The 135980-nt window shown below is 49.9% G+C and overlaps 3 protein-coding genes across 12 annotated transcripts; 1 reads left to right on the top strand and 2 right to left on the bottom strand.

Annotated features, from left to right (window-relative positions):
• Positions 1-21555: 21555 nt before the first annotated feature.
• On the bottom strand, positions 21556-68770 carry CCDC81 (coiled-coil domain containing 81). 7 transcript variants are annotated; one of them, XM_076053364.1, is made up of 18 exons: positions 67980-68770; positions 66839-66907; positions 65005-65127; positions 48778-48839; positions 44917-45073; positions 43712-43989; positions 41384-41463; positions 40552-40703; positions 38884-39229; positions 36416-36560; positions 35158-35196; positions 31303-31449; positions 29661-29768; positions 28474-28643; positions 26788-26866; positions 26231-26460; positions 24685-24810; positions 21556-23724 (listed from the first exon to the last, which is right to left on the bottom strand). In XM_076053364.1, the coding sequence occupies exons 3-18, from the start codon at positions 65087-65089 to the stop codon at positions 23586-23588; spliced, it is 2343 nt and encodes a 780-aa protein (XP_075909479.1). In that variant the 5' UTR covers positions 65090-65127; positions 66839-66907; positions 67980-68770; the 3' UTR covers positions 21556-23585. The 7 variants fall into 7 exon arrangements, with proteins under 7 accessions (XP_075909479.1, XP_075909477.1, XP_075909480.1 ...); XM_076053362.1 differs by having other exon boundaries at positions 66853-66907; XM_076053365.1 differs by having other exon boundaries at positions 68039-68770.
• Positions 68771-73411: 4641 nt separating this feature from the next.
• Positions 73412-102108, top strand: LOC116955610 (uncharacterized). 2 transcript variants are annotated; one of them, XM_032976764.2, is made up of 13 exons: positions 73412-74439; positions 78501-78601; positions 79123-79191; positions 81163-81288; positions 81671-81779; positions 86891-87070; positions 89719-89837; positions 91404-91521; positions 97714-97784; positions 98582-98657; positions 99137-99218; positions 99545-99750; positions 100849-102108. In XM_032976764.2, exons 1-13 carry the CDS (start codon positions 74379-74381, stop codon positions 102072-102074), a joined length of 2544 nt encoding a protein of 847 aa, XP_032832655.2. In that variant the 5' UTR covers positions 73412-74378; the 3' UTR covers positions 102075-102108. The 2 variants fall into 2 exon arrangements, with proteins under 2 accessions (XP_032832655.2, XP_032832657.2); XM_032976766.2 differs by lacking the exons at positions 73412-74439; positions 78501-78601 and having other exon boundaries at positions 81212-81288.
• A 738-nt stretch (positions 102109-102846) lies between these two features.
• TFB1M (transcription factor B1, mitochondrial) lies at positions 102847-125866 on the bottom strand. 3 transcript variants are annotated; one of them, XM_032976769.2, is made up of 8 exons: positions 125685-125866; positions 119771-119929; positions 116350-116501; positions 114167-114275; positions 111082-111233; positions 106874-106993; positions 105331-105458; positions 102847-104011 (listed from the first exon to the last, which is right to left on the bottom strand). In XM_032976769.2, exons 2-8 carry the CDS (start codon positions 119892-119894, stop codon positions 103684-103686), a joined length of 1113 nt encoding a protein of 370 aa, XP_032832660.2. In that variant the 5' UTR covers positions 119895-119929; positions 125685-125866; the 3' UTR covers positions 102847-103683. The 3 variants fall into 3 exon arrangements, with proteins under 3 accessions (XP_032832660.2, XP_032832659.2, XP_075909474.1); XM_032976768.2 differs by lacking the exon at positions 125685-125866 and adding an exon at positions 125025-125170; XM_076053359.1 differs by lacking the exon at positions 125685-125866 and adding an exon at positions 124792-124932.
• Between the last annotated feature and the right edge of the window lie 10114 nt (positions 125867-135980).

Below are 135980 nucleotides of genomic sequence, written 5' to 3'. Positions count from 1 at the left end.
GAACACGGTCCAAGACATGTCGCTTAGTTTTTTGTTATCTCCTTTTAACCTATCTATGTGACTTTACCGAAATGACCCAAAGAATATTAATTTCTGCAGTCACAAATGCTTTAAGTAAAGTCCAACTACAGTTCACGCAAGCTATATAGTTCATCCTGAGCCTCCGGTCATTGACTAACTGCAGTACAATGTAAATAAAAATTATTAATATAAGCGTGGGAATTCGGTGATGGAAACAACTTCATTATTATTATCATGCCTGGAAGGGTTGCGATGAAGCTTTTAGAGAACATGTTCATCCTCGGCGTTTTTTGTTTCACTGGGGGTTTTGTCACTCAGCTGTAAAATTTCCCCATCTGATGATTGACGAGGCGGTGAAACTCTAAACTACACAAAAAAAAATAGATTACCATGCTCACGGGCACCGTTTGGCTTCCAAAGTAAAGTTTGGTTTAAAAAAAGTCGCTTGGGTGTCGGTTTGGCAGACAGCCACGAACGTCAAGGGCCGTCGACTATGCAATTCAGTCTCGGGGTGCGAGTGTTTTATGTGTAGTGGAGTAGTAAGGTGTGCTGGGGAAACTGCGCGAGTGTATTGATCACACGGACAGTGTGGGGTTTATCTGGGATCAGCCTGAGGAGACGGTGGAAACAGTGGGGTCGTGTTAGGACAGCCAGGTGAAGAGGCTGGGGTGATGAGGTAACGGTCGGGCCAATTAAGCCAGAAGGGCTGTGATTGGTTGGTGCTGTTGCTGGGGCCGAGGAGGCGTCGAGGTGTCTGGAAAAAGGGAGGTAGTTGAAGACGCGAGGCGTGCGGAGGCACGCGGACCAATTAATTAGCGATAATGAGAATGGGGATAAATTGGGGGGAGACAGAGAGAGCGGGAGAGTTTGGAGTTGGGAGCTGTGCGGTGAAGACGTGGAGTTCGGAAACAGAGTTTAGAAGAGAGTTGGAGCATAGTGATAGCGAAGCCGAAGCAGTTAGCAGTGGAGTGAGCATAGTGATAGCGAAGCTGAAGCAAGATGAAGCAGTTAGCAGTGGAGAAAGCGTAGTAATAGAGGAGCTGGAGACGAGGTGTGCAGAGACAGAGAAGTGAAATTGGGTTTCGCTGTGTGCGACGACGCTGTATAGCGGAGGAGCTGAGGAGGATAGCCAGCAGTGGAGAGAGCGTAGGAATAGAGTTGAAGACGTGTGTGCGGAGCAAAGCGACGTGATACTGGGAACCAAGGTGGTGAGCGAGATGGGCGAAGCACGGCGAGCGAGTCGCGGTGTCCAGGATACGGTGGAGTGTGGAGAACGTGTTAAACGATGAAAATAAAGAAGTGGTTGAAGAAAGACAAAACTTGTTCTTATGAAGTTCAACCACTACATTTGGTGTCAGAGTGGCTACGAACCACGCCGAGATGTCAAAGAAAGCGGCAAAGAGGAAGAACGTGCCGGTGGACTCGTGCAACGACAGCAACGATGAGGAAGTGCTGCCCGTGTCCGGCCAAGTGGCCGATACTCCCCCAGCGGGTCTGGTCGACCGGGAAACAACAGAACGAGACGGTGGTTCGAGCGGGGCCGAAGGCCCGGGACCATTGGGGGATTGGAGAGTCCTCATGGCCCAGTGGGAAGCCAGGATGGCGACGCTGACGGAGGAGTTCCACCACTTTATGACATCGAACCGCATACAACCAACGGTGTCAAGTCGACCAGCAGAGGTTGCCGCGGCATCGGAGCGATTGGAAGAATCCGACGACGAGGAAGCGCAGCCGTCGGGAACGGCACGGCGACTTCATGTGCAGCGGTTCGAGGCCAAAGTTGGGGATTGGACGGCGTTTACATGACGATTCCGTGCGGCTTATGAATCTCTGGAGTGGACTGAGAGTGCCGCGCTGCGGGCACTGCCGACGGCCCTCGATGATGACTCTTTGGCGACATTTGATGGGCTCCCTGCCGCCATCAGGTCAACACTGGACGGGGCACTCGCGGCAATGAGAAAGGTCTACGAGCAGCGGTCGGTCGCTCAAGTGGCATACCCGGCGATGGACCAAGAGGCCCTGGATTCCTTACTGCAAGATAAACTTTTGCAGTTGGCGAAGGAGCTAAGGATCGTCCTTTCGCTCCTGGACAGCAACGACGACAACGACATGTAGTCTCTACAGATCGCCAGGAACATCCAAGTCAACCTTGACCTCCGAGACGAGCCAGTGGTGGTGGGTGTGCAGCCGCTGCTGATGAGCGCTGCCGTGGCCGAGAGCGCGGTGGCGGTGAACGAGGCGCCGCCGATTGCAGCGGTGGCTGGGGTGCCACCCGCGGGCGTGCTGCGTCGTCCCGAGGTGTATGGAGGTGGCACGCCGCAAACGTGCTACGAGTGCGGACGGAGAGGACATCTCGCCCGCGACTGCTGGCGGCGCAGGGGCGACCCTCCAAGGGCCCCGACCAGCTACGACCGGAGATTTCCCCAGGACCAAGGATTCCGGGTGAGTCGCGATACTTTCAATACACGGCCGCTCTTTCCACGTCACCCATCCGCGTCATCTCACCCGTTCCCATCAAATTCATATGTTGAGCAAGGTCGAGACATGTGGGGCGCGTTGGACAGTCCCACCAGCGGATGGTCGCTGGGACAGGGACAGGTGTGTGTCGCGGACCCGGAACGGCCCTCACTTAACGGAGGAGCGAGGCCCGCCCTTGCCCCACGGTGTCCCGTGTAGGGGAAATGGGCCGGCAGCTGGAACTCGCTCCCGAGGACGGACCTTCCATTGACTTTGCGTGTCGCGGTTCTTGTACAAAGTTGTTGTGTTGGTTTGCATGCTGCGGTTCGTGTACAAAGTTGTTGTTGTTCATTGTTATGTCTGCGGTACTCCACTACTCCAGGTTCAAAATATCGTCGTAGCCGGGACGACTAGATTTTTTATCACGGGGGGGGGGGGGTGCGGGGGTGATGTAGTGGAGTAGGAAGGTGTGCTGGGGAAACTGCGCCAGTGTATTGATTACACGGACAGTGTGGGGTTTATCTGGGGGTCAGCCTGAGGAGACGGCGGAAACAGTGGGGTCGTGTTAGGACGGCCAGGTGAAGAGGCTGGGGTGATGAGGTAACGGTCGGGCCAATTAAGCCAGAAGGGCTGTGATTGGTTGGTGCTGTTGCTGGGGCCGAGGTGTCTGGAAAAAGGGAGGTGGTTGAAGACGCGCGGCGTGCAGAGGCACACGGACCAATTAATTAGCGATAATGAGAATGGGGATAAATTGGGGGGAGACAGAGAGAGCGGGAGAGTTTGGAGTTGGGAGCTGTGCGGTGAAGACGTGGAGTTGGGAAACAGAGTTTAGAAGAGAGTTGGAGCATAATGATAGCGAAGCCGAAGCAAGACGAAGCAGTTAGCAGTGGAGTGAGCATAGTGATAGCGAAGCTGAAGAAGACGGAGCAGTTAGCAGTGGAGAGAGCGTAGTAATAGAGGAGCTGGAGACGAGGTGTGCGGAGACAGAGAAGTGAGATTGGGTTTTACTGTGTGCGACGACGCTGCATAGCAGAGGAGCTGAGGAGGATAGCCAGCAGTGGAGAGAGCGTAGGAATAGAGTTGGAAGACATGTGTGCGGAGCAAAGCGACGTGATACTGGGAACTAAGGTGGTGAGCGAGACGGGCGAACCACGGCGAGCGAGTCGCGGTGTCCAGGATACAGTGGAGTGTGGAGAACGTGTTAAACGATGAAAATAAAGAAGTGTAAAAAAATGTATTTAAAGCTTTCGTGACTGCAGTGATTCATATTCTTGGTTCTTTCGGTAAAGTCACGTTGAAGGGAAACAATAAAATAATAAATAGTGAGAATTTAATTGTTTTATATATATTTTATTATTTTATTGTTTCCCTTCAACGTGACTTTACCGAAAGAACCAAGAATTATAAAGTGGTTGAAGAAAGACAAAAGTTGTGTCGTGTAAAGTTCAACCACTACGTATGTGTAGTGTACTAATTCAGAGACTATTAGGAAGCATTATCCCTCTTTTCGATTTAAAGCTTTCGTGACTGCAAAGAAAACGTGCCAGTTTATAGGTGGGGGAGTTGATAGTAGAGACGATGGGACGAAGGGGTGTATCTTCTTTGTGTATCTTTGGAAGGCCATATAATCTTGGTGGTCTGGCAGCAGAGGGTTTCAACGAGAACTGTTTGGTCTCATCAATTAATGCTGTTGAATCAGAGATGATTTTTGTTCGTTTTGGTAACCAGGCTGTTGGTGGGATCTCTTTTTATTATTGTATAGCTGCCATCGTTGAGTAGTTCTTGAATTTTGTTGTTATATTCTGTTTTGTCCATGATGACAGTGGCATTGCCCTTGTCGGCTGAGAGGACGACAATATCATCTCTCTTTTTTAATCGAGATAATTCAAAACGTTCGTCTTTGCTGATGCTGCTGGGTGGCAACTTAGCGTTTTTGAGGGTTGCAGCGATTTCAGATCTTGCTACGTGATCTCAGCGTGGCTTTCTCACTCCAGCGCTGTCCTCCAGACAGTCTCATCCCCTTCACCTGATGAAGGCCGCTTGTGTTGTGGCCGAAACCTCGTGAGAATATTATTGTGTTATTTTATTTTGTCATGTATCATTGTATTCTCATTCTACGTGACTTTACCGAAAGAACCAAAGAAGATGAATCATTGCACTCACGAATGCTTTAAATCGAAATTTTACCGCCTCTACGGGGAGGGATTCCACACATCCTTAAGATCATTCAACAGACTCCGGGATGAGAAGGCTCAACTAATAGAGTCTCTCACCTTTCTGAAGAGATGCCGCGACTCTAAGGTAATACCAACCGCATTTACACTAACCTCTGCTGTTGCAACTTCTCTCAATGCAAAACGAATTCTAGCTAGAACTAGCTTCGCTCTGATCTCGGAAAAAATCAGACTTACACGCAACGAACTCGATCAGTTAAACAAGACACTCTACAAATCACACTTAAAATTGACAGCAACAATGTCTACATCGGATTGGGAACATGTAGACAATATGACTACCTCTTCGGCTGCCACTATGTCGACCAAATGTAGGGACAATTTGATTTCCAAATTCAATCACCTCTCCAGCAAAAAATCGGATCCACACACCGAAAAGATAGACGTGACTTTACCGAAAGAACCAAAGAAGATGAATCATTGCAGTCACGAAAGCTTTAAATCGAAATTTAACCGCCTCTACGGGGAGGGATTCCACGCATCCTTAAGATCATTCAACAGACTCCGGGATAAGAAGGCTCAACTAATCGTGTCTCTCACCTTTCTGAAGAGATGCCGCGACTCTAAGGTAATACCAACCGCATTTACACTAACCTCTGCTGTTGCAACTTCCCTCAATGCAAAACGAATTCTAGCTAGAACTAGCTTCGCTCTGATCTCGGAAAAAATCAGACTTACACGCACCGAACTCGATCAGTTAGACAAGACACTCTACAAATCACACTTAAAATTGACAGCAACAATGTCTACATCGGATTGGGAACATGTAGACAATATGACTACCTCTTCGGCTGCCACTATGTCGACCAAATGTAGGGACAATTTGATTTCCAAATTCAATCACCTCTCCAGCAAAAAATCGGATCCACACACCGAAAAGATAGACGTCAACAAAGTCGTAATTAATCGCAGTAACAGTTCCATTTCTGATGATCTGAAATCCGTTTTAGCTAAGGGTCTAAACATTGCTGTCACACCGAGACACTTACCGGTTAATGATATCATTGCCCATGTCGACGTTGCACTCAAGGGCTTGAGTCACATCTCTGCAGACGTAGCAAGATCTGAAATCGCTGCAACCCTCAAAAACGCTAAGTTGCCACCCAGCAACATCAGCAAAGACGAACGTTTTGAATTATCTCAATTAAAAAAGAGGGATGATATTGTCGTCCTCTCAGCCGACAAAGGCAAGGCCACGGTCATCATGGACAAAACAGAATATAACAACAAAATTCAAGAACTACTCAACGATGGCAGCTATACAAAAATAAAAAGAGATCCCACCAACAGCCTGGTCACCAAAACGAACAAAATCATTTCTGATTCAACAGCATTAATTGATGAGATCAAAGTGTTCTCGTTGAAACCCTCTGCTGCCAGACCACCAAGATTATATGGCCTTCCAAAGATCCACAAAGAAGATACACCCATTCGTCCCATCGTCTCTACTATCAACTCCCCCACCTACAAACTGGCACGTTTTCTTGCTGATATACTGCGACCTTTCACTGGAAAAACCACCTCTGCGGTACTAAATTCTACTCACCTGGTATCGACAATCAAAGGCATTTCCCTGTCCCCAGACGACCTGCTTGTCAGTTTTGATGGGGTGTCCTTGTTCACCAAAGTCCCGGTACCTGACACCATCGCTATCATTGAAGACCTGGTTCATCAAGGACTGCATACTGATGTACCCCCCTGGTGAGACATTGCTTAACCAACACATACTTCACCTGGAATGGAACTTTCTACAAACAAACTGAGGGCACCCCAATGGGCTCCCCCCTATCTCCTGTTGTAGCCAACGTATTCATGGAAAATTTTGAAACTGACGCCATCCAGACTGCCACTCTACGCCCGACCTTATGGAAGAGGTACGTTGATGACACCTTTGTCATCTGGCCACATGGCCAGCCTGCTCTAGACCAATTCCGCGACCACATCAATTCCATACACCCAGCCATCAGATTTACCATGGAGGTCGAAAAAGATGGCAAACTACCCTTTTTGGATGTCTTAATTAAAAGGAGACATGATGGTTCAATGAGCCACTCTGTCTACAGGAAAGCTACCCATACAGATGCTTACTTGAAACCGGATTCCCACCACCATCCATCCCAGAAGAACTCCCTCATCAAAACTCTATACCATAGAGCCCAATGCATTTCCGACCAGGAACACATTACCAGTGAACTCAAGCACGTACACCAGGCTCTCAGGGCTAATGGTTACTCCGACTACACAATCCGCAAAGCCATCACTCCAGTCATGAAGAAGGATCCTCTTGTGGAGCCACTCAAAACCATCACCTTACCCTACATTGCAGGGGTCACTAAAAAGATCTCCAAAATCCTGAATAAACACAAGATCCAGGTCCGATTCAACACAGTACATAAAATCCGTGATTTAGTTCCATCTGTAAAAGATGCTGTTCCAGACATACAGTACCCGGGCGTTTACAAACTAAAGTGCCTCTGTGGTAGTAGCTACATTGGAGAAACCAAACGACATATCTCGGACCGCATCCGCGAACATAAAGCAGACTTGAAACACGGTAGGACGAACTCCTCTGCCGTGGCAGATCACTGTTATAATTCAGTGGGCTCACATGACATTGACTTCTCCAAGACGGAGGTTCTTTGCAAACCAACCGGCTACCATGAGAGATTCGTTCATGAGGCCATTCACATATACAAGCACAGAGACAATTTCAACCGAGAAGATGGATTCTGGCTTAGTAACCACTGGAAAGATGTTTTAAACCATTTCTGTTCTTAATTAATTGTATATTTACGATGACCTTCAGACCGCAGCTCTTTCGCCAGCATTGACTCTTAATACCTCTCACACCACGGTTAATGGTATGGTTTACAACATGGAGTATAATAGCGCCTCGCAGCTGTCTCTCTCCCCCTCCTCTGTTCCGACCATGGATGAACTCGTCCGTCTGAACGGGGCCCGTAGCTATCCGTGGTGCTAAAGTTGAGGGTAAGAATCCACCCATTTTTTCGCCATATAGCATTGTGATATATAACGACTTATTGTTGGTAGCTTAGCTGATTGGAGAATATAGAGTTTATTGATAACATTAAGGTAATTTATATTTTGGTTTTTTATTGTTTCACTATATAGTACTGTGAATAGCTCAGATGTGTAGGCCTTGACTTCAACATAGTCATTTCTGTGACCAGTCACTAGCTAATCACTCAGTTATTTCAATGCTTAATTCGCCTAGTTATTTCAATTCTAAATTCTCCTGTTTGATTTGTACTAAGTGCCTCGGTGAATGTGTATGCTCTGACTTTAACGTAGCTATTTCTGTGACCAGTTACAAGCTAATCACTCAGCTATTTCAATGCTAAATTCTATGCTAATTCCTTTGTCAAGGGGTGCCTCTGCGGATGTGTATGCTTTAACTTAGCTATTTCAATGCTAAATTCTATGCTAATTCCTTTATCAAGCGGTGCCTCTGTGGATGTGTATGCTTTAACTTTTAACATAGCTATTTCTGTGCCCAGTCACAAGCTAATCATTCAGCCATTTCAATGCTAAATTATATGCTAATTCCTTTGCCAAGGCGCTTTGTTCCTCTCACACAGCTTAAAGGCCGTGATCTGAACGTGGCTGTTTCACTCCAGCGCTGTCCTACCAGACAGTCTCGTCCCTTCACCTGATTAAGGCCGCTTGTGTTGTGGCCGAAACCTCGTGAGAATATTATTGTGTTATTTGATTTTATCAATTTATTCTTTTATTCTCATTCTACGTGACTTTACCGAAAGAACCAAAGAAGATGAATCATTGCAGTCACGAAAGCTTTAAATCGAAATTTAACCGCCTCTACGGGGAGGGATTCCACACATCCTTAAGATCATTCAACAGACTCCGGGATAAGAAGGCTCAACTAATAGAGTCTCTCACCTTTCTGAAGAGATGCCGCGACTCTTAGGTAATACCAACCGCATTTACACTAACCTCTGCTGTTGCAACTTCTCTCAATGCAAAACGAATTCTAGCTAGAACTAGCTTCGCTCTGATCTCGGAAAAAATCAGACTTACACGCACCGAACTCGATCAGTTAGACAAGACACTCTACAAATCACACTTAAAATTGACAGCAACAATGTCTACATCGGATTGGGAACATGTAGACAATATGACTACCTCTTCGGCTGCCACTATGTCGACCAAATGTAGGGACAATTTGATTTCCAAATTCAATCACCTCTCCAGCAAAAAATCGGATCCACACACCGAAAAGATAGACGTGACTTTACCGAAAGAACCAAAGAAGATGAATCATTGCAGTCACGAAAGCTTTAAATCGAAATTTAACCGCCTCTACGGGGAGGGATTCCACACATCCTTAAGATCATTCAACAGACTCCGGGATGAGAAGGCTCAACTAATCGAGTTTCTCACCTTTCTGAAGAGATGCCGCGACTCTAAGGTAATACCAACCGCATTTACACTAACCTCTGCTGTTGCAACTTCTCTCAATGCAAAACGAATTCTAGCTAGAACTAGCTTCGCTCTGATCTCGGAAAAAATCAGACTTACACGCACCGAACTCGATCAGTTAGACAAGACACTCTACAAATCACACTTAAAATTGACACCAACAATGTCTACATCGGATTGGGAACATGTAGACAATATGACTACCTCTTCGGCTGCCACTATGTCGACCAAATGTAGGGACAATTTGATTTCCAAATTCAATCACCTCTCCAGCAAAAAATCGGATCCACACACCGAAAAGATAGACGTCAACAAAGTCGTAATAAATCCCAGTAACAGTTCCATTTCTGATGGTCTGAAATCCGTTTTAGCTAAAGGTCTAAACGTTGCTGTCACACCGAGACACTTACCGGTTAATGATATCATTGCCCATGTCGACGTTGCACTCAAGGGCTTGAGTCACATCTCTGCAGACGTAGCAAGATCTGAAATCGCTGCAACCCTCAAAAACGCTAAGTTGCCACCCAGCAACATCAGCAAAGACGAACGTTTTGAATTATCTCAATTAAAAAAGAGGGATGATATTGTCGTCCTCTCAGCCGACAAAGGCAATGCCACTGTCATCATGGACAAGACAGAATAAAACAACAAAATTCAAGAACTACTCAACGATGGCAGCTATACAAAAATAAAAAGAGATCCCACCAACAGCCTGGTCACCAAAACGAACAAAATCATCTCTGATTCAACAGCATTAATTGATAAGATCAAACAGTTCTCGTTGAAACCCTCTGCTGCCAGACCACCAAGATTATATGGCCTTCCAAAGATACACAAAGAAGATACACCCCTTCGTCCCATCGTCTCTACTATCAACTCCCCCACCTACAAACTGGCACGTTTTCTTGCTGATATACTGCGACCTTTCACTGTAAAAAACACCTCTGTGGTACTAAATTCTACTCACCTGGTATCGACAATCAAAGGCATTTCCCTGTCCCCAGACGACCTGCTTGTCAGTTTTGATGTGGTGTCCTTGTTCACCAAAGTCCCGGTACCTGACACCATCGCTATCATTGAAGACCTGGTTCATCAAGGACTGCATACTGATGTACCCCCCCTGGTGAGACATTGCTTAACCAACACATACTTCACCTGGAATGGAACTTTCTACAAACAAACTGAGGGCACCCCAATGGGCTCCCCCCTATCTCCGGTTGTAGCCAACGTATTCATGGAAAAATTTGAAACTGACGCCATCCAGACTGCCACTCTACGCCCGACCTTATGGAAGAGGTACGTTGATGACACCTTTGTCATCTGGCCACATGGCCAGCCTGCTCTAGACCAATTCCGCGACCACATCAATTCCATACACCCAGCCATCAGATTTACCATGGAGGTCGAAAAAGATGGCAAACTGCCCTTTTTGGATGTCTTAATTAAAAGGAGACATGATGGTTCAATGAGCCACTCTGTCTACAGGAAAGCTACCCATACAGATGCTTACTTGAAACCGGATTCCCACCACCATCCATCCCAGAAGAACTCCCTCATCAAAACTCTATACCATAGAGCCCAATGCATTTCCGACCAGGAACACATTACCAGTGAACTCAAGCACGTACACCAGGCTCTCAGGGCTAATGGTTACTCCGACTACACAATCCGCAAAGCCATCACTCCAGTCATGAAGAAGGATCCTCTTGTGGAGCCACTCAAAACCATCACCTTACCCTACATTGCAGGGGTCACTAAAAAGATCTCCAAAATCCTGAATAAACACAAGATCCAGGTCCGATTCAACACAGTACATAAAATCCGTGATTTAGTTCCATCTGTAAAATATGCTGTTCCAGACATACAGTACCCGGGCGTTTACAAACTAAAGTGCCTCTGTGGTAGTAGCTACATTGGAGAAACCAAACGACATATCTCGGACCGCATCCACGAACATAAAGCAGACTTGAAACACGGTAGGACGAACTCCTCTGCCGCGGCAGATCACTGTTATAATTCAGTGGGCTCACATGACATTGACTTCTCCAAGACGGAGGTTCTTTGCAAACCAACCGGCAACCATGAGAGATTCGTTCATGAGGCCATTCACATATACAAGCACAGAGACAATTTCAACCGAGAAGATGGATTCTGGCTTAGTAACCACTGGAAAGATGTTTTAAACCATTTCTGTTCTTAATTAATTGTATTTTTACGATGACCTTCAGACCACAGCTCTTTCGCCAGCATTGACTCTTAATACCTCTCACACCACGGTTAATGGTATGGTTTACAACATGGAGTATAATAGCGCCTCGCAGCTGTCTCTCTCCCCTTCCTCTGTTCCGACCATGGATGAACTCGTCCGTCTGAACGGGGCCCGTAGCTATCCGTGGTGCTAAAGTTGAGGGTAAGAATCCACCCATTTTTTCGCCATATAGCATTGTGATATATAACGACTTGTTGTTGGTAGCTTAGCTGATTGGAGAATATAGAGTTTATTGATAACATTAAGGTAATTTATATTTTAGTTTTTTATTGGTTCACTATATAGTACTGTGAATAGCTCAGATGTGTAGGCCTTGACTTCAACATAGTCATTTCTGTGACCAGTCACTAGCTAATCACTCAGTTATTTCAATGCTAAATTCGCCTAGTTATTTCAATGCTAAATTCTCCTGTTTGATTTGTACTAAGTGCCTCGGTGAATGTGTATGCTCTGACTTTAACGTACCTATTTCTGTGACCAGTTACAAGCTAATCACTCAGCTATTTCAATGCTAAATTATATGCTAATTCCTTTGTCAAGGGGTGCCTCTGCGGATGTGTATGCTTTAACTTAGCTATTTCAATGCTAAATTCTATGCTAATTCCTTTATCAAGCGGTGCCTCTGCGGATGTGTATGCTTTAACTTTTAACATAGATATTTCTGTGCCCAGTCACAAGCTAATCATTCAATGCTAAATTATATGCTAATTCCTTTGTCAAGGCGCTTTGTTCCTCTCACACAGCTTAAAGGCCGTGATCTGAACGTGGCTGTTTCACTCCAGCGCTGTCCTACCAGACAGTCTCGTCCCTTCACCTGATGAAGGCCGCTTGTGTTGTGGCCGAAACGTCGTGAGAATATTATTGTTATTTTATTTTATCAATTTATTATTTTATTCTCATTCTACGTGACTTTACCGAAAGAACCAAAGAAGATGAATCATTGCAGTCACGAAAGCTTTAATTCGAAATTTGGTAACCCGTAAAGTCTAGGTAGTTTTTAGGCCCTTGGTTTAATTTGGTATTGCTAAGCCTTGGGAATTCATGAATTTACAATGACAGCAGTAGTCTTACGTTGCCAAATTTTTAACACGTAAGCCTACATGTTAAACAGAGGCACGTAACATTCATATTGTGGGGACCACAAAATGCATTTGCCTTAGGGGCAACTCATTAAAATGTGTAAATGATGAGAAGCCCATCTCAGCGGAGACAATTATTCAGACTGGACACAAATAGATTTGAGCAACACATCAATTGTATGTAATACAAGAACTCTCAGCCGAAGCCAGACCACCAAACTAGTGGGTGGCGCACCCTCGTAAATTTCCGCACGTCACTTCAAATGCCGCGGGATGTTTTTTTTCGTTCGCGTCGCCACTCCTTCAGAGGCGAGCGATAAAAAGGCGAGGCCCCATCGCCCTTCCATCATTAACGATTCGGTTTTTTTTATTGAGTGAGACCTAACCAGAACAATATGAGGTCCGCGCCATGCCCAGTCTCCCCCCCCCCCCCCCACCTCACATTGTCCGATTCCGTGAAACAAAAAGAGATTGCAATAGGCACGGCCATGCAATTGCTCGGAGATTCTCCCTCAATAATATCTTGGCCCCGTACTCTTTCAAGCTGGAAGGTGGTGGGGGGGGCAACCTAAACTTTACCCAACCACACGCGGCCTGTGGCGTCTAACCGCTTACACTGCCGAGTGCACAGAGGCGGCGGGTACGGGGGTAGGGGGTCGATTTAAGAAACTTCCACCGTTGCTTTCAGTGCCGTGTCAGGAAATGGAATCGAACCGGCAACCTCTGGGTTGTTGTCCAGTGTGGCAACCATTACAACCATGGCAGCTTCCTCCCCAACAGAGGTAGTCGTGGCGAGATGTTAACTCCCTCGCCTGGTACGCAGGAAGTCGTGGGTTCGATCCCGACCCTGACGCCTGCTGCTGTATATTTCGAGTTTGCGTGTGTCTCTCCCCCTGTGGTCACGTGGATTTTTCTACAGGTCCTGCGGTTTTTGCCTCTACATGTAGAAACATGCATTTAAAGTATTTGGCTGCGATACATTTTCACAAGATGATGAGCCCCTTCGTTGGGCTATCATTTGTGATAGCCAGGTCGCTTCTGAAAAATAAGTATAGTATATAGCTCAGTGGGCCTTACCTGCTTAAAATTAAATGAAAAATTGTTTACTTTTATTTTCAATAATAGAGATTGCAGTCGCTTCTTCAACGTGAACACTCACTCATGCTTTCCCATCATATTCACCGCCACAGCTGACACTTCTGCTGCCCACAACACAAGCGACTTTCGCCGTAATTAGCATTACGTTAGGAACCTAAGTTTTACAGGCAGGCCTTGCATTTACCACAATGTCAGAATCACTCGGAAGGCTAAAACAATGAGAGGCGACAAACAGGGGATTGATGAATTATAGGTATTTTTGGGTTAGATCGCGTAAATATATACATTTGTCGGTAAAACCCGCCACCATCCGACACAGCCAACTAGTAAGGGTTGTCACATAAACAGAACACGTTAACAGAACATTACGTGACAACCCTCACTAGGTGGCTGTGTCAGGTGGTGGTGGGTTTTAACGACACATTTATATATTTACGCGATCTAACCCAAAACAACTCTATTATGTATGATATTGGTCGCGAAAGCCTACGTGTTAAACTGGGGGATTGTCCGTGCGCCAACCGCGAGGGCGTGTGGGACCGCAAGACATGTTTTTTTATTTCAGATCACGAGCCAGGTTTCTATTGTTGAAGCAAACGCACACACACACAGAATGCACGCATAAATCCAATGTATTATCTGCCTTGCCAAATGCGTGCGCGCATCGCGATGGCATGCAGGCATCATGCTCATCTCGCACCGCGCTCCACTGCACACCAAGAGTGAATCCAAGCGTAAACACTGCACTCAACAACTTCGTCCTTAACGCCGCACCCTCTGTCAATCTTGTGTAAAGTCCCCAAATAGAACATAAGTGCTCTTTGTCAATAACCTAATCGTGTCAGTTCACTTTATTTTTGATTAAGGCTCAATTGAGCTCAGAAGCTTTTTTTCAATGGCGACCTGTCCAAAATTCCCATTCACCCTGCAGCAAGGACGGGACAATTATACAGGGCCATATCCATGTATTCGACACCTCATTGAGTCGCTTGATTTTTTTTGGTTGCAACATTTTGGATCCCGGCCGCTCCACAGGAGGTGCTTCACGAGACGCTGAATCGGTTCAGATCTCTCTCCGAGCCGTGCGACGCTTTAAAGTTGGGGAACGGTCCACAGAAGCGAACATCACAGAGCCCGCCTCAAGCGATCTCTGATCCACACACAACGGAGAGCATCGCTTTCCCAACGCGCTCTGTGTATACGAAGGTGAGGTCCGTCACGTGAAGAGCGAATTTAGTACCGGATTCAAACTTAATGCGACGGGTGATTTTGTGCCAGTCTTTGAACTGAGACCATCAACTCTACACTTGAAGAGCCGATTTAATCTGAGGAGGCCGCGTGGATTCGAACCCAGAAACTCAGTTATGCAGGCCCAGTGCTCTGACCAAGTGACCTCTGAGTCACGCAACCATCTCCAATGTTGTATATATTGGGTCTTGAAAATTTAATGAACATAATAAAAATTTAATTCAATTTTGAAAAAGTGCGTATTTATCCAAAATTATGTAAATTGATGTAATTGTGCACATAAATTATGCTAATTAGGGAGGTGTCATCGTGCTAGGTTATGCAATTGCATGCGATTATGCTAACGCACACGTTATGATAATTAAGCCCTGCCTCGTTGTCGAGGGAAGTATTATCAATTGAGATCATACAATTAATTGTATGAAGTTATGCAGGTGTGTTGTAAGTATGCTAGATTAAGCTCGGCTTCGTTGTCTAGGGTTGTATTATCAATCGGTATAATACAATTATTCTCGCTTAACATTTACTGAATTCCCTCATCAAGACTCTATACCATAGAGCCCAATGCATTTCCGACCAGGAACACATTACCAGTGAACTCAAGCACGTACACCAGGCTCTCGGGGCTAATGGTTACTCCGACTACACAATCGGCAAAGCCATCACTGCAGTCATGAAGAAGGATCCTCTTGTGGAGCCACTCAAAACCATCACCTTACCCTACATTGCAGGGGTCACTAAAAAGATCTCCAAAATCCTGAATAAACACAAGATCCAGGTCCGATTCAACATGGTACATAAAATCCGTGATCTAGTTCCATCTGTAAAAGATGCTGTTCCAGACATACAGTACCCGGGCGTTTACAAACTAAAGTGCCTCTGTGGTAGTAGCTACATTGGAGAAACCAAACGACATATCTTGGACCGCATCCGCGAACATAAAGCAGACTTTAAACATGGTAGAATGAACTCCTCTGCCGTGGCAGATCACTGTTATAATTCAGTGGGCTCACATGACATTGACTTCTCCAAGACGGAGGTTCTTTGCAAACCAACCGGCTACCATGAGAGATTTGTTCATGAGGCCATTCACATATACAAGCACAGAGACAATTTCAACCGAGAAGATAGATTCTGGCTTAGTAACCATTGGAAAGATGTTTAAACCATTTCCGTTCTTAATTAATTGTATTTTACGATGACCTTCAGACCGCAGCTCTTTTGCTGGCATTGACTCTTAATACCTTTCACACCACTGTTAATGGTATGGTTTACAACATGGAGTATAACAGCGCCTCGCAGCTGTCTCTCTCCCCCTCCTCTGTTCCGACCATGGATGAACTCGTCCGTCTGAACGGGGCCCGTAGCTATCCGTGTTGCTAAAATTGAGGATAAGAATCCACCCATTTTTTCGCCATATAGCATTGTGATATATAACGACTTATTGTTGGTAGCTTAGCTGATTGGAGAATATATAGAGTTTATTGATAACATTGAGGTAATTTATATTTTAGTTTTTTATTGGTTCACTATATAGTATTCATTATATATTGTAGTGTATACCCAGTTACTGTGAATAGCTCAGATGTGTAGGTCTTGACTTCAACATAGCCATTTCTGTGACCAGTCACAAGCTAATCACTCAGTTTTTTCAATGCTAAATTCGCCTAGTTATTTCAATGCTAAATTCTCCTGTTTGATTTGTACTAGGTGCCTCTGTGAATGTGTATGCTCTGACTTTAACATAGCTATTTCTGTGACCAGTTACAAGGTAATCATTCAGCTATTTCAATGCTAAATTCTATGCTAATTCCTTTGTCAAGGGGTGCCCCTGCGGATGTGTATGCTTTAACTTAGCTATTTCAATGCTAAATTCTATGCTAATTCCTTTGTCAAGGGGTGCCTCTGTGGATGTGTATGCTTTAACTTTAACATAGCCATTTCTGTGACCAGTCACAAGCTAATCACTCAGCCATTTCAATGCTAAATTCTATGCTAATTCCTTTGTCAAGGCACTTTGTTTCTTCTCACACAGCTTAAAGGTCGCGATCTGAGCGTGGCTTTTTCACTCCAGCGCTGTCCTCCAGACAGTCTCGTCCCTTCACCTGATGAAGGCCGCTTGTGTTGTGGTCGAAACGTCGTGAGAATATTGTGTTATTTTATTTTATCAATTTATTATTTTATTCTCATTTTACGTGACTTTACCGAAAGAACCAAAGAAGATGAATCCTTGCAGTCACGAAAGCTTTAAATCGAAATGTCTTAGTGTGTTTATGTGAGGTGTCCAAATTCAAATCTCACCGCAGGATACAGTTCTTATAATTAAGATTATTATGCATGAACTTAGGAAGGCACCACGCAGACACTTCTGTGTTAAGCAATTTTAATTTCTAAACAAAACCTTAATGGGCAAGATTATGTAATTAACGAAATGTTGGAACAATGGTGTGCGGCAGTATGCCTGCTTCAGCAAATACTTATCAATTGGCTAAGGCTTCAATGAATTCGCGGGCAGATTCTGTGATCAAAAGAACGATTTCAACACAATATTCTCCCTGTGAGTGTGTAGATTCGTAACGTAGGTTTCTAAACGTTTAGTTTTCATCGATGAATTCGTTGGTAATATTTATGCAAATAAAAGAACCATAACTACTAAACATACTTCTAAACGACAAGTTCCCCGTAACCCAATAGCAGCCGTGTTCTTCGTTATCAGATGATACTTGATGCACTCATCATGAGTCTTCTTATTAATTTTAGTCCGTGTATGTGTTGAGTGTGGATGTCTTTGATCAATTCTTTGCGTTAAGCAGACGCCGAGGTTGGCCATCCCTTGTATCAAAAATGTTTTGTTCCCTGCGGAGCGGTGAGGGTGTGAGGGTGTGTGTATCATACGAACAGCTTGGCACTCACTCTTTTACACGGGCGGCCACAGTTTCTGTCCACATCTGGGTGGAAGAGTTGGCACGATGCTTGCCATCGGTGTGCGATGATCCCATCGTAAGATAGCGCCTGCAGCTTGTCCGCTGGCAGCTGACACCCTTGCTTGGTGACGCTGCGGCGTGCTCTCTCCTGCTCCGTCTCTCTGGCGTTGTTGATTGCACGTGCAGCTGGTTCTCTGCGATGCTGGCTTGGTCGATGCTTGGCGTTGTTCAGTCTCACCCTGGTTTGATTCCCGTCCCCCTCCACAGCCATCCCGCCATCAAAGGGAAATAGATGCTCCAGATTGCCCTTCTTCTGCAGTAATGCAATAATTGATCTGGAGGAAGAGAGGTTCCCCCTGTCTGGTCGAGTCCTCCCCCCCCCTTCTCTTCCCTCCCGGTGTGACATTATTTTGCCTCTCACAAAGGGGTGTGTTGAGGCTTTTGAAGTTAGACATTTTATTTTACCTCTTATAGCTTGATACCGCACCACTTTGTAGTTATGATTCTGTGCGTGACTCAAGGTGTGTTTGTAGCAGTGTTTACAGTGCTTCCATCGTGGTGTTTGATTTTGATTTTTAAGAGGAGATGCCCTCTGCCTACGTATGCAAAGTCTATCACGTGCTACTGGAAGACAAAGGCGGTTGGGAGACTCTCTCTCTGGAATACATTTATCTTGGTCACGTGATGGACCCACCTCGCCCAATCTCCCCTGGCTGACCCCCTGGTTTAACACTTCATAATTGTTATTTGGTTTGTTTCCCAATATTCGTGAATAACTTTAGTATTAAACTCATATATGATAACCCACTACTGTAGATTGTAGCCTGGTTCTTAATCGGAGTGTGTTGGTCTATGATTTTCACTTATTCTTGCTGCTGAGATTTTTTGACTTTCTGTTAATTAAAATTACCATAAACTTAAATTTCGATTTAAAGCTTTCGTGACTGCAATGATTCATCTTCTTTGGTTCTTTCGGTAAAGTCACGTAGAATGAGAATAAAATAATAAATTGATAAAATAAAATAACACAATAACGTCGTGAGAATATTATTGTGTTATTTTATTTTATCAATTTATTATTTTATTCTCATTCTACATGACTTTACCGAAAGAACCAAAGAAGATGTACCATAAACTTGTCGGTCTGGTTTTCGCCGCCTTGGAGCTGGCGAGGCTTTGAAGCCATGTCGGGATTTTTTTCAGACTCTCATTAGGAATTCCCCCCCTTCTCTTTTGTTTTGGGTTTCATTATCTTTTATGGCTTATCTCCGTCTCCTGCTTCCGAGTGAGAATGGCAACTGCTGTGAGGGGAGGGAGGGCTTCGCATTACCCCCTTTTTCCCCAAGCGACACCACGATAGATTAAAATAAATATATGATTGGCAGAATTATTCTTAATATCAATGATGGAATAATATCAATGATATAGAACACCACCCCACTGATAACTAATTACCCTCTTTCTGCACAGCAGATGGTTGAATATACAGGTAGTAAGATTTCATAAATAAAATAACACTCCCCTTTCAAACCCCCTGCACGTCTCCCAACCAACCTCGATGCTCTCCTCCGTGAGATGCGGAACCATTACAGTCACAAAATTCAATCGGCTGTTGACAAAAAGGTCATCAGAAATCAGTGGGGTGTCTGTAAATGGATCACCTTTTATTAAGGATCATACAACTTATTTTAATCGACTAAGCAGTGCAATATGCAGTTGATTGGAATATACATAAACCACAAAAAAATAATAATCTTACCCGTCTTTAAGGTCACAGGAGAAATGTTTTTTTTTAACACGATAATATGTTCACGCTCTCAAAGGTTATATCCGCAGCTTCTGCCATCGGGCCGAGAGCCAACGCAATCGAATCATCGTTATCCGGGCTACCGCCCTGGCCGAGTCTTAAGACTGACCAGGCCCTTGGGGGCGTGTTTTTCCGCTTTATTGCAGAGGGTCGCGGTTTTAGGCACCCCGGCGGCCGTCCCGGTTAATACTGTAGGAGCATGAACCCAAAAAAAATTACCACTACATCTCCCCGTTCCCACCCCCTAAGATCCCGTGAGGTTACTGGGAAGAGAGGAGGAGGCCATTGTGTGCGTTGGCGTCACCCTGTCCAAATTTTTGTGTAAAAAATTGGAAAAGTTAACCAGCAAACTGACTCGCCTGATTAAAAAAGTCAAGTAAAAAGGATTTCCTGCACAACTGGGCATCGTGCGGTCCTCATCTGTTTATAGCCCCTGAGCCAGTGGTGGAAATTCCATGGTCCTATGGCGGGGGTGGTGAGTTTGTCTCCCCAGGACAACCACCGTTGACTTCCCCACAAAGTGGTAAATATTTTATTGAACCCCGGAGGGAAGGAATGATGGGCCAAGTCAACCCCCAACCATAATGTGAACTTACAACCTCCTGGTCGCGAGCCACCCTCTCTGCTGGCTGAGACACCTGGCCAGGTACGGATCGAGAGGCGCATTCATCTAAGGAAACACATCCGCTGCCTGCAGACTATACCCATCTGTAAAACCTTTGCACCTTCACGACGGCCCTTGCACCCATGAGAATGACGCGAATACCAAACCCGCGAAATTACACGACTCTCTTCTGGGTCGGGCCTGCGGTTGTGGATCTTTGGCCAACGGAGCCTTGTGCATGCAAAGAGAGAAGCCTGAGTAGGCTGCCGTAAACAATTCCGCGCACATACTCGTAGAGGACAACGGCAAACATTTTCACATGTTTGCGGGTTTCACAAACCCGCCCGCTGCACCGGCATCTCTCAGCTGCCAAGTAGCAGCCACCCCCAAATCGGTTACGTTTGTGACGAACGATGCTACGCAACGACAGGCCGCCTTTTCACTCCATAAGCAACTTGCCAATTGCACTGCTGGCAGGAGGCCTTTCCACGCCGCGTCGGTCGTGGGGGTTATTTGACCATACTTCACCACGTTGGGCAGTGTAGGGTGGTGAAGGAGATGGCGCCCAAACTGGACCGGTTCAGATTTTGATCGCCACCGATTTTAGCCTTGGTCAGCAATCGAACACAGGTTGCTGGGTCCATGAATCGCGCAGTGCTGGCCCATTGGGGCAGCCCAAAGCAGATATTATAATTGGGGGGGGGGGTACCTTTTAGTCTATAAACTCCCAGAAAGATGACACAAAGAATGTTGTAGACATCTATTATCATATTGCTGCACACAGAGGGGTTATGGTCATCGTGGTGGTGAAGTCGCCCCAAACATTGTGACCCAAACTACCACTACCCCTACTGCATCCACCCCTCCTGACCTCACCACTACCCCGACTGACCTCACCCCTCCTGACTTCACCCACCCCTATCCCTCCTGACCTTACCCACCCCTACTGACCCCACCCACCCACCCCTAGCCCTACTGGCCTCACCCACTCCTAGCCCTACTGACCTCATCCATCCCTGCCCTTAATGACCTCACCCACTCCTAGCCCTACTGACTCGACCCCTCTTGACCTCACCCACCCCTACCCATCCTGACCCCTGCCCACCAACTATCCTGACTGCTGCTCACACTCACCCCAATACGACCCAAACCAACCCAGGGGGAAGGGGCGGGGGCCTAAACACAAACAGGGTGGGGCCTAAAGAGGAAGAGACGGGGCCTAAAGAGGAAAGGACGGTGCCTAAAGAGGAAGAGGCGGGGCCTAGCATGGAAGAGGCGGGGCCTGCAGATTTTGAACTTCCCTAGTGGTTGAATGCAATAGAAGCACAGAATGAAACACGCTGCAGGCGACAGGCCAACGAGTATAGATACAATGCTATCGCAGAAGAGATATAGACAACGGGGATTTAGCGAGTCCTATGAATCATGTAAGTTTGTTTATCTGCGAGTGTGTGCGTAAGTCTACGAATCATGTCAGTCTGTGTCAGTCTTTGGATTTCTATGTAAGTCTGTGAATCGTGCAGTCTATGCGAGTCTCCTGTTATCTCTTGACTTAAAGCTTTTGTGACTGCAGGAATTCATATCCTATGGGTCTTTCGGTAAAGTCACATAGATAGGTTCAAGTAAAATAACAAAATAACAAAAAACTACGTTTCAATCGCAACACAAGATGACGACCATTTGTGTTGCGATCGAAACGTCGTTTTTTGTTATTTTATTTTCTTTGAACCTATCTACGTGACTTTCCCGAAAGAACCATAGAATATGATCTTCTGTTATCTCTACGTGAGTCTGTGGATCATGCGAGTCTGTAAGTTGTTAGTTTTCTAATTCTATGGACCCCCCTATGTGGTATACGATTCATGTAATTGGATGCGAGTCTATAAGTCTAAATGTCATATTACATTATTTTCATGAGCGAGATGCCAATGTCGAGGTCTGCTGGCCACGACGAGAGACGGCTTCAGGAGAGAGTTTGTGTAGTTGTACTCCTTTTCCGTTAAAGGATCACAAGCCTACAGCGGATTACCATATGCTCCGTAGTTTGAGTTGCATGGCCACTATGTAACTACTGTGGGTTGTATTTTGACTGCAGGAATTCATATTTTTTGGTTCTTTCGGTAAAGTCACGTAGATAGAAGAAAAAAATTATAAGAAAAAATGAAGTGAATAATGGTTCTTAACCTGAGTGAGCGTGCTGCAGTCTATAATGTAGACTTATTATTTTTTCTTTCAGTAATGAAAAAAAATAAAAAGTTAAAAAACCACGACGTTTCGATCGCAACACAAGCGGTCGTCATCAGTCTACATTGCATACTGACAATATACTCACCAGCTTAAAAACCAGGCTACAGTCTACATTATAGACTGCCAGTACACTCACCAAGGTTAAAAACCAGGCTACAGTCTACATTATAGACTGTCAGTACACTCACCGAGGCAAAACACCAGGCTACAGTCTACATTATAGACTGCCAGTACACTCACCCAGATTAATAACCAGGCTACAGTCTACATTATAGACTGCCAGTACACTCACCCAGCTTAATAACCATGGCTACAGTCTACATCATAGACTGCCAGTACACTCACCAAACTTAATAACCAGGCTACAGTCTACATTATAGATTGCCAGTACACTCACTCCGATTAAGAACCAGGCTACAGTATGAATTAGTGGTTTTTTTGTTTAGTTTATTTTTATTATTTTTATTTGTATGCACTTTATTTATTTTTTCTAACTACGTGACTTTACCAAAAGAACCAAATAATACTGTGGGTTGTGTCTTTAAGTTTCCCATTTGTGGAGATGTGCGTGCATCTGCCTGGTGATGATGTTCTGATGTGGTTGATGGCTCCACCACCGATGTCTTCGAGGAGGAATGTCAAATCCAGAAGGAGATGCGACCATGTTTGGATCTCGAGCGAGGTTGGTTCCGGTCTCTACGTAGAGAAGGACGGTGGGGTTGGCTGCTCATGGAGCAGCCGACCCCACGCAACAATGGGACTCTCGGCTTAGAAGGAGGAGGAGGGAACAATAGGAAGGAGGAGGAAGAATAAGAAGTGGAAGAAGAAGGAAAGAAAGAGGAAGAAGAGGAAGAAAAGGAAACAGAGGAATAAGAGGAAAAAGAGGAATAAGAGGAAGAGAGAGAAGGAAGAAGAGAAAGAAGGAATAAGAGGAAGAAGAGGAAGAAGGAAGAAGTAGAAGAAAAGGAAGAAGAGGAATAAGAGGAAGAGAGAGAAGGAAGATGAAAAAGAAGGAATAATAGGAAGAAGGAATAACAGGAAGAAGACGAAGAAGGAAGAAGTGGAAGAAGAGGAAAAAGAAGGAAGACAAAGGACGAAGAAGAAAGGAGGAGGAGAAGAAGGTGAAGAGTGACCATGGACTAGAGGATCATGCGAGTTCCCGGCAGGTACCGCGAGTCCTTCCACACGTGACTCTCCCCACGGTTGGAGAGCCGCCGGGTGCACTGCTGGCAGCGCTTGTACTTGTCACACTGCTCCTGCACGAGGCCCGCGCCAGCCCTGGTGACGCACGCGGTACACGCGGCACGCACGCACACAGGGGTGGTGGTGGTGGGAAGAGAGAACAATAATAATTAATCAGTGATCTATAACCTCGAGTTTCCTGCTTGGCTGCTGGCAGGGTTCCACGCAACTCCGATGATAGCTCCATCGATTGTGGCTGCTGCGGACCGTTGCCCGCTGAAACTAGCTGGGTAACTGGCTATACGGGATTTTGGCAGAAGAAGAAAGAGTTCAGAAAACGTTTAAAAATAATAATGGGTAGCGACGCCGAAATGGTGGGAGTAACGAATACCAGCCACAGTTAATTTAAAATCGATCTTACCATTTCATATTGTGCTCCAATTAATGTAATTGTTTTGCCAGAATGGTATTTAAAACATAAATAATATAAAATACAATAATATAAAATCCACCTTGGAATTTTTTTTTTACATAAAAAAGCAGATTCCTTTTAGTGTTCCGATAATTACAGGAGCACAGGATTATGGGTGCCACAGTGGCGAGATGTTAACTACCTCGCTAGGTATACATGAGGTTGTGGGTTCAATCCCAACCCTGGCACCTGTTGTATATTTGTCGTTTGCATGTTCTCCCCATGGTCGCGTGGATGTTTCTCCGGGTACTCCGGCTTTTTTCCTCTACATTTAGAATCAACGTGCGTTTAGAGTATTTGGCTGCTCTAAATTTCTACGCGATAAGCCATTTCATTAGGATATCATTTGTGGCCAGGTGGCTTCTCAAAAAGAGCTTTATAGCTCAGTGGGCTTTAACTGATAATGTTTTTTTTATATATAGGATTGTGAGTAGCACATTAACGATGACAGCTGGGTTTGCCGAGAAAACCCATGCAAGTGATAAGTATAAGACCAAAGACTAAAATCATAAAACGTTTCACTTCACCATCGTCAGGAGACGATCACCACAGGGCATCCCGGGCACGGCGTTCACGCCACTCACTTGAGGTGCATCTCCAGCTGAAGGTTGCGGCCGCGCTTGAGCTCTGCGCTGAGGGCCCACGCCTCCTGCAGGGCCGCCCTCCGGCCCACCGTCTGCGCGTGCCGCGTCACGTGCTCTCGCGCCAGCCTGCCAAAAAACGAGTCGGTGGACGGGCAACTGAGTCGCGTGGTGCCTGTCGAGCTCACGTAGGTGACGGGCGGGCGGAGTGAGTTACGACTACTCGCGAGCCAGCAGCTCGCATTGTCTGGCGGCATTTTGGCTAACCATTGAAAAAAGGCGGTCCCCCGTCGCGCGTCGCTTTTAAATGCGACGTCACCACAGCACTGTGCCCTGGTGACGTTGCCTCCATCTCGTCAAGGAGCATAAAGCATCACGAAAACTCTGGTCATCCTCGAAGTGGCTTTTGGAACAAAGGCGGTCACCGTATCATCATTCTGTGCTTTCAGACGCGTTTCTGTGGCTCTCTGGAATGCTCTTCGTTCCGCTATGAGGAAGCCACTGGGCGCAATACACTTTTAAATCATCTAGATTGAAAACTGATTGCTGTGTTTAGTTTGTTGTCCTTCCCCCTTGGCACCTCCGATTTGCACGGCTGGCTATGTGCGGTGCAAAATAATTGAAACATACATACATATACATAAGTCCAAGCCAAATGGAAGTCGCTGCCATTCACTCGAGTAGAACGCATAAAGTTTGTCCGCTACTACGTATGGATCATTAACGCGCACGCTGACAAGCAAAAACAGAACAAAAGTTGATAAGTGTTCAAAGAAGAGTGGACAGATGGACGATTGCAACACATCGCGTTGAGAAAGAGAGGAAGAGAAACACATGGGTGAGAAAGTAATATGCAATTTCAAGGAGGCATCAATATTGACTGTTAAGAAAAGTGAGTGGGCTTGGGAAGGACATCATCATCACCACCAGAACGGGCGTGATAGACAGTGGTCAAGACTAAATCTGGAGTGGCAGCCAAAGTAGGCAACACGACCACTCTGGATGTGGTGCGACGAGGTGAGCTCATGTGCAGGCGCAAGATGAAACTTTTGCGATGCCGGATGGTGACAGATGGCGACGGCTTGGGGAGGCCTTCATCCAGCAGTGGACAGGTCATGCGAGAGGAGATCCGCCGCTGTGCCGGAGAGCATGCGCGAGTTGGGAGGGGTACATCCCACCACTGTAGGATCACGGTCACTTGGGGAGGCCTTCATAACATTCCATCACAGCTGATGATGATGATCAGCATGGCCGGGAAACTATAATCGTTCTGAACAGAAAATTGCGCACTACAGTTGGCAGTTGACGTTTGAAGTGGATTGCAACTCGTAGAGGAATGGCACCGCTGCCGTGGTCATCCCCCCGTGATCCGTGGCTCAAACAAATTGCTCGAGACTCCTGGCGCACGGCGAGCAAAAGCGGTTCATGTGAATGCTGTGGCCAAGAGGTCACACGTTTGGCACGACGGATCCCTTCGCTGACTTGTGCGTGACGAACGAATTAACGAACAAACGGTTTGGTGCTTCATTCACAGGGGGGCAGTACTCACTCCTGCTGGTTGCGCTCCAGGAGCTCCATCTGTCGGCGCTGCTCGGTAAGCTGCGAGACGACGACGGAGCGCTTCTTGCGCGCCGCCTCCCCAGCGAGCTCGCAACGCAGCTCCCGCGCTCGCTCACGCCGCTCCTCCAGCGCCCGCGCCGTCGAGTCGTCACCGCCAAACACCGGCGCCGCCTCCGCCGCGCCCCTCTCCTGCGCCGCCGCCAGTGCCTTGGACTGCACCTGCGGGCACCGTGTTGAAGGGGAAGGAGGGTTAGCACCTGTCAGTTATCATCACTCACTCGTCATAATCAACGTAAATCACTCATCACGAGCATAATCAATTATCAGCATCATCATAGATCATCATTCATCATCAATAGCATCAATTATCGGCATCATCATCGATCATCATCAGCATCAATCACTCATCATTACTAGCATCGTCAATTATCAAGCATCACCATCGATCATCATCAATCGCTCGTCATCACTAGCACCGTCAACCCTCAGCGTCACCATCGACCAGCATCACATTGATCGAATGTCGATCCGCCCGCCACTGGTCACCTGAGTCGCCAGGGCCTGCTGATAGGCCTGCGCCTCCTCCGCCTTGCTCTGCAGCATCTGCTCCCTCTCCAGAGCCAGTCTGCAGCAGGGGACAAGGCAGCCAACGCAGAGAGCGCTACACGAGACCCGGCTTCTCATCCCGTTTGCATTCTTAAGCAAAATGCGCTCGTCAGACATCTCCTGCCGTTAGATCGTGTTTCCCCTCCGAGTTGATTCGGGGCTGCTGGAAAAAAAATATATGAACAAGACTAAAATATTTTGACGTGCATGAGAAATACAATCGTTGGGTTGTGTTCTGATGCGGTTGATGGTTCCACCACCGGTGTCTTCAAGGAGGAGGACTGTCAAAGCCAGGTGGAGGAGGTGTGCGATGTTTGGGTCTCGAATGTGGAGGTGTTTATTATTCTGGACATCCTCAATCCAAAAGGGGGATCGGGACCTGAGTCGGTAGCGAGATTCATTGTAACACTAAAAATGAAAAATACATTATTTTACCAGATAAGGCCCACTGAGCTATGTAGCTCTTTTTCAGAAGTGACCTGGCGATCACAAATCATAGCCCAATGAAGTGGCTTATCATCGTGTGGAAATCTACAGCAGCAGCCAAATACTCTAAACGCATGTTGATTCTAAATGTGGAGGGAAAAACTGGGGGACCCGGAAAAAGATCCACGCGACAATGGGGAAAGCATACAAACTCCAAATATACAGGCGTCAGGGTCGGGATCGAACCTATTACCTCCTGTATACCAGCCGAGGTAATTAACATCTCAAACATCCCCCAGGACCTAGTCATCGCTACGTGGTGGGACCTAACACAACTTGTTTGAAGTGGGGTCAACATGCCCTCTTGCCGGGGAACAAGGCAGATAATGACGCCTAATTGTTGGAGCTATTAATTCGAGATGATGAACGAGTAACAGCAGGATGTGTTTGCCAACGATGCGCGCCTATTAAGATATTAAATAATATTTTTGGTGACTTTACCAAAAGAACCAAGAATATGAATCCCTGCAGCCACGAAAGCTTTAAATCAAAATATTAAATAATGTTATTTATTTACATGTTGGATGTTTGGCGTGGGGAGGATTAGGCATGAGGGGCTATCCCCCACGCCGTGCTGTCGCGGGGGTTATTTTTGACGATACTTGAGCGTGCTTCACCACTTTGGTGAGTGCGGGCTGGCGAAGGCTCGAGGAGAGTGCATCAACAGCCATGGATTTTTGCTGCACTGCCTTCTGCATTTTGAGGAATGAAGAAGACCACACAAACCACCACTGCACAGCACCGCATGCTTCACCGGTTCAAATAATCGTCACCGGTGTTGGTGTTGGCCACGAGTAGGAATCGAATTTGGGTCGCCTGGATCGTAGCGCAGCACGCTAAGCACTGCCCCACTGCTCTGAACTGGTCCTGGGCCTTCCCGAGGTCGACTCAGCCTCAAATGGGGAAACAAAGGCGGTCGGATGTGGTGTCGGCCTTCATAGGTGCTCGCTAAAAGCACTTGCTCCAACAGTCTGTTAAGGCTATACGGGGAATATTTTTATTTGTGCATGTGTGTGAGCATGTGAGAGTGTGTGGGCGTGTGAGTGTGTGTGTGAGTGCACACGTGTGAGCGTGCGTACGTGTGCACGTGTGCCCATGTGCATACGCGCGTGTGCGTGTGAGAGGCTGCCGGGTACGGACTCCCGAGCCAGCTGGACTCTCTGCAGCTGCTCCAGGATGCGCTGCTGCTTCCTGTGCCGGCCCTCGCGCTCCATGCGCTCGCTCCGCTGCCGCTCCAGGTGGTGCGCGTACTCCCGCGAGCGAGCGGCTGACAGCGGCGTGGCGGCCCGGTCGCCCAGGATGAAGGAGCACTACGCACGCAGACAAAGGTCCCCCCGTGTAGCCTTTTGCAAACCCTCAGGAAGAGCGCCGGAAGTGTAGCGGCTGTTCAGGCTGACGCAGCACACGCGTGCATGGCTGGCTAGCACCACGCCTGGCCGCCGTTGTCTCCCCAGTGCCGGTGCTTGCAAGCCGTACCTGGTTACTAATTTACAGGCTGAATCTACCTAGGGAAGAACCGGGGGCCGGTTTAGATGATAATTGTTACTGTTATTGGCCGTGAGCGGGAATCGAACTCTGGTCGCCGGGGTTCGTAGTGTTAGGGAGCTTAAATCACCACGCCACCGCTCGGCGCAAGATGCAGACACGCAGACACATGCAGGCGCTGTCGCCAAATATAGACAAAGCACGACACTCACACGTACACAGACACGCAAACGCGCACACACACACGCCATCGCAAGCATGTTGGATAGCCTCACAGAATCCATGCACGTGCGTGATCCCCCCTCCCACCCCGCTTGGTGTCAACATCAGCAGCCAACGTGATCCTCTTCAATCAACGACGCGTGCGTTATACAATTGTGCGTCGAACTAGAAAACGTATTTTAAAGATATGTTCTCGCCTTTAACATCTCGCAGTTCACTGGTATTGGTTGAAGCGAGCCTCACTGCCGATGAGACACTGTGTGTGTCAAAACCGGTCCCATCGTTCGCTTGTGCTGAACCACTGCTGCTAAAATTGTGCACTCCCAGACGGCCGTGCCATTGATGGGAAGTGTCAAATTTATTTATTTTTGTAAATCTGGAGGCACAGATCAATTAAGGAGGCATGTTGCGTAGCTATTTAGTTTGGTACTGACATATGCATGTGGGTGACGACTATGTGAGTGGGCGAGTGAATATATGAGTTGCTGAGCCTGTGTATGTATGTTGAACTTTTGCACCGTACGTAGCCAACCGTGCTCCATCGGAGGTTGCCGATCTCGTCAGCGAGATGTTGCGAGTGACTGTTCTTTGAGAAGAATCTGCCGAGCCGTGCGTGGTACCTGAAAGCCATTGCTCTGACCATGCTTGGAGGCCTTAACGGCCTCAGACACGCCAAGGTTGAAGGCTGCCACCTTCCTGCTGTTATCCCGGGCCAGCTCCAGCAATTCCTGCAAATGCCAAGATCCCCACCCCCACATGTAGCCCACACAGGTTGCTGTGCTGAGGAAAGTTCTGTCAATCGCACACATTCATGTACATTTACAACATGCGAACTAAGGGTGTACATATGTACGTACATTGAACTTCTTTCACAGCGTATGTGGCCAACCATGCTAATTGGAAGATGGGAGAGTATGTGGGTGAGTGGCTAGGTGAATGGGTGAGTGACTATGTGAGTCTATTTATGAGTGTATGTTGAACTTCTTTCGCACCGTAAGTAGCCAACAGTGCTAATTGGAGGTGCAGGAGGAGGATAGCAAAATCACAATTGGCCACCTTTGTCTCCCCAGCATAGATATTTACCGCACCAGCTACTTATTTGAGATTGAGTCAACCTCTACGGGAGGCCCAGGACAGGTTAAAATATCGCTTGCCACCGCTAATGACGAAGGGGCTGGGAATTGAATTGAGTCCGCTAGGTTCGTAGCGTAGTGTGCTAACCACCGTGCCACCGCTCCCCATCAACTTTGGAGAAAAACACAAACTAAAAAAAAATACCGTGATTTTGTACCATCCAGCGTGGAGTTTTGTATGTTCTCCATAATGAAAGCATACGTGTCAAACTGCGTGCGTTCTCTCTCTCTCTCTCCTCTCTCCACCGCCTGTTCTGCATGGGTTTCCTCCGGGTTCTCCGGCTGTTCTCTGATTGCTAAAACAAACAATTTAACCGGTATTGGCCAAGCATCTCAATAAAAAAACATCACCTGCAAACTATTAAATTTGGATCACACAGCAGCAGCAACATCGCCCTCCTCCCCCCATTTAGACTAGAGGGGGAATCCGATGAGCTATAAAGCCCTTTTTCAAAGATGCCCAATAAGGGGTGGGTCATAAACAATACAAAAACATGATAGGAGTTCAAAGTATAGGAAAGGTAAACAAGTCACTAAAAAAAGTATATAAGTTAAAGTATATAAGTTCAAACTGCATAAGTACATTAATCCCTGGCAATGAAAACTATTAAAACTCTCAGATGTTTTTTTTATTTTACCAGGTAAGGCCCACTGAGATATACAGCTCTTTTTCAGAAGCAACTTGGCCTCAAATGATAGCTCACGAAATGGCTCATCACGTGGAAATGTATAGCAGCCAAATACTCTAAATTCGTGATGTGGATTCTAAATGTGGAGGGAAAAAACGGAGGACCCGGGGAAAAATCCATGCGACCATGGGGAGAAAGACGCGCAAACTCCAAATATATAGCAGCAGGCATCAGGGTTGGGATTGAACCCACGACCTCCTGTATACTAGGCGAGGGAGCTAACTTCTCACCACCGCGGCACCCCTAAATTCAATCTTGGGCACTGAATGCAATGCTTGAGTGAGGAATCGAACCCAGGCCCCTGCTCACTGCGGGGCTCGAGCGTCTGGCCACTGGAGCCGCGCTCGTACAACGCCCGCACAACGCCCACGCGGTGGTTGGCATTGTGCCCTCCCCCACCACCCCCCCCCCCGAAGTTGGAAGGCCCGCCACTCCGGTACCTGCTCCTTGGTGAAGGCCTGCAGATCCTGGCCGTGCCGGTACTCTAGCAGCGCTCTCTCCTCGGCCTCCTCCTGCAGCCGCCGCTCCTCCGCCACATACACGGGGACGTTCCGCAGCGAGCGCTGCATGCATAGGTAGCACAGCTCCTGCGTGCACGGGAACAGCAGCACAGTGGCAGCACACAGCCGGTCAGAACGCAGCCTCCGTAGTGTGACCGTGTGTAAAGGGGGGGGGGGGGGGGGTTGGGTGGGCGTAAAAAAGTTCGGCAAGATACAGTCAACATTAAATGGACATCAAATGCCAAACGTACCGAATAACGCCGCGGTCGGCTCTTGTCTGTCGTGCACATTCCACTACTCCGGCACTTGCCCCCTGAATGAATGTTGTGCCAAATTGCAGAGAGATTTCCACGTGGATTCTTCATCTTGTGACATGTGAAGGCAGGGTCTGCTTATTCCCTGCACAGTCTGGGAAATTTGGCGTTTGTGTTTGGGCTTCGGGGAATTGATTTGTGCCGAGATCTCGTACCGATATTGTGTTTAACTGCACTTTACTGCAAATGAACTGCGCAGTGTTGATAATAGCCCAAGGCTGACTTGGAAATATGTCCAGGTTTGGTCGACAGTGGAAACGGTGCTGACCGCACGTGATGATGGCAATCGCACAATTGTAATATTTTGCAGTAAACTAAAGTTTATTATATTTTGTAAGGATTATATTTAGTAAGGATTCCAAACGTGTCCTTATAACACGTGAGGAATATAATCATCTGAATAAATAACCTACAGAGACTTTCGCTCCGAGCCATGTAAGTGCGCAAAGTTGAACCTGTTCCTCCATGTTCCTTGCATATGACTTACGCCCCTTGCACCCCTTACCTCGACGTGAACTCACTCCCTTTACTTAAAGGACATCTCTGACCCGGGGATACGCAAGAGAACACCGTCGTTATCAGCAACGCCCGCATGCAAGGAACCTCATGCTCCCTCCAGGGTGGGTGGGGTCGACAACCTCCGGCTCCGGATTCCGCATGATGCTCTTTAAAGGCCTGCTGCTTCATGACGTTATTTGTTGTGGGCAACCACCGTCTCTCGTATTCACCACAGTGCATTGCGGCCCTTGAAATATTGAGTGATTTTTAGCGAATTCGAAAACAAAAATGGCTCTGCCTGTTGTTGTCCTTCCCCCCGCACCTCCAATTAGCACGTTGGGCCATGTATGGTGCGAAAGAGGTTCAACGTACGTACACATACACACAAGGACACCAATAACGGGAACGCAACACACGTGCAACAGCGACTACGGCCACAGGCACAACCAACAAACACAACGTGGAATATTCAATTCACGGTATCCATATAATCGTTCACGGCGTGACTGCATGAGCCGATTCCTTGCCGCCCTGTGCTTACTCGTGACGTGTTCTCTGTGAGCCCCGGGCGCTAACATTTAACCTCGCAAACCCCGTCTTAGTCGGTCTCCGTGAGCCGTGAGCCTTCAAGAGCAGTGAACCCGAAGAATCATAAAGGTCCATTGGTCTGGCCCCACCAGGCCCAGTAATAAATCCCAAACCTAAAGAATCATAAAGGAGTCCTAGGCTGGGGCCTCCGAGCCTTGGGCATTAATACTGAATCCTAAGAGTCCTAAAGCTTCTATTCTAGATTTAAAGCTTTCGTGACTGCAAGGATCCATACTCTTTGGTTCTATTCGGTAAAGTCACGTAGGTAAAAAATAAAACAACAAAAATCACGACGTTTCGGCCACAACACAAGCGGCCTTCATCAGGTGAAAGGATCAGGCTGTCTCGAGGACAGCGCTGGAGTGAAACACAGCCACGCTCAGACCGCGGACCTTTAAACTGTGTGCGAGCAAACAAGGTGCCTTGACAAAGGAATTAGCATAAAAATTAGCATTTGATTGGCCGACTTTAGAAAAGAGGTGGTGTACGTGCCGGTGGACTTGCCGTTTGGCGTGGGGGGGGGGAGGGGGAGTTTACCTATTGATGGTGTGAAAAGGGCATTTATAAGAGCTATGAAAGTTTGGGGTACCACTACTTGAAAAATATACTGTACCATTGAGATTAGTTTAATGTTTAGTTCGATTTAGAACATCTTTCCAATGTTCTTTGGTTCTTTCGGTAAAGTCACGTAGAATGAGAATAAAATAATAAATTGCTAAAATAAAATAACACAATAATATTCTCACAACGTTTCGGCCACAACACAAGCGGCCTTCATCAGGTGAAGGGACGAGACTGTCTGGTTGCTTAATTTGAAACCATCTTCTGGTTTGAAATTGTGTCTGTGTTTGTAGACCTGAATTGCCTCGTGAACAAATCTCTGATAAAAACCCGTGGGTTTGCAAAGAACCTTGGTATCGGAGAAAATTATATCGTGATCACCCACAGCGTTGTAACAGTGATCAGCCACGGCAGAAGAATTCGTTTTGCCATGTTTCAAATCTGATTTGTGCTCGCGAATTCGGTCAGAGACATGCCACTTTGTCTCCCCGATATAGCAATCACCAAAGGTACAACTCAATTTGTAAACCCCGGGGTACTGTAAGTCAGGAATGACATCCTTCACGGATGGGATCAGATCACTAATTTTGTGTACTGTATTGAACCGGACCTGGATCTTGTGTTTGTTTAGAATTTTGGAAATATTTTTAGTAACGCCTGGTTTATATGGTAGTGTGATGGTTTTGACCGGAGTATCAAGTGGTTGTTTCTGTATGGAGGGAGAAACCTCTTTTCTAAAGTCGGCCAATCAAATGCTATTTTTTTATGCTAATTCCTTTGTCAAGGCACCTTGTTTGCTCGCACACAGCTTAAAGGTCAGCGGTCTGAGCGTGGCTGTGTTTCACTCCAGCGCTGTCCTCGAGACAGCCTGATCCCTTCACCTGATGAAGGCCGCTTGTGTTGTGGCCGAAACGTCGTGATTTTTGTTGTTTTATTTTTTACCTACGTGTCTTTACCGAATAGTCCTACAGCTGTCAGTCTGGCTCATTAAGCCTTGGGCATTAACACGAAGCACTAAAAATTATATCAGTAAAGACACTGCAGTTATACATATGTAGAATTTGACACGTTGGCTTTCACCACCAATATTATCCATAATAAAGGTTTTTTTTGGGTTAGACCACGTAAATATTAATTTGTCGTTAAACCTGCCACCACCACCTGACACAGCCAATCCGTGAGGTTTGTCACGTAAACAAAACGTGCCATCACCTTTACCCCCTCTATTTAAGACCGAAAAGGAGGGGGAATTTTCCACATCTCTGGCTGATCGCCTGATGAGGCCGGTTGTAATCCCCAGCAAAACGTCACGGTCCTCCAGTTGGAAATTTTGTAGTGGGTTCACTCTCCAACATAAAACCGGTGTGCTGAACTAGCATACTACACTATACATTACACTATACACTACACTATTATACACTACGCTACTATGCACTTCACTATACACTCCACTATAATTGTAAATGTTGTAGTGGGTTTACTCTCCAACACACAAGCGGATAGTGCTGAACTAGTAACTAATTGAGCACGTTTTGTTTACGTGACAAACCTTTACGCAATTGGCTGTGTCGGGTTTAACGACCACATTTATATTTACGTCGGTCTAACCCAAAAAAAAACCTTTATTATTATTTTATATATTAAAATAATAAAATAGCCATTACATTACATTGTTAGCAGTCGTGTAAGCGCGAATGTATGAATATCGTAAATTGACTTGAGAAACGAGAGTAAAAATGAGATACGCCGCAGATTGGACGTGACGACAGCTGCTCTAGGAGCCACAGAAGAGCAAGTGGTGGGGGGGCACTGGGTTCGAGAGAGAGAGAGATACCCTCTCCACAGGAGTCCGCGCAGCAGTCGGAAGATCGTGCTGAAATGGAGAAAACAAAAAACATTGCATCATCGCGTTAACTTGGTTTCACAGGAACACAAACGGTGGGAAGTGTCTGGGCAGCACAGCGGGCCAGTTTGTGATTGGAAGGTTACGAGTTCAAATCCTGGTTGGGGGGGGCAGGGGTGTGCCACTGCGGCTAGGAGATGTTGACTCCCTCGCCTAGCATACAGGAGGTCGTGGGTTCGATCCCGACCCTGACGCCTGCTGCTGTATATTTGGAGTTTGTGTGTCTCTCTCTCTCATTATCATCACGGTGGCTAGGAGATGTTAACTCCCTCGCCTGGTATGCAGGAGGTCGTGGGTTCGATCCCGACCCTGACGCCTGCTGCTGTATATTTGGAGTTTGCGTGTTTTTCCCCTCCACATTTACAATCGACATCACGCGTTTCGAGTATTTAGCTGCTGAAAATTTCCACGCAATACGCCACTTCATTGGGTTTATCATCTGTGGCCACGTCACTTCTGAAAAAGAGCTACGTAGCTCAGTGGACCTAACCTAATAAAATATTAAAAGTAGTTTATAGTTTTACTTTAGACTCAGCCCATCATCACTCCCTCCCTTCGGGGGTCCATAAAATGAGTACCAATTTGTGGGGAAAGTCAACACTGGATATCCTATAGACTTGCGAGGTGTTGAGGTGCGGGTGAGGCGCTGGACTGGAATAAAATAACCTGGATGGGAAGAGGGAGAAACACGGAGGTCTGGAGGACGGTTGAGGAGGTGAGGAGTGGAGCCCAAACCACTGGGGTGATGGCTCAGTGAGAGAAGGAGTTCGAGGAGCAGTGAAATGAGGAGGTGAGAAACCTCTGAGATAAGCGGCAAACGTGCCGCCGCCATGTTCAGCTAAACTAAAAACTTTTCTTTAGCTCTTTGTGGCTTATCACTGCTTATCACCGTACCTCCGATTATCACAGTTGGCTATGCACGGTCGAAAGATGTTCAACATACATCATGTGTACATTTATACCAGCCAAATACTCTAAACGCGTGATGTTGATTCTAAATGTGGAGGGAAAAACCGGAGGACCCGGAGAAAAATCGACGCGATCACGGGGAGAGAAAGAAAGAGAGACATGCAAACCTTCAAATATACAGCAGGCGTCAGGGTCGGGATCTAACCCACGACCTCCTACATAGCAGGCGAGGTAGTCAACAACCACGCTGCAAGTGTGAGCGTGAGCTTTGGTGCTTCACCTGCCCGGCACGCCCGTGGGTCGTGCAGCCCGGCGGTGTGGCCGGCGCAAGCCCGGGGCACCAGGAGCATCTCCCGTGGGCGCCCGTCTCTGCCGCCGCTGAGCTGGGCCGCAGCGACCACGTCGGCGGGCAGAGCCAACCGGGCCTGCAACAACAAATGCCGTGTTCCAACGACTCGATGCATCGTGACACTTCGAGTGGTTCGACGCACTGGCCCTTGATGATGTTCTTTATGACAATGATGATGACGGTGATCTCTATCGTCGTCATCATCATCATCCTCAGTATCATCATCAGCAGGCTTTGTTTTTGCAACCTTTTTGTCCGTGATGGTCAACACCGCTGCCCTGAGCCGACGCAGACTGTCGTGGCCCTTGTGCCATCAATAGTTCATGGGACACTCTAGACACACGCAGACGGGGCCTGATGAATTATTACAGCGCCAAACAACAGCCCCTTTTGTCAAGCAAAACAGGAGCTGATGATGACGAAGCAAGCTCTGTGTAATGCGAGCGACGGTTAAAGGAGCCACTTACGTCAAGTTTCAAGCTCACTTCGTTTATCCCAGGAACACGGTCTTGCTTGCAAGGGTTACCTGGGGCAATATTCTGCCAGTACAGGGGGGCGATGATCGCTGTGCACGATAGCGATTGTGTCTACGGAGTACCGACGCTTCGCGACTCTTTGGCGAGTGTTGCTCGTGGTTGCAAGGCACCTTTCACAATTGCCAGCGGATGAAAGGGTCTATGGGGGGGGGCAGTGGTGGGTGCCGTGGTTTGCACACCATGCTCCAATCTTGGCGATCTACCAGTAAATCCCCGTTTGACGCGTGCCGATCAAGCGACACGTTTTTGCGATAATGCATTTTTTTTCATTTACGGATCGTGCTAGCTACAACGTGAGGAGTGGACGGACTACTCACTATAACGTAAATCTAGCACGTTACAGACTACTCACTATAATGTGAGTCTAGCACGTGACAGACTACTCACTGTAACATAAGTCTAGCACGTGATCCTTATGGCGGTACCCCGGGGTATCAAATAATACAAAACGGCCGAGGCAATTATAAAAAATGTTCTGGGATGCAATTTTTTCCAGGGGTGTACTTCACTCCGCGACTGGGGTACCAATCAATCCGAAATCAGTGCTACTCCACAATGTCGAAATGCAGCGAGGACGATTGTGCTGAAACCCTGAATGCTCATATGCACCATAGTGCATCGTGTACAGCTCGTCGAGATGAGTCGATTGCCGCATCGCCGACCATCAACAGAGTAAAAATGAGTGCATCACGGACATTATGTGAGAGCCGGGATACTATGGTACCCCTGGGAACCGCCATAAGGTTCACATGAAGGACTACTACTATAACGTGAGTCTAGCATGGGACGGACTGCTCACTATAACGTGAGTCTAGCACGTGACTGACTACTTACAATAACGACAATATTATAACGACAATATTATAACGACAATATTAAAATGACGAAGCTGGATCTGCACCCCCCCCCCCAACCTTCCAGCAAATTCCCTTTATCGCAGCAATTTTCAGGAATGCAACCCCCTGGCGTTAAACGGAGGGGTAGGGGAGACTCGCTGCATCTCTGACCCACGGCCACGGTCAATATCAGTGCCGTAATCTGAACCGGTGCAGGTGAAACCGCCCCCAATTTTAAAGTGACATTTAGCGCAGGAAACAGTGGGAATCATGGTACAGAAGTTTGGCGCCACTGCACCGTGAACCCGGTCACGGCTAACGTCGTTGGCGAGCGACGTGATCTGGAACTGGTCCTGAGACACGCGCCCGCCCTGCTATTCTAGGGTCACTGAAGTGGCACAGGCTGGGCAATTCGCTACAACCGGAATTGTGGCGGCCACGCGGGCAGGATGCGTGTGTTGCGGAGGAGCCACGTGGAGGAGGAGAACAACAATCTCAGATGTCGGCTGTGTTCCCCGTCAGTGCTAAGTGATGTCAGTGCCCTTTACATGATCCCACACAAAGCCTCGCCCGACACTCAACAGTGACCAGGTGCACCGGTGTCACTCAGCGTGCGCGCGCGTGTGTTAGCGTCATGGGGAGTGGTGGTGCAGTGGTTAGTGTGCTGCGCTACGAATCCGGCGATCCGAGTTCGATTCCCTCACGGTCACCAACGGCGATGATTATCTGAACTGGTCATGGGCCTCCCCTAGGTCGACTCAGCCTCAAATTAGTATCTGGTGTGGTGTGTAAATATCACCACTGGGGAGACAAAGGCAGCCGGGCATGGTGTTGGCCACCAACCCCCTCACGCGCCGTGCTAGCCTTCATAGGTGCTGCTCGCTAACAGCACTTGCCCCAACAATCTGTTAAGGCTACAGGGGAGATATTTGTCTTTGTTCGCCACCGTGTGTCATGGGCAGCGGTAGTACAGCAGTTAGCCCCGGGACTGTCGCAGTGGCCCAGGGCCCAGCAGGTGCCACGGTACCTGCTGGCGGGCACCTGTAGCGGCGAGTGCATGCAGTGCGGCGAGGGCGGGTGCGGCGATCTCGGCGACATCGCCACCTCGCTCGTCATCTCTGCCGCCAGCGGCCGGGCGTCTCGGCGAGGACCTGCCGGCGCCACCGGTGGCGTCCCGGGTGGCGTTGCCGCAGCTCTCGGGCCCGGCGATGCCGCGCCACCGAGCGACTTCTGCGGGGTCCGGGGCGGTGAGGCCAGAGCGGCCGTCGGTGCCAGCACAGGCCTGCCGCAGGCCTCCGGTGTCCAGCTGAAGTTGCCCGCTCTGGCCAACGGCGCGGGCTGCCTCAATACGATCTTCTTGTTGGCATTCTCTTCTATGGGAAACGCAAGGACAATGATTTGCTAACAAGCGGGCCTTTCGCGACCAATGTAAAGATTCGTAAGCGTGCCGGGCTACGAACCCGGTGACCCAAGTTCAATTCCCACTCACGGCCACCACCGGTGTGAGTGAAATGCTGCGTCCTAAACTCCACTCCACCCAACGCAGCCAGTTATTAAAGTCGTCTCGTGTCAATTTATTACCGCTTCGGCAGCACACCGGTGTGTTAGTAACACCCATAATCAATCTGACAACTGCCTGATGATTACATGCCACGTGCATATGTAGGTAGCCAACGGTGCAAATCAGAGGATGGGTGAGTGTATGGGTGAGTGACTATGTGAATTGGTGAGTGACTACCTGAGTCTATGGATGTATATTGAACTTATTTTACACTGTATGTAGCCAACCGTGCTAATCGGAGGTGCGGGGGAAGGACAGCAAACTAAACACAAAACGGTGTTCTAAATGAGCTTCAATCTACATTATTTAAAAGTCCATTGCTGCAGTGGGCTTCCTAATATTGGAAGGGAAGAGCATTCCAGACGGCCGCAGAAGTGCATCTGAAAGCGCCGCGTGACGATGCGGTGACCACTGTCTTTGTTCAATGGCTTCGCCAAAAAAAGGCCACCAGCACCCGGCAGAAAACACCAAGGGGAAACTGCTACAAGCACCAGCTTTGATGTTCTGCCACACCTGCCCTGTGCCACCAGTCCACCCCCTGCCCGTGTGTGTGCTCCTGAAGAAGCTCCCAGCACACGAAGCGAAACGTCGGGACACCAGGGCACAACCGCGCAGCGACTCCAACAGAAGGACACCCCGCCCCCACCCCCTGCCTCCTGGCACATGTTTGTTGTCACTAAGTTATTTGGCCGCCGCTGCTGTAAATTTCCACGCGGTGATATCTGCTACTCGGTTGAGCTATCATTTGTGATGGATCAGGGTCACTTTTGAAAACAAGAGCTACAAAGCCCAGTGGGCACCTTACCTGGTAAAATAAAATATAGTTTATAGTTGACAGAATGACTGCCAGGGTCAGAGATGCTGGGGTGTCAGAATGCACCGCTGAACGAAGCGCATGAACGATAAGAGCTGGGTCTGCCGAGAACACCCACAGAGTGAGGTTGGAGGAGGCAAAAACTAAAACTATTTTTTATTTTACTCTCGTCACGAGACAATCACATCTGTGAAAAAGAGCTTCATAGCTCATCGAATTCCTCCAGGATAAGTAAAGATTCCGATTATAATTCTGTTTGTGTTGCGCGCGCGCCCAAGCGAGCAGCTGGGCCGGAGGCCGCCACGTTACCGCCACGTTACCGGCGTCTGCCCCTTCGCTCCGGGCTCCGTGTCCGTCGTCTCCCGGCTCCGCGTTGTCCCCGCGACTGTCTCCTCCGTCTCCGTCTCCAATTACCCCCGCCTCCGCAATGGGGGGGAGCTCCGACCTGGCCTCGAGAACCGGGGCGGCCATGCTGCCACGCCGCACGCGGTGATGGGCGGCATGGTGGTGAGTGGCGACGACGCTCATGCCTCGCAGCGGGAAGCGCCCAGGGGGTTCAATTCCTGACTCGGGCACCTTTGTACAGAGTTTACAGGCTCTCCTTCTGTTTTGCATGTGTTTCTTCCCATAGTTACAATAAATCCAAACAAATGTAACCGGTCTTGATTTGAAGCTTTCGTGACTGCAGGAATCCATACTCTTTGGTTCTTTCGGTAAAGACACGTAGGTAGAGAAATTAAATACAAAATAATATATCAGTTCCACTGCTGAATTATTTTTTCCGCCTGAGGACGACCGCTTGTGTTGCGATCAAAACGTCGTGATATATTATATTTTATTTTATTTTTCTACCTACGTGATTTTACCGAAAGAACCAAAGAGTATAAATGTAATCTAGATTTGAAGAGTATAAATGTAACCGGTATTGGCCCAAAACATCCCAATGCTCAAAAAATCACCTGCAAATGACTCAATTGCCGTCAAAATGACACGCGGCAGCAGCAGCAACATCGCCCCTGCCGCGGAAAAAAAAGACTTGTCAAAACCCTCCCAAAAAGAAGTCTCCAATTTCGGATATGACTTTGATGCAGCTCGACTCCCTCAAAGGCTGCGGTTTGCGAATAAACAAAACGAGGATGAGAGAGCGCTCACCGTGGCAGACAGAGGGTATTGCTCGTGCCCGGCCGGTGTAAGGGGCCCTCCGGCAGCACCGAGTCGGCGGTGCCCGGTCGCTGTGGGCCAAGGGACAAAGCACTCAAATGGGTGAAGCCCCGCAAATGTTTACAGGAACACGATCCGACTTTGTACACCCTCGAGGGGTGCCGCAGTGGCAGGGAGATGTTGACTACCTCGCCCGGTTTGCAGGAGGCGTGGGTTAGATCCCAACCCTGATGCCTGCTGTATATTTGGAGTGTGCCTGTCTCTCTCTCCTCATCATCACGGTGGCGAGATGTTAACTCCCTCACCTGGTACATAGGAGGTCGTGGGTTCAGTCCCGACCTTGACACCTGCAGTATATTTGGAGTTTGCTGTGTGTCTCTCTCTCCCCGTGGTCACGTGGTTTTTCTCCTCGTCCTCCGGTTTTTCCCTCCGCATTTAGAATCAACATGCGTTTAGATTATTTGGCTGCTATAAATTTCCACACGACAAGCTTCTGAAAAAGAGCTCTAATACTCAGTGGGCCTTACCTGGTAAAATAAACATCATTAAGAGTTTGTTAAAAATAGGTCCCTGAGATCTTCGGATCGCCTTCTTCTAAGAACAGTCTGTTCTTCTCTTATAACGCAGCGGTAGTTGCATTCCTGAAGAACACCGTGTTATGGAAAAATCGCGATATAATATATAATATAAGGGGGTAAAGCATAGTCCGCGATAATACGTGAGATGCGTACGCAGGCTGACAGCGACTCAGGTGCATGAGTAGCATCTAGAAGCATCCCGCAGCATCCCGGCTTGTTGTGTGAGCATAGGTTTAAGCCCTAGGTCTGGGTGTCTATACATCTCAATGTTTTTTTCAGGGAGAGTAGTTTTGAGCCATAGGTCTGAGTGTCTCTCTATAAGGAGGTTCATTTCTTTAGAACTGCCTTTTGTGTTTAGTTTGCTGTCCTTCCCCCACACCTCTAATTAGCAGGGTTGGTTATGTACGGTGGCAAAAGAAGTTCAACATACACACATAGACTCACATAGTCACTCACCCAATCACATAATCACTCACCCACACACTCACCCATCCTCCAATTAGCACGGTTGGCTACGTATGGTGCGAAAGAAGTTCAACGTACATACATACAAAGAACGCTTTGATAGAATCCAATCAAAATCTCTTCACCCTGTTGATGATCCACGGCCCTATCCACCTATCTTGTCCCTCTCGCTCTCTCTCTCATCGTTGCTCTCTCGCCTCGCTTTGTTCCATGTACGTTCAGCCCTTCTCTGAAGCCTCATGATGTCACCGTCCGTCCGTCGCTTCCCCCCGCTCGAGTTACCACCCGCTATTCACCCCCCCCCCCCGGCCAATTGTTGCCGTGCCGACCCTGCAATGCACAGTGCGCTGCCCCTCCTCCCTTGTACTTGCTTCCTCGTGGCCTCACAGAGAGAAGCGACTGGGTTCGATTCCCGACTCGAGCACCTGTTTGGTACGCTCTCCCTCCCGTGTTCTGCATGGATCTCCTGAGGGTTCTCCGGTTTCCTCCTTTAGCTAAAGACACCAAACTGTGTGACCGGTAAAGGCCCAGACATCCCAATGCTGAAACATTCCCTGCAAGATTACTAAGTTGGGATCACACAGAAGCAGCAACGACATCATCTCCTGACTTGAAACAACTTGGCAGGAACCTCCTGAGTAAACAAACTTAAATAAAAAATATATACAAAGTCCTCTTCTGTCCACCCAGCCAACTCTTCATCGTGTGAACCATCATGTGAACTCTGGTCATACTCGCAGCGGCTTTGGCTAGCCATCGAACAAAAACGGCCGCCGTATCGTGGGGCGCTTTCAGATGCGCTTCTGCAGCCGTCTAGAACGCCATTCTTTCCGATATTAGGAAGCCACTGGAGGCTTTGCACTTTCAAATCATCTCAATTGAAAACTCACTTCTTTTAACTTGGTTTTTGTGTTTAGTTTGTTGTCCTTGCCTCTCGCACCTCCGATTAGCATGATTGGCTACGTACGGTGCGAAAGAAGTTAAACATATGTACACAAATTCATAAGGCCCAGTTCTGTAGGGGTCAATGTGTTTGGTCATTGCTCCAGCGCTGTCGTGCCGAGGAGCTGTGTGGGGAGGCTCGGCCCCCTTGCTGTAAGGGGGAGCTCAGCCACCCTTCTATGTTCGTACCGTCAAGTAAAAAAATCCTTGCTGGAATATTTAACACCAGGTGGCGATGAAGAGACAGGCATCACAGCCTTTTCATAATCACGAGGACTCTCCCCCCCCCCCCCCATGTCCTCAACGTCGATCATCGCGTTCCGCGCGTACTCACGTCGATCATCGCGCGCAGCGCATCCTCGCACGCGCCGCCATCCGGCGCTGCCGCCGTGGCGAGCAGCACGAAGCGGCGGTGGAAGCGCATCTTGACGTGCGAGTCCCTGACGGAGAGGAGCCCCACGGCGCCCAAGCCCAGCTCCACGCTGCGCCCGCCCGCCAGCGCCCGCTCCAGCGTCCGCAGCAGGCAGTGGACGGCGCCCTCAGCCTGGGCGCGCGACACGCCGCTCTCCAGCGCCAGCGCCGTCCAGTTCAGCTGCACCACCGGGATCTCCCCTGGAGGGTGAACACGACGCAGGGGCGGTGGGGTCGAGACGCGCCGGCGTGAGGGGTCCGGCCGGTCAACGATTACAGGCGGCCGTTAGGCACGCCGCCAAAAATATTACCCACCGGTACCCGATTAGTGCGATTAAGTTGCTCGCAGTGACGGGGATAAAAATGTCGTTTGCGGGGCAGCTTAGGAGTGGCAGGCCTGTGTAACCACGGCCCCGCGTGAAAATATGCTGTATGAAGTGGAGTCACGTGACGAGTGAAACGGAGTCACGTGTTTCTGGCTCATCTTATCTTAACGGAAATTATACAGCACCTTAACCAAGGCACTTCGCAAAGAATGAACAATAGCATTATATACGAATGAGACGGTGGAGATGAGGTGAATGAAATGGCTGAGAGGAAGCAATTGGGGGAAAATCTGTGATGATGCGTGACATCGGTGAAAGTGAAATTGATGACAGTAAATGATGATGGGGGCAAATGAGTGATAGCCATGTAATCATTGTAAATGATGATGAATGGATTGAATGAATAGGGGTGAATGAGTGAGAGCCATGCAATGATAATAATTATTATTCTGATAGTAAATGATGATGATGAATGGATTGAATGATTGGGAGTGAATGAGTGATGGCCATGTAATGATAATAATAATACATATTATTCTGATAGTAAATCATGATGAATGAATTGAATGAATGGAGGTGAATGAGTGATGGCCATGTAATGAGCATATGAAGAGATAACAGTAACAGTGGTGATGGTTATCAGGGGGAGATTAAGGGGTCGTGGGGTGAGCTAGAGAACAATAGGTGAGTTTTGAGCAGAGACTATGTGCTGTGGGGATTCCTCGCCCCGGCAGTAGAGTCTCAGTGCCGCTGTCAGAATGACCGCCGACGATCGGGAGCGGCTGGGGGTATCAGAACGCACCACTGACGTGCGGCTTGCTGTGCGTCAGGCCGTGCGTCTGAATGAGCTTCTCCGAGACGCGCAGGACCGGGCGGCGCACCGCTACGCTCCGCCCGCCGCTCATTGGCAGCCTGTGCAGCGCGAACGTGAACGTGCCCAGCTCGGGGATGTGAACGCCCTGCACACGCCACAACGAGCACACGACACGCACGCGACAACACACGCAACATGCACGCGACACACACGCGACACGCACGCAACAATATACACACATCAACACACACGCAACACACAACAACAACAACCGCCATTCGCCACTAAGTGGCGGTGACGTCACCACGACGCTTGTACCAGGCCATGTGCACCTTGAGGCCACGTGCAGTGTCGAACGCCCGCGGGCAGGAGGGCAGACCCAGGTGCCACGGGTCGACTGACTAAGATGACTGAGATGACTGGCTGATGCACCACCTGTGCCCCCCACTGTGCCAATCTGCTGTGCTTTAGCCACCCGGCGCTCCGCTCATTGTTGTGAGCATCGCTCCTCCGTCCTCCCTTGTTGTTGTAGGGCAACTACCCTCCAAATGCCCAGTAGCGTCCTTCACGAGCCTCCTCCACAGAGGCCGATTTTGACACCACTGGGACCAGTCATCGGCAAGTCCACTCAGCTCCACGTCCTCCTGTACCACATCACTCCATCTCTTCTCTAGCCCGTGCCGCGCCCGTTTAGCCCTCTCGATCCGGCCGAACAAAAGCTGTTTCGGCATGCGGTGGCTGGGCATGCGGGCTACATGACCCAGCCAACACAGCCTTGCCTGCCGGAGGAGCTCACCGATGGGACCTTGCCCAGATCTTTCAAAGATTTGTGAGCTCCTCACACAATCCACCCTGGTTAAACCCAGGATGGATCGTAAGCAGGCTTGCCTAAATGTTTCTAACCGGCGAAGATGTTCCATTAGGAGGGTCCACGTTTCGCAAGCGTAGAGAAGGGAGGGAATGACCGTGGCCGAGAAGACCTGAAGCTTAGTGTGGAGCGACAGACCAGGTAGCTTCCACACAGCGTTACGCAACCGATGAAAATATATTGCCGCTCGACTGATTCGGAGTGAGACCTCTGCTGTTAAACTGGAGCCGGTCATAAGCACACTGCCAAGGTATGGGAAACTCCCCACTCTCTCCACAACTGCCCCATCACCAATTGGGAGTTGTGGGGGTGGAGTGTCCGATGTTACAAAATACCCAGGCAGGTGCTTAGTTTTGGTGGGGCTGATGGTAAGGCCCCATCTCTTAGTGGTACGCTCCAGTTTCAGCAGCAGCGTCTCCAACTCCTCCTCACACACACACGCAACACACACGCAACAACACGCACACGACACACGCGCAACACGCACGCGACATGCACGCAACAACACGCAGGCAACAACATGCAGGCAATAACATAGAGACCCACAGAGATCCAGAGACTCATATAGAACCATAGAAACCCAGAGACCGACAGAAACCGATAGAGACCCATACTCATATGTACGCATGTGTAGTGTTTATAATGACAAATAAACTTTTCATGAGGCACACTCTGTTTATTGTCTTTCTTCTCTTACACAGTCCTTAACACACAGAGGGGTATACGGTCCCCTCACCCGATACCCTAAGAAGGTACAGCCTCCGGACTTAGCGGGACCTACACACAGATCTCTTGCTAACCTAAGGAGGTACAGCCTCCTGTCTTGGCAGGACTTACACGTCTACCGCTAGCCTAGAGTCCTCCGGCTGGGACCTAGGGGAGGCTATCTGACCCACCGCTGGCCCGGTGGATCTTGACCACTGGATACGCCGAGCCTTCGCCCTCAAAAGGGCTGTAAGGCTGGGTCCAGGGTCCTGTCTATCTTCAGCCCGGGCTTCAGTCTTCGTGTAGGGAGAGAACTCCCTGCGCTCTGCGTGCTCACCCTTCTTATACCCGTTTGTGGCCAGGTCTAACCAATCCCACACTCACACGTGGAACTGTCTGATTGGTTCTTACCAAACTGTGGCTACGATCCACTTCACCTCGTCTGACCCCAACCGTTATTCACACGGAGGTAACGCTGCACTGCTCCTTTGATACCTAGTGGCCATGCAGGTTACCGAACAGTGAGTAGTTAGCACCTCTACACATGTATGTGGAACTTCTTTCACACCGTACATAGTAAACCGTGCTAATCGTAGGCACAGGGGGGACAACAAACTAAACACAAAAAGCAGTTCTTAAGAAAAATGAGTTTGTCAACCTAGATGATGATTTTAAAGTGTCATAGCTCCCAGTGGCTTTCTAATGTCGGAAGGAAGAGCGTTCCAGACAGCCGCAGAAGCGCATCTGAAAGCGCCGCGCAATGCGGTGACCATCTTTGTCCGATAGCCAAAAGCCGCCGCTGCTGCGAGAATGACCGGAGCTTGCATGATGATTTATGTTCTTTGACGAGATCAGCAAGGTATTGTGGTTCATTTGTGGCAAGTACTTTGTGTGTAATGAGTGCGACCTTATAATGTATTTGTCCGGTAACCGGAAACCAATACAGCATACACAATAAACACATAACACACATACAACACACACACACAACACACACACGACACACACACACAACACATACACAAAACACACACACAACGATGGCAACAGACGGCATTCACCACTTAGTGGCGGCAACGTCGTCACCACGACAATCATACCAGGTAAGGTGCACTTTTTGAGGCCATCACGTGGTAGCTCCGAAGATTCGCTGGCAGGAGGTCAAGGGGCAAACACGGGTGCCGTGGGTCATCTGAGATGACTGACACGTGCACCACAAGGGCTTGTGCCAGGCTGGGTGCATGCCGAGCAACGTTACATGAAATGCGGAAGGCTCACAGTAAGGAGGTGACAGGACAAATCTAGGCGCTATGGGTTGGCCACCTTTAGTTTGTTGTCCTTCCCCCGCACCTCCGATTAGCACGGCTGGCTACATACGGTGCGAAAGAAGTTCAACGTACACATATAGATTCACAGTCACTCGCTCACATAGTCACTCACTCACACACTAACCCATCCGGCGATTAGCACGGTTGGCTACGTACGGTGCAAAATAAGTTTAACGTACACACATTGACTCACATAGTCACTCACCCACTCATATAGTCACTCACCCACACATTCACATACCCCTGTGCTCCCCACCCTAACCCGAATATATATTATTTTTTTATTAGGCCACAAACATCTAATCAAATCTGTGTCAAAATAAGAACCCCTCCAAACACCGGTGGAATCGACGACGGATTGCAATATTGGATCTGAAAAAACCTAGCGCTATGAATGCCTGGCATGGTGAGTGTAGAGTCAGGGCTAAAGAGGGGCGGTGGGAAGGGGGGTGAGAAGGAAGGGGGTGAGGGGGGTGGGGAGGGGCGAGGAGGGGGTGAGGAGGGAAGTGAGGAGGGGGGTGAGGAGGGGGTGAGGTGGGCGGTGAGGAGGGAGGTGAGGTGGGAGTGAGGAGGGGGGTGAGGCGGGGGGGTGAGGAGTGGGGTGAGGTGGGGGTGATTAGGGGTGAGAAGGGTGGTGAGGAGGGGGTAAGGAGGGGGTGGGGGGGGTGAGGAGGGGGGTGAGGAGGGATGAGGAGGGGGTGAGGCGGGGGGTGAGGAGTGGTGAGGAGGGGGTGAGGCGGGGGGTGAGGAGGGGGGTGAGGAGGGGGGTGAGGAGTGGGGTGAGGAGGGAGTGAGGAATTGGGTGAGGAGGGGGGTGAGGCGGGACGTGAGGAGTGGGGTGAGGAGAGGTGAGGAGGATCGCATCGGATGGTGAGGAGCTTGTTCCACGGACCTTTCCTCGGGCAGAAATCCTAAGCAGAGAAGATGAATAAAGATGGGCAAACTCACCTTGTGCTGAGCCATGTGTCTCTCAATGAAGGTAGACACTCCGTCCCACACTTTGACAATCTCTGGGGAGGAACAAACACACACACAAAACTATGACTGAGCAATGAACGTCAAGTTGTTTTTGTGTGACCACGTGATAAGTCAAGAAATCACGTTGGAGGAGGAGGCTCACTTGCCAGAGTGAGTGACCTGGGTAGTAGGTTGATCAGAGCGACATCAGCTGGGTTTTTGTTGTGTACATGCACGGGCTCATCCTGTCAATCCACTACTGGATGAGGGACTCCCCACGCCTTTTGTGGATCGTTGGAATTACTTAACCATAATTCACCACGCTGGTCAGTGCGGGGCGTACAGGCGGGGAGCATCGATCGATCAATCCGAGGTTCATAACGCACCATATTCAGCAAAAAGCTGAGACTAAAACATATGTAGTTCAGTACAACAACGGATCATGCTGCGACCCTCAGTTGCTATCCAGGTAGCTGCGCAGCAGCCTACAGCAGCACCCTCTTTGTGCTTAACTTTAGATGATCTGGCTGCTATAAAATATCCACGTGACGAGCTACTTTGACGAGCTATCATTTCTAGATTTGAAGTTTTAGTGACTGCAATGATCCATTCTCTTTGGTTCTTTCAGTAAAGTCACGTAGGTAAAAATAAAAATAAAATAAAGTTAAAATAAAACAACAATTGAAAACAACTAAATAAAATCACAACGTTTCGGAGGCAACACAAGCTTCCGTCATCAGGTGTGACTGGCACAGCAAAATTACTGTAGAGAGAGCTATTTGTGATAAGAAATTATTATATAGGGTAAGAGGAGGGGGGAGGAGCCAGGGAGGACGGATGCAGGGTGGAGGGGGTGTTGGGGGACGGGGATGGTGAAGCTCATGCACTACGGATAGGGCGGGGGCGGCGCGGGGCGAGGGAGAATGGGATGGGGGACAAATTCGCACGATTTAAACATTGCAAGTCAAATATCCTAGTGATGGTAGTGTGCAAGGCTGGGAGTAAAAGACCAGAGATATGGATATGAATATAAACTATAAGGCAGCTAAAGTTTAACTTGGTTAATAACATCTTTCCAATGATTGCTCAATTTCAATCCATCCTCTCAGTTGAATTTATGTCTATGTTTGTATATCTGTGTAGTGTTGTAAGGACGAGCAGACTTCTTTAGGAGGCACACTCTGTTTATTGTATTATTTCCTTATACATCGCTTAACACACACAGAGGGATATTCGGTCCCCTCACCCGATACCCTAGGGAGGTACAGCCTCCAGACTTGGCGGGACTCACACGTCTACCGCTATCCTAGTCCTCCGGCTAGGACCTAGGGGAGGCTATCTGACCCACCGCTGGCCCGGTGGGTCCTGACCACTGGGTATGCCGAGCCTTAGCCCTTAGAAGGGCTGAAAGGCTGGTCCAGGGTCCTAGCTAGGCTTCAGCCCAGTCTTCTGTCTTCGTGCCGGGAGAGAACTCCTCGAGGTCCGTTGGGTCACCCGTCTTATACCCCTCCGTGGCCAGGTAGAACCAATCACACATTCCCACGTGGAACCGTCTGATTGGTTCGCACCAAACCCTGGCCACGATCCGTTTCACCTCGACTGACCCCAACCGTTGTACCCAGGGGTAATGCTGCACTGCCCTGGTGGCAACGCAGGTTACGCAACAGCGCGTAGTTAACACCTCTACATCACCCCCTCCTTCGGAAGCTCCAGCCGTCCCGGCTGCAACAATGGGAACTCCGAAATTACCAACGGTAGAAGAATTGTGAGTGTGCCTCACGAACAACAAGAACAATTAAACCCCTATAAATACCCCCCTTAACAACATAACGTATGTACAAGGCACTAGACATGCCAAAAAAAACATTATAACAACCGGCGAGATTTCGCGCGCGTGCGTTTCGCGGGACCATCGTAGGGGATGGCAGGCTTTGTTGGCGGCACAAGGGAAGGAGGAGGATGAGCCAGAGCATCCGGTGGGCCTTTAGGCATCTCCACGGGGACACCTGCTGCTCCACGGTCCATTGAGGCCGAACGTGGCCTGCATGGAGCCGTCACTCCCGCGTCATCTGCAGGAGGAATGACACGCCTGCGCTGCGGGTTAGGCACCAACGGGGCAACATCTGGCTCGTCGGACGCGTCGCACACTCGGCCCCCATGTCGTGTGTGTTGTGGAGGGACGCGTGGCGTGACGAAGGGTTTTAACCGAGAGGGGTGAACGCACCAGCGACGCCGTCCCCAGCGAATTTTAACACATTGGGGACGCAGGACTTCCACTACCTCAACCGGGCCTCGCCATGGTCTGAGGAGTTTGGCCGACGTGGACACCGGCACCTGGGGGCAGTGGAGCCATGCCCTGTCTCCCGGTGCCCACCGATGCGTGTACGACCGAGGGTCCCGCAGTCGCAAATTCGCCCGTTGGCGGGAAGCCGAATTTTCAATGGCGGCCTCCCGTGCCTCGGCCAACTTACGGAGGTTGAATCGCAAGTGGTCAACGAGCTTTGACTTTTGCGGTGGCTGTTCGATTTCCAGCCGAACGTCGGCGGGAGGAAAGGCATCCCTGCCGTACATTAGAAAGAACGGGGAAAATCCCGTCGCCGCGTGAGGTGCCATACGGTATGCGGCGAGGACCCCCGGAACCTGCAAGTCCCAATCGAGGTGGGATTCATCGACCTGATGGCATAACATAGCGGTGAGAGTTCTATGAAGGCGCTCCACCATGCCGTCGGTCTGGGGATGGTAGGGCGAAGTGCGCACTTTCTTAGTGCCCAACAGGCGGCACACATCAGTCAGCAAGGCTCCCGAAAAATTTCTTCCCTGATCGGTCAGCAACCGTTCTGGTGCGCCCTTGTCCAGGACGTAGCCTTGAACAAAGGCGTCCACAACGGCCGCCGCCGACTGGTTGGGGAGGGCCCAGGCCATAGGCCACCGTGTAAAATACTCTACCCCAACCAGAAGGTACTTATTACCCCGTGGCGTAGTAGGAAAAGGGCCCAAAATATCGAGAGCCACCAACTCATTTATACGAGAGACCGAAATGGGTTGCAGGGGTGGGCATGCCGGTTTAGCTGGTGGTTTACGTTGCGCACAATGGGTGCATCCCAGCAAAATGTCAGTGACGTCGCGCAGCATGCCCGGCCAGAAAAATTGCAACCGCAACAACCCAATGGTCTTATGAACACCCAGGTGCAATAAACGCTCATGCGCCGCCCATACGGCCTTGCATCGCAAGGCGGATGGCACGACGATTTTATGTTGACACGAGTCAGCATCCCAATGCATCAACAAGCCGCGCTTCATGACAAATGAATTAAATTTGCCCTGTCTTGGAACCGCATTATTCGCGTGGCGACGCAACCTCAATAATGACATGTCCTCGCCCTGGTGCCGACCCCATTCGGCCAAAGTAAGCCCCAGCAAATCGTCACTGGCCATTGGATCTGCATGATCCAACATCGGCGCTGAGGCGGTGGGAAGTGCGGCTGACACCGTTGTGAGAGGCGCGACCTGCGCAGGCGGTGGCGGCTTACAACGGCCCGAGCCCAAAAAACACGCACATTTTTGAGCCGGCGGAAGGCGAGACAACGCATCGGCATTCGTGTGTTGTGCACCCCTACGGTAAGTGACATTGAAATCGTAGTCCTGAAGGACTTCGAGCCACCGAGAAAGCTGCCCGGACGGTTGGTCAACCCGCAGAGCGTACTGTAAAGCCGAATGATCAGATCGCACGGTAAAATGCTGACCATACAGGTACGGCCTGTATTGCTGAATAAAAAAAACAATGGCCAGCAGCTCACGTCTGGTCACACAGTATCTTTGTTCAGCAAGAGACAAGACTCTGCTACCATAGGCAACAACCCTTTCAATGCCATCAACTTTTTGTGACAGAACACCCCCAATCCCCGTATTGCTAGCGTCGGTGTCCAACACGAATGGCACGGAAAAATCGGGGTACGCAAGGGACGGTGCCGTCACGAGCGCGTTCCGCAAGGAGTCGAACGCAGCCTGTTCTGCGTCCCCCCAATGAAACGCCACCCCTTTTGACGTAAGGGCGTGGAGCGGCTTGGCAATCGTCGCGAAGCCAGCAACAAACCGGCGGTAGTACGATGCAAAACCAATAAAACTACGAACATCGCCCGCAGATGTAGGGGTCGGCCAATGTTGAACACATTTGGTTTTTTCAGGGTCGGTAGAGATGCCCGAGCGGCTAACTATGTGGCCCAGATAGCGCACAGACTCACGCAGAAGGTGACACTTCTGCGGCTTGAATTTCAAGTTAGCGGCCCGCATTTTCAAGAAGACAGCACGCAACCGTTCGATGTGTTCGCCGAACGTGCGGCTAAAGACGATGACGTCGTCAAGATAAATGAGACATGAGTCCCACTGGAGCCCAGCGAGGACCAGCTCCATGAGCCTCTGGAACGTCGCTGGGGCCGAGTGGAGACCCATGGGCAATCTATTAAACTCGAATAGGCCCTGTGGTGTCCGAAAAGCAGTCTTAGGTTTTGACGATTCGTCGAGGGGGAGTTGCCAAAACCCCGACAGAAGGTCCAAGGTGGAGAAATAGTGCGCCCCTGCCAGGGCATCCAATGACTCGTCCATACGAGGGAGAGGGTAGGCGTCCGCTACCGAGATTTTATTTAGGCGCCGAAAATCAACGCAAAAACGGAGACTGCCATCATGCTTTTTGACCAGCACTATTGGAGCACCCCAGGGACTAGTGGAGGGAGAAATTATATCGGCCTTCAGCATGTCATCCACAGCCGATTTAACATGCTGTTTCTCCGCCGGGCTAAGCCGAAACGGGTTTTGTCGAATCGGGGCAGCGTCACCAGTATCAATGTGGTGACGCAGCAGCTTGGTGCAGCCAATATCAAATTTAGATTTACTAAAGACATCGGAAAATTCTCGCAGAAGAGCGCGCAATTTAATTCGCTGCGAATGAGACAGATCACCCGTGTCTGTGCAGAGCGCGTCCAACCATCTCTCATCCGATTCGGAAGGAGGTGGGACCTGCGGCGTGTCACGCACGTGTCCCGCGACTCCGGTCCCCAACGGCACCGGGGTCGCGTGAGCGAGCACAGTTCCTTGCGGAATGACGGTTGTGGACAATCCGACATTCAAAACCTGCAAGAACGGCTCCCTGTCGGCTGCTACGAGGGTCTGTGCAGCCACCAAATCTAACCCCTTAGCAGCTGCGTTTGAAGGCCCCAGCAAAATGCCATGTGCCGAGGCCTCCGGGGCTAGCGGTTTTTTAAGTTGCAAGGGCACGAGCATTTGTGTCCCTGGCGGAATGCGGACTGTGCTCGCAACAAACGCCTGCACCGAGGCACTAGCCATGCGCGGATGTGAGGGTGTGGGCAAGAACGCCATCCGTCGACCCGACGGGAGTTCGATGCAGCCTTGATCTACAAGGATCTTAATAGGCATTTTCGCGAGAAAATCAGTGCCTAACAAACACGGCACGGCGAGGGAAGAAGAGACCAAAATAGGCCCTGCCAATTTAATGTCTCCAATCGAAATTTGCGCCCGAATTTGCCCAATAATGCCAAGTGAACTGCCATTAGCGGCGAAACACGGGATAGAAACCCGTTCCAAGGGGCGGCATCGTACGGGCAGTATATTGTAAATCAGATCCGAAATGATCGTAGCCGACGCACCAGTATCGACCAACACGCGAAATTCCACACCCTCGATTGATCCGACAACCACGGATGAACCTGCCGTCGCCGCGACTACCCTATGGGCCAACTCAGACCACTGCCCAGGTCCGAGTGGCCGCGAACAAACGCCAGAATACCCCCCATCACACGCCGAATCGCGAGCCCTTCTTATGGTGCGCTGCAGTGTGTATGGTGTGAATGAGGGCCGAGCGTGAGAGGCGTCGCGACTTGCCTGGTTTTGCCGCGATGCCGTGGACGTCCTGTAGTCCTGGCCCCGGGATGCGGAGGGGCGTCGTCGAGGCGCACGGCAGTCAGAGGAGATGTGGCCTCGTCGGCCACAGTTGAAGCACGTCACGTCGCCGCGTGGAGCAGGCCGTCCCCGCTGCTGGTCGTTGCGGCGACCAGCGTGGTCGGACGATCGCCGGCCCGTTGACCTGGTCGCCATGAAGGCCCGGTCGGGGGAGAACTCGGCATCCCTGCTGGAAGGCTCCGACGTCGAAGCCGAGGCGGCGATGGTCGATTCCGTGTGGAGCAGCAGATGTGCGTGGATGCACCGAGCGGCTCGTAGCGAGCACATACTGTCGTCGTCCACCGCTTGGATGACGATGCGCAGCTCGCGCGCCAGCTCCAGCATTTTCTGGAGAACGATGGCATCGATGGCCTCGTCGTCCATGCGAGGGTAACCCGCTCTTGCCATCGCCAGTAGAGCGGTCCGGAATGCCAACGGAGACTCTTTAGGGCGGCGTCGCCTGTCGTAAAATCGGCTGCGGACATCGGATGGAGGCCCGTACACGTCGGACATCCGTCGGAGGGCCGATTGAAGAGTCGCCCTTTGTTGCCTGGGGATGGTGAGGAGCGAGGCGAGAGCGTCGTCATCCAAAGTGGCCGGTAGTGCTCGGAGCGCCTGTGCGTCCGACCAGCCCACCATCTCTTGGTGGCTCAGGAAGCGACGCTGGAATGCCGCCCAGTCGCCCCCTTCAGATGTGAATTCTCGGAAGATGGGCAGGCATTGTTGGAGGGCGGACGTCGTCTCCCCCTCAGCTTGTACCGTCTCGAGCCGGAGATCGGCGATTTCCCGGCCGATAGAGTCTACTGTACCGTGTCGGTACAGTGATGACGCGGCGTCCGCTGAGAAAGTTGAATTCGCAGCGTCGCGTGCTGATGACGTTGCGGGTTGTGATGGGCCCCCCGCGTTCCCAGGATGCCCCTGGCTTCCGCTTCCGGCGGAATCACGTGGTTCCCCGGCGGGAAAATCAAAATGTCTGCCCTGGCCGGTGGCGGGAACGTCTGCCGGCGGTTGACTCGGCCTGCCCGCAACCTCCAAGTTGATCTCTTCGAGAATTGAGGCCGCGGCGTGTAGGAGTTGAGCGAGACGGCCGTGTGCTGCCCTGAGTCCGTCCCCCATGGCAGGGGGAGCAACCGGCTGCTCAACCGGTGGCTGGGCGGCCGTCAACGCGGCAGCGTTTTCAGCGGAGCTGGGGGTGCATGCAGGTGAGACAGCGTTTTCTTCGTTCTGGCTCCGCGCGTGGGCTGAACTTCTGGTTTCCATTTCCACCCCACTTCTGACACCAGTTGTAGTGTTGTAAGGACGAGCAGACTTCTTTAGGAGGCACACTCTGTTTATTGTATTATTTCCTTATACATCGCTTAACACACACAGAGGGATATTCGGTCCCCTCACCCGATACCCTAGGGAGGTACAGCCTCCAGACTTGGCGGGACTCACACGTCTACCGCTATCCTAGTCCTCCGGCTAGGACCTAGGGGAGGCTATCTGACCCACCGCTGGCCCGGTGGGTCCTGACCACTGGGTATGCCGAGCCTTAGCCCTTAGAAGGGCTGAAAGGCTGGTCCAGGGTCCTAGCTAGGCTTCAGCCCAGTCTTCTGTCTTCGTGCCGGGAGAGAACTCCTCGAGGTCCGTTGGGTCACCCGTCTTATACCCCTCCGTGGCCAGGTAGAACCAATCACACATTCCCACGTGGAACCGTCTGATTGGTTCGCACCAAACCCTGGCCACGATCCGTTTCACCTCGACTGACCCCAACCGTTGTACCCAGGGGTAATGCTGCACTGCCCTGGTGGCAACGCAGGTTACGCAACAGCGCGTAGTTAACACCTCTACATCTGGATGGCTTCATGGACAAATCTCGGACCGTACTATCCACAAAGCTGTTTCTCCTACCATGGAGGAACAACCTCTTGAGACTCCGATCAAAACCGTCACGTTACCATACATGGCAGGCATTACCAAAAAGATTTCCAAAATTCGAAACAAACACAAGATCCAGGTCCGATTCAGTACAGTACACAAAATCCGTGATCTGATCCCATCCGTAAAGAATGTCATCCCTGACCATAAACTGAGTTGCATTTGTGGTGATTGTTACATTGGGGAAACGAAACGACATGTATCTGACCGCATTCGCGAGCACAAGTCAGATTTCAAACACGGTAGGACGAATTCTTCTGCCATGGCTGATCATTGCTACAACGCGGTGGGTTCTCATGATATTGTTTTCTCCGATACCAAAGTGCTCTGCAAGCCGTCTGGATACCATCAAATATTTGTCCATGAAGCCATCCAGATATACAAACATAGACATAACTTCAACCGAGAGGATGGATTCAAATTGAGCAATCATTGGAAAGATGTTATTAACCAAGTTAAACTTTACCTGCCGTATAGTTTATATTCATATCCATATCTCCGGTCTTATACTCCCAGCCTTACACACTACCATCACTAGGATATTTGACTTGCAATGTTTCAATCATGCGAATTTGTCCCCCATCCCACTCTCCCCCGCCCCGCGCCGCCCCCCCCCCCCCCCATCCGTGGTGCATGCGCAGGAGCTTCACCATCCCGGTCCCCCAAAACCCCCCCACCCTGCATCCGTCCTCCCTGGCTCCTCCCCCCTCCTCTTACCCTATATAATAATCTTTTATCACAAATAGCTCTCTCTACAGTAATTTTGCTGTGCCAGTTACACCTGATGACGGAAGCTTGTGTTGCCTCCGAAACGTCGTGATTTGATTTAGTTAATTTCAATTGTTGTTTTATTTTAACTTTATTTTATTTTTATTTTTACCTACGTGACTTTACTGAAAGAACCAAAGAGTATGAGCTATCATTTGTAGCTCACTGGGGCCTAACTGGTAAAAATAAAAATTAAAAGTTTAGTTTAGTTCAGACTTTCCCAAAATGTGATAACTATTTTATTCACCACAAAGGGATGATGGGCCGAGTCAACCCCCCAACCTTGATTTGAACTCGCAAGCTTCCGATTGCTAGAGCTCACTCGAGCAAACAACAAAGGCCATTAATACCTGGACTTTGTTGTCAATGGGCTACATTACACTGAGGAATACGAATATTTTTACACATTGAACTCTTTTTTTAAACGTGTTACATTCAGTCACCATGGCTGCTCGTATACTTGTGGCCAGTTCGGGGTGGCGGCGGCTTGTCAGTCAACGTTAGCGTGAGGGCACGATTTAAAAGATCGGCAAAACGTTGCGTGTGTGTTTCGGGCAGACGTCACTTCACTTGGAAACTTGCTATAAGGTCATCTGGACAAACAGCAATCTGCTGGGACATCTGCCCATTGAGATGTCATTGGCAAGAGCACTCTCCCCAGACAATAAGGACCGTTATTGCAAACAAGAAATAAATAAAATTTATATATATTTGTTATTAACCTTTGTTTTTTTGGTATGATACCGCATTAGATAGTGGTGGCACATGCACAAATAACAACGACAAAAACCTCGACGCATTCAAAAATAAGACTGCCTTAGAAATAATATATTATTTATATAAAGTCGGCGATATTTCAGGCTCATGGGCCTTCTTCACTGCGCACAGAAGATAGGGCAATATTATCTGAAAAACGATCATCATGGCCAGAGGTGGAGCCAGGCTTTTTAGGTAGGGGGGGCCACCCCTCCGGCAATGAAAGATGATAGTTGTTAGTAAGTAAGGACTTGTCCCTTGCTTTTTATTGGATGCGTGTACGGCGATGGCGCATGGCCTGGAAGTATGACATCATTTGATCGTTTTTCACCATCGCAGCAGTCTCCTTCTTGACATACAGCAGCATGGCGTCATTGAGGTAGTCGGAGCCCACTGCGGTGCGCAAACGGGTCTTGATGATTTTTAGGACACTGAAGACGCGCTCGGGCGTGGCTGTCACCACCGACAACGTCAGTATTAGCCGCAGCAATCGGTATACAAGGTGGTCGCCGGTCGTGGCCCGGCCAGTCTGCACCAGCATGACCGATAGTTCAGGGAGTGTGCCCACATTCTTCAATAGCTCGACCTTCTCTATCTCCCTGCCGAAGTGGACCAGCTGCTGATTGAGAAGCATTAGGTCGACGTCAGGAAAGTCGATAATGTAGAACTTGCGGGCCAGCTCCACGAGCTTGTCGACATTGAACGAAGCGAACTGCTTGCGTGGAGAGATACATGCTGCTATGCGGAGCATCTCCATCGACTCGGTGCTGAATCTCTAGGCGAACTCGGCCAGCATCTTGTCGATCGCTGCATAGAACAGGTCGACACGAAAAACATGATCATTGGTGTTCATGTGCCCATTGCGACGAGGCCGGCCAGGTCGGACGAAGTTGGCGGTCATATCGGGCACCTCGATCTTGTGGCTCTCACAGAACTGCTGCACCTTGAGGAGCAGGTCGTCGTAGCCGGTAACGCGCATCTCCGTCAGCGCTTCGACGACGCCATCGACCAACCACAACGCATTGACGATGTCCTGGTCCTTCGTTTGCAGCACCTGCGACAGGTCATGTGCGTGATAAGCAGCGTCTTCGCCATTAGGTGCAAGATGAATGCAAACTTGAATGCGCACATACCGTCGAGCAGGCGCGTCGCCTCTACCCGCTGCTCCGACTTGCTGCCGTCCGTCTCCACATGCTGGATGACTTGCATTGTCGCGCCGAACATGTCGATCAAGCGACGCAGCGTGCACCAGAACGACAACCAGCGCATGTCGCCTGGGCACACCAACGCCGTCTACTGGTTCAGACCGCAACCCGTCTCAACCAGCAGCTCGTTGATCATCTCCAGCACAATCTTCTTCTTGTGTGTTCATGAGATTGTCGTTGCGCTTGCAGGAGCTCGTCGCCACAATGATGATGTAATTGACCAATGCGAAGAACAGGCTGATGTCAGGGATGCCATCCTTGCAAGCAGCAACCAATATGAGTTGGAGCTTGTGCGCCCAGCAGTGCCCGTAATAGGCCAAATCGTTCAGCTGCTTGATCAGGGCTTGCAGGCCGTTGATCTCGCCGCTCATATTGGACATGCCATCGTAGGCTTGCCTGCGGCAGTTGGCGATCGGGCGACCGTGATTGGTCTGCATGTCAACAATGGAATCGCGGAGCGTGGGGGTACACGTGTCAGTGACGTGCTTCAGGTCGACGAGACGCTCGCACAGCACGCCAGTCTTGATCTCAACGAAGCGGTTAACGACGGACAGTTGCTCCTTCTTGCTCGCATCGCGCATCTCGTCCGCCATGATTCAGTAGAAGACATGAAGCAATGGAGCCAATATGGTCTGGGAAGATGTGGAGCTGAGCGGAGAAGACTGGTACCAGTGGTGTCAAAATTGGCCGCCTGTTGTCAGCGAGCCTTCAACACTTCACGTGACCTCAAAGTGCACCTGGCCTGGCACAAGCGCCGTGATGACGTCACCATCATTGGTGTGTATATCTAGGGGTCTCTATGTATGAACTCGGCTAACTTGGCTCTGCTAGCTTACAAGCGTTGGCTCCGTGGAACCACCCAACCCGCATGTTTTTTTCAAATAAATGTATTATTATGCGCATCTCTGAAAACATCACTGTTGCCCTGCTGGCTGCAGAGACCTTCACAAAGGGCATCCAGGAGAACTCCTCTCATCTACAACCCTATCACCCACACCTCCGACTAACGCGGTTGGCTATGTACGGTGGGAAAGACGCTCTACATACATACATATACATCTGTACGTACATACATATATACACACATATACATTCACACACACACACGTACAGACAATTACCCATACACACGCATACACGCACACAACCACATACACACATACACAAACACATACACGTACACATACACACACATACATATTCTTTGGGTTTTTTGGTAAATTGACGTAGATAGGCTCAAATTAATAAAAATAAAATAAACAAAAAACTGCGATGTTTCGATCACAACATACATACATATACTTGAGAATACAGTTCAAGTGGAAACAGAGAGCTGTATGGCATTACATAAAAGTGGATATTTTTTTAATGGCAGGTAGTTGAAACCTGGATTCGAACCCAGCATCTCAGCGGTGCCGGCTCAGCACTCCGAGCTCCTCCAAGTCACGTGGAAAGCTCTTACGGGGCAATATTAAATTTATGAACGTTCTACAGCCACATCATAAACTCCAACGCACTACAGTGCACAGCAATATAAACATCTCGCGGCAACATAAAGTGGCGCAATTAACTTGCAGTGGTGACAAAGCAGTGCAAGTTGCATCGCGCGAACAGTGGCACAGTGGTTGGTGGCACTCCACTAAAAAACCCTGCAAATCTGAGTTAGATTCCCGACTGCGGGAGTTGCCGTGTGTTACCGCGATGGCTCCACACACTCTGGGAGGCTCAGCAGGAGCGTGCGAGCCTGTCACAGCGGTTGTAAGTTATGGGCTGCGGGGCGACGGGGCGCTGGCAGCAGAGGGCAGGGCCACAAATTTCAACGTTGTAGAGAACTTCTACGCTTCCGCATCAGTGCGTCCCCCCCCCCCCCAAGATCGTCAACTCGCGCTGACCATCGCAATGACGCACAGTCAAATGATCCCCGTGACTAACACGAGAATGGAAGGTACTCGGCCTGCAATGTATTGCCAGGGCGCTGTATATAATTTTCTTACTGTTCATAAGAGGTGTTACAACTTAATACACGAGCCCAGGAGGAGGAGGATCTTTAAACGTTCAAACTATGTAGGTTTCAGGGGTTGTGCTCTACAGCTCTGTGATAAGTTTTCTGGATGCATCGGCGTGTCATTCAGCACGACGTCCGACGTTTCGCCCCACATGCACGGGGAGCTTCTTCTTCTTTGGTTCTTTCGGTAAAGTCACGTAGAATGAGAATAAATTAATAAATTAATAAAATAACACAATAAAATTCTCACGACGTTTCTTCTTCCCGAATAGTTAGTTCCTCGTGAAGCTGAACATCCAATTCCTGAAGAAGCTCCCGGCATGCAGAGTGAATCCGTCGGACGGTATAAAATGTCGTTACCACAGGCGCAGCAACTACTTTGCGTGGACAATTCACGTGCTTGCCCTGCATCATTCACAGCTCACAGGGTGAATGAAGAAAGACGAGATCCACGATGCAGAAAGGGCCCTCGCAAACACACAAAGCGTGATGGCTGGCTGACGCCGTCTTGTTCTGCCGGGCCAAAAATGTTACTTTTGAATACGTTGACGCTTCAGATAAGCCGAGTCAGCAGGAGGTCAACGTACATATACAGGTACACACGCCCCTATCTCATAGTCATGTTAACATCAGTAAGTACAAGTGGATACACACATGGAAACACGATCTGTTTTTCTAAGAGATTACGATGTAGTATATGATTCAAGAGCCGAATGGCTCACAGGGCTATACCAAATAAATAAACTATGATATATATATATATTTGTTGTGTAAGGGAATGATGTGTAGTACAGTATTCTCTCACGCGACATATATTGTATGATTTTGATTTAAAGCTTTCGTGACTGCAGTGATTCATAATCTTGGTTCTTTCGGTAAAGTCACGTTGAAGGGAAACAATAAAATAATAAAATATATATAAAACAATAAAATTCTCACGACGTTTCGACTGTAACAAAAACCAACGGCAAGAAGCATTCTTGCCATTGGTTTTTTCACACCTGATGATGACTGTTTGTGTTACAGTGGAAACGTCGTGAGAATTTTCTTGTTTTATATATATTTTATTGTTTTATTGTTTCCCTTCAACGTGACTTTACCGAAAGAACCAAGAATATATATTGTATGTACGTATGTCGAACTAATTTCGTGCAATACGTGGCCAACCGGGCTAATCGGAGGTGCGGCGAAAATTCCGCGCAACGAATTGGGTTGCCACGGGCACAACGAAGCCGGGGCACAACAAAGCCGGGGCACATCATAGAGATTCACATTATCGCTACGCAAGTGACGCAACGTCGGAACTTGGTTGCAACGTCCCGGTTACACTTAACTATAACTATGTAACAATTAGTATTTTACCAGGTAAGGTCCACTGAGCTGTGTAGTCCTTTTTCAGAAGCAATCTGTGATAGCCACATATGATAGCTCAATGAAGTGGCTTATAACGTGGAAATTTCTAGCAGTCAAATATTCTAAACGCGTGATGTTGATTCTAAATGCGGAGGGAAAATCGGAGGACCCAGCGAAAAATCCACGCGACCACGGGGAGAACATGCAAACTCCAATTATACAGCGGGCGATTGAACCCACAAACTCCTGTATACCAGGCGAGGTAGTAAACATCTCCTGGCCACCGTGGCCCCCTTAGAGATTCCGCAGCAAAACACCAGCTGCCTCCTCAACCAAGGGGAGGATCCTGGGAAGATCAGGATGAGTGGCAACCCTGGCAATAGATTATGCGATTACACTAAATAAGCCGGACTAAGGCACCTCGAAGATTCTTAACGTAGAAATCTAAATGTGAACGTGGCTCAGGGAGCCAGACTTTGTTATGAAGCTCCTAGAGCTACTGTGGATTACGGCAAAGTTGGAATAAAAAATAGGTTTTGCCCTTTCCAGCAATAAAACAGGAATTGTGTTAAGATGTTCAAACACCAAAGAGATACATTTTGCAAGGCATCACGTCTGCATCAATCACACATACTTGTGGCAAAACATGCAAACATGCCCAGATAATAATATGTGAATTGTCTTTTAAACTGATTGTCCTACACCAAAGAACACCTGTCTTTATGGCCTTGTCTCACCAGTGTCAGTGACGATAAAGTGAGAATTGTTTGAGATTAGTTTCAAGTTTAATTTATTAGGTATAGCCCTGTGAGCCATGCGGCTCTTGAGTCGGGTGCAACCGCAAGAAACAAAATATGAACAGAGAACATCTTAAAGCAACGACGCGCAACAAAAACATCCTGGATAAACCAGCAAATCTTCCAGAAAAAATACACCGTATTACAACGCTGTGTACAAAAAATCCCAGTGTGATGAAAGACAAACAATAACAACCATAAGACAAAATTTCGATTTAAAGCTTTCGTGACTGCAAGGATTCATCTTCTTTGGTTCTTTTGGTAAAGTCACGTAGAATGAGAATAAAATAATAAATTGATAAAATAAAATAAAACAATAATATTCTCACGACGTTTCGGCCACAACACAAGCGGCCTTGATGAAGGCCGCTTGATGAAGGCTGCTTGTGTTGTGGCCGAAACGTCGTGAGAATATTATTGTGTTATTTTATTTTATCAATTTATTATTTTATTCTCATTCTACGTGACTTTACCGAAAGAACCAAAGAAGATGAACCATAAGACAATTTAGATTCAAGTTATCAGGCCAACTCCGCACTTCCGCAAGAAACATGGCTTAACCATATGTTTTAGAAATCACCAAAATAAAGCTATAAAATACAATGTAACAACAGTAATCATAGGAACTTTGATTCAAATTTAACAATAAACGATATAAATTTTGATTTAAAGCTTTCGTGACTGCAGTAATTCATATTCTTAGTTTTTTCGGTAAAGTCAAGTTGAAGAGAAACAACAAAATAACAAAATATATAAAACAATAAAAAATTCTCACGACGTTTCGACCATAACTCAAACGGTCATCATCAGGTGTGTCGGTTTGCATAAATTTATTTTCATCATCAGGTGTGTCGGTTTGCATAAATTTATTTTTAAAAATAAATTTATGCAAACCGACACACCTGATGATGACCGTTTGAGTTATGGTCGAAACGTCGTGAGAATTTTTTATTGTTTTATATATTTTGTTATTTTGTTGTTTCTCTTCAACGTGACTTTACAGAAAAAACTAAAAATAAACGATATACATAAAATGTACAAACAAACTTGCAGCCATATCTGTCAGCATGACACTCCCCGTGTATGATGTGTGAGTGAGTCAATGGTAGTGAGTATATGATGTGTGAGTCAGCGTATAAGTGAGTCAGTGTATGATTTGTGAGTCAGTGGTAGTGTGAGTGTATGATGTGTGAGTGAGTCAGCGTATTCATTGTATGATAAGTGAATGGGTCAGTGGTTGTGTGAGTGTATGATGTGTGAGTGAATCAGCGTATGATGAGTGAGTCAGTGTATGATGTGTGAGTCAGTGTAAGATGAGTGAGTGTATCACGGCATCCTCCATGCCATCGTGGCCTCCTCCATGCCATCGCGGCCTCCTCCACGCCATCGCGGCCTCCTCTATGCCATCGTGGCCTCCTCCCAGCAATCATTAAAGATGAACGAGAGAGCAGAGGGACTTTACCTTCATCAGACAGCCCTACCAAGGTGTTCAACTTGCTCCTGCTGCCCTCAGAGGCCAGCGTGTACACAGTGTCCATTGTCGTCATCCTCCCAGCAGAGATGGGGGCACGTGCGGAAGGTGAACCTGGAGGAAGCAGAGGAGAAGGGGAGGAAGTGTAGACATTGCATGTGTGTGTGGTGCCACCGCAGCGGAGCAGCTCGGTCGGTGCTACCCGCTCCTCGCACCCCCCCCCCCCCCCCACGAACGCACGCACGCCCCACTAAACACTCAACATGCACCCCCGTAGGGTCTCGAGGAGGGATCACCTGGTATGATGGGTTTTCACCCGAGGATCCCAATAGCAGGGACGTTCTACGGTTTCCCCGGACCAGGAAATTGGCTGAGCCCCCCAGACCGGATTACATGGCGGCCCCCCAAAAAGGGGACATAGAGCTTTATAGGCCGGCCGCTATGAAGCATACACAACACGGAGGGGGGGGGTGGGACCTTCAGCCAGAACCCAGCGGCAGAGTAAACAGTGGGGTGGGAGGGAAAAGCCCCTAGGCAGATAAGAGCTGATTTAAGTTGGAGTTCGATGAGTCAACGGCGAGAGACGCGGGTACAGAGACAATGGGAAGGGGGGGGATGACGCGACTCCCCCCCCCCCCCCCCCAACGGCCAGAGCGCTCAAAACGGCCGGAAAGAGGATTCGATTGGATGCTCAGGATGACGTCATATGACCCGGGGATTAACGGGTTTCGGGAACATAAGGGGGGCAGGAGGGCAAATTGGATCAGAGTCCTTCTAGAGCGGCTTGAGAGGCCAGCCGTCCTCAACGTCCGTGCGACGCATGCAGGGTGGAGCTGAAAACGATCAGTCAGAAAAAGTCCCTAAGGCGAGCATCTTCCCCAGCCCCATCAGGCAGCTGAAGAGGTGAGTGGGCACGGAAAAGGGAGGCCAATTCAGTCAGCTCGAGCTTAGGGGATAGAGGCACTCTGAGACGGGTAGGTGATAGGGGGAAGGGTGCTGGCTGGAGGGGGTCATACACGGGGTACCTATTCGCTCCGGGAAATAAATCTTAGCACAGACTGCCGTTGTGACGCGTGGTGCATGTGTGCGTGTGAAGAACGGTGGGGCAGCGATCGGCGTACGACGGTGTGTGGGTGACCATAAATCAGTGTGGGTGTGACGCGCGCGCACATGCAAATAAATAATTAAATAGAGGGACGCTTGACCGCGCCGTGAGCGTAGCGCGCAGAGATTAATTGATTCCGAGCGCCGTTGGCTTGTTGACACAACGGCTTAGTGGAAATCATTAATTAAACCCCACACAGCGGCGAGTCAAACCATTACGTAATCCACGCGGTTAGAACACGCGAGTGGGGGTAGGCGCGCGCGTAATCAACCCCCCTAGGCGGTCCGAGAGGACCCGGGTACGGGGGGGGGTCACCCGCTCGGGGGCGCGGGGGACCCCGAAAGACACAAACGCGGTGGGGACGGGGGTGGGGGAGGCAAACATCGCACCCCCCCGCGCGTGGAGGGGGGCATCAGCCCCCACCAATTAGACGTGGCGCCCCCCCCCCGCTCGTGGAGAGTGAGGGGGGCATCAGCACCCACCAATTAGACGCGGCGCCCCCCCCCCCCCCGCTCGTGGTGAGTGAGAGGGAGATCAGCCCCCACCTAATGGGGAGTGGGGAGGGGGGCACTAGCCCCCACATGTGCACGTTTAACTTCTTTCGCACCGTACGGAGCCAACCGTGCTCATCGGAGGATAGGTGTGTGCGTGGGTGAGTGACTATGTGCGTGGGTGAGTGACTATGTGAGTCTATGTGTGTATGTTGAACTTATTTCGCACCGTACGTAACCAACCGTGAAAATCGTTGAATGAAGACCCACGCAGTTTTCGGGGTGAGGATCCTGATGCCTTCATCCAGCAGCGGATTGACAAAGCGGCAGAGAATGAGTAAAGGGAGCAAAACGTTTGGCCATGAAAGCACACACCTCTGTTATGATTCAAGTTGAATAAAACGATTTTAATAACATTGCTCTTCGTCAGCAATGACCTATCCACTGCTGGATGAAACCCTCCCCAAGGCCATCGCCATCTCACACCGCCCTGCGATGATGCAACGATGCAGCCAGCTGGTGTCACACGAGCCGATGTCATCGCTCCGTGTACTCCTCTCTCTTTGGCGTATTCACTCCATTTCAACTTCTATCATTATTATGATGCTACTACTGTAATAACCCTCAAACTAAACTGAATCGATTTCTAAAATTGAATTGTGATAAACGATTGCAGGAATGAGTGGATATGGAGATAAAATGAGAACACATTTTCGTTTCGAACGTCTTCTTAAGAGTCCGACAATGTACCTAACCATTCACACCCTCCCTAATATCGCACCACGATTCCACAAGGCGTCACCATTCAATTCCAGAATCCATGATCATCTCTGCACGGCCTTACACCCAGGAGAGCCTCACTTCGCTGACGAGTCTCAAGACACGTTGGCAGGAGAGGGTCCCGCGTTCCCTTGGGGCGCCATGGTGCCTAGGAGATGTTAACTCCCTCGCCTGGTATACAGGAGGTCGTGGGTTCGATCCCGACCCTGACGCCTGCTGCTGTATATTTGGAGTTTGCGTGTCTCTCATCATCATCACGGTGGCTAGGAGATGTTAACTACCTCGCCTGCTGCTGTATATTTGGAGTTTGTGTGCGTCTCTCTCTTCATCACGGTGGCTAGGAGATGTTAACTACCTCGCCTGGTATACGGAAGGTCGTGGGTTCGATCCCCTAACGATGCCTGCTGCTGTATATTTGGAGTTTACAAATCAACTCAGCAGCAGTTACAAATACACTTTAGTTTAAAACAAACAAATAATTGTAATTTAACATCACCACGGACTGGTTAGAGCGGCAGCTCCCTCCCCCACACCAACCCATCACGAAAATTAAAGGCGCGCCAAGCGGCGAGCGACAAAACAGCACTCACTGTTGAAGTCGGGAATCGGTCGACTCGCTACAATAAACACTCAAAGTCCGTATACTCACAACGAATTAAACGAAGCGGATGTTCACAACGAGATAGTTTGTGAGAGAATATCGCAGAGGAGAGAGAGAGGAGAGAGACACCCCGCCTGAGTGTGTCACGGAGCAGCTGGCGCTGAGGCTTCTGAGTCTCCTGCTGCCTGGCAACGGGACGCCTTGGGCGGAGGGAGGGAGAGCAACACTCCCCCCCCCCCCCCCCCCAATTAAATAACTTAAAATCACCAAAGTTTGATTTAAAGCTTTTAAAATCACCACTTAGATGGTTATAAACATCATAATCAATTAAAGTAACGTTTGCTTATTACTCGTTGAGGCGTAAAGAATACGTTGGATAGTTGGTGGGGGAGGTTTAATAGCCCTCCCCGAGTGCGATGGATTGACCCAAACCTCCCCCGCCAGCAAATGGTACAGCCCGATTAGCCCACGGAGATTCCCGCAAGGGGGCTTTATCGATTCGTTAGCAATGTTAAAGATGGAAATCGGTTCGTGTCGATCGGGATAAACCGATGGAATCGCGCCTCTCGGATAATTAACTCCTCGTGGGTGTCGTTGTGCAATGTTGAGCTTGGCGCTAAAGGAATCATGACAGCGTAACACGCGGGACGGCAGGTGGAAGTCAGAATCGATTCGGAATCGGAATCGCGGCACGCAATCGTAAACAATATAATCGCATGCTGTGTTCAGAATCGGTCTTGAGACTGGAGGAATCCGATGAGCAGGATAAGAACGTTACAAAAACAATGCAAAAGCACGATAGTAGTGCAAAGCACAAGAAAGGAAACAAATCACTTTAAAAGATATACAAGAATATGAATCACTGCAGTCACGAAAGCTTTAAATAAAAAAATATAACTAAGCTATTTTAAATAAACTAATTAAAATGATGACCGTAACAAAAATAATAATCGTGGTGTTCGATTGGAGTGCGTGGTCTCTCGAAGCACTATGATGTACCAACTCCACTACCAACGATTCTATCGATTACGACTCCGTGGTCGAGTTTCGATTTCCTTCCCCACCCCCCCCCCCCCCCCCCCCGTTAATTCTCCGTCAGATGATTTTTCGATTTGTGTCGCGATTTTCGAACTCCGCGATCATTGCAGCTCCGCGATTATCCAAGCGCCGCGATTATCGAATCGCCGTGATAATCGCGATGCAGTGTTCCCCACGATTACAATTCCCATGTCGTCGTTGCCGTTGTTATCTTCTGCGCGCTTTCCGTAATCACACAAATATTGACCTTGATCGCAAGTTGTTTAACCAAATTATTACACTCCACCGAAAAGACAAGCCCTTGGCGGTGAGCATTGCCGCTAACCGCATGGGAGAAACCGATGGGAATGACAGATTGCCAAAGAGTCTCGCCCACTCCACCACAATCCGCGAAGATTGCCGAACAAGCTGAGTCATCCTCTTTGGTTCTATTGGGTAAAATCAGTTGAAGGGACGAGACAGTCTCGTCCCTTCACCTGATGAAGGCCGCTTGTGTTGTGGCCGAAACGTTGTGATTTTTGTTATTTTATTTTTTACCTACGTGACTTTACCCAATAGAACCAAAGAGTATGGATCCTAGCAGTCACGAAAGCTTTAAATCTAGAAGCTGAGTCATCCTGCGCGTGTTAAGAAGTCAAACGCGGTGAGCCACAAAAGGTGCGGCCACCCCTGCTACGAATGGCCAATTAGTTGGCAGTTACAATGCTGCAAATACGCAGGGGGCACTTATGAAAATTGAGTGGCCACGCGGTTCGGTGTTTGTCCGTGGGTCTTCTCGATTAAGTTCTAGGCCATGGTTGGGTCCATAGCTGCGCTACGAACCCGGTGTCCCGAGTTCGATTCCCACTCGCGGCCAATACCGGTGACGACTTTATCTGAACGGGTCCTGGGCCCCCCCTAGATCGACTCAGCCTCAAGTGAGTACCTGGTGCGGTGTGTACACATCGCCACTGGGGAGTCTCTGAACCCAGTGTTAATCTATGGGTCAATGTGAGTCTCTGAACCCAGTGTAAATCTATGGGCCAATGTGAGTCTCTGAACCCAGTGTTAATCTATGGGCCAATGGGAGCCTCTGAACCCAGTGTTAATCTAATGGCCAATGTGAGTCTCTGAACCCAGTGTTAATCTAGTGGCCAATGTGAGTCTCTGAACCCAGTGTTAATCTATGGGCCAATGTAAGTCTGTGAACCCAGTGTTAATCTATGGGCCAATGTGAGTCTCTGGACCCAGTGTTAATCTATGGGCCAATGTGAGTCTCTGAACCCAGTGTTAATCTAATGGCCAATGTGAGTCTCTGAACCCAGTGTTAATCTAGTGGCCAATGTGAGTCTCTGAACCCAGTGTTAATCTATGGGCCAATGTAAGTCTGTGAACCCAGTGTTAATCTATGGGCCAATGTGAGTCTGTGAACCCAGTGTTAATCTATGGGCTAATGTGAGTCTGTGAACCCAGTGTTAATCTATGGGCCAATGTGAGTCTGTGAAACCAGTGTTAATCTATGGGCTAATGTGAGTCTGTGAACCCAGTGTTAATCTATGGGCCAATGTGAGTCTGTGAACCCAGTGTTAATCTAGTGGCCAATGTGAGTCTCTGAACCCAGTGTTAATCTATGGGCCAATGTGAGTCTGTGAACCCAGTGTTAATCTATGGGCCAATGTGAGTCTCTGAACCCAGTGTTAATCTATGGGCCAATGTGAGTCTGTGAACCCAGTGTTAATCTATGGGCCAATGTGAGTCTGTGAACCCAGGGTTAATCTATGGGCTAATGTGAGTCTCTGAACCCAGTGTTAATCTAGTGGCCAATGTGAGTCTGTGAACCCAGTGTTAATCTATGGGCCAATGTGAGTCTCTGAACCCAGTGTTAATCTATGGGCCAATGTGAGTCTCTGAACCCAGTGTTAATCTATGGGCCAATATGAGTTTCTGGACCCAGTGTTAATCTATGGGCCAATGTGAGTCTCTGAACCCAGTGTTAATCTAGTGACCAATGTGAGTCTCTGAACCCAGTGTTAATCTATGGGCCAATGTAAGTCTGTGAACCCAGTGTTAATCTATGGGCCAATGTGAGTCTGTGAACCCGGTGTTAATCTATGGGCTAATGTGAGTCTGTGAACCCAGTGTTAATCTATGGGCCAATGTGAGTCTGTGAAACCAGTGTTAATCTATGGGCTAATGTGAGTCTGTGAACCCAGGGTTAATCTAATGGCTAATGTGAGTCTGTGAACCCAGTGTTAATCTAGTGGCCAATGTGAGTCTCTGAACCCAGTGTTAATCTATGGGCCAATGTGAGTCTGTGAACCCAGTGTTAATCTATGGGCCAATGTGAGTCTCTGAACCCAGTGTTAATCTATGGGCCAATGTGAGTCTGTGAACCCAGTGTTAATCTATGGGCCAATGTGAGTCTGTGAACCCAGGGTTAATCTATGGGCTAATGTGAGTCTCTGAACCCAGTGTTAATCTAGTGGCCAATGTGAGTCTGTGAACCCAGTGTTAATCTATGGGCCAATGTGAGTCTCTGAACCCAGTGTTAATCTATGGGCCAATGTGAGTCTCTGAACCCAGTGTTAATCTATGGGCCAATGTGGGTTTCTGGACCCAGTGTTAATCTATGGGCTAATGTGAGTCTCTGAAACCAGTGTTAATCTAAATCTCAGGCGTCATGGTAGCGAACTATCCCATTGTGGTAGCCAGGCCGCTTCTGAAAAAATAGCTACACACCTTTTACCTGGGAACTTAAAAATATTGTTGATAGTTTCTACATTTCCGTATTTTTCCGCATTTCGCCCGCATACACATATAACCCGCAGACACATATACCCCGCAAAAATAGCGTTTTGTGTAAAACAAATTTCAGATAGCCCGCACCTCCATTTACCCCGAACGGGTCTTGTTTTGTTTGTAAAAAGTTGTATACCCCGCGGGAAAATACGATACTTTAACAGGTGGTAAGCTTTCGCGAACAATATCCATAATAAAAAAAATTGGGGGGGGGGGGGGGTGGTTAGATCGTATATACAGTGAGAGAAAAAAGTATTTGATCCCCTGCTGATTTTGTACGTTTGCCCACTGACAAAGAAATTATCAGTCTATAATTTTATGGTAGCTTTATTTGAACAGTGAGATACAGAATAACAACAACAACATCCAGAAAAACGCATGTCAAAAATGTTATAAATTGATTTGCATTTTAATGGGGGAAAATAAGTATTTGACCCCTCTGCAAAACATGACTTAGTACTTGGTGGCAAAACCCTTGGTGGCAATCACAGAGGTAAGACGTTTCTTGTAGTTGGCCACCAGGTGTGCACACATCTCAGGAGGGATTTCGTCCCACTCCTCTTTGTAGATATTCTCCAAGTCATTAAGGTTTCGAGGCTGACGTTTGGCAACTCGAACCTTCAGCTCCCTCCACAGATTTTCTATAGGATTAAGGTCTGGTGACTGGCTAGGCCACTCCAAGACCTTTATGTGCTTCTTCTCCTTTGTTGCCTTGGCCGTGTGTTTTGGGTCATTGTCATGCTGGAATACCCAGCCACTACCCATTTTCAATGCCCTGGCTGAGGGAAGGAGGTTCTCACCCAAGATTTGACGGTACATGGCCCCGTTCATCGTCTCTTTGATGCGGTAAAGTTGTCCTGTCCACTTAGCAGAAAAACACCCCCAAAGCATAATGTTACCACCTCCATGTTTGACGGTGGGGATGGTGTTCTTGGGGTCATAGGCAGCATTCCTCCTCCTCCAAACACGGCGAGTTGAGTTGATGCCAAAGAGCTCCATTTTGGTCTCATCTGACCACAACACTTTCACCCAGTTGTCCTCTGAATCATTCAGATCTTCATTGGCAAACTTCAGACAGGCATGTATATGTGCTTTTTTGAGCAGGAGAACTTTGCAGGCACTACAGGATTTCAGTCCTTCACGGCGTAGTGTGTTACCAATTATTTTCTTGGTGACTATGGTCCCAGCTGCCTTGAGATCATTGACAAGATCCTCCCGTGTAGTTCTGGGCTGATTCCTCACCGCTCTCATGATCATTGCAACTCCACGAGGTGAGATCTTGCATGCAGCCCCAGGCCGAGGGAGATTGACAGTTCTTTTGTGTTTCTTCCATTTGCGAATAGTCGCACCAACTGTTGTCACCTTCTCACCAAGCTGCTTGGTAATGGTCTTGTAGCCCATTCCAGCCTTGTGTAGGTCTACAATCTTGTCCCTGACATCCTTCGAGAGCTCTTTGGTCTTGGCCATGGTGGAGAATTTGGAATCTGATTGATTGATTGCTTCTGTGGACAGGTGTCTTTTATACAGGTAACAAGCTGAGATTAGGAGCACTCCCTTTAAGAGTGCGCTCCTAATCTCAGCTCGTTACCTATATAAAAAAACACTTGGGAGCCAGAAATCTTTCTGATTGAGAGGGGGTCAAATACTTATTTCCCTCATTAAAATACAAATCAATTTATGACATTTTTGACATGCGTTTTTCTGGATTTTTTTGTTGTTATTCTGTCTCTCACTGTTCAAATAAACCTACCATTAAAATTAAAGACTGATCATTTCTTTGTCAGTGGGCAAACGTACAAAATCAGCAGGGGATCAAATACGTTTTCCCTCACTGTATACAGGGTGCTTGAAAAACATTTTTTAACACTTCTGGGAAATTGCAACAATAGCACAAGAAGTGTGCCTCCTCCGGGCTCTGGAGACCACATGGAGAAGATTCCAGGCACACGTTGACAATGTGAACATGTGGAGACTCTTTTACTTTTTTAATCTACTAACATACTTTGGTATCGTGTTTTATCCGTGATTTTTTTTTCATTAAAAACGATAGTCCCATATAAGTGTTGAACAAAATTGTAAATACCCTATATAAATGTGTCGTTAAACCCGCCGCCACCCGACACAGCCAATAAGTGAGGTTTTTTTTAGCCACGTAAACAGAACGTGTCAATTCGTTACGAGTGGAGCACTTACCAACTTGTGTTGCCTCCGAAACGTCGTGATTTGATTAACTTTATTTTTTATTTTTGCCTACGTGACTTTACTGAAAGAATCAAAGAGTATGGATCATTGCAGTCACGAAAACTTCAAATCTAGAATCACTTAGCGGCTGTGTCTCGACATTTCGCCGTGTTCGTCTTTAATCCCAAAGTGAGCCCTCCCGCCCGGGAAAGTCCATCTGACCGCGCCTCCGTCGCCGCGTGGAACGCCTCGCGCACCGCGAACCGAGACGCGCCGTGCCCTAAAGGATTTGGGTTTTGGTGCCACGGGCGGGACATAGGGGGGAAGTCTGCTTCGCCTCGCCGAAGTTGACTTCACGTTTATTTTTTTTATTTGTTGTCAACTCGCTGGAATGCACCCTGGCGGGTGCGGGGTTGACGGTCGCGCCGAGGAGGAAACTTCACGGCACTCAGGTGGGTCTGCATGTACACACGCATGTACACACGCATGTACACATACACAACAAGACAAAGATCCCCTGCATAGCCTTAACAAACTGTTGTGGAAAGTGCTGTTAGCGAGTGGCGCCACCTATGAAGGGGGTGGGTGGCCAGAACCACGCCCGGGCCGTCTTTGTCTCCCCAGTGGCGATGTTTTTTACGCACGGCACCAGGTACTTATTTTAGGCGGAGTCGACCTAGGGGAGGCCCAGGACCGGATCAGGTAATTGTCACTGGTGTTGGCCGTGAGCGTGAATCGAACTCGGGTCGCCAGGTTCGTAGCGCAGCGCGCTAACCGCTACACTACCGCTCACACGCGTACACACACACACTCGTACACACACACTCGTACACACACTCGTACCTACACGCGTATACACACAGACACTCGTACACACACACAGACACTCGTACACACACACAGACACTCGTATACACACTCGTACCTACACGCGTATACACACACAGATACTCGTACACACACACACTTGTACACACACACACACTCGTACACACACAGAGACACTCGTACACACAGTCACTCTTACACACACACAGACACTCGTACACACACACAAACTCGTACACACACAGACACTCGTACACACACAGAGACACTCGTACACACACAGAGACACTCGTACACACACACAAACTCGTACACACACACAGACACTCGTACACACACACAGACACTCGTACACACACAGACACTCGTACACACACTCGTACCTACACGCGTATACACAGAGAGACTCGTACACACACAGTCACTCGTACACACAGACACTCGTACACGCACACACTTGTACACACACACACACTCGTACACACACACAGACACTCGTACACACAGTCACTCTTACACACACAGACACTCGTACACACACACAAACTCGTACACACACACAGATACTCGTACACACACAGACACTCGTACACACACAGACACTCGTACACACACTCGTACCTACACGCGTATACACACAGACACTCGTACACACAGACACTCGTACACACACACAGACACTCGTACACACTGGTACCTACACGCGTATACACACACTCACAGACACTCGTACACACACAGTCACTCGTACACACACAAACACTCGTACACGCACACGCTTGTACACACACACGCGTACACACACAGACACTGGCGTTGTCATTCCACGTGTAGCTAACATTCTGTCCCTTGCACACATCCAGGGAGTCTAACCCAGGGCCCTCAACACGTGTGGTTTAGAGTCTCCGACGTGGCCATGATAAACCGCAGTGACTGTGACACGGGAGTGCCCTGCTGTGGCGGTACTTCTGGCTATCTGTCCGCATTGTATTTTGCGTGGCGTTTGCAATTTACGTGCGAAGTTCCTCTGGCCATGCGTGGCCAGCACCGTGCGCTCGATGTTCCGGTTGAGTCGACCTGACGATGTTCGCCGTGAGCGGCAATCGAACTTGGGTGCGCTGGATTCGTAGCGCGCTAACCACTGCGCCACCGCTTCTCACGTATACACACCTACACCTACACACACACCTACACGCATCTACACAACAACAACCGCCATTCGCCACTAAGTGGCGCTGACGTCACCACGACGCTTGTGCCAGGCCATGTGCACCTTGAGGCCACGTGTGGCCAAGTGTCGAACGCCCGCCGGCAGGAGGTCACGAGGCAGACCCAAGTGCCACGGGTCGACTGACTAAGATGACTGAGATGGCTGGCTGATGCACCACCTGTGCTCCCTACTGTGCCAACCTTCTGTGCTTTAGCCATCTGGCGCTCCGTTGTTGTTGGAGGGCGACTACCTCCAACTGCCCAGTAGCGTCCTTCACGAGCCTCCTCCACAGAGGCCGATCTTGACACCGCTGGTACCAGTCATCGGCAAGTCCACTCAGCTCCACGTCCTCCTGTACCACATCACTCCATCTCTTCTCTAGCCCGTGCCGCGCCCGTTTAGCCCCCTCTGGCCGAACAAAAGCTGTTTCGACATGCGGTGGCTGGGCATGCGGGCTACATGACCCAGCCAAAGCAGCCTTGCCTGCCGGAGGAGCTCACACAATCCAGCCTGGTTAAACCCAGGATGGATCGTATGTTTCTAACCGGCGAATATGTTCCATTAGGAGAGTCCCCTCTACACACAAAGATAAAGATCACCCATATAGCATTAACAGACTGTCGGGGCAAGTGCTGTTAGCGAACACCTATGAAGGCCGGAACGGTATGTGTGGGTGGCCAGCACCACGCCCGACCGCCTTTGTCTCCCTAGTGGCAATGTTTACACACCGCACCAGGTACTCATTTGAGGCTGAGTCGACCTAGGGGAGGCCCGGGACCGGTTCAGATAATCGTCACTGGTGTTGGCCGTGAGCGGGAATCGAACCCATGTAGCCAGGTTCATAGCGCAGCGCGCTAACCGCTACACTATCGCTCCCTACACACACACATACACACACACCTACACACACACGCACAGCCACGCACAGCCTTGTCAGCCTGAGTGAGCGAGCGTTCATGTTAAGACGCAGGCAGAGACATGCAAGAGGTGAGTGGAACACCTCTACACACGCATACCACACGTACACCACCACACACTGTACTCTACTTTTAATATGTACTACGGTAACACCCGTACATACACACGCGCCTATGAAGGCCCACACACAGGTACACACACACACAGGTACACACACAGGTACACGCACACACGCACAGGTACACACACACAAACACAGGTACACACAGGTACACACATACACAGGTACACATACAGGTACACACAATTACAGGTACACATACAGGTACACACAATCACAGGTACACACACAGGTACACACACTTACAGGTACACAAACACAGGTACACAAACACACAGGTACACACACAGGTACACACACAGGTACACACACAAGGTACACAAACACAGGTAATCACAGACAACACAACACTGCCATTGTATTCACCACCCCCCACCACTCCACACACACACCCTTGTTGACACACCCGTGATCACACTCAGTCACGCTTTTATCACCTCGCGCAAAGCGGTCGTGTGCTCGGCGTGGAGCGAGCGAGAGGGGAGAGAGCGAGGGGGCAGTTCGAGTGGGGCCAGCGGCGACTCCTTCGTCACGTCACCGCGCACGTGCGCGCAAGCCTTCACACGCAATAGCCCACGTGACTTCCGACAGAACAACACGTGCTCCTCGACTTTGCACAGCAGCAGCAAAAATAACAACAATCGCCGTCCGCACACTCGAGTGGCGTCATGCACTATTTGTACGGTTAATTTATTTCGCACCGTACGTAGCCGACCGTGCTGATCGGAGGTGTGGGTGAGTGAGTAGGTGAGTGACTATGTGAGTCTATGCGTGTGCGTTGAACTTCTTTTTCACCGTACGCAGCCAACCATGCTAATCCGAGGATGGGTGAACTTCTTTCGCGGGGTGAAACAAAATACCGATAATACTTCTGTAATAAGCGAGCGCCATCTGCATAATTGAGGGGTTATACTTTACACACTGTCGTACAGTCCACGCCTTATCAGTAGTCGGGTTTTATCTGGAGGAAAGGTTAATGGGCGGAGCTAGCATGGAAGCCTCTGGAACGTTCTTGAAGGTTCCTAGAGGGGCGTGGCCAGAGGCGGGGCTTAGCCTCGGAAAAGAGACTGGGGTCGGTGGTTGAAGATCGTAGAGGAGCTCCCCGTCACTGCTGCCCCGCAAACTCCACCAGCCACGTGGCGGCACGACCTCCAGCCGCTTAGCCGCTCCCCAGCGCTCCGCCAGCCCGCGGTGCGGTGGAGATCAGCGGGGTGAGCGCCACGTGGCGCGGGGCAGCACAATCACGCCAATAAAGAAACGACAGCATCCGCGTAACGAGAGGAGCCGTGGCTGTGATAGAATCTTTAATAAATATTAAATAAAGTTCTGCCGTGTCGGAGCCACTTATTACACTTCTTATTGTATTGTGTCGATTTTGGCACTGTATTGAAAACAGATTTTTGACTCTGACTTGAACCCTGACCTCCCTATCCCAGAGGCCATGGCCGCCACGAGGGCAAGTGGGCGACTCTCAGAAGCCGATCGACTCCGCAAGGGAATCCTGGAGCTCATGGACACAGAGGGCTCCTACATCCAGGTGCCGGGGGTTCATAATGGCCGTGTCGGACACTGAACCAGCAGTGTTAAGATTCTGGGTTCAAGTCCTGGGTCTGAGTGTCCCTATCTTAGAGGGCTCATGTCAGAGAGAGAGTGGTTGTGTTTAAGTCATCGAGATATCTCTCTCATTCAAAGGGCTCATAATGGCCGCGTCAGAGACACTGAGCCAGCACTGATGAGAGGCTGGGTCAGATTCCAGGGTTCAAAACAATCGTCGGTCATTGTTATAATTATAATAATAATGCCAAGTACTTTTACAGGAAAGCTTCATTGAGTCTCTCAGCTACAGTGCAGTAGCAGCAGCAGCAGCAGGGCAGCAGCAGGCAGCAGCACAGCAGCAGCAGAGCAGCACAACAGGCAGCAGCAACGCAGCAGCAGCAGCACAGAAGGCAGCAGCACAGCAGCAGTTACATGTCAGGAATGACCAGATGCGGTTCTCATGTGGAGAGAGTTTCATGGCCTCAGGCCACTGATCATTGTTTTTCTTTTATGCTTTCACAGGACCTGATAGATTTACGAGATCATTATCTTGAACCTTTAAAGCTGGAGGAATTTTTCACTCACCTTGAGGTATGAATTGCACCGGAGGTTCCGATTTAGCTGATTTATCTGGAGACGCAGTTTCCGAAAACCTGGTTTTAGGATCGGTGTCTTGAGACCAGGTGTCAGGATCAGTGTCTTGAGACCTGGTGTCAGGATCGGTGTCTTGAAACCGGGTGACAGGGTAAGTGTCTTGAGACCGGGTGTCAGGATCGGTGTCTTGAGACCTGGTGTCAGGGTTAGTGTCTTGAGACTGAGTGTCAGGATCAGTGTCTTGAGACCAGGTGTCAGGATCAGTGTCTTGAGACCAGGTGTCAGGATCGGTGTCTTGAGACCTGGTGTCAGGATCGGTGTCTTGAGACCAGGTGTCAGGATCAGTGTCTTGATACCAGGTGTCAGGATCAGTGTCTTGAGACCTGGTGCCAGGATCTGTGTCTTGAGACCAGGTGTCAGGGTCAGTGTCTTGAGGTCTGGTGTCAGGATCGGTGTCTTGAGACCAGGTGTCAGGATCAGTGTCTTGAGACCGGTGTCGGGGTCAGTTTCTTGAGACCTGGTGTCGGGGTCGGTGTCTTGAGACCTGGTGTCAGGGTCAGTGTTTTGAGACCCGGTGTCAAGATCAGTGTCTTGACACTGGGTGTCAGGATCAGTGTCTTGAGACCGGGTGTCAGGATCAGTGTCTTGAGACCTGGTGTCAGGGTCACTGTCTTGAGACCGGGTGTCAGGGTCAGTGTTTTGAGACCGGGTGTCAAGATCAGTGTCTTGAGACTGGGTGTCAGGATCGGTGTCTTGAGATGGGTGTCAGGGTCAGTGTCTTGAGACCGGGTGTCACGATCGGTGTCTTGAGACCGGGTGTCAGGGTCAGTGTCTTGAGACCGGGTGTCAGGATCGGTGTCTTGAGACCAGGTGTCAGGATCATTGTCTTGAGACCTGGTGTCAGGATCGGTGTCTTGCGACCGGGTGTCAGGGTCAGTGTCTTGAGACCTGGTGTCAGGATCGGTGTCTTGAGACCGGGTGTCAGGATCGGTGTCTTGAGACCTGGTGTCAGGATCAGCGTCTTGAGACCGGGTGTCAGGATCAGTGTTTTGAGACCGGGTGTCAGGATCAGTGTCTTGAGACCGGGTGTCAGGGTCAGTGTCTTGAGACCGGGTGTCAGGGTCAGTGTCTTGAGACCTGGTGTCAGGGTCAGTGTTTTGAGACCGGGTGTCAGGATCAGTGTCTTGAGACCGGTGTCGGGGTCAGTTTCTTGAGACCTGGTGTCAGGGTCAGTGTTTTGAGACCGGGTGTCAGGATCAGTGTTTTGAGACCGGGTGTCAGGATCAGTGTCTTGAGACCTGATGTCAGGATCGGTGTCTTGAGACCGGGTGTCAGGGTCAGTGTCTTGAGACCTGGTGTCAGGATCAGTGTTTTGAGACCGGGTGTCAGGGTCAGTGTCTTGAGAAGCCACCACCTTGTTTTGAGTCTCAGGTCTCAAACACTGCAAGGGGTAGTCAGGTGTCGGCAGCTGTCCACGATGCTATCGCCTGTCACAAGTGGATTTGTGAAGAGAAGAAAAGAGCCACAGTGCAGACATCTCTTGGTAGGTTTTTTTTTAAGAGAGCAGAGAGAAAATACGAGCACCAAAGGGAATTAGCATCTACATCTGCAGAACATAAAGAACCAGTGGCATCTACAGAACATGAAGAACCAGTGGCATCTACATCTACAGAACATGAAGAACCAGTGGCATCTACATCTGCAGAACGTGAAGAACCAGTGGCATCTACATCTGCAGAACGTGAAGAACCAGTGGCATCTACATCTGCAGAACGTGAAGAACCAGTGGGATCTACAGGAGATTATACAACTTTCATAGCCATTCCCCGTGTTTAGTGTACACGCCGTACAACGCGTTTAAAATCGACAGGAGTAAAGTTTTGACTTACGAACAAATCAACTTACAAACAGACCTCTGAAACCTGACTCGTTCGTAAGTACTGGTGTTCCTGTACGTGTGTCGTGTAGTTGGACTCGGTGCTGTCCGTTCTGCATGAGATAATTCTCTTCCACCAAGAGTTTGTCGCCACTCTGAGGCAAGGGATGGACCTGGCACCGGACTTCCAGAACCTACAGTCACCTGCCGACTTCAAGGTGACAGAGCCTCCTCCCTCTCTCATCTCCTCTCTCTCAGTAAACCAAAAGGCAATGCCTCCTCCTCCCTCCTCATCCTTGTCTCCCCCTCTCCATGTCCCTATGTTTCAAGTGTCTTCCTCCGTCTCCCTGTGCCTCCGTATGCTTCTGTCTCTCTGTGCACCTCCGTGTCTCTCCCAGTCTCCTCATGTCTCTCCCCATATCTCTCCCTCTGCATCCCCATCGCCTTCCCCCCATGTCTCTTCATGTGTGGCTCTCCCCGTGCCTCTCCCCATAACTCTCTCAGTGTCTCTCCTTGTCTCCCCATCACTGTCCCCACGTCTCTCTCCCCATGTCCCCACCCCTTCCCTCCCCCCCGTGTCTCTACCCCTCCCACCCACAGCGCGTGCTCTTCTCGCTGGGTGGCTCCTTCCTCTTCTTCTCGGAGCGCTTCCGCCTGTACAGCGCGTACTGCGCCAGCCACGCGCGCACGCAGAGCCGCCTGCGCACAGGTTATGCACAGACGCAACAACACGGACGCAACAACACGGATGCAACACGGACGCAACAACACGGACTAGGCACAGGTCCCCAGTGCAGCCGGCGCAGACCGCCGGGGGCAAGCGTCGTGAGCGAGGCGCAACGGCGCACGAGGCGGGGGCGGTGCCGTTGCGAACGCCCCGGGCCGCCTGTCGCCCCCCACGTACCAGTGTTGACACACGTTTTAAGGCTGCGCGGACATAGGGGAGGCCCGGGCCAGGCTCTGGTACCACTTTCCAATCACGTAATCTGTCCACGGCTGGGAATCGGACTAAATTCCAATTGGTTTTGACCATCCGACCAGTCCACATGATCAACCGTCGTCATCATCATCGTCATCGGCAACAACAATCATCAATCTCTTGATCAATAAGTCAATCATCGTCATCATCATCCGCCTATCCATATAACCATTCATCCCGGTCAATCATCATCACTGATGATCCATCAATACTGATGATCCATCAATAATCCATGAAGGGTCCATCATCAACATTGACGGTTGTGGCCGGGAGCTTTATGTATTATTATTTCACTCGTTTTCAAGAGGGTCAAGCCAAGCGTGGGGACTACCTTGCCCTGTTAAGTGGCACCGCTTTCTCGCGAGCGAGGCACACGGCAGCAAGTTTCGTTATTGTTACCATGTTTAACACGTGGTAGGCATACGGCGGCAAATATCGTTGTTACCATGTTTAACACGTGGTAGGCACACACGGCAAGTCTCGTTGTTGTTACCATGTTTAACACGTGGTAGGCATACACGGTAAGTCTCGTTGTTGTTACCATGTTTAACACGTGGTAGGCACACGGCAAGTCTCGTTGTTACCATGTTTAACACGTGGTAGGCACACGGCAAGTCTCGTTGTTACCATGTTTAACACGTGGTAGGCATACATGGTAAGTCTAGTTGTTGTTACCATGTTTAACACGTGGTAGGCACACACAGTAAGTCTCGTTGTTACCATGTTTAACACGTGGTAGGCACTCATGGCAAGTCCCGTTGTTGTTACCATGTTTAACACGTGGTAGGCACACACGGCAAGTCCTGTTGTTGTTACCATGTTTAACACGCGGTAGGCACACACGGCAAGTCCTGTTGTTGTTACCATGTTTAACACGTGGTAGGCACACGGCAGCAAGTCTCGTTGTTGTTACCATGTTTAACACGTGGTAGGCACACGCGACAAGTCTCGTTGTTGTTACCATGTTTAACACGCGGTAGGCACACACGGCAAGTCCTGTTGTTGTTACCATGTTTAACACGTGGTAGGCACACGGCAGCAAGTCTCGTTGTTGTTACCATGTTTAACACGTGGTAGGCACACGGCAGCAAGTCTCGTTGTTGTTACCATGTTTAACACGTGGTAGGCACACATGGCAAGTCTCGTTGTTATGTCGGGGAGGCTGACCCCCGGGCTCCTCGCTCACATGGGATCCACTGCTCCCTTCTTCTGTGTCCTGGGGAGGGTTACTGCTCACCGACTCCCCCCCCCCCCCCCCCTTTGCTGCGGCCCCTCGGGGCATGATTCGTGGCTGGCGCTTAGCCACCTGGGAGCAATTCACACAATCTCCGCGGACACTCACTCACACCTACTCACTCTAAATCCGACGTCGCTCCTCTCACGTGCCACGCACCAATCGCGCGCGCGGGACTCGTGGTCGGGGTTCAGAGGGCAGGGACGTCACTCGCACACGCGCAGCCGATTGGGGGGTTGTCTTCGAGATTTATTTAAAGGGCTGTATGAACAAACTCACGAGTACACTGCCCGTTCACCCCACAGACACGCTAAACAAAAGGCCGCACGAATAATCTCGCGTGTACGCCGCCCGTTAGCCTCACGCACACGTTAAACGAAAGGGCGTATGAGTAATCTCACGTACCCCTGTATGAGTCCGCCACCGCTCACCACACGCACACGCTAACCACGAGCTACACGCATGGGCGAGCGCAAACACGTGGGTAAATACACCCTCACGCACAAACACAGGGTACAACGACGCACACCAACATGCATCCGTTCCACCCTCGCAGAAACCACACGACAAGGTTTATTGATCCCCAACAGTTTATTCTCAGCGAGTCCGAGGCTAAATTACTCGAGTCGGTTTGAGTCAGCAGGGCAGGTCTAACCTACCTCCCGATGGTCTACGACCCGATCTGTATCGCCTCTTTCAAATCACTCTCCTAAGACAATCTCACAATGGCCTCAATACCTCACTCTCGGGTACTCACGGTTCGACTTGTACAGAGCTGCTGGGTCGGATCCTCGCTGCACTTCGACTCGTCACACGGACGTTCGAGTGGCTGGAAAGTCGACCGCCCCGAGCCTGGCTTGAGTACAATACGACCTCCTCCCTACCTTCTCTACTCCTTTTATTGTCCTCTACATCAAAGATAAATCGGCGCTGATCTGCTGCCCTCCTGTCCAATCAGGTGGCTCGGATTTCCCGCCACTCTCCCCGGGCCGGTGCTCTCTCAGATGTCCGCTTTTCACCCTCTAAACAAGCGCATCTGTCCTACCAATCAGAGGGCCGGCCCTGTTTTTCCCGCCGTTCGTGACTCCGTCCCTCCCTACCTGCCTGCTGACCCGTGTGTGTTGTGGGTGTATTCTATCCGCGGTGGCTCAGCAGCCCCATCGTGACCATGTAATTACCATCCAAGTCACGGCGCCGTGGTGCACGTAAGCCTCGGGGGAGGTCGCCCAATTCCCTGGTCGCAGGAAACTGTGAAGTTTGGTCCCATGAGAGGGCTTCTGGGTGAAAACCTGTCGGCCACGTGACCTCCCCTCGGGGCTCTATGTGGGGGTGGTGAGGGAAGAGCGGCGTCGGCCCCGTCGCTCGGAGGTGGCGGCGTCGCGGCCACGGCGTCGGCAGGACGGCTTCGCTGTTGCGGCATCACAGCTGCAGGCACGGCTCCGACGGAGCGGCTTTGCTGCTGTGGCACCATAGTCACCATGTTTAACATGTGGTAGGCACACACGGCAAGTCTCGTTGTTACCATGTTTAACACGTGGTAGGCACACGCGACAAGTCTCGTTACCATGTTTAACACGTGGTAGGCACACGTGGTAGGCACACGGCAGCAAGTCTCGTTGTTACCATGTTTAACACGTGGTAGGCACACACGGCAGCAAGTCTCGTTGTTGTTACCGTGTTAAAACACGTGGTTGGCACGCGACAAGTCTCGTTGTTGTTACCATGTTTAAGACGTGGTAGGCACACGTGGTAGGCACACGGCAGCAAGTCTTGTTGTTGTTACCATGTTTAACACGTGGTAGGCACACGGCAGCAGGTTTCGTTGTTACCATGTTTAACACGTGGTAGGCACACGACAAGTATCGTTGTTACCATGTTTAACACGTGGTAGGCACACGGCAGCAGGTTTCGTTGTTACCATGTATAACACGTGGTAGGCACACGACAAGTATCGTTGTTACTATGTTTAACACGTGGTAGGCACACGACAAGTCTTGTTGTTGTTACCATGTTTAACACGTGGTAGGCACACACGGCAAGTCTCGTTGTTACCATGTTTAACACATGGTAGGCACACGACAAGTCTCGTTGTTGTTACCATGTTTAACACGTGGTAGGCACACGCGACTAATATTATCCGTAAGAGGTTTTTTGGGTTAGTTTCGCGTAAATATATAAATGCGTCATGAAACCTGCCACCGCCCGACGCAGCCAATTAGTAAGGCGTTCGTCACGTTTTTAAGAACGAAACAGGAGGATTTCTCCACAACTCTGGCTGTCGCCTGATGATGCTGGTTGTAAGTATTGGCGAAAAGTCTCACTCAAATTGTAAATGTCGTGGGTTTTACTCTCCAACACACATCCGGTGTTACTGATTGGCTGTGTCGGGTGGTGGCGGGTTTAATGACACATTTATATTTACTGCGCGATCTAACTCAAAACAAACTTCTATTGTGGATGTTGTTGTTATTATTATTGACTGTTGACGGTGAGCGGCACGGTGCAGTCATCAACAAGCCACGCGGAACTCTGCGAGGAGCGGTGGGCCGCCCTGCCGCTTGGGGCCAACCTCCCCGTTGTGGCCTCGTCATCATTGTTGTTGATGTTCATGTTGCTGCTGATGTTGTTGATGTTGTTGTTAATGTTGCTACTGTTAATCTTATTTGGTTCTTTCGGTAAAGTCACGAAGAATGAGAATAAAATAATAAAATAACACAATAAAATTCTCACGACGTTTCGGCCACAACACAAGCGGCCATCTTCAGGTGAAAGGTACAGACCTGTTGGGACAACAGAACTTCAATGAACGATGTTAAGATTCGTAGCGACTTTTAAGCTGGCTGGGAGAAGTGAGGCACCTTGACAAAGGGGTTTACATATCAAATAGCTGAGGGATTAGCTTGTGACTGGTCACAGGAATGGCTATGTTAAAGTCAAAACCTACACATCCACAGAGGCAACTAATAATTTAGCATTGAAATAGCTAAGGGATTAGCTTGTGCAAATAGCTGAGGGATTAGCTTGTGACTGGTCACAGAAATGGCTATGTTAAAGTCAAAACCTACACATCCACAGAGGCAACTAGTAATTTAGCATTGAAATAGCTAAGGGATTAGCTTGTGACTGGTCACAGAAATAGATGTTAAAGTAAAGGTCTACACATCCACAGAGCTTCAATGAACGCTGTTAAGATTCGTAGCGACTTTAAGCTGGTTGGGAGAAGTGAGGCACCTTGACAAAGGGGGTTTACATATAAAATAGCTGAGGGATTAGCTTGTGACTGGTCACGGAAATGGCTATGTTAAAGTCAAAACCTACACATCCACAGAGGCAACTAGTAATTTAGCATTGAAATAGCTAAGGGATTAGCTTGTGACTGGTCACAGAAATAGATGTTAAAGTAAAGGCCTACACATCCACAGTCACGAAAGCTTTAAATCGAAATGCTACTGTTAATGTTGTTGATCTTGCTACTGATATTGTTGTTGCTAATATTGCTGATGTTGCTGCTATTGTAGCTGTTGCTGCCGCTGTTGTTGATGTTATTGTTGACGTTATTGTTGACATTATTGATGACGATGTCGTCGTCGTCGCTGTGCACCGTCAGCCTCTGAAGAGCCGGCTCTCGCCGCCGCCCTGAGGCGGCTGAACCCCGACGGCCAGCACGCCTCCTCGCTGCCCTCCCTCCTCATCAAGCCCATCCAGCGCGTGCTCAAGTACCCCCTGCTGCTGCACAGCTTGGTGTCGCCCACCGAGCCGGACAGCGAGGAGCGCTACCACATGGCGGGTGAGGACCGCGCCAACTCCTGCCGGGAGCGGGGGGAGGCGAGGCAGGTGGGGGGTGAGGGCAAGTTTGACAAATAGGAGGGCGTTGCCCCCAGCGTACCGTGCGACTCGGGGGGGCCGTCCGCGATCGATCGAATCTTCCGGGGCGCGGGTTAACTCGCCGGCACCCCCCCCGTCCCGTCCCGTCCCGTGCCCGCACTGGACATCTGCGAGAAATAAGAGCTTCGGAGCTCACCAGATCTCCTCCTCCGGCGGTCTAAATAAAGATCCGGATCGATCAGCGTCAACGGGTGTGACTGTGGCCGATCGTCAGAGCATCAGGCCCGCGTGTGGTGGGGTAAAGAGTGGGTGACTCCCACTTCTTCCAGTGAAGGAGTAGGCCAGATGACTTCTACTGGAGGGAGGGGAGAAGCCGAAAGGGGAAATGTTTCGAGTGTGGGTGCGAGTGAGTGGGTGGGTGAATGGGTGGTTCGGTGGATAGGTGTGTGAGTGTGCGAATCGGTGGATGGTTGAGTAAGTGAATGAGTGGGTGAGTGGTTGGATGGATCAATATATGAATGAGTGGGTGAGTGGTTGGATGGGTGAGTGGTTGGCTGAGCGAGTGTGTGAATGAGTGGGTGAGTGTCTTCTTGGTTCTTTCGGTAAAGTCACGTAGAATGGAAATAAAATAATAAAAATAAAACATAATAAAATAAAATTCAAACGATGTTTCGGCCACAACACAAGTAGCCTTCTTGAGGTGAAGGAACAGAACTGTCGGGACGACAGCACTTCAATGAACGCTGCTAAGATCCGCAGCGTCTTTTAAGCTAGGTGGGAGAAGTAAAGCGCCTTGACAAAGGAGTTTACATATCAAACAGGATAATTTAGCATTGAAATAGCTGTGTTAAAGTGTTGGATCAACAGGGTGTTAAAGTCAGAAATTAGCATGTAACTGGGAGATTAGCATGTGACTGGTCATGGAAATAGCTATGTTAAAGTCAAAGTTTACATATCAACAGAGGCATTTAGTATGTGGATGCTAAAGGACTGCAACTACCCAACTATCATACAATAAACCGATGTGAAAAAACTAAGTATAAACTACATCAATATAATAAATGTACTCATATTCTTCAATAAGTTAAGCTATTAACATAAAGTAACTGGGTATACACTACACTATATAATGAATACCATATAGTAAACTAATAAAAATACTAAAATATAAACATCAATGTTATCAATAAACTCTATATACTCTACAATCAGCTGAGCTACTAACAATAAGTCATTATACATTACAATGCCATATGGCGAAAAAATGGGTGGCGACTTTTTTTTCTTTTCAACATTAGCAGCAGTGTGGTATACAGTAGGGTTGGTAGAATAATACATGGTGTAATATTACAAGTCTAATATTTTACAGTCTAAAATATAGGGTAGTGTATAGTAACGCATTGTATAATTGAAGGGTGGGTTTGTCTATGGCAATGTATATTACGGTGTATAGTCGTGTAATGTAGAAAAAAGTTTAGTTGGAGACATATCAATTTAATGCATAATGTTAGAGCTTACATTGGGCTGTGTATACGATATTATACAATGTAGTTGAGATTGGATGGTATAACATTGCAATGTATAGTAGTCTAGTTTATAACATAGTTGTAATGCAACACAGGACAGAGCAGCGCATCGTGGCTGTTTCTCCCCCCTCCTCCGTTCCGAGCATAGATGGACTCATCCGTCTGAACAAAGCTCGTCGCTTTCCGTGGTGCTAACATTGAAAAGAAAAAAAACCGCCACCCATTTTTTCACCATATGGCATTGTAATGTATAACGACTTATTGTTAGTAGCTCAGCTGATTGGAGAGTATATAGAGTTTATTGATAACATTGATGTAGTTTATATTTTAGTTTTTTTATTAGTTTACTATATGGTATTCATTATAAAGTGTAGTGTATACCCAGTTACTTTATGTTAATAGCTCAACTTATTGAAGAATATATTGAGTACATTTATTATATTGATGTAGTTTATACTTAGTTTTTTCAAATCGGTTTATTGTATGATAGTTGGGTAGTTGCAGTCCTTTAGCGTCCACATACTAAATGCCTCTGTTGATATGTAAACTTTGACTTTAACATAGCTATTTCTGTGACCAGTCACATGCTAATCCCTCACATTAACATCATGCTAATCTCCCAGTTACATGCTAATTTCTGACTTTAACATCCTGCTGATCCAACACTTTAGCACAGCTATTTCAATGCTAAATTCTCCTGTTTGATATGTAAACTCCTTTGTCAAGGCGCTTTACTTCTCCCACCTAGCTTAAAAGACGCTGTGAATATTAGCAGCGTTCATTGAAGCGCTGTCGTCCCGACAGTTCTGTTCCTTCACCTGAAGAAGGCTACTTGTGTTGTGGCCGAAACGTCGTGAGAATTTTATTTTATTATGTTTTATTTTTATTATTTTATTTCCATTCTACGCGACTTTACCGAAAGAACCAAGACGATGAATCCCTGCAGTCACGAAAGCTTTAAATCGAAATTTGAGTGGGTGAGTGGTTTGCGTGGATGAGTGGTTTGGGTGGGTGAGTGGTTGGGCAAGGAGGTGGCCAAAACGTTGGTCCCGCTCACTGGGGACCGACGTTTTGTCTCTGGCAGAGGCCCAGCGCGTGATGCAGGAGGTGGCCAGGCAGATCAACGACGCTCAGCGGCTCTTCGAAGAATTTGGGGAAGCGTTTCACCAGCTCTCTGCCCAGCAGCAGCCTTCGGGAGACGAGGTACATTCACCAAATGTTCACCGACTGCGCACCCACTATTCACCAACTTTTCACTAACTGCTCACTAACTTTTGATTTAAAGCTTTCGTGACTGCAGGGATTCATATTATTGTTTTTTTCTGTAAAGTCACGTAGAAGGGAAACAATAAAATAATAAAAATATAAAACAATAAAATTATCACGACGTTTCGACTGCAACACAAGCAGTCATCATCACGTGTGAAAACCACAGCAAGAGAATTTGAAAAAAGTGGCGTTTTTTGTATATGTGGATAGCCTCATAAACGAATCTCTCATGATAGCCAGATGGCTTGCAGATAACCTCTGTCTTGGAGAAGTCAATGTCATGTGAGCCTACTGAATTATAACAGTGATCACTGTTATAATTCAGTAGAGACAATTTCAACCGAGATGGATTCTGGCTTAGCAATCATTGGAAGGATTTGATAAACCATTTTGGGTCTTATTTGATTGTTCATGCTTACGGTGGCTTTCAGACCGCATCCATTATTTTCGTCTCCCCCCTCCTCTTTTCCGAACATAGATAGACTCGTCCATTTGAATAACTGCCAAATCGCTCTCCGTGGTGCTAACGTTAAAAAAAAAAATGCTTTACCTGTGGTTTTCACACCTGATGATGATTGCTTGTGTTGCAGTCGAAACGTCGTGAGAATTTTATTGTTTTATATTTTTATTATTTTATTGTTTCCCTTCTATGTGACTTTACCAAAAGAACCAAGAATATGCTCACTAACTGTTCTGACGTTCACCAACTGTTTGCCAAATGTTCACCAACTGTTCACTAACGTTCTCCAACTGTTCATCACCTGTTCACTAACTGCTCACTAACTGTTCACCAACTATCCACTAACTGTTTACCAACTGTTCACCAACTGTTCACTAACTTTTCACGAACTCTTCACTAATGTTCACCAACTGTTCACCAACCGGCCGGGGCGTTTGCCGCTCGTCACAGAGGTTTCGCGGTTCGAGCTTTGAATCCAACACCAACCCGCCGATGACGAGTGCTGCTGCGCTCTCCGCGTACCGGGGCCACGACAGCGCCAACGAAGCGGCTGGCGTCGTCGCGGCGGGCCGCAGCCGGTGACATTTTAAAAGATCTACGCCACACCGTTTTCTCGACGCCCCCCGCGCTCCACCTTTCTTCGCGACGCCATTTTGCGCGCGATCGAAAATCCCGCCTGCCGCGGCGACCATCGCCACCAACCCTCCCTGCGGAAGCTCGGTAAGGGGGACCCCCCCCCCGCCCCCCTCTTGGTCAAAGAGAGGAGTCTTGAGACTGAACGGGGCATCGACAGATTCAAGGAGAAGAAGGAATAGAAGGGCGCTTGCGGCACGTGACGGCGATCGGGATGACGGCGTTCCATTGACGCCCATCTACACTGCCTCTCTCTCCCATTTCGTATGTCCTCGTCTGTGTTCCCATCTCCCTTTGTCCCCGTTACGTCTCTCCCTGCGTGTCTCCCCCCCATGCCCCCCCCCCCCCCATGTATACCCCATGTGCACCCCACGTGTCCCCTCTCTGTCTCCCCCCGCCCCGTACAGGTCGTGGACCTGTCGATGGGCGACCTGCTGCTGGACGAGCACGTGTCCTGGCTCAACCCACCCGCTCCGCTCATCCGCTCGGCACAGCGGCAGCACGGCCTGGGCGCGAGAGTCTTCGGTACGGACCCTGGCACCGACTGGAGGGGCGCCACGGTGGCCAGGAGATGTTAACTACCTCACCCGGTATACAGGAGGTCGTGGGTTCGATCTCGACCCCGACGCCTGCTGCTGTATAATAGGAGTTTGCGTGTCTCTCTCCCCGTGGTCGCATGGATTTTCCTACGGGTTTTCCCCTCCACAATTTAGAATCAACGTGCCCTCATATTAGCCGGCTGCAGCAAATTCCCACACTGTGACAGGACACTTCGCTGAGTTATTATTTGTGGCCAGGACGCTTCTGAAAAAAAGCTACGTAGCTCGGTGGGCCCTTACCTGGTTACAAAAAAATTAGTTTCAAGACTCCTCCAACACGATCCGCAGCACCAACACATCCAGTATTGGGCACGTGACGATGACGTGGCCAGCAGTGGATAGACCATGACGATGACGTGGCCAGCAGTGGATAGACCTTGACGATGACGTGGCCAGCAGTGGATAGACCATGACGATGACGTGGCCAGCAGTGGATAGACCTTGATGATGACGTGGCCAGCAGTGGATAGACCATGACGATGACGTGGCCAGCAGTGGATAGACCATGATGATGACGTGGCCAGCAGTGGATAGACCATGACGATGACGTAGCCAGCAGTGGCTAGAACATGACGATGACGTAGCCATCAGTGGATAGACCATGACGATGACGTGGCCAGCAGTGGATAGACCTTGACGATGACGTAGCCAGCAGTGGATAGACCATGATGATGACGTGGCCAGCAGTGGATAGACCTTGACGATGACGTGGCCAGCAGTGGATAGACCATGACGATGACGTGGCCAGCAGTGGATAGACCATGACGATGACGTGGCCAGCAGTGGATAGACCTTGACGATGACGTAGCCAGCAGTGGATAGACCTTGACGATGACGTGGCCAGCAGTGGATAGACCATGACGATGACGTGGCCAGCAGTGGATAGACCATGACGATGACGTGGCCAGCAGTGGATAGACCATGACGATGACGTGGCCAGCAGTGGATAGACCATGACGATGACGTGGCCAGCAGTGGATAGACCTTGACGATGACGTGGCCAGCAGTGGATAGACCATGACGATGATGTGGCCAGCAGTGGATAGCAGCATTCTGCCGGAGGGGAGTAGCTGGAACAGAGTGTCCAGGGTGGGAGGAATCGGCCACAATCTTCCTCGCTCGCCTCATGGTCCTCGAGGTGTGCAGGTGCTCAAGGGTTTGTATATTGCAGGCAATCACCTTCTCAGCAGTGTGGATGATACGCTGCAGTCTGCTCTTGTTCTTGGCAGTGGCAGCAGCGTACCAGACGGTTATGGAGGTGAGGATGGATTCAATGATTGCTGTATAGAAGTGCACCATCATTGTATTTGGCAGGTTGAATTTCTTCAGCTGCCGTAGGAAGTGCATCCTCTATTGAGCTCTCTTGGTGAGGGAGCTGATGTTCAGTTCCCACTTGAGGTCCCGGGAGAGAATAGTGCCCAGGAAGCGGAAGGACTCTACAGTTTTGACTGGGGAGTCGCACAGGGTGATGGGGGTGAGTGGGGCTGTATTCTTCCTGAAGTCCACAACCATGTCAACTGTCTTTAGAGCATTTAGCTCTAAGTTGTTCTGGCTACACCAGGTCACCAGGTTGTCAGCTTCCCACCTATAGTCAGACTCATCCCCACCAGAGATCAGTCCAATGAGGGTGGTGTCGTCCGCAAACTTCAATAGTTTGACGGACAGATGATTGGAGGTGCAGCTGTTGGTGTACAGGGAGAAGAGTAGTGGGGAAAGAACGCAGCCCTGAGGAGTTTCGGTGCTGATGGACCTGGAGTCAGAGACTTGTGTTCCCAGCTTAACGCACTGCTTCCTGTCAGACACGAAGTCTGTGATCCACCTGCAGGTGGAGTCGGGCACGTTCAGCTGGAAGAGCTTGTCCTGAAGCAGGGCAGGGATGATGGTGTTGAAGGCAGAGCTGAAGTCCACAAACAGGATCCTGGCGTAGGATGCTGGGGAGTCCAGATGCTGTAGGGTGAAGTGGAGGGCCATGTTAACTGCGTCGTCCACAGACCTGTTGGCTCTGTAGGCAAACTGAAGGGGGTCCAGAAGAGGGTCTGTGATGGCTTTGAGATGTGCCAGAACCAGGCGCTCAAAAGACTTCATTACCACAGAGGTAAGGGCGACCGGTCTATAATAATTTAGTCCTGTTGGCCTTAGGGGGAAGTACGGATTTTTTTTGTACCGAGGAGCGCACACACCTCGTGCAGAAGGACGCCAGAGAAGTTTTTCCCTTGGTCAGTCAGCAGCCGTTCGGGAGCACCTTTGTCGAGGACATAGCCCTGGACAAAGGCCTCGGCGATGGCTGCTGCTGACTGGTTGGCGAGGGGCCATGCCAACCAGCAGGTACTTATTACCCTTAGGGGTCGCAGGGAAGGGCCCCAATATATCGAGTGCGATGAGTTCATTAACTCGAGAGACCGTAATAGATTGTATTGGCAGACAGGCGCCCCTCGCTGGTGGCTTCCGTTGGGCGCACTGAGTACATGCACCCAGGAGGTCATCCACATCCCTTGCCATGCCTGGCCAGAATAAATCCAGCTGGAGCATGGCAAGGGTCTTGTGAGTCCCTAGGTGCAACAGTCACTCGTGAGCAGCCCACACGGCCTTACCCCGCAGAGCAGAAGGCACCACCAGCCTGTGACGGCGGGCCTTCCCATCCCAATGCATAGGGAGCCCCTGGTGCAGCCCGAATGAATCAACCCCCGTCACCCCCCTCATGGAACCCCCTGCGCGACGACGCAACGCGAGGAGGGACGCGTCCTCCATCTGGAGGCGCCCCCATTCCGTAAGAGATAATCCCAGCAAGGAGTCTCCTCCCCCCTGCACGACAGGACCCGCAGACACAGGGCCCTCGGTGGCGGCAGCAAGAATCGGAACATTTAAAGCGGGGCTGTCATCCGGCGGCTTACAACGCCCCGATCCCATGAGACAAGCGCAATCTGAGGCAGGGGGCAGGCGAGCCAGCGCATCCGCATTAGTGTGTCGAACACCCTTCTGATATGTGGTTGTGAAATCATAGTCCTGAAGGACCTCGAGCCATCGAGACAATTGCCCCGAAGGCTGTTCCACCCGCAAGGCATATTGCAATGCCGCATGGTCTGTACAGTGCCGGCCGTACAGATATGGCCGATATTGTTGTATAAAAAATACAATGGCTAACAGCTCCCAAGGGGTGATGCAGTATCTCTGCTCCGCCGGAGACAAGACCCTACTACCGTAAGCCACAACGCGCTCCACACCACCGACAACCTGCGAGAGCACACCCCCAATACCCGTATTTCTGGCATCTATCTAGCAGGAAGGGTTCAGAAAAATTGTGGTAGCTCAATTTTGGGGCCCCCACGACAGCGTCGCGAAGGGAACGCAAAGCGATCTCCTCGACCTGGCCCCAGTGAAATTTCACTCCTTTTGCCGTCAGGGCATGTAAAGGTTTAGCAATGGTCGCGAAGTCCACAACGAACCGCCGGTAATAAGATGCGAACCCAATTAAACTCCTGAACTCAGCCACCGAGGTGGGGGTCGGCCAAGAGCTGACACACTGTGTTTTTGCGGGATCGGTGGATATGCCCGATTGGCTGAGGATGTGCCCTAAATACCGCACAGATTCTTGGAGCAAGTGGCACTTCTGTGGTTTGAATTTTAAATTTGCAGCGCGCATTTTGAAGAACACGGCGCGCAATCTCAAAAGGTCTTCGTCAAACGTTTTGCTAAATACAATTACATCGTCCAGATAGATCAGACAAACGTCCCATTGTAAGCCAGCCAAAACCCGTTCCATAAGGCGCTGAAATGTCGCCAGAGCGGAGTGTAATCCCATAGGCAACTGGTTAAATTGAAATAGGCCGTGTGGTGTATGGAATGCAGTCTTTGGTCTGGACTTGTCATCCAATGGAAGTTGCCAGACACCTGACAAGTCCAATGTAGAGAAAAATCGTTCCCCTGCTAGAGCATCCAGAGATCCGTCCATTCGGGGGAGTGGATATGCATCGGCTACCGAGATTTTATTTAGGCGACGAAAATCCACAAAATCTCAAAGACCCATCGTGCTTTTTCACAAGCACTATGGGTGCCCCCCATGGACTGGTGGAAGGAGATATAATTTCCGCAGCCAACATGTCGTCCACAGCCGTTTTAACATGATCCTTTTCGGCAGGACTCAACCGAAAAGGATTCTGACGTACCGGGGCATTTGCACCCGTGTCGATGTGGTGTCGCAGCAAATTCGTGCACTCAATATCAAATTTGTGCTTGCTAAACACGTCAGCTAATTGAATCAAAAGGTTCTGTAATCCGGCACGCTGGGAGTCGGATAGATCTTTTGTCCCTGAACACAGTGCATCCATCCAACTATCGTCCTCAATGGAACGTGGCCGAGTTGGAGGGTCGGTCCCCACATGTCCCATAACCGTTTCTTCTATGGGTACCGGCGTCGCATATGCAAGCACGGTCCCCTGGGGAACCACAGCCGTCTGCACCCCGACATTAAGGACCATAATGAACGGGTCATCGCTCCCCTTCACAATCGTTTGAGCAGCCACCAAATCCAGCCCCCCACACACTCACGTAGTCACTCACCCACTCACCCACACACTCACGTAGCCACTCACCCACTAGCCCACACACTCACGTAGTCACTCACCCACACATTCACCCACTCACGTAGTCAGTCACCCGCACACTCACGTAGTCACTCACCCACTCACGTAGTCACCCTCCCACACACTCACCCACTCAGTCACTCACGCACACACTCACCCACTGACAGTCACTCACACACCCACTGAGTCACTCACACACTCACTCACTCACAGTCACTCACACACTCACCCACTCACAGTCACTCACCCACTCACTCACCCACTCACATAGTCACTCACTCACACACTCACCCATCCTCCGATTAGCACAGTTGGCTACGTGCGGTGCGAAAGAAGTTCAACATACAGTAGACTCTCGATTATCTGCGGCCGCAGATAGTCCAAAAATATTAACCATTTTACACGGATCTCTATGCCAAAAACGAACGCTCGAGACAATCGATGCGCGTGCTCTATGACAACGACTTGCTCCCGCGCGGAAGACTCCCACCCACGAAGTGGATGATAACAGAGCCACGCACATCAACATCAAACTCCGCTGACTGTTGTAAAGATATGGCAACTACTGTACTGTAGAGCGATCACGTGGATTTCGGATTAACCGGAGCAACTTTTTGTTCGGTTTAAGCACGTGACTTGTAATAAATATTTGCAAGGATAGTGTATCCCTGTATAACAATAGGTGTTACCCTTTCTGGCAATAAAACAATTGTGTCAAGATGTTGAAACACCAAACAGAATCCTTATTATTCTTAGTTCTTTCGGTAAAGTCACGTTGAAGGGAAACAATAAAATAATAAAATATATATAAAACAATAAAAATTCTCACGACGTTTCGACCATAACACAAACGGTCGTCATCAGGGACGACGTTTCGACCATAACACAAACGGTCGTCATCAGGGATGACACACCTGATAATGATTGCTTGTGTTGCTGTCGAAACGTCGTGAGAATTTTAATGTTTTATATATTTTATTATTTTATTGTTTCCCTTCAACGTGACTTTACCGAAAGAACTAAGAATATGAATTACTGCAGTCACGAAAGCTTTAAATCAAAATAGAATCCTTATTCATGGAATCCTGTCTGCAAAAGGCGAACAGCCTTTTGGCGTCCACTGGTCTAACACTTTGAGACAAGGCTCAATAGAAAGCTGTCTCTGGTGTGGACCAATCAGTTTCAAAGACAATGCATCATATATTATCAGAGCATGTTTTTTGTTTGCATGATCACCACAAGTACGTATGGTTAATGCAGACAGGATTCCTTGAATAAGGATTCTGTTTGGCGTTTCAACATCTTGACAACTATTTTATTGCCAGAAAGTGTAAAACCGATTGTTATATTTTAATAAAGGCAAGAAAGGTCCCACAAATCGGATAAACCGCACGTGGATAATCGAGAGACTGCTGTACATACATTGTACGTACCGTGTGTGCGCGCACTTGCGTACCGGTCTTCATAGGTGCTACTCGCTAACAGCACTTGCCCCAACAGTCTGGTGAAGGCTACATGGGATACCTTTGACTTTGCAGTGTTCAAGACGGCCGTGGTGCTCGTGTACAAGGAGGATGCAGCCATGGGGTCGCTGAGGGCCAAGAAGCGCGTGGGTGGAGACGCACGCTGTGACGCGCATCACAACCGCACACACACACGCAGTCACCCCGCATGTGTGTGTGTGTGTGGTTGTGACGCGTGTGTGTTTGGTGACTCACGTCGCAGTCACACACACACACACACACGCAGTCACCCCGCGTGTGTGCGATTGCGACGCGCGTCACAACCACACACGCAGTCACCTTAAGTGTGTGCGTGAGGTTGTGACACGTGTCACAACCGCACACACACACACATGCAGTCACCCCACGTGTGTGTGTATGTGACTGCGACGTGAGTCACCAAACACACACGCGTCACAACCACACACACACACATTCACCCCATGTGTGTGTGGCTGTGATGCGCGTCGCCATCACACACATACACGTGGGGTGATCGCGCGTGTGTGTGATTGTGATGTGCGTCACGGCCACACAAACATACACGTGCGATCACCCCGCGTGTATGTGTGTGGCTGCGACGCGCATCACAATCGCACACAGTCACCCCACGTGTGTGTGTGACACACGCGACAGCCACACACACATGATGATGATGATGTGATGATTTGGTGACAATTGATGGTTTTTATGATGATCATGATGATGACAGTTATGATTGTGATGGTACAGGTGTTATGATGTGGTGAGGATGATGGTGTTGATGATAGTTGTGATGGTAAAGCTGTGATGATGATAGTTGTGATAGTAAACGTGTTTTAATAATATGTTCAGGATAATGGTTTTGATGATGGATTTAATGATTCTGCTGCTGCTAACGGTGACATCTGGTTTGTCCCATCAGGATGAGCCCGACCTGATCAAGTACAAACACCTCATCCCCACGAGTCAACTCGAGGTGCACACGGAGCACAGCGCCGGTGAGAGACGCCACACCACAGTTCCCAACGACGACGAAATCCGTGGGGCACCTGCGGAACGGCCTGGCTCCAGGGGGCAGCTCGAGCCAGTGACCCCAAGGGTCACGGGTTCAAACCCCCCACCGGGCCGATCGTCGTCGCACCAATCGGCGACGTGGCCGCGACGCACGCAGCGGCCACCCCGATTCGAACCCAGCGGCCACCCCGATTCGAACCAAGCGGCCACGCCGGTTCGAACCTAGCGGCCACCCCGGTTAACGCTGCCGGGGTTTAAACGCGTAGTCGCATTGCTAGGGCTTTCACAATCAATGTTATCCACAAGAGGGTTTTTTTGGGGGGGTTAGATCGCGTAAATATATGTGTCTGTCGTTAAACCACGCCACCACCACTCGACAGCAAGTGGTTATCACGTAAACAAAACGTGCCCAATTAGTTGCTAGTTCACGGAATGTGACCGAGCTGCGTGTTGCTCCGTGCAGACGGCGGGCGGAGCGCCGTGTGGGAGCTGAGGCACGCGGCGCGGGGAGAGAGGCCGGCGGTGACCTTCACGCTGCTGGGACGGTGGGGCCGCCACGACCACAACTACCACACAAATACCACCACTACCACACAGTTACCACAACTACCACAACTACTACACAGTTAGCACAACTACCCTAGCTACTAAATAACTACCACACAACTACCACACTACTACACAACTACCACACACCACTACACCTGCTGATGCTGCTGCTACAGCTGTTGCTTCTACTCGGGCTGCTGTTGATAACGCCGATGATCCCCATGACGACGCTCTATGCTGTCACCGACACCCCAGCCGCTGATGATGTTGGCGATGATCCTACCGCTGCCTGCCGCCACCCACACCTCCTCTCTCCCACCAGCGACCCGTCCCGCCGCTCCGCCTGCGTCTCTGCCGTCCGCTCCCTGCTACGTGCGGCGCTGAGATCCCGACTGCTCAACCGAGACGCCTCCACCACCTCCTCCTCCGCCACGCCGCCGCCTTCATCCTCCTCCCGGCACTACCAGCCCTTTGGGGGCGACCGGCTGTCTGCTCTGCGCGCCCGATACCACCGCCAGGACAGCAGCGGTACAAACGGGCGGCCGCGATGGCAGTGCCTCAGAGGCCTGGCCAGCTCACGACGGGTAGACGTGACTGCATGTTGAACTTCTAGAGCGCCGTGCGTAGCCAAACGTGTTAATCGGATGGGTGAGTGTGTCGGTGAGTGACTGTGTGAGTGGGTGAGTGACTATGTGAGTCTGTGAGTCTATGTGAGTGGGTGAGTGACTGTGTGAGTGGGTGACTATGTGAGTCTGTGTGAGTGGGTGAGTGGGTGAGTGACTGTGAGTGGGTGAGTGACTATGTGAGTCTATGTGAGTGGGTGAGTGACTGTGTGAGTGACTGTGTGAGTGGGTGAGTGACTGTGTGAGTCTATGTGAGTGGGTGAGTGACTATGTGAGTGGGTGACTATGTGAGTGGGTGAGTGACTGTGTGAGTGGGTGAGTGACTGTGTTAGTCTATGTGGGTCTGTGTGAGTGGGTGAGTGACTGTGAGTGGGTGACTATGTGAGTCTATGTGAGTGGGTGAGTAACTGTGTGAGTGGGTGAGTGACTGTGTGAGTGACTGTGTGAGTCTATGTGAGTGGGTGAGTGACTATGTGAGTGGGTGAGTGACTATGTGAGTGGGTGACTATGTGAGTGGGTGAGTGACTGTGTGAGTGGGTGAGTGACTGTGTGAGTGGGTGACTATGTGAGTGGGTGAGTGACTGTGTGAGTTTATGTGAGTCTATGTGAGTCTATGTGAGTGGGTGCCTGTGTGAGTGGGTGAGTGATGTCTACGTGAGTCTATGCGAGTGCGTTCAACTTCATTCGCGCAGTACGTAGCCCAACGTACTCATCGGAGGTGCGAACAGGCGGGCGGGCGGTGGGGGTAAGGACCACAATGGAAATACCTTGGCCATGTGCAGAGACACCTTGCCCGCTAGCCCTTGACCTTTCAGGTTCGGGCCATCGGGTGTGTGGGTCTCCCACTGTGAGTTTGGTGACGGCCAAGTTCGATACGCCGAGCCAGCGCCACCGCGGTCCTGGCTTCTCGTCTCAGAGTCCGGATATCTGATCGGGGGGGGGGGTTTATGACGACGCCGGTTACGACTAATCTTGACGGTCGTTTCGCAAACCTCTCTTGCAGAACCGAGCAGTCGTCGCTTGCGTAAAAATAGCAGCAGCGGCGGCATCAGCAGCAGCATCGACAGCATCGACAGCATCAGCAGCAGCATCGACAGCATCAGCAGCAACGACAACAGCCTCTCACATCCGCCAGAGCCGACGCCTCCCGCACGCCCGACAGAAACAAGCGCGGACTTCAGGGACGTCAAACGGAGGCTGGGAGCCAGCAGGCGGCAGCAGGCACCCCTCGCTGCCGGCGCTGCCGGCGCCGCTGGTGGCTTGGAAAGTGACCACAGAAGACCGGGCGACGGCGGCGAATACGGTCAAATGGCGGGTAGTTACGGAGGCCACCGAGACAATTACAAAGGAGGCATCGGTGTCATCGGAGAAGAAAGATACGATGCTGGAGGGGGCGGCGCCACTGAAGGAGATCACGGAGTTTGTCATGGACGTGGTGATGGCGGTGGTGATGATCAGATAGTAGTTGGTGGTGGCATTGGTAATGAAGGAGCTCCCAGAGGCGACTATGAAAGAGAAGGAAGAGGCAGTGTCAGAAAGGGTCACCGTGGTCTTGGACGTGAATCTGAAGGGGGCATCGATGTTCCGGGAGATCTGAGAGTTGGTGGTGATGGTGGTGGCGACATGGGAAGAGGTTGTGGAGTTGGCTATGGAGGAGTTGGTGGCATCGAAGTTTGCAGCAGAGAAGGCGGACGAGCCGTCGAAGGTCACGGAGGTGCCCGTGGGAGAGGCGGAGCATCCCTCGACCGCGGCGGCGTTGGCCGTGGCACCGTCGGAGGCGGCGCCATCGATGGCGCCGCCGCCGCCGGCCGCCGCGACAATCCGGCAGGAGCTACCGGTGTCGGCGGAGGTCTTCGCCGCGCGGACGCCCTCGACGACCGGCGAGCAAGAACCCTGGACGGCGGTCGCTCGCGACGCCACCGCGACGACGACCGCGGCGACCACCCCCAGCCCCCCGACGCCGCCCTGGCGGAGGCCACCCTCCTCCTGCGGCGCCTCCAGGCGAGGAACCTCGAGCGGCAGCGACGCAGGGCGGCCTCGAGGTCCTCGGGGGCCTCCTCCCCCCGGGCCTCGCCGCTCCACTCTCCCCTCCCCTCGCCCCCCCCGGCGGTGTCCCGCGGAGGGGGGCCCGTGACGCCGCAGCAAGCGCTGGAGCGGTCGGGGCACGGCGCGAGGGCGGTGTACGACACTCGCACGCAGGCCATCGCGTTCGGCGAGAGGCTCGCGTGATCTCGGGGTTGCGGCTAAACGGGGGGGGGGGGGGGGGGGGTTCGGTGGAGGCCGTTTTGGTGCAGCGCTCTCGAGTTTGGCCGAGGGTTCCCCGGTTCGTAGCAGCTCGTTGAAAGCGAAGAGATTTACGCGACTGTGAAGGGAAGGAGACCTGGGAAGGACGCATCGCGGCCAGGGGGGACGACGGTCGGCCCGGGGGGTCGGGGGAGGGGCGGGTCGTGGCTCAAGTCGGGAGTGGCGCCCGAAGTACGGAGCACGGCCAAAGACCAAAACAGGGAGGAGGATCTCTCCACAGCTCGTGGCTGTCGCCTGACCATGCCGATTGTAATTACTGGCAAAACGTCACGGTACTCCAATTTTAAACGTTGTTGTGGGTTTACTCTCCAACACACAACAACCGGTTAGTGCTGAACTAGTCGCTAATCGGCACGTTTTTGTTTACGTGACGAACCTTAGTGATTGGCTGTCGGGTGGTGGCGGGTTTAACGACGCATTTATATTTACGTGGTCTAACCCAAACGAAAAAAAACTCTGTGGATATTGGTCGCGAAAGCCTCCTTACGAGGTGTTCAACTGACCAAGAGGAAGTCCGCTGCAGTGGATGGTGGCGATGGCGCGAACGGGTCGTTGTGCAGGTGGCAACGTGGACTGTCGCAGGGAACGATCGTGATGGTGACGCCATTTGGAGGCCTTCATCCGCTGATGAGGCTTCAATGTTGCCCGTGCAAAAACCGCGAGGGCCAGAGAGGAGAGACTCTGGACTCTGGATCGGTGTTGATGTAAATACAGGCTTTAATATCTACATATATGTACAAAACATACACCGATTAAAGCTGATTTTATATTTTTGTGACGCTGTTGATGGTGGTGATGACAGTGATGATAATGTTGGTGACTGGTGATGGTGGTGGCAGTGGTGGTGTTGATGATTGTTGGCGGTGATGACAGTGGTGGTGGTGGTGATGGGGAGCGGTAGTGTAGCGGTGAGTGTGCTGCGCTACGAACCCAGTGGCCCGGGTTAGAATCCCGCTCAAGGCCAACACCAGTGATAGCAATTATCTGAACTGGTCCTGGGCATCCTCTAGGTCTACTCAGCCTCAAATTAGTAGCTGGTGCGGTGTGTAAACATCGCCACTGGGAAAATGGTCAGGTGTGGTGCTGGCCACCCACCTCCTCGTGTGCCGTGGCAGCCTTTCACAGGTGCTACCCGCTAACAGCACTTGCCCCAACAGTCTGTTAAGGTTATACGGGGGATCTTTATCCTTAATGGTGATGATGACCACAATCACCCAACCTGTTCAAATTAAGTTGTCTTCGCCACTACTGGTTCCGTTATTGCAGCTGGTGCCATTAATGCTGCTGCCACCACTGCTGTTGCTGCTTCAGCTGTTGCTGCTGTTGCTATGACTACTACTGCTGATGCTATCCGTGTTGTTGGTGCTGCTGCTGCTGCTGCTCCTGTTGGAAGTTGCTGCTCCATCTGCTGCTGTTGCTATTGCTATGGCTACTACTAATGCTGCTGCCTGTGATGCTCCTGCTCCTCTTGGAAGCTGCTGCTGTTGTTGCTGCTTCAACTACTACCACTGTTGTTACCACTGCTGCTGTTGCTTCAACTACTACTGCTGCCACTGTTACCGCTGCTGCTCCTGCTACGGTCATCTGCATCCTTCCTCTTCCTGTCCTCCCCCTCCTCCTCTTCTCCCCCCTCCAACCCCCCGCGGCGGCGCGCTAGCGATCGTAGCCGCGCGTCCCGCAGCTCCAGGCGGTAATCGTAGGCCGCGAGCGAAGGACGCTCCAGGCAGAGGGCAGCGTAGGCACCGCAGAGCCGCCCCACGCTGCGCACGCTCAGCTCCGCTGGCCTCTGCACCGGGCTCACGTCCCCCTCGCGCAGCATGCGCTGGGACAGCGACAGGCGCTCAGCCTGCGGGAACAGCAGCCTGGCGGGGGGAGGGGGAGAAGGTGGTGGTCACCGCATCGTCGCGTGGCGTTCTCAAGACGCGTTTCTGTGGCAGTCTGGAACGCTCATCGAGGTTGACAAACTAATTTCTTTAGAACTGCTTTTTGAGTGTAGTTTGTCCTTCCCCCACGGCACCTCCGATTAACACAGTTGGCTATGTACGGTGCGAAAAAAAATTCAAAACACAGACTCACAGTCACTCACCTACACACCCATTTCTCCGATGACCACGGTTGGCTACGTACAGTGCGAAAGAAGTTCAAAATACATAGATGCATAAAAAAAGTAACTTATCATTATCGGAGTTAGCCGGAGCGCCGCTGCCACTCACTAGACACCACGCAGGCAGTATTTCCTGCTACTCACTAGACATCACACAGGCAGTACTTCCTGCCACTCACTAGACACCACACAGGCAGTACTTCCTGTCACTCACTAGACACTACACAGGCAGTACTTCCTGCCACTCACTAGACACCGCACAGGCAGTACTTCCTGCCCCTCACTCGACGCTATGCAGGCAGTACTTCCTGCCCCTCACTAGACACCACACAGGCAGTACTTCCTGCAACTCACTAGACACCACACAAGCAGTACTTCCTGCCCCTCACTAGACACCACACAGGCAGTACTTCCTGCCCCTCACTAGACACCACACAGGCAGTACTTCCTGCAACTCACTAGACACCACATAGGCAGTACTTCCTGTCACTCACTAGACACCACACAAGCAGTACTTCCTGCTACTCACTAGACACCACACAGGCAGTACTTCCTGCCACTCACTAGACACCACACAGGCAGTACTTCCTGCTACTCATTAGACACCACACAGGCAGTACTTCCTGCTACTAGACACCACACAGGCAGTACTTTCTGCCACTCACTAGACACCACACAAGCGGTACTTCCTGTCACTCACTAGACACCACGCAGGCAGTACTTCCTGCCACTCACTAGACACTACACAGGCAGTACTTCCTGCCACTCACTAGACACTACACAGGCAGTACTTCCTGCCACTCACTAGACACTACACAGGCAGTACTTCCTGCTACTCACTAGACACCACACAGGCAGTACTTCCTGCTACTAGACACCACACAGGCAGTACTTCCTGCCACTCACTCGACGCCACGCAGGCAGTACTACCTGCCCCTCACTAGACACCACACAGGTAGTACTTCCTGCTACTAGACACCACACAGACAGTACTTCCTGCTACTCACTAGACACCACACAAACAGTACTTCCTGCCACTCACTAGACACCACGCAGGCAGAACTTCCTGTCACTCACTCGACGCCACGCAGGCAGTACTTCCTGCGGAACTGGAAGAGGCTGCGCACGACCTTCTCCACGAGCGGGAACGGCTGCTGGATGCGCGGGGTCACCAGCGGCTCCAGTGTCACCACCCCCACATCCACCTGGGGGTGGGGAGTGGGGGGGGCGGCAGAGGGGGTGAGGGGGGGAACCGCCCGTCAGTTCACATGCGGCACGGCGCCAACGACATCGCTGCTGCTGCTACGAGCGTTCACCTGGGAAGGCCTCTCCAAACCTCGCTACCCTTCCTTTCACAGGAGGGTCCCTGGCAAGTTTGTCACATTAGCGGGGGGGGGGGGGGGCGATGTTGATGCTGCGCACGTGTGTGTGTGATCGGGGGAGCGGTGGTGTAGTTGTTGGCGCGCTGCGCTACGAACCCGGCAACCCGAGTTCGGTTCCCGCTCACAGCCAACACCAGTGACGATTTTCTGAAATGGCCATGGGCCTCCCCGAGGTCGACTCAGCCTCAACTGAGTACCTGGTGCGGTGTGTAAACATCGCCAAAGGGGAGGCAAAGGCAGCCGCCCACCTCCTCGTGGGCCGTGCCGGCCTTCAAAGGTGCTCGCTAACAGCACTTGCCTCAACAGTCTGTTACAGGCTATACGGGGGATCTTTGTTTTTTTATCCCTATTCAGGGATTGCCAGGTAATTTTCATAATATTCATGGAAAAGGGCTTTTGGGTTAGATCGTGAAACGTGTCATTACCATGCCTCCACCCGACACAGCCAATCAGTAAGGTTTGTTACGTAAACAAAACGTGCCAATTAGTTACCAATTCAGCACACTGGTGTCTTGGAGAGTAAACCCACTGCAACATTTACAATTGCTGACGACAGCAAACAGAAGAACCGAGAGGAGACCCACGCAGAACAGGGAGCGACAGAGAGAGAGGAGAGAACTCACAAAACTCCACACAGAAAGCACTTGGCCTTTTGTGCATTATGGAAAACCATCAGCAGTTCCTTAACACATGCATGTTCAAATTATTTCGCACCGTACGTAGCCAACCGTGCTAATCGATGCACTGGGGTCGTCAGGAACTGCCGATGGCTTTTGCATAGTGCACACAAAGAGGCCGGGTGCGGTGTGTGCAAATTGTCTCTGTCATTGGCACAGCAGTAGGGTTTGTCCGGACCTGGGCGAGAGTCTAGGCCAGGGGGTCGGGTAACCTGCGGCGCCGGAGCCGCGCGCGGCTCTTTAAGGGTTCGCTGGTTGCCGTTATTTTTTAAGGACCGTCGTCTCGTATTCACCACATCGCATCGCAGCTCTTGAAATGTTGAGGTTCTTTTTCTCTAAATGGCTCCTCTGTTATTTTAGTTGCCGACCCCTGGTCTAAGATGACGATCACAACGATGACGATGACAACGATGACGATGACAACGACGACGATGATGACAACGACAACGACGACGACAATGATGATGACAATCATGACGATAATGACGACGACTACGAGTTTGATGGTGTTGATGTCGTCGACGATGACGATAAGCAGGAACTGGGGAGCCAGGGGCTCACCTTGGGCACGGGGATGAACGCGCTGCCAGGGATGACGAAGCGCAGCTTCACCGAGCTCAGGCTCTGCGCCATCACCGACAGGCGGCAGCGCTGGCTGCTGTGCACGCTCGCCACCAGCCGCTGTGCGCAACACACAAATACAAAGGTCCCCCCCCGTGTAGCCTTAACAGACCGTCGGGGCAAGCGCTGTTAGCGAGAAGCAGCTAACAGCGCTTCTCGCTAATGGGGATGGGTGGCCAGCACCGCGCTCGGCCTCCTTCGTCTCCCCGGTGGCGATGTTTACACACCGCGTGCACCAGGTACTCATGAAAGGCCGAGGGGACCTAGGGGAGGTCCAGGACCCGTTGAGATATTTGCCGGCGAACTCGGGTCACCATGGTTCGGAGCGCAGCGTGCCAAGCTGCCACGCCACCGACCTCGCCCCACGCATGCAACACGCGTAGACGCACGCACGCACGTCATCGGCCACGCTCTATCCACTGCCGGACTTAAGGTCCGCCCTACGCCGATGCGTGTCCCTTGCGGCGGTCCCCCGCGATGCCACGGCGACCGATTCTGTTCGGAGACAACAAGGGGCGGCCCGGGGGCGTGGCGACCACACCACACCACGCCACCTTCGCGCGCTGTGCCACTCTTACCAGGCGCTGGCTAACAGCAGCTTAGCTCCAGCAGTGTTGGACTGGCGCTGAGAGACGAAATGGATCAGGGATCACATGCTATACAAAACTATATTTTTAACTATTTTTTATTTTGCCAGGTAAGGCCCCATTGAGCTGTTTAGCTCTTTTTCAGAAAAGACATGGCTATCACAAATGAAAGCTCAACCAAGCGGCTTATCATCATCACGTGGAAATTCATAGCAGCCAAATACTCTCAAAGTGTGATGTTGATTCTAAATGCGGAGGTGAAAACCGGAGGACCCGGAGAAAAATCTACGCGACCACGGGGAGAGAGACACATCGCAAACTCAAAACATACAGCAGGCGTCGTCAGATTCGGGATCGAACCTACGACCTCCTGCATACCAGGTAAGGTAGATAACATCGCCTAGACACCGTAATCATGACGAGAGAGAAAAATGCAAACTCCAAATATACAGCAGCAGGTATCGTCAGGGTCGGGATCGAACCCATGACCTCCTGCATACCAGGTGAAGGAGTTAACATCTCCTTGTCACCGCGCCCGCTCCCTCACCACCCCATGCAAATTAGAGGCGGTCACATGGATGATGAAGAAAGGCAAGTGGGCTTAGACAAGATGCCATCACGGTGAGAAGGGGATGATGGCCGATGGGCGGCACTGCTGCGGGAACGGCAGCCAAAGGAAAGGCAAACGCTCCCCAGAGGACAGCGTGGAATTCGCGCGGACTCTAGACCAGTGGTTCTTAACCTTGTTGGAGGTACCGAACCCCACCAGTTTCATATGCGCATTCACCGAACCCCTCTTTAGTGAAAAATAAAATGTGATTTTTTTCAAATTCAAGACGTAGATATGTTTTTTACTGGTACACAAAATGAGCCGTGCATGAACATTACCTTGTTCAAAGAATAAAACCAACACAATGCATAAACTCACAACAAATTACATACCTGGAAATCAATGTGACTTCTGCTGTTGCCTTTGAGAGATCAGTTCAGATATGCGTGGCTTCACCTTGGCAAGTGCCACTCTCATGTCATTTTCACAGCAAAGTCTGTTCCTTTTCTTCGTTTTTATGTCCAGCATCCTCGAAAAGGATTGCTCACAAAGATATGTTGTAACAAATGGTATAAAAAAATCGAGGGCTTTCTTAGCAATAACTGGATACTTGTTCATTTGTCGACACCAAAACGTTGAGAGCGTTGTTGTTCTGAAGAGTTGCTGTTGAACCTGGCTCTGCTGAATTTCAATGATTTCGTCGAGGAATTCATCATTGACATCTGCTGTTTCAACAGCAAACGTGAACGGCTGTCTCACCTATGCTGGATATGACTCTCTTGTAGGGAAATATCCGTCGAGAGACTTTGCAAGCTCATCTAAGTGCGTGGCAATTGTTTGCTTCAGTTCCGTGGATACAGAAATATCTCCGATTCCAGACACATCTTCGATCTTTCTTGCACAGTCGTCCAGAAGCGGGAAGTTTGCGAAGTTATTGTTCTCTGTTCGTCGTTTCCATAACGGTAGCTTTTTTTTAAAAGCCTTCAGGTGTTCTTCTGCTTCCATGATATTGACTCCACCACCCTGCATCTGCTGATTGAGATGATTGAGAGCTGCGAATATATCAGCCATGTACGCTAAAATGAGAATGAACTCAGGATTTTTGAAGCAATCTGCATGGCAGTGTTGGTGCTCTTGCAAAAACAGGGCTAATTCCACACGCATGGCAAAAACACGATTCAGAACCTGTCCCCGGGATAACCACCGAATATTAGAATGGAGCAGAAGTACCTCAAATTCAGAGCCCATTTCTTTACACAGCTCACTGAAGATGCGGTGCCTCAGAGCACTTTTTCGCACATAGTTCACACATTCCACCACAGTTTTTAATACTTCTGCCATTTTTGGAGGTAAGGTTTTTGTTGCCAACGCATGCCTGTGCAGAATACAATGCGTCACAATGATGTGTGGTGCATCGGCCTTTACTAGCGCACCAAAACCAGACTTTCTTCCCAGCATGACTGGAGCTCCGTCCGTACAAACTGCAGAAACCATATCCCATGAAAGATTGTTGTCTCTGAAGAAGTCATCCACAAGCTTCTTCACATCGGCTGCCTTCGTTGTTGTTGTAAGAGGCTTACAAAATAAAAACTCTTCTTTTATCATGTCGTCTTTCACATAGCGTACAAAAACAGCAAGCTGGCTTAGATCAGAAACGTCTGTGGTTTCGTCGAGTTGAAGGCTGAATTTTGCCGGGCTTGAAATCAGATCCGCGACTACTTGAGCCAAGATGTCTTTACTCATGTCTTCTATTCTGTCACTGACGGTGTCATTTGAAAGGGGAATTTGGGATAATTTACCTTCGGCCGCTGTTCCGAGTATCAGATTCGCCATCTTTAATGCAGCTGGTTTCACAAGTGTTTCACCAATGGTGTGTGGCTTGCCCTGCTTTGCGATCAGGTAAGCAACTTCGTACGATGCTGTCAGGATCGGTTTGTTAACAGGTACAAATCCAAGAGCAGGCAGAGTGGCCCTTTCATCGAATCTGGCTCTCTTCACCCTGAATTCAGCAAGTGTTGTGTTCTTGTATTCCCCGTCTCCATGCAGCTTCAAGAAGTGTTCCTTTAGTTTTGCCGGTGCAAGACTAGAGTTGCTCAACTTGGCGTTGCAAATCATGCAGATAGGACGCTCACTCCCATCACGTTCCGTGATACATGAGAATCCATGTTGTACATATTCGTCCGACCACTTTCTTCTTTTGCCCGACATAGTTAGTATGGATAAAATATTAAAGAAATCACACGACGTACGACAACAACAGTCACACGTTGACTACTGAGTACGCACTAAATTCCCCGCAGCGCTGATTGGCCAAGCAGTGTAGCATGATCATCTGCAGCCAGTGATGGCCAAGCGGGCCGTGTGTGTCATCACAAATTTACACAATAATTCAAGTGTGTCCGGACCTCCGTGGCGGGGGCTCTGCCGAACCCCTGAGATCGACTCACCGAACCCCTGGGGTTCGATCGAACCCAGGTTAAGAACCACTGCTCTAGACGTTGCCAGACGCTGAATAAACGCAACTGAACAAATGCCCCCGTCCCCATGTCAGATGTACACCTACTCCAACCCTCATAACGCCCCACGGAAGGCATCCGCAGACCTCGCAGAACTTACAGGCTGCACGCCGGCTAACATAGAAGCATACATGTTACAACTATGAAGCCCGCGATGCGTTTGTGACGGGCTTGCGAGTTGTTTCGCTGACGTAAAAATAAAAACAATAAAAAACATACATTTTGATTTAAAGCTTTCGTGACTGCAGGGATTCATATTATTGATTCTTTCGGTAAAGTCACGTAGAAGGGAAACAATAAAATAATAAAAATATAAAACATTAAAATTCTCACGACGTTTCGACAGCAACACAAGCAATCATCATCAGGTGTGAAAACCACAGGTAAAGAATTTTTTTTCTGAACAAATGCCAAAAGAACCAAGAATATAAAAAAACATACAATTTAAAAACTATTTTAAAAAAAACAGTCACTCAGAACCAGGGAGCTCCCCACCTCGGCCACTTCTTTCTGGAAGGTGAGCGTGAGTCGGGTCCTGCCGTAGGAGAAGGGCCCGCTGCGATTGGCCATGCACTCGAGCCAATCGATGACGAGCGCGGTGGAGACGCTGAAGGGCAGGTTGCCGATGATGTGGATGTTGGGAGGATCTGGGAAAAGTCGGAGGATCGGAATTTTTTTCTCTGGGCCGGGAGGAGGAGCAGTGCATGTCCTCATGAGCTACAGAAGCTCTCCATGGGGTCAGCGAGTTTGCAAGAACCGACAATGCAAAACAAACACGATAGGATCAGTGGAAGGTATAGCAAAGGTAAGCGAGTCACTTAAAAAATAGAAATGCAAATTAAACTAAACTTTATTTTCCGGGAAAAGCCCTACTGAGCTATTAAGTTTATTTTTCAGAAGCAACCTGGCGATCCCCAATGACAGATCAATGAAGTGGCGTATCGTCGAGTGGAAATTTACAGCATCCAAAAATAATCTAAACGCACGTTTCTAATGGAGTAGGGGGGATTCTAAGTCCCTCGGGGAATCAAAGTTTGAGGGTTTAAAAGTTTGAGGATTTAAAAGAAAGCTGTCTATGGTGTGGGCCAATCAGTTTCAAAGACAATGCATCATATATTATCAGAGCATGTTTTTTGTTTGCATGATCACCACAAGTACGTATGGTTAATGCAGACAGGATTCCGTGAAAGGGGTAAAACCTATTGTTATTAAGGATTTAAAGAGTCGATCGGATCGAGTTGCCCGACTAACATTTCGGCCGAGCAAAGTCAGAGGAGCAGAATCTTTCTCTCGGCCCAGGAGGAGGGCAGAATCTCCTGGTGAGCTATGAGGCTCTTTGTTTAATCATCACGGATGTCAAGCAAGGGGGCACAAGGGGGTCAGAACGTTAAAAACAATACAACACCATAGGAGTGCAACATATTATAAAAGGCAAAGCGAGTCACTCTAATATATAGAAAGTATACGAGGTGCAAATTGCACGATACATTCCTGCTGATTTGTCAAAGCATGGGCAAGGTAGCCAAACAACAACAAGAGACCCACACCAAGACAACACCACACAGTAGTCCCTTAATTAAATTGGACATTAAACTTTACCTATCGATAAGGGGGCAAGGATTAAAGTTGGAAATCACATTTGCAAGTTGCTGCTTAAACTAATTGTATTATTTTACCAGGTAAGGCCCACTGAGCTACATAGCTATTTCAGACGCCACATGGCCATCATAAATGATAGCTCAACGAAGTGGCTTATCACGTTGACATATATAGCAGCCAAATACTCTCAACGCGTGCAAATTCATAAATGAGAGAAAAACTGGAGGAACCGGAGAAAAATCCACGCAACCACGGGGAGAGAGACACGTAAACTCTAAATATACAGCAGCGGGCGTCAGGGTCGGGATCGAATCCACGACCTCCTGTATACCAGGCGAGGGAGGTAACATCTCCTAGCCACTGAGACGCCCAAGTCAAGAGTGCAGCACAAGAGAGAGGGGGGAGAGAGGGGGGACAGAGGGGGGAGAGAGGGGGGAGAGAGGGGGGAGAGAGGGGGGAGGGAGGGGTGAGAGAGGGGTGAGAGAGGGGTGAGAGAGGGGTGAGAGAGGGGTGAGAGAGGAGGGAGAGAGGGGGGAGAGAGGGGGGAGAGAGGGAGGATAGAGGGGGAGAGTGGGGAGAGAGTTGGGAGAGAGTGGGGAGAGAGGAGGGAGGGAGATAGGTAGGAGAGAGAGAGGGGGAAGCTGTCTTCACATCTCGTGTGCCACCACCACCACCACCACCCTCGCACACTTCTGTTCCCCACCACCAAAGAAGCTACATTTGTGCTCCATGCCGAAGCCTCATTCACACCTCGTAATCTGTTACTGCTGCTGCTGGGCACGGCACGGACTCGACCATGGTTGGACTCCCGCTGCTGCTGCTGCTGCCACGTGGGGTGGAGCACCCAGCTCCCTCCTCACTGTTTCACCGAAGAGGATTCGGAGTGAAGCGGCAGCAGGAGTCGGGGTGATGACTGATGATCCAGCACTGATTCACTCCACTCGCTCATTCACCGGCGGTCAGTTGCCTCCCAATCACTCTTCTAGCGCTACTACCATGCTACTACCATGGCTACTGTTCCTGTTAACTTGGCTCACCGATTCCGTGTTGAGGACTCGGTCGACCAGACACTGACTGTTTAGCCCCGTCTATACCGTGGTGTGTTCAACCATCACACTGCAGGTCACAACACACATTCATTCACCCACCCACTCACCACACTGCAGATCACAACTCCTCACTCACTCACTACACTGCAGGTCACAACACACATTCACTCACCCACCCACTCACCACACTGCAGGTCACAACAACATACTCACTCACCCACTCACCACAATGCAGGTCTCAAGAAGACACCCACCCACCGTTCCTTCCCGTGTCTCCCCATTCCTTCCCGTGTCTCCCCGTTCCTCCCCGTGTCTTCCCGTTCCTCCCCGTGTCTCCCCGTTCCTCCCCGTGTCTCCCCGTGTCTCCCTGTACCTTTCCGAGTCTCCCCGTTCCTCCCCGTGTCTCCCGTTCCTCCCCGTGTCTCCCCGTTCCTCCCCGTGTCTCCCCGTGTCTCCCCGTTCCTTCTCGTGTCTCCCCGTTCCTCCCCGTGTCTCCCCGTGTCTCCCCGTTCCTTCTCGTGTCTCCCCGTTTGTCCCCGTGTCTACCCGTGTCTCCCCGTTCCTTCCCGTCTCTCCCCGTTCCTTCCCATGTCTCCCCGTGTCTCCCCGTGTCTCCCTGTTCCTTCCTGTGTCTCCCTGTTCCTCCCCGTTCCTTCCCGTCTCTCCCCGTTCCTTCCCATGTCTCCCCGTGTCTCCCCGTGTCTCCCTGTTCCTTCCTGTGTCTCCCTGTTCCTCCCCGTTCCTTCCCGTCTCTCCCTGTTCCTTCCCGTGTCTCCCCATTCCTCCCCGTGTCTCCCCGTGTCTTCCCGTTCCTTCCCGTCTCTCCCCGTTCCTTCCCGTGTCTCCCTGTTCCTCCCCGTTCCTTCCTGTGTCTCTTTTCCCCCCCTCACTCGTCTCCTTCCGTTTCTCCCACGGTCCCCGTTTCGTCTCACCCTCATCCCATCTGCATCTCAGGGACTCTGGGAAGGAGTTGTCCAGGGGGTATGTGAGGACGTCCCCCAACACCACCTCCATCCGCCCGGGAGCCGCCTCCGACAGCAGCTGAGGAGAGGAAACACACGGGGGAAACATGCGGAGGAAACACACGGGGGAAAAAAGCGGTACACGGCAACAGTGTCGACGATCAGCAACCGAGGAGAGGCACAGCAGCAGCCGGTCACGGCCAACATGGATGACGATGTATGTCTGTGTGTACGTTGAACTTCGATTCACACCGTACGTAGCCAACAGCGCTTATCGCAGGTGCGAGGGGAAGGACAACAAACTAAACACTAAAAACAGTAAAAAAAAGTTTTCAATCTAGATGATGATGTAAAAGTGCAAAGCTTCAGTGGCTTCCTAATATCGGAAGAGCGTTCGTGAGGGCCGCAGAAGTGCATCTGAAAGCACGCGACGCGGTGACCGTCTTTGTACATGTACTACTGTTGAACCAACCGTGCTAATCTGAGGATGTGTGTGTGTGTAAGTGACTATGTAAGCACGGTTGGTTACTACACACATTCAGCCATCCTGTGATTATCATGGTTGGCTACATACGGTGCGAAACAAGTTCAACGCACATACCAAACCAGAGCTCCTGAGAGCAGAGGTTCAAGCCCTAGGTCTGGGTGTCTGTACGTCTCAATGGTTTGGTCAGGGAGAGTAGTTTTGAGCCATAATTCTGGGTGTAACTCTATAAGGAGGTGAATTTCTTCAGAACTGCTTTTTGTGTTTAGTTTGTTGTCCTTCCCCTGAACCTCCGATTAGCACGTCTGGCTACGTATGGTGCAAAATAAGTTCAACGTACACACACAGACTCACATAGTCACTCACCCACACACTCGGCCATCCTACAATTAGCACGGTTGGCTACGTACGGTGCGGAAGAAGGCCAACGTACATTTACGAATATAAACTATTTTTACTTTACCAAGTAAGGCCCACTGAGCTAAATAGCGTTTTTCAGAAGCAACCTGGCCACAAATGATAGCTCAACAAAATGGCTTATCATGTGGACATTTATAGCAGCCAAATACTCTAAAAGCATGTTTCTAAATGTGGAGGGAAAAACCAGCGGACCTGGAGAAATATCCACGCAACCAAGGGGAGAGAGAGAGACACACACTCCAAATATACAGCAGGTGTCAGGGTCGGGATCGAACCCTCGACCTCCTGTATACCAGGCGAGGGAGTTAACATCTCATGTTGGAGTCACTTTGGCCCTGATAAACACCGCCCCCTACTGCAAACACTTGGGCAGTAACCCCCCTCTCCCCAACCCCCACCCACCAATATAAGCAAACCTGTCAACCCCTTATCAGTGCCCTACCTTATTACAGGGCAATTCAGACCTTATTGGTCACCCCATGCTCTTATAAATGTCAACGTTCATCCTACAAAGTCCCATCACAAGGGAGAACTACAAACACATTGCCAAAAATATTTGTGTTGCCCATATTGAAACGGCTGTATGCCGTATGGACGTGAAAACTCAATTTCCCTGTACAAGAATACGGGGTAAACTGTATGGGTTGACAGGTATGCAATATCTATGTATCTCTATGGGACTTTATGTATCTCTGTAGGTCCCTATGTATCTCTGTGGGTCTCGATGTATCTCTATGTATCTCTATGGGTCTCCATTTACTCAATTTCCCTGTACAAGAATACAGGGTAAACCGTACGGGTTGACACGGTATGCAAAAGTCACAGTTCTACGTTCGCCACACTGCCCGTGAGCCTGCCAGTTTTTTTTGGGGGTTAGAGTGCGTAAATATATAAATGTGTCGTTAAATCTGCCACCACCTGACACAGCCAATTAGTACGGTTTGTCACGTGAACAGAACATGCCAATTGGTTAAGAGTACAGCACACCAGTAGTGTGTTGGAGAGCAAAGCCACAACTTTTACAATCTGAGCACGACGTTTCGCCAAGAATTACAACCGGCATCATCAGGCGACAGCAACATTTGTAGAGAAATCCTCCTGTTGTGTCCGTTCAACAACAACGACGACGACGAGGTTCGCCCACCAAGGAGGCGCCGCTTCTTGGTCCACAGCTCCACTCGTCGCCGACTCCCATCCCTGTGCAATCCATTGCCCCGCCCGTCCCCCCCGCCCCCAACGGCTCGCTCACCCGCAGGCTTGGCAGGAAGCGAGGGTCCTTCTCGATGGCCAGGACGCGGGCGGCGCCACGCTCCAGGATGGCGCGGGTGAGGCTGCCCGGGCCGGGACCCACCTCGCACACGTAGGCGTCGCGCAGCGAGCCCGACTGCCGCACGATCTTGTCTGTTTTTGAGCGGCAGCGGCGGCAGCAGTGGCCGCAGCAATCGCAGCAGCAGCAGACAGAGCAGCAGACACAGCAACAGCAGTCACAGCAGCAGCAGCAGTCACAGCAGCAGCAGTAGACAGAACAGTAGCAGAGGCAGAAACAGCAGCAGAAAATTAGCAGCAGCAGCAAAGAGAGCAGCAGTAGCACCGGCAGCCACAGCATTGGGAGCAGCATCATCAGTCATAGCAACAGCAGTAGACAGAGCAGCAACAGCAGTGGCAGAAACAGCAGCAGCAGATCAGCAGTAGCAGCAGCAGTGGCAGCAGTGGAGCAGCAGCAGTCACAGCAGCAGCAGGAGCAGCAGGTTCAGCAGGCACACCACATTGATGTCAGCACAGCATTTGTGCCACGCTAGGGAATAATAGTAATCATTATTTAAATGTAAAGAGTCGTTCACACCAATCACAGATTAAAACACCGCAGCAGAAATTGTAATGGGCAGTTTTGGCACAGAGGCGCGGAAAAGCAGATGGGCGAGTGAGCAAAAAGGCAGCCAGAACCGGCGCCAACAACTGCCCAAGCTCTGTCGTCCTATATCGTCGGCCTTTTGACCAGAGGTCGCCAACCTGCGGCACCGCGGCCGCATGCGGCTCTTTAAGTGACCGGCTTCGTGACCGTTATTTATTAAGAACCTCCGGCTTCTATTCCATAAGAAATGTAAATTGTTTTAAAGTAGCGAATTACAGGCATGCATTGTCACCGGATCTGAGTACGTGTGCAAAATGTGGAATTGATTGGACACCGGGAAGAGGACGAAATTTTGATTACAAGATTTGACCACGACAAACAGAGGAATCAAGTTAAATAAAACCGTTGAAAAAGCCTCTTGTTGTTGTTTTGGTTGCTGACCCACACTCCACCCGGGGCTGGGGTGCACGTCGAGGCATGAGGGGGAGTGGGGAAACGCACGCAGACCGGAAACGCGCCACGATAGACGCAGCGGCCTTGTTTGGCAAAAACGTTGTTGAAATGGCGATTATCGCAGCTCATTTTGGTGTTACATTAAGTGGATTATTTACAGAAATGTAATCTCCCTCATATACCTACCCATGAGCAAACACAGTAAACTCCTAGTTTCATTGTCCAAACATATACATTTAACCAGGCACACAGATGCACACAGATGCACACCCACCCACCTGCCCACTCACCCAATCAATCACCCAATAACTCACTTAATTACTCACCCACTCACGCAACCACCCACTCACGCAACCACCCACTCACGCAACCACCCACTCACGCAACCACCCACTCACGCAACCACCAACTAACGCAACCACCCACTCACGCAACCACACACTCACGCAACCACCCACTCACGCAACCACACACTCACCCACCTACTTATACACTCACCCACCTACTTATACACTCACCCACTCACTCACTCACCCACCCACTCACCCACCCACCCACTCACCCACCCACCCACTCACCCACCCACCCACCCACTCACCCACCCACCCACCCACTCACCCGCCCACCCACCCACCCACCCGCCCACCCACTCACCCACCCGCCCACCCACTCACCCACCCGCCCACCCACTCACCCACCCACCCGCCCACCCACTCACCCACCCGCCCACCCACTCACCCACCCGCCCACCCACTCACCCACCCGCCCACCCACTCACCCACCCGCCCACCCACTCACCCGCCCGCCCACCCACCCACTCACCCACCCACCCACTCACCCACCTACCCACCCACCCACTCACCCACCCACCCACCCACTCACCCACCCACCCACCCACTCACCCACCCACCCACCCACCCACTCACTCACCCACCCACCCACTCACTCACTCACCCACCCACCCACTCACCCACCCACTCACTCACTCACTCACCCACCCACCCACTCACCCACCCACCCACTCACTCACCCACCCACTCACCCACCAACCCACCCACTCACTCACCCACCCACCCACTCACCCACCCACCCATCCACTCACCCACCCACCCATCCACCCACCCACTCACCCATCCACCCACCCACTCACCCATCCACCCACCCACTCACCCATCCACCCACCCACTCACCCATCCACCCACCCACCCACCCATCCACCCACCCACTCACCCATCCACCCACCCACTCACCCATCCACCCACCCACTCACCCATCCACCCACTCACCCATCCACCCACCCACTCACCCATCCACCCACCCACTCACCCATCCACCCACCCACTCACCCATCCACCCACCCACTCACCCATCCACCCACCCACTCACCCATCCACGCACCCACCCACCCACGCAATCACCCACCCACGCAATCACCCACCCACGCAATCACCCACCCACGCAATCACCCACCCACGCAATCACCCACTCACCCACCTACTAATACAATCACCCACTCATTCACTCACTCACACAATTACCCACTCACACAATCACCCACTCACACAATCACCCACTCACACAATCACCCACTCACACAATCACCCACTTACACAATCACCCACTCACACAATCACCCACTCACACAATCACCCACTCACACAATCACCCACTCACACAATCACCCACTCACACAATCACCACTCACTCACACAATCACCAATCACTCACACAATCACCACTCACTCATACAATCACCCACTCACCCAATCACACACTCACTCAACCACTCACTCACACAATCGCCCACTTACACACACAATTACCCACTCACCCACCTACAATCACCCACTCACTCACACAATGACCCACTCACCCAATTACACAATCACCCACTCACCCAATCACCCACTCACACAGTCACACAATCACCCACTCACACAATCACCCACTCACACAATCACCCACTCACACAATCACCACTCACTCACACAATCACCCACTCACCCAATCACACAATCACCCAATCACACACTCACTCACCCACTCACTCACACAATCGCCCACTTACACACACAATTACCCACTCACCCACCTACAATCACCCACTAATTCACCCACTCACTCACACAATGACCCACTCACTCACACAATGACCCACTCACCCAATTACACAATGACCCACTCACCCAATTACCCAATCACCCACTCAGTCACACAATCACCCACTCACCCACCCACTCACTCATCCACTCACCCACTCACACAATCATCCACTCACCCAATTACTCATCCACCCACTCACTCACACAATTGGTCCCTGTCCGTGTTTAACCCCCTTCTTGGTGGGGGGGGGGGGGTCGTGTACCGGACAGGCGCTGGTTGAGCAGGAAGTTCTGCGAGAGCTGCTTCTGCGCGCGCAGGTTGTACACGCGGATGATCTCGCCGATGGTGGGCAGCGGCGGTAGGCGCAGGCCGGCGCTGGCTGCCATCGCGTCGCCGGCTCGCAACGTCCCCCGCACGCGACCTGTCCAGATGACGGCCACGAAAGCACCGCGGTCATCAAACGCGAGCGAGGTTCGGTGATTTTGTTTTAGCTGCTGGTCTCATCTGTAGCGGGGGGGGGGGGGGGTCACGGGTGACTCTCTTAGAGACGACCCATGGGCGGGAGAGGGGAACTCGAGCGTGAAGCTGCGGTGAAGCTGCGGTGCCCCTGCGGGACTTGAACCCGGTCAAAAACTAAAACGTGCCGAAGCGAGGGTCATTGCAACAAAACGCGGAGACACAAGCCGTAGTTTAAAGGAATATTTCGGACGTGGAGATGTGTTTTTTCCCCTCGCTTATTTACTGTTAGTTTAATATGCAGGCTTTCGCGACAAATATTATCCATAAGAGGTTTTTGGGTTACAGCGCGCAATTATAAATGTGTAATTAAACCCACGTAATAGGCTTTCGCGACCAATATTACCCACGAGGTGTTTTTTGGAGGGTTAGATCGCGTAAGTATATAAATGTGGTCGTTAAATATGCCACCACCCCGACACAGCCAGTCAGTAAGGTTTGTCACGTAAACAGAACGTGCACAATTAGTTACTAGTTCAGCACTAACCGGTTGTGTGTTGGAGAGTAAACCCACTACAACATTTACAATTCGACGTTTTGGCGGTAATTACAACAACCAGTCTCGTCAGGCTCTACTGCTAGTCAAACACTTCTGGGGACAAACGTGCCCTGTTGGAAAGCGTGAATGGAATCCATGCATCGTGCGTGATTACCCCCACCCAAACTCGTTTTTGCAATCACGGCCGACACTCAGATTTTGTGTCTCCCAACTCAAACGAGCCACGGGCAATGCCGACCCAAGAGCGTTGAAATTCCACATTCCTATGGCAGGGAAAGCATGTCTAAGCACTGTAGAAGACACAGCAGCAGACACTCGGCATGACAGCGACTAAAAAAACTAAACACAATGATGTGGCAAGATAATAAAATGAATGCTCAAAGCCGTTTGCCGAATTCAACTAAACGTTGACGAAATAGAAGTGTGCAGATGCATTTTTAGGCGTGTATTTAAAAATGGCTGCAGACTGAGAGATCCTGAGATGTCATGGGGGAGAGTTCCAGGGTCTGCGGGCTGCGACACAACGAACAGCTCGGTCGCCCAGAGACTGAAGCCTCTATGACCTGGGAACGCAGGGAATACCTGCATCCCCAGAACTTAAGAGGCCTTCAAGGCGACTTGTGGGTGAAGATACCACTACTGCGACGCAGAGGTCGAACCCAGGCCCTCATACCTTGCCGGCACATGTTGCCCTGACACGGGGTCACGGCCCTGACACGGGCAGTCTGGATGCGTCGGGTTTAGCTCAGTCGGCGTTTAAATTTAACCAATATTTCTTCTTCTCATTCTCAATACCAGGTCATCCCTGTCTCGGCATGGCTGCGACCAGCTCCACTCCGCAACGTGCCGTTTAGGGAGTTCATTTCATCATTACCGCCGTCATCATCACCGCCATCATCATTATCATGGTGGTGGCGGTGGTGTCATAGCATTCTTACCCACTTAACCCGTATCGGGTAAACCAGCGCCCCCCTCTCCGTCTCTATGTCGCGGGAGCGAGCGGTGACCAGAACAACCGACAGGAAATATTTCTGGACGCTTGCTTCTTTCAAGTTCTTGGCAGCTTATAATTTAAAGCGGATCCACCAGCACATTCTTGGACCTCTGGGCTCATTCCACAACTACCCTTTTCAACCAAAAATGAATGCTTGTTCGGTCGTAAAGCAGCCAGCTCGATTGATGATCCAGCACTCACCGATTCGCTCCAGCAGCCCGCTCACTGCCAGTCAGTCGGCCTCCTTATCACTCTGCTATCGCTACTGTCTTGATTTTACTGTTTCCACGAACTTCCAGTCATTGCTTCCTCCACCCATATTGAGGACACGGTCTCTACCAGACGCTCACCGTTTCAGGTCATCCACCACAAGGTGTTCAACCACCACCCTGGTTTTACAAGAATTAATAAAAGTGTAAAAGTATAACGCAAAGTACAAAGATGTACAAAAATTTGCCACAAATTAGGAATTGAACAACAATCGGTGGGGGATCATAATAATAATGAAAACATATATATAAAATATCTATTCATATATTTATAAGTATGGAATGCATCTCGAATGTGCGTTGTCATCCTAACTGGACACATGGTTAAATAAAAACACCCGCCGTTAGATAAGGAAAGCAGTGTGCAATTGTTAAATGAAAGACATTGTTCACTTGATGAAAGCCATTGGCCGAAATGTAACCTAGTTAAAAAAGAGACATTTATTTTCCCATTTTACGGAAATTATTGACGAGAGTGTAGATCTTTTGCGAGTTGTGCTCGTGCACTACTGGCAACGCAGTATCGCGCGTGTTTTCAGAATCTTCGATTTAGACTGCAAGAATTCTACGAGCTACAAAGCTCTTTTTTTGCATGTCCAGCATGGGCACGGACGGCCGGGAGAGCAACGTAACACGTTGTTCAAATGGGCCACTCAGGTCAGAGACCAGGAATTGACAACTGTCCCGTGGGATCAGAGCCGATTTTTGTTCAGTTGATGACGTATTAAGGACAGCAACTTCTGTGAGAAAAAAATACTTTATAGCTGATCAGATTCCTCCTGCAGTATAATTTAATAGATTAGTCAACTTTCCCTCTACGACAGAAAATGTTTTCCAGCTGTTCAGGGATAACCCCACCTTCCCTTCCATACCTGTCAACCCCCTTATCAGTGCCCTACCTTATTACAGACCAATTCAGACCTTTTTGGTCACCCAGTGCCCCTTATAAATCTCAACGTTCATCCTACAAAGTCCCATCACAAGGGAGAAACACAAATAGACAAAAAAAAGTTTTGGCCCGCATTGAAATGGCTGTTTGCCATATGGATCTGAAAACTCAATTTCCCTGTACAAGGATACGGGGTAAACATATGGGTTGACAGGTATGCTGATGGGACACGCGGTGTCAAATCCGGCTGAGAGTGTTGCTTTTGTTGAATCAAATCTGCTGTAATTATGCACTTACATGGGGCCGATGAGCTGTGTAGCTATACACTACACACTACTTCTTAACATTTTAACACCTGTATTATTGTCAGAAAGGGTAAAACCTATTATTTTCATACTTTAATACTGGCAAAAAGGTGCCATTTTGTAGCTGCTCACCCCGAGCTATAACTGCCCTGATAGTGGCATTGTCTTTGTGCTGTTCAACTTTTGGCATTCTCTGATCTGACACTGGTGACACAAGGCCATAAAGAAGGCTTCCGTCTCTGTTCTGACTCTTGATTACTGTCAACTCGCCCTCTACGACAGAAAACATTTCCAGCTGTTCAAATATAACCTCGCCTTCTCTTCCATACCTGTCAACCCTTTATCAGTGCCCTACCTTATTACAGACCAATTCAGACCTTATTGGTCACCCCCTGCCCCTTATAAATCTCAACGTTTATCCTACAAATAGACATGTATTTGCCCGTATTGAAACGGCTGTACGCCGTATGGACCTGAAAACTAAATTACCCGTACAAGAATACGGAGTAAACCGTGTGAGTTGACAGGTACGACGACTCCTCTGACTGATGCCAACTACGGCCCGATTTATTTACAATTCTGCTTCCAAATCAACGAGCTTTGATTTGCCCAGAGCGCGCGTGTTTACGCGGATAGAGCAATGGGCAAATCCACAAGGCATCCTGTTCATACCACACGGTTTGCTGTCATTAAACGTCGTGCTTTAATTAAGGATGCGAGCTGAGCCGGAAACCTCTGATGATGAGATCCTGGGTTCGAATCCTGGCAGCCGCCTGTTATTAAGCCGGGTTCTTAATTGCAGTGGAGGAGATGGTCTCGGCCCAGTCACCAATGACTCGCATAGAGACAAATAGGCTCACATAGAGACCAATACACTCGCATAGAGACCCATGGGACTTACATAGACTGAGCCGCGATTAAACCGGGTTACCAATTAATGTACGTAAACTAATGTTAAAATTGGTTCCGCAATTATTGTGGTCAAAAATCGAGCTCTGAGAATTAAAAAGACCGGTTTGTCGTGTGACGAACATTCCAGTACTCTTCATATGGCAGAGTGGGGAGGAAATTACCGCCCTCTGCCGTGTAGACCAGAGGTCAACTTGAAGCCATTTCGGAGGCAGCTCTGTGATATCCACTTCTGCGGTCCGTTCTCTTGACACGGCTGGCATCACACTGCTCGAAAGCGAGAGCTCGGACTGGATCCTCAACTCTCATTGTCATCACGCGAATAGCCACAATCGGGGTGCAACTGTAGACACGTATAAAATATATATACAGTATTTATATTTTTGTTCCCTGGGCAAGGCCCCACTGAGCTGTGTAAGCTCTTCTTCAGAAGACACCTGGCCATCGCAAATGATAACTCGGCGAAGTGGGCTTAGCATGTGGACATTTATAGCAGCCAAATACTCTAAAACACACGTGGATTCTAAATGTGGATTATCATGTGGGAATTTATAGCGGCCAAATACTGTACTCTAAACGCATGTTGATTCTAAATGTGGTTTATCATCACGTGAAAATGTATAGCAGCCACATACTCTAAATGTGTATCATGTGGAAATGTATAGCAAATACTCTAAACGCGTGTTGTTGATTCTGAATGTGAAGGGCAAACCCAGAAGTCCCGGTAAAAAATCCACGCGACCACGGGGAGAGAGAGACGCAAACTCCAAACATACAGCAGGCGTCGTCAGGTTCTGGGATCGAACCTATAACCTCTTGTACACCAGGCGAGGGGAGTTAACATATTATAGAAAATTAAGGACACCGCAGTTGAATAACAACCACGATTATATAAAAGGAACCTTGCGTGAAGTGACCCAAGCGAGAAGCGTGTTCATCACAGCTCGCACTCAGGCGGAGGCAACAACAGCAGCACCACCACCACAGGGCCCACTGTTGGGGCCGCGCTGTGAGCGAGTGGCAACAGCAGCAGCGCCTGTGAAGGCCGGCACTGTGGAACACGTGGTGGGTCGGTGGATGGCCAGCACCACGCCCGGGCCACCTTTGTCTCCCCAGTGGCGATATTTGTACGTACCGCACGAGGTAGGCATTTGAGGTCGAGTCGACCTAGGGAAGGAGGCCCAGGATCCGGTTCAGATAATCGTCACCGGTGTTGGCCGTGAGCGGGAAATCGAACTGGGGTCGCCGGGTTCCGTAGCGCGGCATCGCGCTGACCGCTGCACCACCCCCCCCCCCACTCTGCACCACCCCCCCACTCTGCACCCCCCCCCCACTCTGCACCCCCCCCCCACTCTGCACCCCCCCCCCACTCTGCACCTCCCCCCCCCACTCTGCACCTCCCCCCCCCCACTCTGCACCCCCCCCACTCTGCACCCCCCCCCCCCACTCTGCACCCCCCCCCCAACCTGCATCCCCCCCACTCTGCACCACACTACCGCACTGTACACTTCAACACGTGGCGTAGATAGCAACGTGCTCGTGAAGGGGCACCCCCCGCCACCACCGCCACACCACCACCGCCACACCACACCACCCCCGCCCACCACACCACCCCCGCCACCACATCACTGTCAAAACAAAACTTCCATGTTCAAATCGTCTAACTAAACTAAACTATAAAAAAACTCGCTCGTTCGTCCGTTCGCCACTAACAAGCCTCCCTCCGGCCGTATCTGTAACTGAGTTGGAGTCCAGGCGCTCCACACGCACCCCCCCCCCCCTTGCTTCAACTCACTGTAGTAGCCACCACGTGCGTCAGCCTTGTGCCCTCAGCGCTGGCGGCACGGGGTCACGTGCCTGACAATCCGGCGGCGTCCACCAACCCAACCACCAGCCACCACAACTTCCACCTCTTCCAATCGAATACCACCACCAGCCACAACAACTTCCACCTCTTCCAATCGAACACTCGGTAGCTGGGGGCCGCTCCGATTGGTTACTGTGGCATCACGTGCCACATCGCGAAAGTCTCCCCCTCCCCCTTACAAAGATGTACGCTGTGTGCCGTCGCCATCTTTGTAAGGGAAACTCAAGCCAAACGAAATGTTTTTTTTATTTTTATTTAAAGCTTTCGTGACTGCAGGGATTCATATTCTTGGTTCTTTGTTTTATATTTTTATTATTTTATTGTTTCCCTTCTACGTGACTTTACCGAAAGAACCAAGAATATGTGTTTTTTAAAGTGTATAACTCCGAGTAAATAACCCACGGTTGCTAGGAGATGTTAACTACCTCTTCTGGTTTACAGGAGGTTCGTTGGTTGGATCCCTGACCCTGACCGCCTGTTGTATACAGTACATTGTTTAAAGTATCCCCCTTACAAAGATGTACGCTCGTGGACCGTCGCCATCTTTGCAGGGGAACTCTAAAGGTAGATATATTTAGTTTTTTTTAAGTTTATAACCCCGAGTAAATAACCCACGGTGGCTAGGAGATGTTAACTGCGTCGTCTGGTATACAGGAGGGCGTGGGTTCGATCCCGACCCTGACGCCTGCTGCTGCTGCTGCTCTATATTTGGAGTTTGCGTGTCTCTCTCTCATCATCATCACGGTGGCTATGAGATGTTAACTACCTCGCCTGGTATGCAGGAGGGCGTGGGTTTGACCCCGACCCTGACGCCTGCTGCTGCTCTATATTTGGAGTTTGCGTGTCTCTCTCCCCGTGGTCGCGTGGATTTTTCTCCGGGCCCTCCGGGTTTTCCTTCCCAAATTTGGAATCAAAGTCACCGTGTGTTTTGAGTTGTTTGGCTGCTGCTATGAATATCCACTCGATGATGAGAAGCCCACTTCGTTGATGTTCTCATTTGTGACAGCCACGTCGCTTCTGCAACAACAACAACAAAGAGCTACATAGCCCAGGCGTGCCTTACCTGGGTAAAATAAAAAGTTTAGTTTGAGCTTTACAGCTCTTTTTCAACGATGACTCGGGCCAGCAGACAACCAAGTGTTACGAATTAATAAACATGACACATAAAAAAGTATGATAACAATGAGCTTACAAACAATGACGTAAACTCGCAATTTGTATTGTTTCTCAAGTGGCGTTCATTACGCCGCGACGTAGCCAGGCGTTTTGCGAGTTTATCATTTGCAAGACTTGAGTCGACCTTGATTGTTAGCGGGAAAACTTCACGTTGTGACGATGAAAGCGAAAGTAATTAGGAGTGTACAGCACCCATAATACAGGTTTTTTGTTTGGGTTAGATCGCATAAATATATATATACAATAGTGTCGTTAAACCCGCCACCACCCGACACAGCCACTTAGTAAGGTTTGTCACGTACACAGAACGTGCAAATTCGATACTCGTAGAGCAGCACACCGGTCGTGTGTTGGAGAGCAAAGCCACAAACATTTACCATCTGGGTATGACGTTTCGCCAGCCTGATGAAGCTAGTTGTAATTACTAGCGAAACGTCGTACTCAGATCGTAAATGTTGTGGCTTGGTGTTGCTGAACTAGTAACGAATTGGCACGTTCTGTTTACGTGACAAACTTACTGAGCGGCTGCGTCGGGTGGTGGCGGGTTTAACGACACATTTAGATTTACGCGATCTAACACCCCAAAAAACTTGTATTCTGGATGACATTGGTCGCGAAAGCCGACCGTGTTGCATTCATTGCTAACGAACGGGGATGGCGTGTTGCGTCTCAGCCCATGGCTCTCATGCACACGGTCACAAAATACAGCCGTATATTGAGACGGTGTCTTCTGATTACATTGTTAATGTGTTACCTTTGGAGGTTCCCAGCCTATTACAATGTGAACATCGGAAAGCAAGACGGATCCGTCTCTCCACGTAGAAAACAAAAGTAGATTGTGAAAAAATAAGAATATGTTCTACCGTTTCTGGCAATAAAGAAGGTGGCAAGATCTTGCGGGGAATCAAGTCTGCCTAAACCACACACACAGTACTTGCCGTGAACATGCAAACACACTTGCTCTGATAATCAAGTTATGCATTGTCTTTGAAACTGATCGCCCTACACGAAGAGACAGCATCAGCTTTCTTCATGGCCAAGACTGACCACCACCACCAGTGTCAGACCAGAGAACACAAAGGCGAACAGCACAAAGACAATGCCACTATAAGGGCAGTTATAGCTCGGGGTGAGCAGCTAGAAAATTGGACCTTTTTGCCAGCATCCAATCATAGTTTTTATCCTCTTTGGTTCTATTGGGTATTTTCACCTACGTGACTTTACCCAATAGAACCAAAGAGTATGGATCCTAGCAGTCACGAAAGCTTTAAATCTAGAATAGTTTTTATCCTTTCTGGCAATAAAACAGGTTCAATCTTGATTTGAAGCTTTCGTGACTGCTGGAATCCATACTCTTTGGTTCTTTCGGTAAAGTCACGTGGGTAGAAAAATCAAACAAAAAATAAAATATCACGTTTCGATCGCAACACAAGCGGTCGTCCTCAGGCGCGAGCTGTTCAGCCGTTCCGCTGCTGGATTGTTTTTGTTCCGCCTGAGGACGACCGCTTGTGTTGCGATCGAAACGTCGTGATATATTTTTTGTTAAATTTTTATACCTACTTGACTTTACCGAAAGAACCAAAGAGTAATAAAACAGGCGTTAAGATGTTAAGTAGTGTTTAATAGTGTATAGCCTACACAGCTCGTCGGCCCCACGGGAGTGCATAATTACAGTAGCATTGGGTCAACAAAGCAACTCTGGACCGGATTTGTCACTGGTCTCATCAGTATAGCCCGTATTCTTGTACAGGGAAATTGAGTTATCGGGTCCATACGGTGTACAGCCATTTCAATACGGACAACAAAAACTTTATCTATTTGTGTTTCTTCCTTGTGAATGGACTTTGTAGGATGAAAGTTGAGATTTATAAGGGGCACGGGGGTGACCAATAAGATCTGAATTGGTCTGTAATAAGGTAAGCACTAAGTGGTTGTCAGCTATGGAGCAGGAACAGACGGCGTTATCTCTGAACAGCTGGAAATTGTTTCCGACGTAGGTGAGTTGACAGTAATCAGTGAGAATATTGATTTATACTGCAGGAGGAATCCAATGAGCTATAAAGCTCTTTTTTCACAGAAGTCCAGTAAGGGGCACGGGGTCACTGATCAGGGGGGTTGACAGGTATGCATCAGCAGACCCAGGCTTGCTTTAAACCAACGCTCTCCAGATGTTCATCGGCGGCGAAGTTACATGGGGGACCCCCCGGCACGATGCGAACTTCCACAATGGGTGCTTGTTATCGATCGACCAACTCCCCACCAACAGGGCCCGCGAGTCGACCTTGGCGGGCTGCTCGCGGCGTGCGACCCCAGGGTGAAGCTATGGGTCGCGCACAATGGGATCGGCTGCTCCGCCCGCACCGCGTGACGCGCTCCGACCAATGGGATCGCGAGCCCCTTCGGTAAAAATGGGGGGGTTGAAAGTCATCTGGCCAGCCAATTGCGAAGCGGGGATTATCGCAGACGTCGACCGCCCTCCCCCCCTAAAAAAACAAAGACAAAGATCCCCCGTATAGCCTTGTAACAGACTGTTGGGGCAAGTGCTGTAAGCGAGTCAGCAGCACCTATTAAGGACGGCACTGTAGCACACGAGGGGGTGCGGGTGGGTGGCCAACAACCACGCCCGACCGCCTTTGTCTCCCCCGGGTGGCCGATGTTTTTTTACACACCGTACCGAGTACTCATTTGAGGCCGAGCCGACCTAGGAGGGGGGGAGGTCCAGCACCGGTTGAGATAATCGTCACCGGTGTTGTTGGCGGTGGTCGTGAGCGGGAATCGAACCCGGTTCGTAGCGCAGTTGAGACGCCACCTCTCCACACCCCACCCCTCACCACCACCAACCATTGGCTGCCCGCGATTGACCTTGGGGCTTTCAACAACGGGGAGGAGGGGGGTGGAGGGGAGGGACGAGGGGGGTGGAGGGGGGGAGGAGAGGGGTGGAGGGGGAGGGAGGAGGGGGAGAGGAGGGGGGGTGGCCCTTAACCAATGGGCGGCGAGGGAACCCGGCCGACTCACGTGCCCGCGGGCTAGGCCAATCGGACGCGCGGACTCGCTACATAAGGGGCGAGCGGGGAGGAATTCCGTGCTCAGCTGCCAGAGGTGGACGAGACCCAAGACCGAAGACTTTGACGACGTTAGCGAGACATTAACAAACCAACAACCATGGCCGGGATCATCGGGCGCAAAGTCAGCGACGTGTTCAGGAGCAAGGAATGGAGGGACTACTTCTGCAGGTGATGGCGGGCTGGCTGGCGGTTGTGGCTATTTTAAAGGGGCCGTGTTGGAATGTGCAGTGGGTGACGGATTGTTGCGTAGGCCGCCATAACTCGGCAGTGGTGGATTTTTCGCCGTGTCGAGGTTTAAGTGGATTGGTGAAGGCTCCGCGTGTGTTTATAAACTTGTTGCTGGTGTTTATTAATTCGTGGCTTTTGCGGGTGAGCCTTTTTTCTACGTGGTGGATGAGATGTGTACGGCGATGCTGTGTTCGTTGCGTGTGGGTGTTTGGTAATGGCGTGTGGGTTGATGGCTGTGTCGATTATATTATTGAGTAGTGGTGATGTGTGGTGACATTGATGGTGTTGCTGTGGTGGTGGCGTTAATAGTGAACGAGGTGATGGTGATGGTCCTGGTGGCGTTTGTGGTAAGTGGAGTGGTAATAGTGGACATTTTATGTTTTTTTTTTAAAAACGCCATTAAAACCATAAAATGTCCACCATGTTAAAAATAAAAGTTTCTGTTTGCAGTTTACCACTTGTCAGGGATGATGGGTACATATAGGACCGCGTGGTGAAATTAAATGATGGTGATGCCTTCCTCATGGGTTCCAGACATTAGGCTGGAATTTACACCCAGTGTCGCAGATCGGCATTGCCCTGAAATACTACCTTGGTTAAATAGGGGACATCGTGGTTATCTCGATTACACGAAGGGCCTCCACGGTTTAAATACATAATATTCAGTTTATCATTTAAACATGCTTGTCACAGAATAGTTGAATTTCCGACCCCAGGTTCAGGGGCCGCTAATGGAAATTGGCATCCATTCGTTGCTTAAACAAGCAATGGGATCGGGCAGTGGTAGAAATTCCACAATCCTATGGCAGGTGCAGTTCCATTCATGACATAACCACTGTTGACTTCCATTATCCTAATTTTTTTTTTACCAAAGGAGCGCAGACCGAACAATAATTTTCACTCGAATCAGATTTTTTTAAGGACTTTGTATCAATGGCAAGGAACTTCTAGACTTCGATCAAATATACCTTGCATAGAGGCTCGCAGACCCGGACCGTAGGAATGAGCGCACTGCAACCTGCCCAGAGCTAACATCGTTGGCGAGGTGACATCTCAACCAGGTCCCCGTTTCGCCAACTTGCAACCGAGCGGTGTGGCGAAGAACGACTTCCTTGACCTCCACACCCCTCTGTGTGTGTGAGGCCTTTGTGGGGAGCGGTGGCGTAGCGGTCAGCGCTACACTGCGCTACGAACACGGCGACCCGAGTTCGATTCCCTCTCATGGCCAGCACCGGTGACGATTGTCTGAACCCGTCCTGGGCCTCCCCTAGGTCGACTCGGCCTCAAATGAGTACCTGGTGCGGTAAGTTAACATTGCCACCGGGGGAGACAAAGGCGGCCGGGCGTGGTTCTGGCCACCCACCCCCTCGTGTGCCGTGCCGGCCACCGTAGGTGCTCGCTAACAACACTTGCCCCTACAGTCTGTTAAGGCTACACGGGAAATATGTATTTGTCTTTTTGTCCAGCGGTGTGTTCACAAGAGACCTGTAGAAGTTGAACACGTAGTAGGCTTTCGCCACCAATATTATCCATAATACAGGTTTTTTTGTGGGTTAGATCGTGTAAATATAAATGTCATTAAATGGATACCCATTGTAATTGATATGCATTCATTACCCCCCCTCCTCCTCTGGCCTTCGCACGTGAGAGGCTCACAAGTGACGTCATCACATCTATCCCGGAGGACTCCTCCCCAATTCTGGCTGTCACCTGATGATGCTAGTTGTCATTACTGGCGAAACGTCGTACTCTGTAAATGTTGTGGATGTACTCTCCAACACACCGGTGTGCTGTACTAGTAACGAATTAGCACGTTCTGTTTACGTGACAGACCTGACTAACTGGCTGTCGGGTGGTGGCGGGTTTAACGACACATTTAGATATTTACGCGATCTCACCCCCAAAAATGACCTCGAACTGTAGAAGTTAGGAGCCCGTTGAAACAAAACAAAAATGTTCAGAGGAGGCGAAATTAGACCACGCTAGATTAAAAGCCCACATTGAAAGCATGACCTTGTGCACGCGAAGGTTAAACCAACGATGGGTGTTTGCGCAAGTCGGCGTGTGCAAGTGTTTGTCTGTGTGCGTTGGGAGGAGTGATTTTTCTTAAAGCTTTCGTGACTGCAGGAATTCATACACAAGTCACGGAGATAGAAAAAAAATCGTGACGTTTCGATCGCAACACAACCAATATATTTTTCACTTGAGGGCAATTGCGTGTGTTGCGATCGAAACGTCGTGATTTTTTATTATTTTTTCTATCTACGTGACTTTACCGAAGACCCAAAGAGTAGGAGTGATTGTGTTTGTGTCCACGTGTCTGTTTCATGGATGGGGAGCGGTAGTGTAGCGGTTAGCGCTGCGCTACGAACCCAGGCGACCCGAGTTCGATTCCCGCTCACGACCAACACCGGTGACGATTATCTGAACCGGTCCCAGACCTCCTCTAGATCGACTCGGCCTTAAATGAGTACCTGGTGCGATGTGTAAACATCGCCACTATGGAGACCAAGGTGCTGGCCACCTACCCCCTCGTATGCCGTGCCGGCTTTCATAGGTGCACGCTAACAGCACTTGCCTACCCCAACAATCGTCTATGACTTTACGCGGGATCTTTTTCTATTGTTTTAGCTCATGTATGCTCATGTGTCCGGTAAGTGAGGTAGTTTGTGAGCAGTGGTGCAGTGGATAGCACCCTGCATCATTATCCCGTTTGCCTGCGTTTAATTCCCCGTCACTGAAAACATCCGTGTCGTGTGGTATCTGAATCTGTGTTGGCCTCCCCGAGGTCGACTCAACCCGAAATAACTGCTTCGTGTTTGTGTGTGTGTGAAGATCAGCACTGGGGAGGCAAAGGTGGACTGGTGTGGTGCTGACCAACCCCCCCCCCCCTCCGTGTCGTGCCTACCGAATTAGAAGCTCGCTAACAGCACTCTCTACATGGATGCTTAAATTCGTGTGTGATATATTTTTGCGTGCGTCTAGATATGCACGCATGAAATAGATGTGTGTGTGTGTTGTTGATACTCTATTACTGCAATGGAAAATCGGTTGGGTTTTGACCTTGGTGTGTGTAGATTGGTAAGTCGTCTCTATAGAGACCGGCATGTACGTGTGTTTGTGCACGTTTGCTTTTTTGTGTCCATGTGAGGTAAGGAAGTAGTGGCATTGTGGTTGGTGCACTGCTCTGAATCTGGCGAGACCCGCGTTCGATTTCCACTCACGGCCAACATCTGTGATTGAATATCTGAACTGGTTGTGGGCCTCGCGTAGGTTGACTCCGCATAAAATGAGTACCTGGTGCAGTGTGTACACTGGTACTAGGGAGGAAAAGGTAGCCAGGTGTGGCGCCAGCCATACCACCCCATCATGTGCCCTGCTGGCCTTAGTAGGTGCTCACAGACTGCACTTGCCCCAATAGTCTTCTATAGGTTATTCTAGGGATATATTGCTAAGTATGTGCGAGGTTGAGTGGATGAGCAAGTTGATAATTTGCAACCCTGAATCGTGATAATTCATGAAAATCATCGTCGGCCGAAGATTATTCCAACGCTGGATGAAGGCCTCTCCAAGCTGCCGCCACCTTTTCACAATCCTGTGACGTAATAAGCCACCCCAAGAGCTGCCCACTGTTGATTTCACCACTCCTCTTGGGACATTCCTCTCTGGAGCAATTTCATCCCTCGGACACCACTCCATGTATTATTCCTAACCATCTTTCCGTCACCCTTTCTCACCATTGCGTGTCCCTGGCCTGAGCCCCACGCGCATTTTTCTGAACGGGTTTTGATGACGGCACGAGCTTGCGTGCGTGTTCTATAATCCATGTCCCTCGCTCTGCCTCTCTGCAATGTAATTCCAAGAATGCATCTCTTCTACAGTAATCACGTTCCTTAAATTACATTATTGAAAAAAAAACATACAATATTTGGGTTTAAGTCAATTTTAAACCTCTGTTATTTAGTGATCTGAAGCTTTACGTAATCAGTGGTCGGAGGCTACGTTTCACGACTCGCCCTGCCAATGTTGCCCACGTGATTCACAGTTTTGGAATGGAGATGATTTGCTAAATAGTTGCGATTTATAGCAAAGATCTTAACTGATCGTCTACAAAAGACATGCAGGCAGACTGCAACTTCACAGCATGTTAAGTTGCTAGAATGCTGCGTGACTTGTTTGCGAGTTCACTCCCAAAAAACACTTTGGGCAATGATTTAAAAACAAGCAGTTCGCTGTTGTCAGTTCTATGCTGGCCTCCATAAACGGCTTTGTTAAAGGGGGGGAAAGGTCAACGAGTCTTTAGAAATTAGTTGGTGCTACATTGTCAGTGGTGCGCAATCACAAATAACAACAACCACGAACATTGACCTTAAAAGTATAAAAACATGTTAAAGGTGACATTATTGGCTAGTAGTCCTTAACAGCACAGAGGTTGGAGAGAGTAAATACAGAGGTTTGAGACTGCAGTCTGCACCACATGTGTGTGTTTGGGTTGATGGTTGTGTTGATTTATATTATTGAGTGATGGTGATGTATGACCGTGTTGGTGTGGTGATGGTGTTAATAGTGAATCAGATGGTGGTGGTGATGGTTTTAATGGTCGTGATAGTGGTTGTGCTAATAGTGGTGTTGATGGTGAACATTACTGTTTAATGGCGGTGGTGTTAACTTTTCTGTATGTATGCATGTTGAACTTCTTTCACACGATACGTAGCCAACCATGCTCATTGGAGCTGCGGGGGAAGAACCGCAAACTAAACGCCAAAAGCAGTTGTAAAGAAATGAGTTTACAATTTAGATTTAAAAGTGTATACCTCCAATGGCCTGAATTAGAAATAATTTGAAGAATGTTTGCAGAAGGACAGCCTTAAATCTCCAGAATTTAAAACACACATTGTCCATGATGAAGATAGGTTAATGGCACGCATATTATTTTAAATCGCCACACTGCAGGTCGCAGCACATCCCTTTGCACTGCTCCACTTTATAATCCCACCGACCGCACCACACCTTATATTCACTCCCAAAACAACATTTCTCAATTGCAGAAACGTCCTCGCACTTATCTATTACACCTCTCCAAGTGCAGTTTGTTGCTGGTCCCTTGGAGCGAGCTAAACCTTTTGCCTATGTTCAGCAACCATGATAAAAAAAGTGTGAAATTTGAGGGCACGGTGAGAGGTTCAGTTTTCCTAGAGAGCATCGTCGGGCACCGTCAGTACCGGTGCTCGTGCAGGCCCCAGGTTGGTATGCCGCATCTGACCTTGGCGAAAGGAATGGGGGGAGGTCGCCGTGCGTTCCATCGGCTCGCGAGGCTGGTGCGCTTTTTATAATCGCGGCCAGATCTCAAAAAAGGGGAACGCTCGCGTATGCAGGGTCAGGGGAGGCCAGGCGGGTGGGCGGCCGCCCCAGCCAGGGGACATTCTGTAATGGGTTCAACCCGGGTCTGTGGACGTTCTGGTAACGGCAGGTCACGACAATAATTTTTTTTTTAACTGTGACGTTCATGGAAGAATTTGTCGCCGGTTCGGTCAGTTTGAATCGGTATGGAGTCCCTCTAACCTTTTCGATCAGGTGATGATGTGGGCTCGTGACGCGAAGGCCATAGGTTTGAATCCTGGTTTGTGGTTGATGCAGAGCAGTCATCATCACCGAGTTCATAAATTTGGTTAAACAGCTTTTCAGGAAGCCAAAGGCGGTTATTATATATGGAGTGGCCTCTACCATAGGAATGTGGAATTTCTACTGTTGGCTT

The sequence above is a fragment of the Petromyzon marinus genome, chromosome 60, assembly GCF_048934315.1.
Source record: "Petromyzon marinus isolate PM22_M1 ecotype Great Lakes invasive population chromosome 60, UKy_Petmar_22M1.pri1.0, whole genome shotgun sequence".
In the NCBI taxonomy this organism is placed as follows: domain Eukaryota; kingdom Metazoa; phylum Chordata; class Hyperoartia; order Petromyzontiformes; family Petromyzontidae; genus Petromyzon; species Petromyzon marinus.
The sequence above is the reverse complement of the archived record's forward strand: the minus strand, read 5'-3'. Positions and strand labels throughout refer to the sequence as shown.

Bases quoted from the DNA above. Each gene is read 5' to 3' on its own strand.
- CCDC81 (XM_076053360.1), bottom strand. From the start codon at position 67,644: ATGATGATGAGAGACACGCAAACTCCAAATATACAGCAGCAGGCGTCA. The intron at 48,840-65,004 runs GTAAAGTCCCTC...GTTCCTCCCCAG, and splicing joins GGTAGGGCTGTCTGATGAAG to AGATTGTCAAAGTGTGGGAC. The intron at 23,725-24,684 runs GTGAGTGGCGTG...GTGCGTCACCAG, and splicing joins CAGCTGGAGATGCACCTCAA to GGCTGGCGCGGGCCTCGTGC.
- LOC116955610 (XM_032976764.2), top strand. From the start codon at position 74,379: ATGCACCCTGGCGGGTGCGGGGTTGACGGTCGCGCCGAGGAGGAAACT. The intron at 74,440-78,500 runs GTGGGTCTGCAT...TCCCTATCCCAG, and splicing joins GGAAACTTCACGGCACTCAG to AGGCCATGGCCGCCACGAGG. The intron at 81,289-81,670 runs GTGACAGAGCCT...TCCCACCCACAG, and splicing joins AGTCACCTGCCGACTTCAAG to CGCGTGCTCTTCTCGCTGGG.
- TFB1M (XM_032976768.2), bottom strand. The intron at 106,994-111,081 runs GTGGGGAGCTCC...TGTTGCGCACAG, and splicing joins TCCAGAAAGAAGTGGCCGAG to CGGCTGGTGGCGAGCGTGCA. The intron at 104,012-105,330 runs GTGAGTGACAGG...TCCCCCCGCCAG, and splicing joins TACTGCCTGCGTGGCGTCGA to GCTGCTGTTCCCGCAGGCTG.